Raw genomic sequence first — 144,179 nt, 5'->3', positions numbered from 1 at the left:
TGCATTTTCTTGGCAAAACTCTATTAGTCTTTGCCCTGCTTCATTCCGCATTCCAAGACCAAATTTGCCTGTTACTCCAGGTGCTTCTTGACTCCCTACTTTTGCATTCCAGTCCCCTTTAATGAAGAGGACATCTTTTTTGGGTGTTAGTTCTAAAACGTCTTGTAGTTCTTCATAGAACCGTTCCACTTCAGCTTCTTCAGCGTTACTGGTTGGGGCATAGACTTGGATTACTGTGATATTGAATGGTTTGCCTCGGAAACGAACAGAGATCATTCTGTCGTTTTTGAGATTGCATCCAAGTACTGCATTTCAGACTCTTCTGTTGACCATGATGGCTACTCCGTTTCTTCTGAGGGATTCCTGCAAACAAACTGCAGAAGGACCACAGAGAGAAACAGTGGCTACAGGCCTGTCAAGCTGTGCTGTGACTTTCTCATTGCTATGAAAGCAATAACAAAGTCCTGAGCTATTCAACTAGATGTTAGAGAAGTGAGACATGTACACAGACATGAAAAATGAAAAAGAGATAGTTTCAACCCAGTTTTCCTCCCCTGAAGCCAGTTTTCCCGTAAGCATCCTTAAAAATGATGGCTTATCCTTATAGTGAATAAATGAGACATTTAGGTCCAATAACATAGAAGGGTCTTTTTGAATATTTAAACAGATAACAAAAGACAAGACTGACAATCTTACATATTTATGTCTTCACAATTATTTTTCACTAGACTTCATGGGAGCTGCAGACAATACTACAGATTGGTATACTCAACACCCACCTCAGGTTCTTTCTAGTATGTGTCTTCATGTGTTACAAGGTTAATATCACCCAGGTTCTATTGTAGAAATCTGTAAGATTCATTTATAGAAATATATTTAAAATACATAATACATAACCAATTTTAAATACAGTCTATGACAAACCTAGACAGTGTATTAAAAAGCAGAGATGTTAATTTGCTGACGAAAGTCTGTATAGTCAGAATTATGGTTTTTCCAGTAGTCATGTATGAATGTGAGATTTGGACCATAAAGAAGAGTGAGCATCAAAGAACTGATGCCTTCAAATTGTGGTGCTGGATAAGACTTTGAGAGTCCCTTGGATAGCAAAGAGATCAAATCGGTCAATCCTTTAGAGAATCAACCTTGAGTACTCATTACAAGCACTGATGCTGAAACTGAGGCTTCAGTACTTTGGCCACCTGATGTGAAGAGCTGACTCACTGGAAAAGATCCTGATTCTGGGAAAGACTGAGGGCAGGAGGATAAGAGGCAACAGAGGATGAGATGCTTGGATGGCATCATCAATTCAACGAACATGAGTTTGAGCAAACTCCAAGAGACAGTGAAGGTCAGGGAAGCCTGGCATGCCACAGTCCATGGGGTCACGAAGAGTTGAACACAACTGAATGACTGAACAACAAAATGTTCTACTTATCACTCAGTTCTTAGAAAGTGCAATGTTATTTCCTTCCCCTGTGCACATTCTCCATATTCAAGTATCATGAATGTCTAGTTACCTAGGGCAATGGGGTTGGGGTGGGGGGATGGCAGGTGGAAGGGAGGGTGAAGCGGGAGGTGATATATGTATATTTATCGATGGTTTACATTGTACAACAGAAACTAACACAACATTGTAAAGCAATTATCCTCCAATTTTAAACATCTTAATAAAATTTTTAAAAAAGCTTTAAAAATTACCCCTCTAATAAACAATACTCAATTATTTACTATAGCAGCTCAAATTTTAAACTCCCATGGAATTTGCTACAAATTTGGGTCCTTCAATGTTTTGTATGGAACAATGCTAAATGTATGCTCAGACCTCTACAATGGTGGGCCTAGAGAGGCATCCCCAGGTGGAGAAACTCCACCACCAAGGAAGCCCCCAGGTATTCCTCCTGGCATGCCTCCTGAACTCTGGTACAGCTTGATAATGATAGGGCTGCAGACATTTTCCAGCTCTTTCTTCTGATGTTCAGATTCCTTCTTCTCTGCAGTCTGGTTCTTATCAAGCCAACTGACAATTTCACACTTGTCAAGAATCTTGTTTGTCCTTATTGATCTTGCCTTGAAGTTTTTCATCTTCAACAGTTGCTTTCATGTTGAATATACAGGATTCAAGCGAATTCTTGAAAGACACCTTGCCTGTTTTTTGCAGAAGAAAATTTTACAAGATTCTCTTGCAGAAATATCTTTTGGAGATTTGTAATGCGTAACTAAACAACGGTAGGTGGCAGCCACATAGGGAGATCAGAACTTCTGTCAAGGAGAAGAGGTATTTGGCTCTCCTGCAGTAACTGTGGCTGAGGTTCTACTCTCACACTGCTAATATCATAAATAATATGGAACATGCAACAGCGACAAGAAAGTTTCCATTAAAACAATTCCAAGGTGGCTTAGAGTTTCTCTACACTATTTTTCCCTGACTGTACAGTATCCAAATGTAGCTCCCTGGCCCTCCTCAAAATTTGGCATGCTAGCTAATGCTCTAAAATTAATCACTTTCTATATAAACTACTGAAAGTAGATTCTGTTGTCTGCAACTATTAATGCGGGTCCATATGGGACTTTATACCAGAAATGCTTCCCAAAATTGGATCCTTTAAGGAAATGGAAATTTAATGTTGGTTATTGGGTTAGCCTGCCTCAGCTGCCATAACAAAATATCAAGGACTGTGTATTTAAACAACACACTTATTTTCTCAAAGTTCAAGAGAGTGGAAAGTGCAAGATCCATTTTTAGTGAAGTCCCTGTTTGGTGAAGGCCCTCTTCCTGGATTGCAGATTGCTTTCTTCTCACTGTGTCCTCACATGGCAAAGAGAGAGAAAGCACTCTCTGATCCCTCTTCCTCTTACAAGAACATTAATCCTATCATGGGAACTCCATCTTTATGACCTCATCTAAACCTAATTATCTTCCAAAGAGCCCACCTTCAAATCCAAATACCATTCACATCTGGATTAGGACTTCAGCACAGAAGTTGTGGGCAGGAGGTGGGGAGACGAACATTCAGTCCATAACAGCTATCTATTCTGATTAGGTGTGTGTGAGATCAGTCAGTCTGGTTAGCCTTAGAAATTGGGGCGTGCATGCATGCATGCTAAGTTGCTTCAGTCATGTCTGACTCTTTCGCGACCCTATGGACTGGAGCCTACCAGGCTCTTCTGTCCATGGGAATCTCCAAGCAAGAATACTGGAGTAGATTACCATGCCTTCCTCCAACTGAAGAATCAAATCCACGTCTCTTACGTCTCCTACATTGGCAGGAGGGTTCTTTAATACTAGCACCACCTGGGAAGCCCCAGAAGTTGGGGCACTAATTACTTAACGGATTTCCAAGGATTTCAGGGTCAAACTGTCACTATAGTTCCCTTGAATGAAGAAGCTGCTGCAGGCTTTTATGGGTCACATTACTGCTATAGAAAGCTATTTTGAAAAATATGGGGCATACAGTGGTCATGTGTGAGCCAGGCTGTACTGGAGAGCTTTAACACAGAAAATGGCATGCTTGGGCTTTTAAATTCTTGGCCAAAGGCACAGTCAGATAACCCTGACTTCCCCAGTGTGTATGATATCTCTTGTAGCTGCTGCACAGATGCAACCCAGAACCTGTAAACTGTTAGTCGCTCAGTCATGTCTGACTCTACCACCTCTGGACTGTAGCTCATGAGGCTCCTCTGTCTATGGGATTTCCCAGGCAAGAACACTGGTGTGGGTTGCCATTTCCTTCTCCAGGGGATCTTCCTGACTAGGGATCAAACCCAGGTCTCCCACATTGCAGATTCTTTACTGACCAAGCCACCAGGGAAGCCCCCAGAACCTGTAAGATCTGATCCTACTGGTTGCTAAGTTACAATATAAGGCCAATTCCAAACCACCCAAAAGTCTTATATGAGAGATAAGGCATGAATTTGGAAAGAGTGGGTCCTCAAAAACAGAAATAGGGAAATGCATGGAATTTGGGAGACTTCAAGTTACCCATTCTCTAAAACCCCACTGAGCCTCTCTTATCAGCAAAAGTAGCCTTAACCTCCCTGTTGGATAAGACTTTTGCTGCCTCACTTGAAGACTTTTTCATGTTTAAAAGGAGTTGAAGTCAGGGAGTATGATTCCTCCAGCTCAGTTCTTTCTCAAGACTGTTCTGGCTATTTGGGGTGTTCTATGTTTACAAAAAACACAAAGTACGAGTCTGTCATGAAAACATTTTTTAGAGGCAGCCAGAGTGCTGAGTTGGAGAAGGCAATGGCACCCCACTCCAGTACTCTTGCCTGGAAAATCCCATGGACGGAGGAGGCTGCAGTCCTCTTGCCTGGAAAATCGCATGGATGAAGGAAGCTGTAGTCCTCTTGCCTGGAAAATCCCATGGATGAAGGAGGCTGCAGTCCTGCTGGTGGGCTGCAGTCCATGGGGTCATGAAGAGTCGGACACGACTGAGCAACTTCACTTTGACTTTTCACTTTCATGCATTGGAGAAGGAAATGGCAACCTACTCCAGAATTCTTGCCTAGAGAATCCCAGGGATGGGGGAGTCTGGTGGGCTGCAGTCTATGGGGTCGCACAGAGTCAGACACGACTGAAGCAACTTAGCAGCAGCAGCAGCATGTTTCCATACAAGTTTAAAAATTTTATTCTCTGTACTACAAAGCTACAGTAATCAAAAGAGTATGGTACTGCAGCAAAAACAGACATATAGGTCAATGCAACAGAAAAGAAAGCCCAGAAATAAACCCAAACACTCATGATCAACTTATCTACAACAAATTAGGTAAGAATATACAATGGAGAAAAGACAGTTACATGTAAAAGAATGAAATTAGAATATTCTCTAACACCATATACAAAAGAAACCCAAAATGGATTAAAGACCTAAAGTTCAAACCCATATCACTGAAGGGCATAGAATTCTACCAACTGGCCTTTATCAACCAACAAATTCAAAGGTGCTTAAAATATCTACCACAAACCAGGATGTTCTGTGGTAATTGAGGAAAGTCTGCAAAGAAGGATCACAGTGTAAGCCCTTTGGAATTTGGGGGAAAAAAATAACTGTTTAGCAAATCATTTTCCTTCTAAAATAAAGTTTCTGACTTGGTCCTGGTCCCTGAAAATATGGACAATGAGACACAAAGCAACCATGAGATCTGAAATATATATGATAAATTAGGGCTATTGATCCACCAAGCCAGCAGCACCTCAGAATCAATTAAGGTTTTATATTTAATATCACTTCAAGTAGGTCATGAAAGTACAACTTGCATAAGCATGTATTTTTATATACATATCCCTAATATGCCTACTTCTGCTACACTGCCACATATATGACCTGGTGGGAAGCTGCCTTTCAGAAGGTGATTAAGGGGGGTTGGAGGTTGAAATGTTCGTGTGATTCACAATTGGTCTTGTCCAAAATGCTAGCATTAGCCATAAATGAACTACTGCATACGTACAGCCTTAATCAGGTCTGGCCCTAGGGACAGCAGTTGGAAAATGTCTAGAAGACAAGTGGACTGAGCACTCAGTCTACAATAATTCACAGAAGTTTGTGGCTAATGGTTTGTCCGAACAGTCATGGACTTAGATTGATGAGTAGGTATCAGGAATAAGTATATATATGGTCTTCTCGGGCTTCCCAGCTGGTGCCAGTGATAAAGAATCTACCTGCCAATGCAGGAGACCCAAGAGATATGGGATTGAATCTTCCGTCGGGAAGGTCCCCTGGAGAGGGGCATGGCAACCCACTCCAGTATTCTCACCTGGAGGAGTCCATGGACAGAGAAGCCTGATAGGCTACAGTCCACAGGGCTGCACAGTCAGACATGACTGAAGCGACTTAGCACGCGTGCATGCGTGCATGGTCTTCTCAGAATCAACCAAGTATTAAAACACTTGTTTAACAGTATCATCCAAAAGCTCCTTCTTATAGCACTTAACAATAATTTATGTGAACAAAATTATTTACTCTGTGGATGTCAGCTGGCATTTCTATCCACTTTTCAATGGGCTCATCTATCAAGTAACAGCAGTGGCAGGAATGGAAAGAGTGCACTAGAAAGTACACCAAGGTTTATCTGGCTAATGACTATCCAAAAAGTCAAGCCACAGAAACCAATAGCTAGCACTATACCTCTGGGAAATCAGCCAAGCACCTGGTGGAGCAGAGGAAGTAATTCATCTTCTCTGGAATAGACATTTATTCTGCATATAGATTTGCAGTCCCAGCTAGTCATGCTTATGCCAACATCACCACCCTTGGACTCTCTCATTAAAACAGACCACAAAATATTGATTTGGACTAATGAATTTAATTTTCCAACACAGCTAAAGCAATGGGCGCCACTCACAGGAGTCACTAATCTTATGATGATCTCCATCACTCAAAAGCAGCTGACTATATTAAGCAGTGGAATTGCCAACTGAAAAGTCACAACATTAGCCAGGAGTTTGGGTTGCTCTTCTACAGTTTATTATAAGTAAGTAAATAATATATGGTGCTAAACTATATTGGTCCAGGATTATATCTCTTTGCTTGGGCTGCCATCATAGTATACCATAGACAAAGTGGCTTAAACAACAGAAATTTATTTTCTTGCAGTGCTGGAGGCTAGAAGCTGGAGATCAAAGTTTGGCAGGGCTGGTTCCTTCTGAGAGCCATAAGAAATGGACCTCTTCCAGATCTGTATCATTGACTTGCAGATGGCTGTCTTCTCTCTGTGTCTTCACATTATCTTTTTTCTGTATGTGTCTGCATTCAAATTTCCTCTTCTTAAAAGGACACACATCATCTTTAATTAATGTACACCTTAATGTATTCATTTTCACTTGTTTTCCTCTGTAAAGATCCTCTTTCCAAATACAGTCACATTCTGAGGTACTAGGGATTAGGATTTCAACATATAAATGTTTGAAGGTAACACAATTCAGCCCAAAACAAGCAACAGAAGGGTAAAACTTAGAATGATGCTTCTCAATACTACCTCTAATAAACTCCTGACAAAATTTCTGTTTTCCATTCTTGTGTCTTTGTGCTTAACTTGTGTAAAGACCTCAGCACGTAAGGGAGTGACACTTTTTGCTCACAAAGTAATAGTTCGATTTATCTAGAACATAAGAATGCTACCCAATCATTTTGAGCTTGTATGTCTCTGCAATGTGTTGGCAAAAGGACTAGAGGGATACTTTGTTTGCTGAGGTAACAGATCCTAATAATGGAAAGGAAAGAAGGTTGCTGCTCTACAATGTAAGCAGAGAAGCACGTGTCATGAAGTCAATGATTCCTTTGGATCCTCCTAATACTCCTAATACTGCTATGTTCAGCAGTAATAGTCAATGAACAAATACAGCAACCACATAAATATAGAACCAATGAGGCTCAGCCCCTTATGAAATGAAAGCATGGGTTATTCTGCCAGGGGTATTATACCCTTTCTGAGGGTAAAAGAATGGAAAATGAGAAAAGGAAATTGTTAATGTGTTGTAGAAATGATGACAATAGCATACATTCATATTGCTCAAATATGTTAGTAAGTTTTTCTTTTAAAAAAAATTTCCCATCCCCTTTTTATTTCATATATGGTGCATTCATGGTGATTAATTTAATAATTTAGCTATGGGATATCAAGATAGCATTACAATTAGCTAGAACAGGTGCCAGCAAACTTTCTGAGAAGGGTCTAACAGTGAATATTTTAGGCTTTGTATGTCATATTGTATCAATTGCAATTATTAAACTCACCTATTGGAGTACAAGAGCAGTCATAAACAATATGTAAACAAATGAGTATGGCTATGTCCCAACAAAATTTCATTTACAAAAAAATGAGTGGTGGCTAAATTTAACCTGAAAGCTACAGTTTGCCACATCCTGAACTAAAGGATAAATGCATATCAAGATATTTTTATTAACTGGCGAAACTGATTTTCCCCTTTGGAAGGAAGGTAAGAAATGGTTGCATTATGTTTTGGGGGAAAGTTTTCTTACTGCCATAGTTGTTTTGAAGTTTAGTCATAGGTCTTTGTAGACAGAGCTAAAGAGGTAGACTGTGGAAGGTATTACAAACTGGCTCACTCAGTTCCTGAAGCCAACCCCTTTACCATGCTTTTCTGTATAAGAAGGGGTGGAAAAATAACACTTCATTCTTATGAATCCCTTTTAACTGGAGCTTAACATGTAACCTAAGTTCTACCAAGAAGGCACATTCATTCAAGACCTGAGAACTGAAAAGAATAAAGGAAGGTAGAGCAGTACTCAGGGAGATCAGACAAGCACAGTAGCGGGACTGTTTGGTTTTCTTAGGGCTAAAATGGTGACAGTTTTACTGTGTGGTCCCTAAAATCACTGGAGTTGAGCAGAAAGTAGCACTGGAGGGAAACTGTACTAGAACAGTCTTTGGCAGGATTAGAGCTTTCTTTAGACATCATTCTTTCCAAATGTTAGCATCCAAGGTTGGTGAACTGTCTTCCAAGAGAGTAGAATACTAAAAATATTAGTTTTTATTATATTAATCTCTCTTCTTCTGAATGAGATCTCTGTTTTAATAATTTTTTAATTCCCAGAAATTTGTATATGCCAACACAGAGTGGGCATCTGTTAAACTGTAGTAAACTGAAACTAGTACCTCATTATTATCCTAAATAGAAGAGATTCTTGCCTGAAGCACGTAAGGCTGGAGAATGCTGTAGTGGCCTGCCAACTTTCTCCCCACCATACCAACCAACTTCTGGGACTTTGGCAAGGGAAACTAATGACACAAAAACCTTTGAAATAAGGCTCAAAAGTGGAAGGCACAGAGTCTGTTAGATGAAAACTCTACCTTTCACAAACAAAATCAGACTTCTGAAGGTAGCACTGGATAGCCACACAAACAGCACAGAGCCTGATACCCAGTAGGCCCTCAGTAAATATTTCTTGAATGAATGAATGAACAGATGAATGAATGACTATCCTGTGCCAGGAATATTGCTAAACACTTTACCTTAATTATCTCATTCAATCCTCACAACAAACCTATGAGTTATGTCCTATTTTTAATCTCTATCTTGCAAATAAGGAAGCTGAAGAGCAGAAATACAATAACGTGCCAAGGTTTACATACATAGCGAGTGACAGAGCTGGTATCTTTCCACTACCCCATACTGCTATTACATATTTCAATTAGCATCTTCAGATAGATTTTTATTACTCTTTAAATGAAAGTGAAGAACAGGCACTGCAAGACAAACAAACAATCACAAACACCATTTGAAGGCTCATACAAATGGATGAAAACACAGTATCAGGGTCAGAAGAGATTGTTTTCACATTTTTATGGTAAAGAGGCAAAACCTGGAGATCGAAGAAAACAAACTTTGCCCTGCGCAAGCTTTACACGTAGCTTAACAAATCCTCCTGTATACACTGAACTTCTATAATACCATAAGTTAAAAGAGTGACCCTTTTAGGCTTTGACCAAAAAAAGTCACTAAATAAAAACTATAAATAGATGAGTAAATAATATTCCATAGAATTTTGCTTTGGGGGGAAATTATCTTCATAAATTCCATCACCTGGATTATTTACTGGTAAATAAACTTCTATTAATATTTATGGACATGTATATATTCAGTCACAATTTTATGTAAATACATAAATGTAGGTTTTTGTTTTTGTTTACTTTTTCAAGCTTTTATCTTTCCTGCTGTATACATAAGCCCTTGTGCCCACCCCAAAGAGATTCACTTTTAAAACATAGTCTATATCCTTTTATATATTATTTATGCTTATATAATTCTATTTAATCATATTATATACAGATTTATACATCTATATATTACAGTGACAAGTTTGGCGGGGAGCATTGTTTTACAAGAGGGAGTTCAGATTATGCTTTTTTGTATTCCGCTTCCTCCCTCAACTCCTCATGGAAATCCCTCCAAGTCAAGTGGGACTGCTCACATTCATTCTTTTAAAATGGCTGCATCATATTCCAAGGTCTGCGTATATTGTATAATGTATTCAGTCCTGTTCCTATTAGTAAGGAGCGTTGTTTTCCTACAGGCCACTAGAGAGCACCAGTGAAACAGTGTCAAGTTCAGCAAAGTCTAGTTTGGGGTGAAGATTTGGGGAGATTTATTAAATTTGCCTCTTCATTCTCACTGTCCTGATCAAGGTTTTATTCATCCTCAGCTCAGGGAGTAAACCCAGAACTTTCTGGGTATTTCCAAGTAGTATCTTACCATGCTACCCTGGGGGGGATGCAACAAATTCACCAGGATTCTTTTTCAGATTCCCTGCAGTCATTAACAGGCCCAGAGGGCAAAAACTGCAGAAACACTGTAATCAGCATTGTTGTTGCTCAGTCCCTAAGTCGTATCTAACTCTCTGCAACCCCATGGACTGTCGCATACCAGGATCCTCTGTCCTCCACTATCTCCCAGAGTTTGTTCAAATTCATGTCTATTTAACCATCTCATCCTCTGCCGCCCCCTTCTCCTTTCGCCTTCTATCTTTCGCAGCATCAGGGTTTTTTTCAATGACTTGCCTCTTCATATCAGATGGCCAAAGTACTGGAGCTTCAGCTTCAGCATCAGTCCTTCCAGTGAACATTCAGAGCTGACTTCCTTTGGGATGGACTGGTTTGATCTTCTTGCAGTCCAAGGGAGTTTCAAGAGTCTTCTCCAGCACCACAATTTGAAGGCATCAGTTTTCCAGGCAAGAATACTGGAGTGGGTTTCCATTTCCTACTCCAGGGGATCTTTCTAACCCGGGGATCAAACCCACACCTCCTGCAGGCAGTCTTCACCACTGCACCACCTGGGAAGCCCATATAATTGGCAAAACCAACAAAAACAGCCACTATCACTGCTGTCACTGCAATTACTACAGTTTATGGAGAAGAAAAAAACTGGCAATAATCAGGCTGATACATTTATCTTATTTACATTTATAACCCTGATACATTTATCTTATCTTCACAACAATCCTATGAAGTATGCATAACTGTTATCCCATTATACAGACTAGACACACACACACACACACACATGTATCCAGACCCTTCAGAGAGCCCAGGAATATTCCTCATGCCTGTATACTGCGTGTGTCACTATGCAGCCCCTTCTCTATCTCTGTTTTCAGCTACTGGCACCATCCATCTCAAACCAAATCCAATCCAAATTCCCTACAGTTTTCCAAAGACAGCAGAGTGCCTCTGACTTTGCATTTGCTATTACTGCTGTCCTGTGTTAAGTCTTCCTCAGCTTCCCAGGGGACATCACTTGATCCCAATCAACCCCTTATCTTCAAGGAAAACTCCTTCTAAAAAGGAGCCAGACTACATTTTACCCTGTCTGGGGAGCTTCCCTAAGTAGACTTTAAAAAACTTCTTGTACCATAAGATAATGGAAAAAGTTGTTTACTTTAGAAAGTTCGAAAGCCGAGTCCTAACTGTTCTTAGTAACCCTGTGCCTGGCACAGTGGCTGGCAGATGTTCAGTACACATTCATAAATGAATGACTGAATGAATGAGCTGTAAGGATTCTCTCTCAAAAAAATAAAGAGTCAAACCCAATTCTTAGCAGCGTAAAATAAATAAATAAAAGCCAAGAGACTTGGGTGACTTCCTTTCAGGGAGGATTTGTGTGACAAATCCATTTACCAAGCCAATCAGATGCAAATAAAGAACCCCCAGCTTTTGTTCGGCAGCTGAGCCTGCAGCGCTTCTTTGACTGTAGATCTGGACAGATTAAAAAAAACTGAAGAAAGAAAGAGTGTGTCGGGCTATTCACAGAAGTCTAGGGTCTGCCATTAGTTGCTGCTGAGAGATAAGGTGCAATTTTTATTAGAACAGAAGTACTTCAGGCTCCAGAATTACAAACCAGTTGTTGGGAGTGGGGTGAGGGGTAGAAAATTCATCTTTCATCAGAAAAAAATTTGTGGTAAAGTGGATATTATTTTTCTCTTATAAATACACACAAAAACTCTTTGACTTGGTTGGCCTTACTTATTATTTCCTCTTGTAAAAGACTTACCAGTCCTCCTGAGGAAGGAAAACAAAGACCCAGCAATGTGCAAGTCATTGGGACCACAGTTAGAAATGCTCCTTCTAATGAAATGTTTTCTTTTCTGTAAACTCCAGATGCTACTGTTAAGAGCTCCCAATTTATTGACTAGGGGCAGTACTCTTTGCTGCCCAGTATTACAACATTCTCTGCCAGCTCATTCTAATGACAGATTAGGTTATTGTGGGATTCTTCACCCAGGAATACAGTCAGGAACTTACAGTTGAACCTGCAGCCACAAATACATATATTCACAGGTACTATGAGAAGACGGTTAAAGTTTTTCCCCTCTCTGATAGAAGCTAGCCTCCTCGTTTTTTGCATGTTTCAAATCAAATCAAGTAGAAACACATATGAAGTATTTTTACTTTTCGTGCCCCCAAAGCTTAAATGCATTTTTAATATCACAGAACCAGAAATCTGGATGGAAGCTCTAAACATTATCTGTCCCACACACACAAAACTCCACTTGACTCATCCCTGGAAGCAAACCACCCACCCTTTCCTCAGGAATATCTCAAAAGGACATCACGCACTGGTGCATCCTGCTATCTCTTGGCACAATTTGTTTCCTTGAGGTTCAAATACCATTGTCTTCATTTCCTTTACTGCTCAAGTAGGAGCTTAACTTTTCCATTACTTTCATTTCCTGCACTGCTCCAGTAGAAACTTGTTTTTTTTCCATCATCTCCAATGTCGCTCTGGGCTTTTATACTGTAGAGAGTCATCTATAGACGGGGCCCTATATGTTCTGCGTATTTTGCACCTCTTGTCTTCGCACATACTGTGCCATCTGCCTGGAAATATTCTCTTTACTCATGATTCACGGTCTCCCACATTAAGAGCTCCTACTGAACTTGCAAGACCTAGGTCCTTTGTGAAAAGCCTCTTCACATCCATGTTCTGCCACTCCTCAATCTAAGATATTAAGTACTAGTTCCTGAGTGCTACCTACAGCTCTTCTAAAACTGTGCTAGTCAGAATGTAGTCCTTAGATCAATGGGAATAGCATTACTTGAAAGATTATTAAAACTGAGCTTTCATAGGCCCCACTTATGACCTACTGAATAATATCTAGAGGTAGGATCTGGAAAAAATCTGAATTTTTAACAAATTAGCTTTAATAGCACTATTTTCGAGTAGTTTAATCTCAGATAACTGTTGGCCATTGTGAATTTAATATTCTTGACAGACCAAAAGATTCATGTGTTATCATTTTACTGAACAAAATTGAAACAGAAGCCTGTGGATGTCATCTAATGAAAAGGAGATTATTGCTCTTCATTCTTAATTACAGATATATTGGAGCAGGGTTTGAGGGTGGAAGTTATATGGCAAATTTGGAAAGCCACAGATAACTCCCTTGAAGACACCAAGGGTCAAAGCTTTTGCCCTTTTAACATTATATGGAATTTTCCCTTTGCACTTTTTTCTCATATTAGCCACAGAATCTAGATTCATCTCTTACTCATTGCAGAATGAATGAGCAAAGGCCCTCACACATACACAACATTTAAGATGTTAACTAAAACTGAATGAATGAACATTCGCAAAAAGCATTTCTTTCTGAAACTTCACTGTCTATTTTGGATAACATATTCACCAAAGTTACTTTTGATTTGGTCTCTGCAAATAGTTCTGGCTTCCACTACTGTTTTTCAAACTGAGATCTCTGGACGGATCAGCTGCATCAGCATCTGGGATGTATATCCTGTACAGATTACTAGACTCACTCTATAATACTGTATCTGAATCTCCAGTTTGTGGGATCTAAAATCCCAAGTGATTCTTATGTAGACAAAATTAAGAGACCCACTGGATTATGTGGTTACCCCAACTTGCATGGTCTCTAACCATGGAGTAAGGAAAATATCCTGAACCAGAAGGCTCATTATCTAAACTCAGCATAGGAGGAGTCCTAATGGGACAAGGAAGAAAGCAGGAATCCCACAGAGAAATTTCATTATGCAAAGATTTCAAACCGTCTCGTGAGTTCCATTGTATGTTTGGATTGAAATCCATACCTTTGTCAATACTTGCTTTGGGAAGTGAGAAAACAGTTTAAGAAGTTTCTTTTGCTAAGCCATCTCTTACATAAAAAAACCAGTGAAATATACTCCCAGGAATTCAAATCAAGAAAGGAAAACAAGTAGAGGAAGTAGGGGAACTATTTAACAAAAATAAAAAATAAAGAATAAAGAGCTAAACATAATGTTATATATTCTTCCCAAGCTCCCTTTCTCAAAAGAGTCTGATGCGAAGGCCCAGCAGATATCAATTTACCATGGTATGATTTTAAGGGGCTGAAAACTCAGTATCTGTTCACTTTAAAGCTCTGGAGATGTATTTTCCTGTTCCATGAGCTGAGTAATACCTAAAATATAAATATACTGAAAAAAATGCACACTGGCTTAAATTCAAAACAGAATACAGGAAGACAGTGGTGAAAGAGAATAGTTTTTTAATCTTCCTGAATCACCCCATAAAAACAGAACCAAACCAAAAAGGCACAGACAGAAGCTAAAATATTAAGGAATAAATTATTCTCATGAACCCAAACAGGAGTAAGCATGAATGAATCACAGACCCAGACAGTATCAGCATCTATAGAGGAAAAAACCAAGGGAAGTAGGGAGGCATCTAACAGATCTGAGAAGAAAATAACTCCAAAACTGCCAACGTATATTGACTGGAAAGCATGGGTAGCCAGTTTGAGGACTGCATGCTGGTGAACTGGAAGGAGGGCTTGCAACTGAGCACAAAGAGCTGGAAGTTAACTAATTAATCTGGGATTTACAAACTGGGAAATTAATTTGCCAAAATGCTTTTCCAGAGCAAGGCTCCACATAAGGAAGGACTGTTGGGAATAGAACCTAAGCTGACCAAGAGAGGGAAAAAAAGCAAAGGTCCAAAGAACGTAGAGATGAGGAACAAAACCAGGAGACATTCAAAAGTATGAGGCAATGTTTCTGAACAAGAACAATAATTAACAGAAACACAGAATTCCACAGCAATGGAGCTAGAAAAGCTATCCTGACATGTCCCTTCTTTCTCAAAGTGGAGGAAAACTAATCTCATGCAAAAAATAAGCAACAGAGAAGAATCATAGTTGAATTCTATACAATATTTTTATAAGAAATAGAAAATTAGGTACAAGATAGCATCTCTACAGATAATTAAATCACTCCAGAAAAATATTCACAGATGAAAATTGAAACTTAATGTTTTTCATATTAACTAATCAAAAAATTTTAATGATAAATTATATAAAATAACAACATAAATCTGAATTAGAATAACTCAGAAATGCAGTCATAGAACTCATGACAGAATAAGCAGTTTTTTAAAAAAAATCATTTCAAAATATAACATGAATCACATCACAAAAGAAGGTATCCAAATGGCCAATAGTAATATGAAAAGTATCTCAACGTCACTCATCATCAGAGAGGCAAATTTAAACCACAAGATATCACTATATACCCATTAGTAAAGTCACTCAGTCGTGTCCAACTCTTTGTGACCCCGTGGACTGCAGCCCACCAGGCTCCTTAGTCCATGGGATTCTCCAGGCAAGAATACTGGAGTGAGTTGCCATTTCCTTCTCCAGGGGATCTTCCCGACCCAAGGATCGAACCCGGGTCTCCCTCATTGGAGGCAGACGCTTTAACCTCTGAGCCACCAGGGAAGCCCATATACCCATTAGAATGGCTAAAATTAAAAAGACTGATAATACCAAGTTCCATCAAGGATGCATACTGGTGGGAATGTAAAATACTATGGCTGCTTTAGAAAACTGTTTGGCAATTTCTAATACAGATAAAAATGCATCTGCCCTGTTATCCAACAATCTGGCTCCTAGATATTTTCTAAGATAATTAACATATGTTCTTCTCAAAGATTGATACAGGAATGTTCATCATAGCTGTAATTTTTAATAGCCAAAATCTGGAAACAATACAATGTCAACAGAAGAAAAAATAAATTATAGTATACATATAAACTGCGGATATATACTACAATGAAAACTGATATATACTACAATGGATACTCTATTGGATATACTGGATTTTTTATGAATTTCAAGAAACATTACATCGAGCAAAAGAAACCAGACATGAGACTCATACTACTATGATTCTATTGATTTTTTTAAAATTTATTTACCTATTTGGTTCTGTCGGGTCTTAGTTGCAACAGTTGGGCTTAGTTGCCCTGTGGCATGTGGGATCTTAGTTTCCCAGCCAGGGATCAAATCCATGTTCCCTGCAATGCAATGTGGATTCTTAACTAGTGGACCATTAGGGAAGTCCCCCATCCTATTGATTTGAAATTAAAGAACAGGTAAAACCAATCTGTGGCAACAGAAGTCAGAATAATGGTGAGATTTTTTTGGAAGTAAGGGTTTTTACTGGAAAGAAGCATGAGGAAAATTTGAAACTATAAAAATGTTCTACATTTTGATCTGATTGATAGTTACACAGGTGTAAACATATGTGAGTCAGGGAACAAGACCACTCTCAGCCCCAGGAGGACTCAGCATAAAGTTAGACTCATGCCTATAATTTATCACAGAGTACAAAAAAAAAAAAAAAAGACGCAAAGAAAAAGCAGAGAAAAAGCACATGAAGCAAAGTTCAGAGTAAACCAGGAGCAAGCTTATAAGAGTCCTCTCCAGCGATGTCACACAGGACATTATTTTCTGCAGCAATGAATTCTGATATGTGTGAAGTGTTGTCCATTAGGGAAATCCATAAAAAAAATATAAGACAAGACTTTATCCAAAACTGGACAAAAGTTATGAGGGTTCTTCAAAGGTTCAATGTCTACAGGAGGCCAGGTGGAGGTTCCTGATGGCCAAAAACAGAACTTCATGAGAAAGGTAGAATCTGAACTGATGGTTGGATGTTAGGTAGAATTTTGAGATTCAGATATGAAGAGAAGAGCGTTTAAGGACTAAGGAAAGACACATACAAATTAGCAAGGTGGATTTGTCTTGGGCTTTTGTCAGCCCAAAGTGTGCTGAGAGAACTAGCATGTAATTACCTACATGACTTGCCATGATTAAGCCATTATGGGCATCAGACAATGCCAGGCTGAATGTGATGACACCACAGGCTCTTCCAGTCCACATCTAAGGCAGATGCTATTTTTTGCCTCTTGATACATGGCAACATGGAGCACGAGTATGACTTTAACAAGGAAAACTATTGACTCCACAAAGCAAAATGATGTCTTCTAGAGAAACATCAAATACATTGTACAATCACCACTTTGTTTGTAACAGTTTGGTCAGACTTCACCTTTTTTTCCCCCTCATTTGCTCAATAGATATTTATTGAGTGGGTAGTCTATGCCAGGCATTGTGCTACACCCCAAGGATGAAATATATGGGACCCAGTCCCAAGAAGTTCAGAGACTGGTCAGAAAAGCTACATGCAAATGCATGGATTTCATTAGAGAACAGTAGGGGCTTTAGGCAAGAGAGAAACAAAGGACTTTAGGATCACACAGGATAGGACAGAGCCCTAATTTGATGTATCTGCTTTCCACTTTGACAATAACACTCACTAATGACTGTTAAACTGAAGAATGGATATGATAAGCTAGCTACTTTCCAAAACTGGTCAAATGAAAAAACACTAGGTTGTATGTAGGTAAGGTCGGAGTGCCCTCTGCTGAAACAGGAAGCTGGAATTAGAAGATAAACTATTCTGAGTTTGTCTATATAAAAACACTCTCTCTACCTTTTGTTTGTAGAAATGAATAAATATCATCCTCTCCTAACCATCATCCATCTCAAGCCTTGTTTGATTCTTGCGTTTATTGAGTTGGCAGGCAATAAAAGAGGACCGAAAAAACACCTGTGGACATCCCAATAGCAAAAACAGACAGGCAAACAGGGATATAAAAACTTTCCAGGTTGATTGATGGGTTATCAAAATCCAAGGTGTGCTAGCCTAGGATCTTCTCACAGAATGACCACAACACTGGAAGCCCAGCTCCTGGCAAGCTACTATGTGTTTTTGTTCTCCCCACTCCAACACAAAGAAATCTTTACATGAATAAAAAGAGATTCAGCCAGGAAAGATATGGAGGAAACTTAACTTCGAATTACTAAGTGAAAGAGGCCAATCTGAAAAGGCTACATACTGTATGACATTTTGAAAAAGGTAAAATCATGGAGACAGTACAAGATCAGTGGTTGCCAGGGGTTACAAGAGAGGAGGAGATAAATAGCTGGAACACAGAGAAGTTTTAGGGCAGTGAAACTACTATGTGTGATATTATCATGATAAATGCATGTCACTATACATCTGTACAAACCCATAGAATGTACACCACCTACAGTGAACCCTAGTGTCAACTGCAGGCTTTGGGTGATAATGATATGTCAATGTACATTCATTGACTGTAACAAATGTACCTCTTATATGAAGGATGTTGATAGGCAGGAGTCTACATAGCAGGGGACATAGAGGTGTATATTAGCTTTCTGCTGAATTTTGTGTGAATATTGCTCTAAAAGAAAATCTGTTTAATAAAGAGAAAAAATTAATTCTGGCTAAATTCACTCTAAGGTCTCCGAAGGCAAAAGAGGTAATCTGTCTTGCCATCTGAATGGGCTGTAGATAGAGACGGAGGGAGGGAGGATATGTGTGATGAACTGCATGGAAATGTGAGCTTCAAAGCAAACCACCTTACTTCTTTCCTTTTGCCCAGTCAGTTCAGTTGCTCAGTCGTGTCCAACTCTTTGCGACCCCATGAATCGCAGCAAGCCAGGCCTCCCTGTCCATCACCAACTCCCGCAGTTCACTCAGATTCATGTCCATCAAGTCCGTGATGCCATCCAGCCATTGCATCCTCTGTCATTCCCTTCTCCTCCTGCCCCGAATCCCTCCCAGCATCAAAGTCTTTTCCAATGAGTCAACTCTTTGCATGAGGTGGCCAAAGTACTGGAGTTTCAGCTTTAGCATCATTCCTTCCAAAGAAATCCCAGGGTTGATCTCCTTCAGAATGGATTGGTTGGATCTCCTTGCAGTCCAAGGGACTCTCAAGAGTCTTCTCCAACACCACACTTCAAACGCATCAATTCTTTGGTGCTCAGCCTTCTTCACAGTCCAACTCTCAAATCCATACATGACCACTGGAAAAACCATAGCCTTCACTAGACGGACCTTAGTCGGCAAAGTAACGTCTCTGCTTTTCAATATGCTATCTAGGTTGGTCATAACTTTTTTTCCAAGGAGTAAGCGTCTTGTAATTTCATGGCTGCACTCACCATCTGCAGTGATTTTGGAGCCCAAAAGAATAAAGTCTGACACTGTTTCCACTATTTCTCCATCTATTTCCCATGAAGTGATGGGACCAGATGCCATGATCTTCGTTTTCTGAATGTTGAGCTTTCAGCCAACTTTTTCACTCTCTTCTTTCACTTTCATCAACAGGCTTTTTAGTTCCTCTTCACTTTCTGCCATAAGGGTGGTGTCACCTGCATATCTCAGGTTATTGATATTTCTCCCGGCAATCTTGATTTCAGCTTGTGTTTCTTCCAGTCCAGCATTTCTCATGATGTACTCTGCATACTCATGATGTACTCTGCATATAAGTTAAACAAGCAGGGTGACAATATACAGCCTTCACATACTCCTTTTCCTATTTGGAACCAGTCTGTTGTTCCATGTCCAGTTCTAACTGTTGCTTCCTGACCTGCATATAGGTTTCTCAAGAGGCAGGTGAGGTGGTCTGGTATTCCCATCTCTCTCAGAATTTTCCACAGTTTATTGTGATCCACACAGTCAAAGGCTTTGGGGTAGTCAATAAAGCAGAAATAGATGTTTTTCTGGAACTCTCTTGCTTTTCCCATGATCCAGCAGATGTTGGCAATTTGATCTCTGGTTCCTCTGCCTTTTCTAAAACCAGCTTGAACATCAGAAAGTTCATGGTTCATGTACTGGTGAAGTCTGGCTTGGAGAATTTTGAGCATTACTTTACTAGCATGTGAGATGAGTGCAATTGTGCAGTAGTTTGAGCATTCTTTGGCATTGCCTTTCTTTGGGATTGGATTGAAATCTGACCTTTTCCAGTCCTGTGGCCACTGCTGAGTCTTCCAAATGTGCTGGCATATTGAGTGCAGCATTTTCACAGCATCATCTTTCAGGATTTGAAATAGCTCTACTGGAATTCCATCACCTCCACTAGCTTTGTTCACAGTGATGCTTTCTAAGGCCCACTTGACTTCACATTCCAGGATGTCTGGCTCTAAATGAGTGATCACACCATCATGATTATCTGGGTCGTGAAGATCTTTTTTGTACAGTTCTTCTGTGTATTCTTACCAGCTCTTCTTAATATCTTCTGCTTCTGTTAGGTCCATACCATTTCTGTCTTCTATTGAGCCCATCTTTGCATGAAATGTTCCCTTGGTATCTCTAATTTTCTTGAAGAGATCTCTAGTCTTTCCCATTCTGTTCTTTTCCTCTGTTTTTTTGCACTGATCGCTAAAGAAGGCTTTCTTATCTCTTCTTGCTATTCTTTGGAACTCTGCATTGAGATGATTATATCTTTCCTTTTCTCCTTTGCTTTTCGCTTCTCTTCTTTTCACAGCTATTTGTAAGGCCTCCCCAGACAGCCATTTTGCTTCTTTCCATTTTTTTCCATGGGGATGGTCTTGATCCCTGTCTCCTGTACAATGTCATGAAACTCAATGTCATGAACCTCATTCCACAGCAACAAGTATCAGAGGCCATCATTATGTGTGGTTTAAAATCCAGTTGATTTAGTAGAAATGGAAGCATTCGTTCCAAAGTCACAAGGATTATAATCTTAACTTTTATTTCTAACATACATCTCAAACTGCAGAACTCAAACCAACATTCAGATATAAATGTGATCAGAAAAAAAAGGGACTTGTTTAAGGACCCACCTCCAACAGCCTGGTAGTGCCTGGCCCCAGGGACTGGCATGTGCTGAGGATATCACATGCATGTAACAGAAAAGAAGAGGCAATCCTGTGCCTTGCAAACGTGGAAGTTCTACAAAAAATAACTCTTCTGCAAATGAGTACCTTATAGCAGCAATTAGAGCTGCTAAATGTTGCTATCTTTCCTTTGAGTTAGATTATTTGATCTGAAGTTCTTTTTTTACTCTGAATTAACTTGCCAAAGTGGATCTCATATTTTGAACAGTGTGATTAATAAATCTTTAAAAATATCCCAAGAGGAATACTACAGTCATTTATTTAACTGTGTTTAGAGTAATTAACAGTTTTAGAAATTGTCCTAGCCTCTTTAATTACTGAGTGAGTCTAAATATTTTGTCACTCCTGCATGAATAACATGTTAATGCACATGAAAAGGTAAGGGTTGGCGGGGTGGTGGCGGGGGGGGGGGGGGGGGGTTGTCTCCTTGGACAGGTGCTGAGTGCCTTACTTGCAATAAACATCTCCAGCCAGTTTGGACATCTGGTAGAGGTTTTGTAGTGATGAACATCTGGAATTTAATTTGCAACATGTAGTAGAAACTCCTTCCATGAAAAAAAAAAAAATCTCTTCTTTATTCAACGTGATTTGCAATCTCTTAAAAGCTACACACATCCCCCAGCCGGCCTCCTGGGAAAAGTCTCCTCAAGGCCTGTTGTTGAAAACCTTTGGAATTTCTTGGCTTTGCAAAATGGTAACAATGCAATCCAAGAAGGTTATTCCAGTTCTTTCTCCCTCATTTCAACCCATTGATGAGCTATGGATTTATAATTAAAGTGACCCCTTAAGACACTTGGACTTCCCTAGTGGCTCAAATGGTAAAGCATCTGTCTACAATGCGGGAGACCCAGGTTCAATCCCTGGGTCAGGAAGATCCCCTGGAAAGGAAATGGCAATCCACTCCAGTACTACTGCCTGGAAAATCCCACGGACAAAGGAGCCTGGGAGGCTACAGTCCATGGGGTCGCAAAGAGCGGACATGACTGAGCGACTTCACTTTCACTTTCACGACACTTAGCTTAGTCAATGCTGTCCTCAAATCCATAGCCTGTGGATTCAACAATATGTGCGAAGATGTGTTAAGAGGTAGGGAGAAGAAAGACAGCATGGAGTTTGTGTTTACAGAATACAACATTCTTCTCCTGTCAAAGAGGGTTTTTGAGACTGCTCTTTTCATAGTCCAGTAGATTGTCTGCTCCACTGCAAAGGACTAATATCAATAAACACCCTTACTTTCACTTTTGAGGCCCAACCACCATTTCTTGGATATAAAGCTGGCTTAGCTTTCAGCACAATGCAAAACACATTCTAAGACATGTCTTTAATTGAGTCAGGATATCTAAAGAAAACCTAACAGACAGACCTTAGATAAGATGGCTCTTCCTCTTTTACTTCCATCCTCAAACACAGGGCCAACCCACCTCCAGAAACCAAGAAGGAGTCATGAGATAACATCAGCTTCTTCTCTATTTTTTTAATTGGAGGATAATTGCTTTACAACGCTGTGTTAGTTTCTGCTGTACAACAAAGTGAATCACCTATATATATACATATATCCCCCCCCCTCTTGAATCTCCCTTCCACCTACCCCTCCATCCCACCCCTCTAGGTCATCACAACACTGAGCTGAGCTTCCTGTGCAATACAGCAGCTTCCTACCAGTTATCTCTTTACACATGGCATCAGTCCCTTTTTTCAATCTCAGTGGTGAGAGGTAGCCCCACAGGATGAAGTCTAAAAGCTGACATTCAGATCCTGAGTGTGTCTTTCCCAATCCTTTCTAAATTTGGCCAATGGGCAGTTTTAAATGCAATATAAGCCAAAAATTACTTCTCAGAATGATTTCCTCCTCTATTGAAACTGATCCCAAAAGGAAATGTTGACTCTGACTCTTCCTCAATTACTCACATTCAGCATTTCCTACCGTCACTAACACCTATCTCATTAAATGGAAACTGCCTTCAAATAGTTATGGCTGTTACAAAAATCTTATGTTCCAGTCTTTCACTTATTTCTTCTTATAACAAACTTTCTCTTTAGAGCTAAAATATCAGATTCAACCTGCTAAAGTCCTTATTATTTTTGTAATAATTGAAACATGAATTAGTTGCTCGTGAAAAACATGTTCAGACCAGAAAAATACATCCTTGTAATTGGGACCTTTTGAAATGGAAATTCATACGGGAAATACACAATATGGGAACAGCTTAAGCGGGTTTCTTTAAGTCGGTACCAGATGAGCTTCCCGAAGTCTTTAGCTTTAAAACAAAATGAAGCCTAAAACTGGCTGAGTAAAAGAGGACTTATTGGTAGTCGGCTTTGCATGTGTACATATATGTATTAGATTGGGAACATATGTTTCAAGGAAAAGAACCTTGACACAGTGAAACATTTTCACCTGACAAAGGAAGGAAATCTATCTGAGTGTCTTGTCTATAACATGTCGTTTGCAGTGATCAGTCTGTATACAAGCGTAATCTCTGGTGTCCCTGTTTGTATTGGAACCATTTCCTGAGTGATAGTACATTTCTGTTTGACACCCCATGCCTGGGAAAATGTCATATCACTTACCCCCACCCAGGCAGGCACAAGCTTAAGACGTCATCAACCCTTTCTGTTTCCGTTGCTGGGCGTGGGTTATTCTGCAGAGTTTGCATCATTCTCTATTTACTTCCTGCTCAGTTAAAACTATAGAAGTGTCCAAATCTTGGTTTCAAAATGACTTGGCAAAGTTCAGAAAAGGAAGGCAAGAAGGAAGTCAGAGTTTTATAAACAGAATTTTGAAGACCATAAAATGTCTCCTTTCCTTGCTACTCAAAATGTGATCCATGGACCAACAATGTTGGAATCACATGGTCGCTTCTTACAAATGCAAAACCTCAGATCCCACAAAAGATCTACTAAACCAGAATCTACCTTTTAACAAGATACTCCAGTAATTCGGTACATGCTGAAGTTTGAGATGTGATCTTGTTCAACCCTTTTAATTACATATAAAGAAACTGAGTCTCAAGTATCTTGTGCCAAACCACACAGCTGTACATCAGGGTGGCTAGGATTAAAACCTTAATATGAATGTTCTGTCTAGTCTATTTCCATTGTGCATGAAAGGACAACACACAGCTCAAATGCCTCAGGGACAATATTTCTTTAAACTCATCATAATCTTTCAATCCACAGGCCAAACCAATTTCTCCTTACCTGTCAGAGAGCCTCCTCACTTCTCTCTTCATCATCTCAGATTCCACTACAAGCCCTCTCCTGTAAATTCCTGAACTTCTCTAGAAACCTTTTCTCAAAGTACCCACCCTAACTGAATTCAACAACCCACTGTCCCCATTCCTGCACCCAAAGAACTGAGCAAAGCTAGAGAAAAGTCATTCAGCTGAATAAATTGCTATCATTTTACATTTAAAATCAGCAACGTCAACTGAGTTGATGTTAATCTTATTTTTCTCTAGTAGTTTCTTCATTTTATACGTTTCCAATTTTCTCAAACTCCCACACCCATTCTCAAGTGATGACATGTCTCCAACTTTACAGAGATAATACAAGTAATTAGCTATCAAACCCCTCAACTTCCAACCACTAATTCTAAATATACACACCATCCAGTATCTCTTCACTCACCTTGTCCTTTTCTCCCTTTTACAGCAGATAAATCACCTACCTCCCACCTAATAAAGGCGAGCTCTAAATGGCCTATGAAACTCACTCACTCTCCTCTTCTCTGGAAGGGACCTTGACCCATTGATCATCTCCCTATGCCACATGCATACATTCTTGCTTCTAAATCCATTTTATCTGCATTCAAATATATTCAAGTATCTCTCTTGTTAAATAAGGAACAAACTAGCAAAGTTTTAGAGAAAATCTCCCAGGCTGATCCTACTTCAATTCTCTCCTTCATAGTGAGCTTCTTGGGAAAGGGTATTCTCTACACATGCAGTATATACTTTTTCTTCCACTCATTACTTTTCAAAATGACTTCATTAATGCATGATTTGTTTAATGTAGGCAATGGGGGAGGGGGGCGGGGATGAAAGAATAAAGAAAAAAAAAAATCACCAGAACTCTCATATCCCAAAACAATCATATTCAAAATAGTCATTCTCTTTATAACATTTTTTCTATCACTGTATACCAACAAGAGGATGGATAGGTAGGGAGAAAATGTAAAACAGAATAGTATTCGAATGCTGTTTTTTAAGTAAAATTTAATTGATTTAACGGTTCTTGCATTTAACAAAAGAAGTGTTTAGGCAATGAAATAAAGACTGACTCTATACTTGAACAATAAGGAAATTAGCCTTCACATTCTTAGCTTTATGAGTTATATTGTGATTTCCATTTTGTCAAGATTTTTAACACTTTAAATTTGATTTGTAGTCATAATTCTCCAAGTGTTTACCCCTAGTTTTCTGTTTAAATGTATTTAATCCTCAACCATGAAATTAAAAGACGCTTACTCCTTGGAAGAAAAGTTATGACCAACCTAGACAGCATATTAGAAAGCAGAGACATTACTTTGTCAGCAAAGGTCCATCTAGTCAAGGCTATGGTTTTTCCAATGGTCATGTATAGATGTAAGAGTTGGACACTAAAGAAAGCTGAGTGCCGAAGAATTGATGCTTTTGAACTGTGGTGTTGGAGAAGACTATTGAGAGTCCCTTGGAGTGCAAGGAGATCCAACCAGTCCATCCTAAAGGAGATCAATCCTGGGTGCTCATTGGAAGGACTGATGTTGAAGCTGAAACTCAATACTTTGGCCACCTGATGCAAAGAGCTGACTCATTTGAAAAGACCCTGATGCTGGGAAAGATTGAGAGCAGGAGAAGAAGGGGACAACAGAGGATGAGATGGTTGGATGGCATCACCAACTCAATGAACATGAGTTTGGGTGGACTCCGGGAGTTGGTGATGGACAGGGAGGCCTGGCGTGCTGCAGTTCATGGGGTCACAAAGAGTTGGACACGACTGAGTGACTGAACTGAACCGATCCTCAACACTGATCATTTTTACCATAGGTTTTCCATTCCTGAATATATTCAACAAATACATTTGGGACATCCAGACACTGGGGAGATGAGAGTGAGAAACAGGTAAGATTCTTACACTCATGGAACTTACCTGCTAAAGGAGAGAAAAAATGAACAAAACATATAAGAAAAAAGCCCAAAATAGTTTTCAAATCATGTGTGATTGGTGCTATGTACATATGGACACATGGAAAATAAGTGGGTAAAAGGCTATTTACCCAAGAAAGATCTCACTTTAGATGTGACGTGTGAGCTGAGTCCTTGAACAATTCAAAACTGTCAGTAAGAAAAGTCCTTTAAGGGCAAACATTATGCACAGAAAGACCAGAAGATGCCTAAGGCCAAACTAAGTGCGGCATGTTTGAGTAATAGAAAGAAAGCCCATGTGACTAGTGGAGATTAGGAGACAAGAGTATACAGTTAGAAAGGCAGACAGAAGTCATTTCATGCAGGGAATTTTAGGCCAGCATATGAGGTTGATACTCATTCAACATAAAGATGTTAGAGAATATAAGCAAAGGAGGAAAGATGGACATGAACTAATTTACATTTTTAGAAGACTAATTTTTGACTCCTGTGTAGAGAATGAATTGAAAGAGATGGTGGGGCTTCCCTGGTGGCTCAGCAGTAAAGAATCTGCCTGCCAGTGCAGGAGAGGTGGGTTCAATCCCTGGTCCGGGAAGATTCCATATGCTACAGAGCAACTAACCCCGTGCACCGCAACTGCTAAGCCATGCACGCTACAGCCTGTGCTCCACAAGAGAAGCCACCGCAACGGGAAGCCCACGCACTGCAGGGAGAACAGCCCCCACTCGCTGCAACCAGAGAAAAGCCTATGCAGCAACAAAGACCCAACACAGCCAAAAGCAAATAGATAAGTAAACAAATAATGTTTAAAAAGGAAAAAGATAGTGGAGTGAAAAAGTAGAAGTAGGAAGTCCAGTTAGGAGATTATGGTAGTAATCAAGGCAACACTACTTGGTGGCTTGTGCTGTGTGCTTAGTCACTCAGCTGTGTCTGACTCTTTGCGACCCCATGGACTGTAGCCCTCCAGGCTCCTCTGTTCATGGGACTTCCCGGATAATAATACTGGAGTGGGTTGCCATTCCCTTCTCCAGGGAATCTTCCTGACCCAGGGACCGAACTAGTGTGTCCAGTATCTCCTGCATTGCAGGATTCTTTACCTGCTGAACCATCAGGGAAGCCCAATGGTGGCTTGGACTAGAGCAATAATAGTGAAGATATAGAACAGTAGCAGATTTGGGATATGTGACGTAGAGGAGAAGGGACTTTCCAGAGCAAGGTGAACAAATGAGGAAAAAAAAAATGGAACCAAGGACAAATTCTAGTGTGTGTCTGATTGTTCATTTTGTAGGTTTGTTGGTTTTGTTTTACCCAAGCAACAAGTTAAATGAGTGGCACTTACTGAGAGCAGTAAAAGCTGAAGCAGTAATAAGTTGCATTGGAAACAGCAGTCCGGGAATGTCACATCTGAGATATCTATGAGAAATCCAGTAGACAGAGCTATTTATGTCTAGTCTGGAGTTCAGTGAAGAGAGGAATTTAGGAGTAGTCAACATATGGATCGAATTAACACCAAGGGGGAAATCACCTTGTGTAGACAGTGGTCTTTGTCCTCACTGTACAACAAAACCACCTGAAATGCTTTAAAAAATAATTGGGTCCAGGTCCCTACCCCCAAATAAGTCAGCATATGTGAGGATGGCATATGGCATCAATGTTGACAAAGCAGACCTAGGACCAAGCCTTTAAATACACTCACACCTTGAGTGGAAGGAGGAGAATCCAGTAGACAGAATCACAGGGAGAGATGAAGAGAACCAGCAAAGTCCTAAAGCAGAAAGTGTTCTGTGAAGGATGGAGTGGCCACTCTCCTGCTGAGACATCTAGAAAGATATGGATTGAGTATGAAGGAGAAAGTCAAGTCGCCATCTGTTTGCTTTTATCAGTTAGGCAAAGAGAAAACATCACCCAAGAGAGTGTAGAAATAGAGGGATACTAAAGGCAAGAGGACAGGAAGTGTGTAAAGGTCATTTCGAAGAACCAGAGAGTAAAAAGGAAACACAAGAAAAGCCAGGAAGTATCAAGTGCTCTTTTGAAAATTATGGGCACAAACTTATAAAGCGGGACTAGTAAATGCATTTGTATTAGTAATTCCAACCCCTACTCAGAGTAGATGATAGTTGGGTTTATTCATGATAGGGTTTCTGTTTTGAATTTTAATTTTTGTTTGTTTTGTCAAATGAATATAATAAGGGGAGAAAGAGAGTTAAGCTCAAGTTTCCCAGGGGTTGACTGCAAGCAACAGACCACTGAATCAAAGCTTTCAATATGGGAAATCTTTGGCTCTAAACCAAGCATCATCCATAACAGAAAAGCTATCATTCCAGCGAAAATTTGCCAAAAAGCGAAATAAAAAGCATGATTTAGGTTTCCAAGGAATGTATTTTTGAGTATATCTAAGCTGGATAAAGAGGACACGACGCTAGAGAGGTGGACAAATAACAAGAAGAGGTAATAAGGTCAATGAACTGGGGCTCCCAATGGGAGAGAACTGGTGGAGTACGAACACAAACATGAGCAGAGGACCAGCGGTGGTGAGACTGCTTGTTCTAACTGCTTTCAACTCTTAAATTCTTCTGCTGTGATTATCTCCAGCTTTTTCTCTGTGTAAGTAATTTGATCTTCAGCTGTGTGTACTCTGTTCTTTGTTGTCTCTAGTTTATGTATAAGTTTGCTAATGACGTTGTTTCAGTTCTCAATTTGTTCCCTTAGCTCTGAAATCTCCTTTTGTACTTCAGGCTGCTGTTTTGTATCATTCTGTCCTTGAATTCTTATTTCTAATAGCCCTGTTCTTAATAAAGAATTTTTGTTCATAATTCTTTTGCGACCCAAACCCCTCACAGAAATATGGACTTAACTATTGATCTGTGTTTTTCCCAGTATGTGCCCCCTTCTTCCTTCCTTCCTTCCCCCTCTCCATCCCTTCCTTCTATCTTCTAGTCTGGCTTCCTTCCTTCCAACTTCCCTTCCTTCTGCCCTCCTCTCCTTTCTTCCTTTTCTTTCTTCCTTCCCTATTTTCACTCTATCTAGCACTGTGGATTTTTTTCTTTTCTTTTTAACACAAGGTTAAGACAGATAGCTCTAACTAAACCTTTCTTTTATCTAACAGAATGCAAGCCAACTCGGTGACACTATTTGAAGCTCATCTGAGTCTGCATGGTTTTCTCCTTTAAGCTAAAGGTTAAAAAGTGATTATTGTATTAGATTGATTTTTCTATGGTCTATGGTGCAAAGGAATAAGGGAAGCTCTGCTGGGGCTCTGGGCAACTTAAAAGACATGAGTTCTTCTATTTCTTCAGAGATTCTCTTAATATCCTTCTGAGAATTCACATCACAAAGCTGTGGGTTCTATTTCCCCTAAAAATATTCCTATGGGTCAAGGATGCCCAAAGTCTTAAGATTACTGCTCAATTTATTTAAAGCCCTGGAAAACCTGAAGCTCTGGAAACCCTTCTTTTCTCTACTGAGAAAAGATGATAGTTGAGGGTTTCCCTTGACTTTTTCCTAAGCTACCTACTCACTTCTTCAGTCTGCTTCTCCACAAACGTGGGAATATTTATAAGAAGTTTCAGGATTTTGCAGACCTACCATTTCTCCTTGTGCTTCTTCTAGAAGGTGGGAGTGGGCTAAAAGCACTGCTAAGCCTATCCATGCTAGAATCTTCTGATTCTTTGGCTACAAGATTTTCACAGTTAGAGAGTGGGATTATAACTACTTTCTTGTTTGATTGCTGCTGGTGAACTTACTGCTGGTTTTAACTACATTTGCTGTTTGAGGAACATATTTTTGTGATCCTTTTTCACACGATGGTCTAACCAAGGAGTACCAAAAATGAAGTGTCTGTCTTCATAGAGTTCATATTCTAGTGGAGGATGTTAAACATTAAATAAATAACAGGAAAGTTTCCAAGTATTTCAACAAAAATAAAATACAGAGAAAATAGCATCTTTTAGAATCCTCTCACTAATATTAACCTCTGTTATTCCCTAGATCTATTATTTATAAGGATCCAGACCTACAAAGAGCACATTAAAGGCAGTTTCTTTGGTTGGATGTATTGAAGCTTTAAGCAAGGCTTAAGTGAGTTGTGATGTAACATTTAATGGAAAATTTGTTATTTGGGATTATCATGGGAGCAAAGAAGGCTTAGACACTAAAAAGTTCTGTAAACTGGCTATTCACAGATGGAGGGAGCCCTTAATTACAGTGTTTGCAAATTTCTGTAATAAAAGTACATATAGCATGCAATTTCAAACTACTAACAACTGAGTAATCAGCTTAGAAAGTCCTGAATTAACAATGGGCTCTTGTGAGCCAATACAAAACAGCAAAAGGCAAATCTTTCAACCTGTGACCACAAGGGCTCCTGCTCTGGAACTCAAGTTCCAGTCCTTATTTTCAGAATGGCCCTGAACAAGTTATTTAGTCTTGCTAAAAGTCAGGATACTCTCATCTTTATTAAAGGTTCAGTGATATCTAACTGATAGGAATTTGTGGTGGTTAAATCAGATACTGAATAGTCCGTAAAATCTTCCTAATTCATTAAGAACATACATTGGGGTATACTGTGAGCTAAGCTCTGAACCAGAGACTTTGAGAAACTTCATAACAACTGAAGACAGAGTTCTACAATCAATACATAACTCGATGGTGAGGACGCACTTCCTTCTCTTAAGCCCTTTTTCTCATGCACCTACCCAACCAATTTAAGCCACCTGAATGTCCCGTGGTGGAAACTCAGCCTCCTGCTTTAGTCCTGACTTCTTTGGGGACTTTGGACAAGCTATTTTGGCTCTTGGCCCAACCACTTCCCCATTTGGAAGGGGAAGCTCATTCTCAGCAATCCTACCCACAGACCTTACAGGGAAACTTCCCTTGGGAGATGGGATTAAGTAAAAATGTTTACCTCCCTCCATAGCCTCTGGTCCATTTACATGTGACCTTGTGAATTCCTTTCCTCAGAGACTCCATCTAGGGAAATGTGCAAAAGGCAACGAAGAGGACAGGAGGGAAATACATCTTGGCTGGTGTGGCCCCATGGAGGACAAGCACTGTCTGTGCATTACCTAAGCCAAGCTCTGTTGTCGAGGCAATAAACCTCCTTCTTGGGAGGCAGAAAGCATTAGGTTTGGATCTAGCAGATCTGGCCTATTAAAAAGGCCTTGGTCTTTCTCATCAGTAACCTGGGCACAATAACTATATAGTCTTCATAGTGTTATGTAAATGTTAACTGAGAATATGAATGTAACATACTCAGTATGGTTTCTGGCACCCATAATGCTCATAAAGGTTAATTAAAATTATTATTAACATTAAATGTGCTCAGTCACTCAGTCATGTCCAACTCTTTGTGACCCCATCAACTATACCCTGCCAGGCTCCTCTGTCCATGGAATTTTCCAGGCAAGAATACTGGAGTAAGCTGCCATTTCCTACTCCAGGGGATCTTCCCAACCCAGGGGTCCAGACCCAGGGGTTGAACCCACATCTCCTGCGTCTCCTGCATAGGCAGGCAGATTCTTTACCACTGGACCACCTGGAAGTTCTTATTATTAAGGACATCTTTCCAGTCTTTGAGAAGCATCACCTATGACTTTCTTACAACATATGCCATTAAGTAAATTTCAAACTTGCTATTTCAGGACTTGTCTCACTATGTTGCTACTTTATATTTGTTTCACTATGTTGCTACTTCATAATTTTGTGATCCTTCATGCCATTTTGCCTGGTAGGAATTTTTCTGTGTGGCTTTGCGCTACATGTCAGTTTTGACTGTTTTAAAAACCCTATTAAAGGTTCATTTGTTTGACATTTATTTCTAGCTTTCTTGAGAAATTTTTTAGCTTATTTCTATTACTTCCTTATTCTGTTTTTATAATGAAGACTGTGAAGCATTCAGCACCATGATGGCCATGGGGAAAATCCTTTAGGAAGGCTGGATCCACTTATTCATTCCACACACATCTGCTGAGTACATGTCTTATGCCTATGTGCCAGGAACTACCCTAGGATCTGAGGCCACGGAGAACAAAAACACAAGTCATTAGCCTCAGGGACCTCACAGACCAAGTAAAGATATAGACAGAACACCTGGTAATAAATATATGGTGTGATAAATGCTAGATCCAAAAATTCTACAATGGTACACAGCCTATGGGTCAGAGTAAGCCAAACTGGGGAAGGAGGAGACAGGGAAGAATTTTTGCAGTTTGGAAGTAATAACTGGGTGACTGAAGTATAGTCATTTGAGAAAGAGGACAAAGAAGTCCCAGGCAGAGGGAACACCATATGCATAAGCACCAAAGCATGAGAGAGACTCGTCCATTCAGGAAACCATATGTAGCTTGATTTGTTGGAAATTATGAACAAGCAGAGGGAGTTCCAGAGATGATGCCTCCTTCAGGAGCCGGGTCAACCAGTTCATATTGCAGCCTGATGTCCATGGGGAGTGATCAAAGGACCTTAATCAGAAGAGTAAAGAGGCCAGCTTTGTGCTTTGAGAGGTCACTGCAGTAGTGATAAGGAAAAGATCTCTAAAGAGAAGAAAGGCTGAAAATGGAGAGACCTGTTTGTAGGTGAATGCAACAGGCAGAGAATGAGAAGGGCCCAAGCTAAGGTAATAGCAGTGAAATTCAAGTAGTAGATAGCTACCAAAGAAATGAAGTAGCAAAATCAGTAACTCTTGGTGACCAAATAGACACAGTAGAATGAACTCTTAAATGCTTAGATTAGGTATATAGACAGATTATAATGGCATTCACTGATAGGAAGCATTAGAGGAAGGATATAGTTAAAGGAGTTTTAAAAATATCCATTTTAAGTGTCTTAGATTGAATTGCCTGTCAAACTTCCAGACTAGACAAAAGTGTTTAAGAATGATTCAGCAAATATTTTTCAATTTATACCAGTACCAGATCATCACATTGTACACCTTAAACTTACACAATGTTACATGTCCATGATATCTCAATAAAGCTGGCAGGGGGAAAGAGTGTGCAATATATCTAGCTTGAAGTTTAAGAAACAGATCTAGACAGGATACAGCTGGCAGTCAAAGCCACAGATATATAGAGAGAGTGAATAGAATGAGAAAAGAATAAAGGCTTTTTTCTTACATGATAGTATACATGTTTCAATGCCATTCTCCCAAATCATCCCACCCTCTCCCTCTCAGTCTATGTCCGACACAGGACACGGCATGCTTGGGGCTGGTGCACGGTGATGGCCCAGAGAGATGTTATGGGGAGGGAGGTGGGAGGGGGTTCATGTTTGGGAACGCATGTACACCCGTGGTGGATTCAAGTCAATGTATGGCAAAGCCAATACAGTATTGTAAAGTAAAATAAAGTAAAAATAAAAATAAAAGAATAAAGGCTCGAGGAAGGAGAGCAGAAAACAAACACAAAACAGAAGAGAGGGGTAAAGAAAAAGCCAAAGACATAAAGAGTTGGAAACCACATCAATACTTTGTTCAGGTACCACTTTCTCCAGAGAGAACTTCTCTTGGTCTCTCTAGAACCAGGCAGGACCCTGTGGAGCTCTTGGGCATGGACACCTTTCTATGTCCCCTATTTCTTGTTTATCAGAAACAGATTCCAGCCTCCATGACCTTCCCTGGGTTACATAGCACAGGTTCAAACTGCTGCTAATCAGGGAAGGAAGGGAATGCAGAGGTAAGGAAAGAGTAACCAAAAAACAGGATTTGTATCCAACAGATATGTAAAAATTTGAAAGCCTGATAATTCTAAGTGTGAGTGAGGAAAGTTAAGGAACAGAATGGTGCCAAAGAATTGATGCTTTCAAACTGTGACGCTAAACAAGATTCTTGAGAGTCCCTTGGACTCCAAGGAGATCAAACCAGTCAATCCTAAAGGAAATCAACCCTGGATATTCATTGGAAAGACTGATGCTGACGCTCCAATACTTTGGCCACCTGATACAAAGAGCTGACTCATTGGAAAAGACTCTGATGCTAGAAAAGATTGAAGGCAGGAGAAGGGGAAGACAGAGGACGAGATGGCTGGATGGTATCACCAACTCAATGGACACGAGTTTGAGCAAACTCTTGAGAGATGGTGAAGGACAGGGAAGCCTGGCATGCTGCAGTCCATGGGGTCACAGAGAAACACTGAACAACAATAGGGCAGCCTTGGAACAAGGTCCTGGTTCCACCTCAGGGGATACACATAAAAATATCCTTTAAGCTCTTTATAGAACTAAAACTTCCAATGGAATATTTGTAGCATTCTTCATTCTAGAGAAGTCCATTTGAGGCTAGATTATAGGATCAGAGAAGCTTATCAAGAGATTACCTGATCTAATACCAGATTAAAGGAGTGCAGGCCCTATACACACCCTAATCTTATCAGCAACCCCACTCTTGAACTATTACTATTAAAACTCCTCACCAAATCTTTTTTTTTCTCACCAAATCTTTGCTTGGGACACACAGTTTTCAAGGGCAGAAGCCTGCCGTGTCTCCCTTCCTCCTTGCCTGGCAAAGCAATGTTGCCATAACATTCATTCACATACCTCTGTACACACATGCAAACGTTCTTCTGGGTTCCATGTAAGCAGAACTCCCAGGTCATAGAGAATGTGCATCTTTATTTTGATATAACATGAGGATTATAACCCTTACAAAATATAGTCAAATTGTTCTCTGAGGATTGCAACAATTCACTCTCTCACCACCTGTATGTCAGATTTCTGGTCTGTTTCTTTGCTTTCCCCACTCACACTTAGAATCATGAGACTTTTATGTTTTCACCTATCTGTTGGATACAAATCCTGTGTTAATTTGTATTTCCTGGTTAGTGGTGAGGCTAAGCACTTTTCATTTGCTTACTTAGCCATGCTGGTTTCCTTTTCTGTGAACTGCCTTCATATGCTTTGCAAATGTTCTAAGATTTTGTCTTTTTTTTTAGATGTTTGCAAAGATTCTTAATATAGTCTGGACATAAAGTCTTTTTCAGTTTTGTGTTGCAAAGACTGTCTTTATGTCTATGGGCTTAGTTATATCATTTCAACTTGTGTTATACATAGTTTCTATTCTATTATCAGTCACTCAATTTTCTGATCTACAGAGTCAGTGACAATATTTTTCTAATTAAGTCTGGAGGATTGGTTCTCAAGGTGTGGACCTCAGGCCAGCAGCATCAGCATCACCTGGTAATTACTAGGGACGCAAATTCTCAGGTTCCAACACAGACTTAATGAATCATAAATTCTGGGGATGGGACCCACAACTTTGTGCACCAAGTGATTTTGACAGATACCAAAGTTTGAGAAACACTGACCTAGAATTATTTACCATCTCCATCCAACTCCTCAATAACCAAAGTCTTCTTTTCCTACATAATGAGAAGACATTGGCTACCACTTCTGTTTCCACTCGGTATTCTTATCTAGAAGTCTGAGTATGTATGTGTGTATCAACAACGTCAATAGTTAATCAAACACAGCAGTATTCTAAGAATGTGAGTTTCTCTTCTTTTGCATCTTGATCCTTGGATATGTGTTCATGGTTCTCTCATTGAGGGTTTTAAGTGGTAAATTTTTATAATGTTTGAAACTGTCTATAAGGTCCTAATTTTTGAGTCATAGTTTATCTGGATTTAGAATCCAATGTTTGCAGTTATCTGCTATCAGCACCTTGAAAATATCTGCTGTAATCTGGCATCTGCTGCAGATGAAAAGTTTGTTATTCATCTATAGGTATTCATTACCAGGAATTCTGTTTTTTTCTCTTGTGGCTTTTAAGACTTCTCTTTATGCTTGGAGTCTGCAGTGTTACCATCTTGCATCTACATGTGCACTTATTTCTTTTTTTTTTCATTGTTCTTCATGTTCTTTAAAATATGAAGATTTGTGAATTTCTTTAACTCTGAAATGTCTTCAGTCACTCTCTGAGTAATTTTTCACCATCCTTTTTTTCTTTTGAACTTCTTGTTGGATGTATGCTGAAGCCTTTCAATCTGTGTCTTCAAAAGTCTCTTCTCTCCTTTTCCACATTTTTTTTTATCTTACTCTTTGTACTGCATTCTTGTGGAATCTCTAATATAACCATCCAGAATACTATCATTTCCTTCAACCGTATCAGTTTAGAATATACTGTGTCTTATTCCACTGCTTCTATTTGTCATGTACAAGATTTATAATCCATATGTATCTTTTTGTTTCATTTCTGCCTGTTTTTCTTATTTTTATGAAAGTTTTTCCTTTATTTACACTTTGAGGATCCTAAATACATGCATCTAAAGACTTTTTTCATAATCTATTATTTTTAATTGTACTAAAAATGAATTTGTCTCAAATTATTGGTTTTCCTCTTAAGACTAGATTTCTTCATATGTTTCAGAGTTTGTAGTTCAAGCTCATTTTGGTAAAATGTCTTTTTTTCCCCTTCCTTTCCAGCCAGTCTCCCAGGTCTAGAGGCACCCTGCAATTGCCTCTCTTCCCCTATGTCCCTGATGGTATTGCAGATATTGAAGATCTGCTACTGTGTAGGCCTCACCTCATTATCACGTTGCGAATATGTACAGAATCTGTTTTTCCCAGGCACTAAGTTCATAGAAGTGACAGCCCCAAGGAGCTCTCCAGCCTCCTTTCTTAACCCGGAAACCCCTATTCAAGGGCCTCGTTTCAAGAAGCTTCTGCCTGCTTTCAAATATACTGCAGCATGGTCCAACCCAACTATAGCTTTGTTGTTCTGTTGTGATTCTAGTACAGGGAAATGTTATCCTTTTTTATTAGTATATCTATTACTTTCATTTTCTCTTTTTAAAACTGCTGTATGTTTCAACCAAAAGTGGAACTTAAAAAAGTAAATGTATAGTGGCTTCTTGACACACAAGGTCTGACAAGGAATCCGCTTTTTTATCCTTTTAGGATCCAGGAAAGTATACAGAATGAGGTAGACTTTTAGTCTCTGGTCCAATAGGCGATGTTTGAAAGTTCCCATATCATCCTCAGTTCAGTTCAGTTCAGTCGTGTCCGACTCTTTGAGACCCCATGAATCGCAGCACGCCAGGCCTCCCTGTCCATCACCATCTCCCGGAGTTCACTCAGAGTCACATCCATCGAGTCAGTGATGCCATCCAACCATCTCATCCTCTGTCATCCCCTTCTTCTCCTGCCCCCAATCCCTCCCAGCATCAAAGTCTTTTCCAATGAGTCAACTCTTCACATGAGGTGGCCAAAGTACTGGAGTTTCAGCTTTAGCATCATTCCTTCCAAAGAAATCCCAGGGTTGATCTCCTTCAGAATGGACTGGTTGGATCTCCTTGCAGTCCATGGGACTCTCAAGAGTCTTCTCCAACACCACAGTTCAAAAGCATCAATTCTTCAGTGCTCAGCCTTCTTCATAGTCCAACTCTCACATCCATACATGAATACTGGAAAACCATAGCCTTGACTAGACGGACCTTAGTCGGCAAAGTAATGTCTCTGCTTTTGAATATCCTAACAATGAGTAAAATGCTAAACAAAGTGAAAATCCACAATTCTCATACTTATCAAAGAGGTGAGGTCATAGGGCAAACTGCTGCCCCCAAATTGGAGAGACAGACAGGTAGATACAAAGAATCATAACTTACCAGAGCAAAACCCTCCACAGGAACCAAAAGCACAGTAGGAAAACCTAAGCTGTACCTGGAAAACTGCTGGAGGTTCACTGTGGACAAGTCTGAAAGTTAAACCTCCCAGAGGACCCAGCCATCAGGAGGCCCTGACGCTTTTCTGAGTTCTACCTACCAGGTTCTCACAGTGAATTTGGGGGGAAAATTGTCTCATGCTTCCAGGGAAGGGAAAAGGAATCATTCTGAAATATCCTAGAGAATTTTTTTCTTAACACGGTCAATCCTTAAAAGATACTATTTGACGAAAGCCTAACTTGATGAGATTTAATCAGAGTCTAACAAGTTGGGAGAAGGGAATACTCAACTCCAGCCTACTCTGGCCATCCTGACCCACCCATGGTGTAGAGCTTTGGACTGAGAAACACTTGTGAAGTTCACAGCCCAGAGACACAGGCTCACTAAAAGACTAGGACTTAATCAATTCAGTACAGTTCAGTAGCTCAGTCATGTCTGACTCTTTGCAACCCCATGGACTGCAGCATGCCAGGCCTCCCTGTCCATCACCAGCTCCCAGAGTTTACTCAAACTCATGTCCATTGATTCAGTGATCCCATCCAACCATCTCATCCTCTGTCGTCCCCACTCCTCCCGCCTTCAGTCTTTCCCAGCATCAGGGTCTTTTCCAATGAGTTGGTTCTTTGCATAAGGTGGCCAAAGTATTGGAGCTTCAGCTTCGGCATCAGTCCTTCCAATCAATATTCAGGACCAATTTCCTTTAGAATGGACTGGTTGGATCTCCTTGCAGTCCAAGGGACTCTCAAGAGTCTTTTCCAGCACCATAGTTCAAAAGCATCAATTCTTTGGTGCTGAGCCTTCTTTACGGTCCAACTCTCACATCCATACGTGACTACTGGAAAAACCATAGCTTTGACTAGATGGTCCTTTGTTGGCAAAGTAATGTCTCTGCTTTTTAATATGCTGTCTAGGTTGGTCATAATTTTTCTTCCAAGGAGCAAGCATCTTTTAATTTCATGGCTGCAGTCACCATCTGCAGCGATTTTGGAGCCCCAAAAAACAAAGTCCGTCACCACTTCCATTGTTTTCTCATTTATTTCCCATGAAGTTATGGGACCAGATGCCATGATCTTAGTTTTCTGAATGTTGAGTTTTAAGTCAGCTTTTTCACTCTCCTCTTTCACTTTCATCAAGAGGCTCTTTAGTTTTTCTTTTCTTTCTGCCATAAGGGTGGTATCATCTGCATATCTGAGGCTATTGATAATTCTCCCAGAAATCTTAATTCCAGCTTGTGCTTCATCCAGCCCAGCACTTCTCATGATGTACTCTGCATACAAGTTAAATAAGCAAGGTGACAATATACAGCCTTTACGTACTCCTTTCCCAATCTGGAACCAGTCTGTTGTTCCATGTCCAGTTCTAACTGTTGCTTCTTGATCCGCATACAGATTTCTCAGGAGGCAGGTCAGGTGGTCTGATATTCTCATTTCTTGAAGAATTTTCCAGAGTTTGTTGTGATCCTCACAGTCAAAGGCTTTGGTATTGTCAATGAAGCAGCAGAAGTAGATGTATTTCTGGCACTCTCTCGCTTTTTCAATGATCCAACAGATGTTGGCAATTTGATCTCTGGTTCCTCTGCCCTTTCTAAATCCAGCTTGAACATCTGAAGTTCATGGTTTGCGTACTGTTGAAGCCTGGCTTGGAGAATTTTGAGCATTACTTTAGTGTGTGAGATAAGTGTAATTGTGTGGTAGTTTGAGCATTCTTTGGCATTGCCTTTCTTTGGGACTGGAATTAAAACTGACCTTTTGCAATCCTGTGGCCACTGCTGAGTTTTCCAAATTTGCTAGCCTATTGAGTGCAGCATTTTCAGAGTATCATCTTTTAGGATTTGAAATAGCTTAACTGGAATTCCATCACCTCCACTAGTTTTATTCATAGTGATGTTTCCTAAGGCCCACTTGACTTCACATTCCAGGATGTCTGGCTTTAGGTGAGTGATCACACCACTGTGATTATCTGAGACTTAATCATAGGACTATAAAACACTTCCCCTTCCCCCAGCACTTTACCACTACATCACTAAAGTCCTATTAACTGGAATTCCTTTTGCCCAATATATCATGATTGACTTTCAGCAACAACAAAGCATAAGGCATACTAAAAGGCAAAAATTAGTTTGAAGAGATAGAATAAGCATCAGAACCAGACTTGGATATGGCAGGAATGAGACCTATTTCAGACCCATTATCATGAGACAGGGAATTTAAAATAATCATGATCAATATGCCAAGAAGTCTAATGGAAAAAATTGACAACATGCAAGAATAAATGTGTAATATAAGCAGAGAGATGCAAATTATAAGAAAGAATCAAAAACGAATGCTAACAATCAGAAACACTGTAACAGAAATGGAAAATGCCTTCTAAAGCTCATTAGTTGACTGGACATGTCTGAGGAAAAAAACCTCTAAGCCTGAGCATATGTCAATAGGAACTTTAAAATCTGAAAGCAAAGAGAATAAAGATGGAAAAAGAACATAATATGAGGACTAGAGAATACAAAAGGTAACACAAGTGAAATGGGAAAATCAGAAGCAGAATAATGTATAATAAAGTTTGCATCTATATGACCAATCAAATTTCATCTTATAAGCAGTTCTCTTGGAAGAAAAGTACTCTCACTAGAATTTCTCATGAAATTTCTTCATAACTAAGTTATAAGTTACACAAGAAAAGCATCCTTGAAGTCACATCTCATGCAACTGGAACCAGTATAGAAACTGAAAAGACCATAAGTATAGTTTCTGTAAAGTGTAAATAAGTATCAGCAAATGTTCAGCATACACACCATAGTTGATCTAGGTAATTAATTGCTGTATTCTTCCCCACTGTGCCTTAGCAGTACCTCATGACCCTTCTCAATGCAATGCACTGGGCAGTCACTCCCAATTTACTACAATTACCATGCAAAATTAATTCTGTTCATCAACATTTCCTAAGGTGTTTATGTGGTGACTTCCTTCCATAAAACATTAATTGGTGAGAAAAAAGAATAAGGTCAAATGAACTTTAAAATAGTGAATCAAAACTATATAGGTTTTTTCAGTTACCAGATTTAACAATATACATCATAAATTTCTATTTTCTGAACTTCCTAAACTAGGAACAGTTCACTGAATTAGTGTTCCCTGGAACATACTTTGAGAAATAGAGCTCCAGGAATATTCATGGATACACTGTTTAGGGGAAGGTAGAAAAGTTTAGCAGTAGAGCAGTAATCAGGACATTTTCTCTGTAAAAGGCCACCTAGTAAATATATGGGACTTTGCAGGCCAGGTGGTCTCTGTCACAACCACTCACCTCTTCTATAATAACACTGAGTGTAGCTGTATTCCAATAAAACTTCATTTGGCAAAAGAGGCCTTGGGCTATAGTTTGCCAACCCCTGCTATAAAGGAACATGATGATGTCTGGTCACAAAACATTCTTTCACTGAACAAATTGAGTGCCTACCATGTGTATTCTGGGTCCATAAATATTGTTTGATGACTGAATAGATGAATTTATGTGTGGAAGACAATAGTGTTTAGTGCACAGACACTACAGAGTCCTGGAACCTTCTTAATTTACATTTATATATGGTTTTTCACTTGACTTTTTTTAATCAGTATTTTTAGTATTACCATTGCACAAAGGAGGACACTGAGAATGTTTTTCGGTGGTTGAGCCAGAGATGGCATCTAGGAATTGTGGGAGCATAGGCATACATTCAGAATGGCATTTCTAAGTCAAGCTTCCTGTGTCAACTTGACATTGTCCAAACTTACAGTAAGTCCTGCAACTACTGAAGCACAATGAAAACATGAGATATTAACTAACTTTTGTCTTAGGCAATGGAAATAAATTCTACCTTGCAGGGTTATATGTTCAGGATGGGACAGATTCTCGAACTGCTCAAAGAAATTGGTTGCATATTTTCCACATCCAACATACAGGTCCTGTCATTGAACTCAAAACCTGGCCAGTAGCAAGGAAAGATAGAGGCATCCTCTGTTCTTTTCAATGTTTTGTTTTGAAAATCTGATGGAAAAACTTTATTTAGATCTGGCTAGCCTGCAAAACTCCAAACAAAGGTTTCACATTTTGGTTGTTTTCTAGGTTCTGTTGATTCCTTTAAATTAAGTTAACCTCAGGCATGTTTGGGCTTTGTTCAAGTTACCAGCAGCCTCCATGTCCATGCCTGTTTCCCATGCCAGCTGTTTAGACTACAGTGTTCTGATATAAACATGCTTTCCCTGGTTATACTCTGCCCTTCCTGGAAAAAAAGAACCCAAGAAAATTCAAGTATTTAGCATCTGATAACTACAAAAGCAAAGAAGAGGACACAATATTTAGTGAAAGGAGAGACTGTTGCCCATGATCACTTTCTCAAGCTCTGTTACACAATTTTTCCTAGTTGTAACCTTCTTGAATAAATGCTAGAAGTTAGCCTGAAAAAGAAAACACTTATGTCCCCATAGGACTGTATATCAAGTGGCTGATGCCAAACAATTAGCATTGTGTCCAGACATAGGGCTCCAATTTTAAAAAGAGCTATGCTCCTTGAAATTCCTTAGGTTTGGCTGCCCTGCTGGTCACATACCCAGCCACTGGAATGTTTAATAGAGCAAATGTTGCTCTCTGCCTAAGCCATTTGTTTCTCTTTCTAGAATCCCTATGGAAAATTTCCTATGAAACAGATTTGAGAGTCAGGATGAACAAAGAGAACCTCCCTTTGAACAGCTGACTTCCACTCCCCCACCCCCAGTCACACCAGATGAGAGCAAAAAATGTTCTCAGATTGCACAAGTGAAATCCTTACAGGATTTGTAAGAGCTAGAAAAAGTGGGAACCGTTCACTGGGTTCAAATGTCTGATCTACATGAAAGCAAATTTCTACGATTCCCTTTAAGCTGGCATCACTCAGTTTAGCCAGTTCTCAAATAAATGAACCTATGGGGGTTGTCACTACTCACTATCTGTAGATTTAACTCACCCCAGAGCTCTAAAGTGTGGGAAATCAGGCACTAGCCATTTCCATAGAACAAACCAATCTTGACCCAAAAAGGGACAAAAACGATGCAAAGCAAAATGAAATGATAAGAAAGATGTGTGACTAAAGGAAGACAGAATATAAAGATGGGAAAAGGGGTTGTTCTTGTAAATGGAGAATAGACAATAAAGAATGCCTACAGCATTTAGAACCATGCCTATTAAATTCATTTAACAAGACCATTAGGCCAAGGTGATGCTAAATGCTGTGGTGTGCTACGTAAGCAAACCAAAATCTAAGCCTATATTTGCCTCAAGTTTACAAGATCAAAATGCTAAGGACAACAAATCACAAATCATCAACAGGCTTTAAGTTACAGTCAATCAATAAACTCCTTACTTTGTTTCCACCTTTTCTCTACGAAAGCCTCTCCCCAGCTCTGGTCAGTGGAGCACTTCTAGCCACTTCTGGTTTGGCCCTGCTTGATTTAAATATTTTCTCAAATAAACGCTTAAAATTTTTAATATGCTTCAGTTTATCTTATAGCAGTGCTGATGTCAGAAGAGGGGACTAAAAGAAGCTCCCCCACCCACAGTGCCTAGGTATTGACAATACAGTGAAGATACTTGTTGAGCCCTTCAGCTCACTGCTTTCTCGCTGCCTCTGGACTTGGTAGGTAAGTCCCTCTGAGTCCCTAACTCCACACTTTCTGCATTATGAGCTTTTAAACTTTGATTATTTCTTTTTCCAGTCTGGGTCTGACTCAGAAATCAGACTGAAACCAAGCAGGACTCTGCAGAACCCATCCAAGGACAAGCCCCTCCATGCCCCCAGCTTCATATCTGGCCTTCTCTGAGTTCCAAAGAGCAAATTCAAACAGCTAATGATTAGAAAAGTGAGGGAATACAGAAACAAAGGAAAAGCAGTCAAGCAAGAAAAGTAATGATAAGCTTAAACAACAGTTCAGCAATAAAACAGAGTCATAGGACACTTAGTTCCTCCTCAGGGGATATACTTAACAGCCTGACACATACCTTTGAGTAATTTTGCAGAAACTAAGACCCTACGCAGGTGGAGGATGGTGACTACATGCTGACCACAAGTACACAGACCCTAGACTGGCTGAAACCAAAAGGCTGATGATTAAGATTTCCAAAACATGACCTGAAACCTCACTAACAACCAACCAGAAGAATATCCATGAGTTGATCACACACCTTGCAACTCTTACTCCCTAATAATAACTTTAAAAGCCCTTGCCTGAAAGCCATCAGTCTTTTGAGTATGAGATGCCTGTTCTCCTTGCTTGGCATTCATGCATACCTGTGCGCGTGCTAAGTCGCTCCAGTCATGTCTGACTCTTTGCGACCCTATGGAATATAGCCAGGCTCCTCTCTCCATGGGATTCTCCAGGCAAGAATACTGGAGTGGGTTGCCATGCCCTCCTCATGACCTAGGATAATCTTCAGTAAGTAAAAGCTAGTTTCAATTTGCTGGTTTAATTTAAAAAGGCATGTCTTCGGAATTACCAGCATTAAATTTAATGCAGACATGTAACTTTTATTATACCTGCATTTACAAATCAGTTATCTCTGTTAAGGGCTTCCCTTGTGGGTGAGCTGGTAAAAAATCCGCCTGCAATGCAGGGGACCTGGGTTCAGTCCCTGAGTTGGGAAGATCCCCTGGAGAAGGGAAACGCTACCCACTCCAGTATACTGCCCTGGAAAATTCCATGAACTGTATAGTCCATGGGGTCGCAAAGAGTTGGACACACCGAGAGCCTTTCACTATCTCTGTTAAAAATTTGCCAGCAAGATAATAGTTAGCTCTTTATCATCTAGTGGAATTTTCATGACTAATCTGAACATGACTGTTAGAAACATGTGAATCAACAGATGTAAGTAGAGTAAAAGTTTATAAATGAAACTTGGTAGAGTTCTATCAAGTGAACTGATAGAAATTCACTGATTATCTAGGTCATTTTCAAATAAGATACAATACTGAAATACTGATTTAATCAATTATAGGTTTATCTACTTCTAGGTCCCTACTGCAGAGAGAAAAAAAAAGTGGATATAATCAAGTTCAAAGTTTATTTGTAGATTTTGATTACCTATTTCTGTAAAAAAATTTAATTTACATATTTCAGCAATTCTAAGGCACACTTTGTTTTTTTCAAATCTAATACACTGAAATTGAATTTTCTTACAACCCAAAGTGTTGCATTCACAATCCCTACCAGCCAGGCACCACCATGACTGAGCTGTCATTGCTGGTATACACCTCATTGGTCATAGTTGTTGGTGTGAATGTCATCACCTCTACTGAGCTATGTGCAATCTGGCACTACAGTGCTGAATTTAACTGCTGTTAAACGTTTTCAAAAATCTTTTGCTACGATTCAGCATTTAAACAAAATGTTTGGAAAATGCAGAAAGGCACAGAAACACAGCAGAAGGATATACATTTGATATGAGTGAAACAAAGTCTACTGTGTATGCAGAAAGACATGGAAACTGAACAGAAAATATTCCTTGTAGGAAGAATGACCACAGTGCCAAATATTCTTATAAGGGAATAACTAAATATAGGAACTGAGAAAAAAAGATGTTTGCAAGTAAATAATGTTATATTTCATTACTGAGATATATGCAAAGAACTTACTATCACAAGTGAGTGGATGCCACCGGAGGCAAGAGAAATTGCCAGACTCTCAGAAAAGCTGAGAGACATTTCAAAGCAATAATTGGTTTCTGGGCTGATTCATATGCAGTTTTCTTCTTTCTTGGCAGGACATAAAACAATGGTGAGTCTTGCAATCGATGGAATCCTAAAGTTGATTAAATATTATGTTTTTCATCATGGCTGAGTAGCAAGTAAACCTCAGTAAGAGTTTAAAGTAACATGTCGCACAGTAGTTATGACTTAAATACAGAACCTTCAAGACCTCCAGTTTCTCAAGCCCTCAGGGCCCATAACACACATCCAATCATGCAAATCATCTGAAGGGACAGTCTCAAAGCATATATGTGCCTAGCCAACTACATGGAGAACTGTGTATTGCCTTTCAGTGGCTCAGACAGTAATCTGCCTGCAATGCAGAAGACCCAGGGTTCAATCCCTGGGTCAAGAGTATCCCCTGGGGTAGAGCATGCCAAACCACTCCAGTATTCTTCCCTGGAGAATTCCATGGACAGAGGAGCCTGGCGGGCTACAGTCCATAGACTCACAGAGAGTCAGACACAACTGAGCGACTCACTTTTTTCATGCCTAGCGATCTTCTAAAACCAGGTTCAGGTCCTCAATCAGGTTTGCTTAACTAATGGTAGAGATGAGTAAGAGAACATGTACATCACAGAGGCTAGTCTAAAAGAGCCTGGAAGACCATGAGGTGAAACAAGTGAACTCTCCCCAACCTCACAAATCAGGTTAATCACTTACTCCTGTGCAGAGGGTGGAGCATGGGATGCAGAAAGAGAATGTAACTGAAAATGTTATTCCAACGCTGTTGAGAAGTGGAGCACAAGTTTGATACTAATTTTCTAGGGCTACTATTAAAAATTATCACCAATTTAGGGTCTTAAAACAACAGTAATCCAGCAACCAGATGGAGGTGAGCAAGCGCGGCGCTCAGGTCCTGTGGGCAGCAAGGAGGAGCAAGCCCAGGCCCAGCTCTGGCTCGGGGACTCCTCAAGCCCCAGCCCCAGCTCCGCTAGCCCCAGGGCCCCTGAGCCCTGTGTTCACCTCAAGACCCAGCCGCGGGGTGCCCGGCTCATGGGGCTGCAGGAGGAGACAAGGGAGGGCTTCCAGGAGACCCTGGGGGACGGGCGACCTGTATAACCGTGAGGTGGCCATTTTCGGGCCCAACACCTACCACAACGGCCACTACCTTCAAGGCGTGCCTCAAGTTCCCCGTCTGTTTCCTTACCCTCTCGTCGGCCGCTCAGTTCCTGGCCAGGGCGTGGCACCTCGACACCTACAAGACCGGACCTCCAGGCTCCACACCCCAGGCCCGGTGTCCAGCCCCAGCACCAGAAACTCCGCTGGCGCCTCACCTCCCTCCTCAGCAATGCTTCTCCCTGGTGAGAAGGACCGCTTCTCACCAGCCATGGTGATTCACAGGGAATGGAAAGAGAACAAAGGCGAGGAGCTGGCACTCAGGAATGATCTCGAAAGCAGGTCCTGGGACCGAGGTGGACGCAGAGGGCGGCGGCACAGAGCCGCGGGCCACACAGGTGTGAGCACGGAGTGAAGACCAGGGCGCCTGCGCAGGAGGCGGCTCCACTCTGACCTCGAGGCCCACACCAGACCGGAGAACGCTCTCAGGAGGAGGATGAGCCGCAAGCAGGAGTTCTGACTTGCCCCCACCCCACTCCGTGAAATAAACCTACAGATTTTGCAAAAACGGCAAACAGAAACGTACACTCAGAGTTCTAGGGGCCAGAAACCCAAAATTAAAGTGTCAGCAGCACTGGTACCTTCTGGAGACTGATAAGAGAATCCATTCCTTACCTATTTTCTATGTTAATGATTGTTGGCATCCTTTGCATTCCTCAACTAGTAATTGCTTAACTGTAAGTCTCTGCCTCCATCTTCACAAGGCTTCCCCAGCCCCAACCCTGTGCCAAACTTCCCTCCCGTTTCTCTTAGAAGGGTAACAGCCATTGGATTCATAGCCTATCCTATATCTAGGATACTCTCAAAGACATGAGACAAGGATTCAGTCTCTGGGTGGGGAAGATTCCCTGGAGGAGGGCATGGAAACCCACTTCAGCATTCGTGCCTGGAGAATCCCATGGACAGAGAAGCCTGGTGGGCTACAGTCCATAGGGTCGCAAAGAGTCTGACAGGACTGTAGTAAAACGCACAGCACAAAATCCTTATTTAATCTACCTCAGTTCAGTTCAGTCCAGTCACTCTGTGATGTCTGACTCTTTGTGACCCCATGGACTGCAGCATGCGAGGCCTCCCTGTCCATCACCAGCTCCCAGAGTTTACTCAAACTCATGTCCATTGAGTTGATGATGCCATCCAACCATCTCATCCTCTGTCATCCCCTTCTCCTCCTGCCTTCAATCTTTACCAGCATCAGGGTCTTTTCAAATGAGTCAGTTCTTCACATCAGGTGGGCATAGTATTGGAGCTTCAGCTTCAACATCAGTCCTTCCAATGAATATTCAGGACTGATTTACTTTAGGATGGACTGGTTGGATCTCCTTGCAGTCCAAGGGACTCTCAAGAGTCTTTTCCAACACCACAGTTCAAAAGCATCAATTCTTTGGCACTCAGCATTTTTTATAGTCCAACTCTCACATCCATACATGACTACTGGAAAAACCATAGCCTTGACTAGACCGACCTTTGTTGGCAAAGTAATGTCTCTGCTTTTTAATATGCTGTCTAGGTTGGTCATAACTTTTCTTCAAAGGCATAAGCATCTTTTAATTTCATGGCTGCAGTCACCATCTCCAGTGATTTGGGAGCCCCCCCAAAATAAAGTCTATCACTGTTTCCATTCTTTCCCCATCTATTTGCCATGAAGTGATGGGACCAAGATTCTATTTCAATATAAGATCACATTTACAAGTCAAAATGACTTAGACAGATAGTTTGGGGCAATACTAAACAATACTTATGAAAACATGAGAACAAGAATTCTCCGCCTACTCCTCTTTTATTCTAGGCACTGTGCCAGACACCAGAAAAACATAAATGAGTAAAATCCTTGCAGTCCCTGTCCTTGTGCTCACAGTCCATTCTTCACTTTCCCTACTGCCAATGCCATAATAGAATGGTCTCCCAATTTTTCTCCCAGCCTTGAGTCCAACTGATCTGTCAGATATAAAACAAAATTAGGCACACACACAAAAAAGAACCTATAATAGCAGAAACAGGCAGTAAACATTGTATCTCAATGTCTTATAACAATAAAACCTTGTGCCTTAGTGATGTCTGTGACAAATAGCCAAGGGTCTTCTTTATGTCATTCTCACTCAAGGACCAAAATTCATGCTTCTAGAAGAGCTAAGGCCAGGACTCAATGGCAGATCAGATAGTGTCTCTTACAGTTTCTGAAGACATGGCATATATTAGCATTGGTAAAAGTGAGTTACGTGTTCACTTCAAAGGCAGACAAGGAAGTATAATCCTAATAGAGGCTTAGAAGTGGGACGAACTGAAACTATTTGGTGAGTTGCTCGAATAACTACCACAATAATTTCTTCTGTTGAAATATTTTTAATGGATCTATCTCACCTAAAGACTCACGTTTGCACTCCTTAGCATGGTATTCCAGGCTCTATAGGGTGATCCCAATCTTAATTTTCAGCCTCATTCTCCCTCCTTCACTGCCATATACGCTCCAGCTACCCTAAATTTCAGGGCTTCCCTAATAGCTCAGTTAGTAAAGAATCCACCTCTAATGCAGGAGATCCTAGTTCGATTCCTGGGTCAGGAAGATCTGCTGGAGAAGCGATAGGCTACCCAGTCCAGTATTCTTGGACTTCCCTTGTGGCTCAGCTGGGAAAGAATCCACCCGCAATGCAGGAGACCTGGGTTGGGAAGATCCTCCGGAGAAGGGAAAGGCTACTCACTCCAGTATTCTGGCCTGGAGAATTCCATGGGCTGTACAGACCATGGGGTCACAAAAAGTCAGACACGACTGAATGACTTGCACTTTCATACTAAATTTCACTACTCAGAATTCCCTGCTGTTCCCTGCTCTCTAGCCTCCAGGCCTTTGTTCTCACTGTTCCCTTTACCTGGAACAACCTTTAATTCACTTCCCAAGTTTTTTCTTAAAGTTCTCTTCTTCTTTGAAGCGGTCTCTAAGCTTAGGTACAATTAATCTCTCCAGCTGCAATCAGATTTCATTTGTACTTATCTCATTCCTTCACTGATTTATTTACTCAAGAAGCAAATCATATGCCAGGCAGTGTACTGCAATAAGAGAAAAGAGTATAGCTTTAGTCTCAGAACACTACATAGCAGAGGAGAAAGAAAAGTAACAGGCAATTACAATTCAGGTGTGCACATGCCACTGTAGGAGAAGTGTGAGGTGCTACGGGAGCCCCCAGCACAGTGACAGTTCCTCAGAGGATAGAATGGCTAAAATAAGATCAGAGGCAGCTAGCCAAGAAAAGGAGTGGGGAGGAGAAAGATGTGGTGGGTAGAGAGAAAAGTTTGTATGAAGCTCAAGAGAGAACACGTGGTAAGTTTGGAGAACTGAAAATATGTACTTAAGAGATACAGGGGAAATATGTGGCATACACTGTAAAGCAAATTGGAGACTGAACCACACAGTTCCTGAATTCGAGAGCAAATGAGTGCCTTTTTCCTACTTCCATGATTCAGCATGGGGACTGGTTCCTTAATTTGGCTGTCTTGATCTATCAACTTTTCTGAGATATTTATTTTTGTCCCTTAATGCTACCTCCTAACATTATGTTTCCTTCTTTTTTCAATATATATTTTCTGCTTAATTTTTTGCAGTATTCTATTAATATTATTCAATATTAATATTGTTAATCAATTTATATATATATATAAAGTGTTATTTTCTCTTTTCATTTTTAATTATTCCATAATATTTTGTGTAAGGCCTGCCTATAAACAGCTTATATTTTATTTTTTAACCAGATTTTTTAATCCAATATTAGAAAAGTGAATTTAATCTGAAGCTAATTACTGTAATTACTGATACATTTGAATTTCTACCATTTTACTCTATATTTTATTTTTTGCTATTTATTTTTATGGGTTTTCTTTTTTCTCTCTTTTTTTTCGTGGGGGTAGTGTTATCTTTCATTAAATAGATTTCTCAAACTTTTCTTTTTGCTTTCCAGTTTGGGAGTTACGCATTTTGTGCTTGATTTTTAGCAAGCATTTATAATATGATGACAAAGCCAATCAAGTCTCTCTTTTCTCTCCTGAAAAAGACAAGGACCTTAGCACATAGTACCTTCCTCTACCTCATACCTTTCAAGTTGGTATGTGGTATTTTATTTCTAGTCTGTTTTCAAACACAAACACAAATATTGTTATGCCTGTTACTCTGTGGAAAGTATTTTTTAGAATTATATTATATGTTTCACTGCTTCCTTCGTCCATCATCACTTCTTGTACCCCATAGCTTCACTTTACAATCATTTTTCTCTTTCCTGGAGTATGGGCCTCCAGATTATTCAGGCTAACACCCTCAGACCTGGTGTATGGCCCTGATGATGTGTGACCTAGCACTTTAAAGGGTCCCTCTGGCCTTCATCCTGTGTGTCTGTCTTAGCTAAGGAATCCAGAAGCTGAAGAAGATATAGCCATCTGGGCATGCACCTCTTGTCTTCTGGACCATATTTCAAAGATTCAGGACCCTGAAATTTCCTGCCTGGATGGCAAGTGTTTAAATTTTGGTTTAAATTTCTGGTTCCCATGGAACTTTAGCTCCCGCTGTTTGATACTAGTTCCTTTCCAGTTTCCAACCTGTATAAATTTTCCTGTGCTCATTTTGAGTTCAGCGGTGTGTATGTGTCTGTGCATACATGCACACATGCACAAAACATGTTACCTGACAAACCTATGTATTTTGAGTAGAAGGATTGTTGAGGGCAAGGAGACTGTTTTTCATCTGCTAAGCGCACTCTCTTAACCTTAACTTTACGTGTAAATTAAATGTAAAATTTAAGTGAAATAAAATTAACTGAATCACATTGATTAATTTTAAAATTAAATTACATGAAGTAAGCCTCTTACTGTGGCCCTTGGACTATGTATAAGTAACTCTATGATGTAGGGCAAATTACATTATCATTCTGACCTACAATTTCTCTTTTTAAAAAGGAGATTAGTGTGAGCTGCACATAGTGACTTCCATCCAAAAAGTACAGTATAGAAAGAGGGGACAGAGACAACTTTACAGCTGAGAAACCTGACAAACACGACCTCTACCAGGTGATAAAGATTACCGTTTAAGGTGATAAGTAACGTTAATAATAGGCACTCTTGAAATAATGTGATTAGAACGGCACTTTATCTCTGTGGTTTTCTTTTCCAAAACCCAATCTAATCATGAGGAAAATATCAGTCTCCAATGAGGGACTCTACAATACCTGAGCAGTACAACTCAAAACTGTCAAAGTCATTAACAAAAAAATGTCTGAGAAACTCTACAACCTGTAGGAGCCTAAGGAGACATGATTAATAAATTTAACATAGTATCTTAAATGGGATTCTACAACAAATAAAGGTATTAGTTAAAAACTAAGATAATCTGAATAAAATATGAACTTTATTTGATTTATCATTTCATTAATTATAGCAGATATAATATACTAATAATGCAAGATATAATGTTAATAATGGGAAAAACTAGATGTGAGGTATATGGGAAATCTCTTCACAATTTTTCAATAAATCTAAAACTATTCTAAAATTAACAGTTCATTTTAAGAGTTTGTAAAACAAAATACAAAAGATTAGATGTGATAATACCATATGAATGATAAAGTAATTTTAGCCTGAATATTCTGATATCAAAATACAAGATAATGAATTTCCAAAGTTAGCAAGAATAGAAAGAAAACCTCTTGTAAGAGGAAATTGGATCATGCAACTTCAACAGTGTTTGTATCCATAAACATTATCATTTCATATGTATCAATTTGTACCTTATCTACCCAGCATTGCTGCTGCTGCTGCTAAGTCACTTCACTCGTGTCCGACTCTGTGTGACCCCATAGACAGCAGCCCACCAGGCTCCCCCATCCCTGGGATTCTCCAGGCAAGAACACTGGAGTGGGTTACCATTTCCTTCTCCAATGCGTGAAAGTGAAAAGTGAAAGTGAAGTCGCTCAGTCATGTCTGACTCTTAGCAACACCATGGACTGCAGCCTACCAGGCTCCTCCTTCCATGGGGTTTTCCAGGCAAGAGTACTGGAGTGGGGTGCCATTGCCTTCTCTGCTACCCAGCAGAGTACCCAGGTGCCATTGCCTATCTCCCTACCCATAGATAGGTTGTATCTATATTGATGCACTAAGACATAATTCATTCATTTTGACTGAAGCATGGTAGTCCCATGTATGAGTACACTATTGATATGATGTATTTATGCAATCCATCAATGATGAGTGTTCACATTCTCCCAATTCTTGACCCATATAAAAATAGCAGTAAGTATCTCTACATACCTCTTTTGCACACATGAACAAAAAATTCATAGGCATATATATAATTAGGATAGTATATACACAAAGCTATTAGATATTGCCAATTTGATCTCCAAAGTGTTTGTACCTGTATACTTTCCAGCCAACAGTGTTATCTAAAAAATTCATTTTTTCTACATATTCATGAACCCTTTGAATAGTATTTCACTTTTTAATTGAATTCCCCCTAAATAATCATACAGTTAGCCATCTTTTCATATATGTATTTGCCTTAGATTTCCTGTTCTGAGTTGAATATGATTAAAAACCTCCCTTGGTTTGCTTTTATTTTTCTTAATGATTTAGAGAAGTTCTTAGGTTTTTTATACCAATTATTGTTTGTTATCCTTGTTCTAAATACCCTATCCAAGTTTGCGGTGTTTCTCTTGACTGCTTATTTTATCTTTCGTCACACAAAATTATTAAATTGTAATTTAGTAGAATTTTTTTTATGTTTTGTATGTTTCATGTATTTAAGTCATTCCAATATCAAAATTATATTCTTCTATATTTTCTCTAAATGTTTTATGTATTTATTTATTGGCTGCACTGGGTGGCTGTGGATTGAATCTCAGCCCATGGCAGTGAACGCTGAGTCCTAATCCCTGGACTTCCAGGGAATTCCCACTCTGTAGAATGCGTTTCCCTTATGGCTCAGCTGGTAAAGAATCTGCCTGCAGTGCAGGAGACCTGGGTTTGATCCCTGGCTTGGGAAGATCCCCTGGAGAAGGGAAAGGCTACCCACTCTAGTATTCTGGCCTGGAGAATTACATGGACAGTCCTTAGGGTTGCAAAGAGTTGGACACTACTGAGTAACTTTCACTTCACTTCAGGAAGTTTTAATAGTACTACTTTCTACATTTAAATATTCCAATTACATGGACTTTATTTTTTTTCATACTATGAGGTAGGGATCTAACTGCGTTTTTTTCTATGCGGAAAATCAACCTTTCTCACATGTATTGGACAGTGTGTCTTTTACCCATTGGTTGTAATGCCATCTTTGTTACAAATCTGCTTCTGGGTTCTTTGGTTCACTTCACTGGTTAGGTTGCTTGTTTAAATGGAGACTTCTGGGATTTAACCAAAGATTCTAATTCAAGCCATTTAGAATGGAACCTACGAATCCACAGTTTTGACAGTAAACTGCATGGTTCTGATGGAACCGGCCCACAAACCACATTTTAAGAAGGACAATCCTGTACTCTGGGAAACAATAGATAATGGGAGAATCCATAATCAGGATTCCTCCATCTTTAAAACCTGTTCTTTTTCCGTGTGGTATCTGAAACTTTTATCATTCATAATTCAACAGCCCATTTCAAAGCAGTTTGACTCACAGAAATCTAATCAGAGAGAAAGTCTAAACCCTCTTTATCTAGCTTTCAATTTAATACCAAGGAGGTGAGTACATATAAATAGCTAACTTCCCCATAGTAATTAACAGTAGACTTACCTTCACTCTTGAACCACTGACAAAGGCTCTTTCCATGACCAAACTTGAACCAGGCTCCTCTGGGTTTTTTCTGACGAGGTTCCTGACCTTGGGCTCTGTCCTTGGCCTTTTTAATCCAGTTTTAGCAAAACTCCAATGTACTGAAAACTCCCCATCCTTAATATCTAATCAAATTTCTCATTCCCCCTCCCCACTCTTTAGTATTTCATCACCTGCCAGCTTCAGCAAAGCTCTGTCGGGCCAGAATCCCCTAACGCCTGCTGCTTTTTCTTAGTCATTCTGCATCCACCAGTCCCCACCCTGCTCCTTGGGTATAATTCTTCACATGTCCTTGTAATATTTGGAGTTGCACTCCATCTCTCTCCCCTACTGCAAAACTCCACTGTAATAGCCCCTTGGAATAAAGTCTGCCTTACCATCTCTAACAAGTGTCTTGAATATTTTTCCTTTAGCATCACAGTCACCAGTGTACTATTCTATTTGTAGCTCTCACCAAAATGATGATACTGGTTCAATGAATAAACTTTCAGACATATGAGAGCAAAACACACACACTAAGAAGGAGGGCAGGATTTGTTTAAAATAGTATTATCTCACTAAGCAAACTCAGAATGACTACATAGATTCAACTGGCTCTGACTGGTTAACTTAAGTACAGACAGAGCTTAAGCAAAATGTTAAAGACAACTAGGGTAGAGTCATTCTTCTCCCTCCTCATCCTTTATTTCCAAGTCTTTCATTGGTTACCTTTATGCTTCATATTTAGCATTTACCTTCTGTAAACAGATAAAGAACTAAATAAAATTTAAAGAAACTCTCATTATTGTAATCTGATAAGTAGCTGCACTATAGGTGGTAAGTTGACAAATTAGAAGTTGACTACCCAACAGTTATACTTAATAGATTTTAAATGTAATATTTGTAGATACCATGTTAAAAATTTATAACTGAAATAAACTAACTCATTTCAAGGAATTGTAAGCAAGAGACAGAAAGCATAGATTATTGGTTTAATAAAACCATACACCCTCCAGCAAAAAATAATAATAATAATAATAATTTGGGGTTTATATTATAATTGACCTTTTTCTTCTGGATAAAACTGCACAGGAAGCCCCTAATCCTCATGATTCCTAATCTTGTTTATGTATCATCTATCTACTTGGATTCTTACCTAACCTTGTTGGCATATGTTTTCAATATAGAGCTGCAACAAAGGAAAGCTATAATTACCAAATCTCTTCCTCTCAGCTATTGAAATAAGGTGATTTACAGAAATGCAGGACACCATAAACAAAAGGGATTTTCCAGGGCTCATAGAGCACAGCTTCCAGGAAGATGTTGGAATAAATACACTTTTTTGTGGCCAAGACCCTGGGCCTGCAATCCAAATAGATTATATGTTTCAGAGCCAGGTAGTTACTCATCTAGTCTCCATGTTCTGAGAACATTGCTTAAGCAGGAGGAAAATCACAGTATTATCCATAACCTTCCTGAAGCTCGTCGGAAGGGACTCCGTTCAAATACAACTATTCATATCCTGTAGATGGTAGTGACTCCAGTACCTAATGAATGATTATCCGGTTTGTAAATTTTCCAGATTTGTAAACTTCCTCCAGGCTTCAATGGAATCAGCCTCATGTGCAGGTGAAGTATGTAGGAGGGCAAAATTGTCTTAAAAACCAACCAAATCAGATAAAACTTCAAGCAACACACACTACTTTTAGCATTATAGGCACAGTGGGCAGACATGAAAATGGCTGTTTTGCCTGAGAGGGAATTTGTTTTAGACACATGAACCAGTCTGACTTCGAACTAGTTTACAAAGGGCTAAGGATGCTGAGGGTTGAACATGGGACATGTGAGTAATGATGGGGAACAAAGGTACAAAGAGGTTTGGGAACATGGTCTTGCCTAGTGTGACAAGGCCATAGCAGTGGACCCTAGGCAGTGAAGAGGAGATGGAGGTGGAGTTGTGCTAGAAAGAAATGGGGTACCATAAACATAGTAAGATTTGTTGCCAAAGGCACTCACTTTCCAAGTCCTCTAACTCAGCTTCAGCTCATCACATAAACCTTCCCTCTGAACCATTTCACTGCACAATAGCGTTTTTCCTACTTGATAAGGAGTGAAATGTGGATAAAATATTGGAAAAGAATCGGAAGTGAGTTTTTTGCATTCCATGTTAGTTTATGGTGAAAGGGATTAGAAGAGGCAAGCCATTAACGGCAGTTTTCACTTGTGAGAGTGGACAGCAGGAAACGGCACACGCAGCTACAGAGCGGGGTGCAGCCGCGTGTTTCCACTTCACAGGTGTCTTTCCACGTTTCATAGCTGCAGTCTGAACACAGCTGGTTTGCTGAGTTATGGTGCCAGTCCAAGGAAGGGCCTAAATGCAAACCTCATTCTGGATGCGCAAACCAATTGCCTGCCCTGAGGGCCTCTTTTCTAGATACAAACAACTGAGTACAGGAAGTGTGTTAAAACTAGGGCAGGGGCTTTCGTAATGAGCTCTCAGTGGTTCCCAAATCTCACAGTATCTCTGAAGTTTGTTTAAAAAATACAGATTCCAGATTCCCGACAGCAGAAACTAACACAACACTGTAAATCAACAACATTCCAATAAAAATTAATTTAAAAAATACAGATTCCCTAATCCTTAGTTCTCAAAAAAAAAAAAAAAAGACTAAATTAGAATACATGAGTGCTGCACTCAACATGTCAGCAAATTTGGAAAACTAAGCAATAGACACAGGATTGCAAAAGGTCAGTTTTCATTACAATTCCACAGAAGGGCAATGCCAAAGAATGATCAAACTATAGTACGGTTGCACTCATTTCACATGCAAAAGCAAGGTAATGCTCAAAATCCTTCAAGACAGACTTCAGCAGTACGTGAACTAAGAACGCACAGATTTACAAGCTGGATTTAGAAAAGGCAGAGAAACCAGAGATCATTGCCAACATTTGTTGAATCATGGAGAAAGCATGGGAATTCCAGACAAAAACTACTTCTGCTTCATTGACTATGCTAAACCTTTGACTATGTGGATCACAGCAAACTGGAAAATTCTTTAAAAGATGGGAACACCAGACCACCTTACCTGTCTCCTGAGAAACCTGTATGCAGGTCAAGCAGCAACAGTTAGAACTGGACATGAAACAACAGACTGGTTCAAAATTGGGAAAACAGTATTTCAAGGCTGTATATCGTCACCTTGCTCATTTAACTTCTATGCAGAGTACATCATCGAAAATGCTGGGCTAGATGAATTACAAGCTGGAATCAAGATTTCTGGGAGAAATATCAACAACCTCAGATATGCAGATGATACCACTCTAATGGCAGAAAGTGAAGAGGAACTAAAGAGCCTCTTGATGAAAGTGAAAAGGAGAGTGAAAAAGCTGACTTAAAACGCAACATTCAGAAAACTAAGATCATGGCATCTGGTCCCATCGCTTCATGGCAGATAGAAGGGGTTCAAGTGGGAGCAACGACAGATTTTATTTTCTTGGGCCCCAAAATCACTGCAGATGGTGACTGCAGCAGTGAAATTAAAAGAGCTTGCTCCTTGGAAGGAAAGCTATGACAAACCTAGACAATGTATTTAAAAGCAGAGACATCACTTTGCCAACAAAGATTTTTGTACTCAAATCTATGGTTTTCCCAGTAGTCACGTACAGATGTGAGAGTTGGACCATAAAGAAGGCTGAGCACCAAAGAATTGATGCATTTGAACTGTGGTGCTGGAAAAGACTCTTGAGAGTCCCTTGGACTGCAAGATTAAACCAGCCAATCCTAAAAGAAGTCAACCTTGAATATTCACTGGAAGGACTGATGCTAAAGCTAAAGTTTCAATACTTTGGACACCTGATGTGAAGAGCCCTGGAAAAGACCCTGATGCTGGGAAATATTGAAAACAAAAGAAGGTGGCAGCAGAGGATGAGATAGTTGCATGGCATCACTGACTCAATGGACGTGAGTTTGAGCAAATTCTGGGAGATTGTGAAGTCAGGGAAGACTGACTTGCAGTTCATAGAGTTGCCAAGAGTCGGACACATCTTAGTGACTGACCAACAACAAACAGGACAACAATGTTGACCTTTTCTGACCTCAGTCAACAAAAGCTTGGATTCTGTCTGCAGCCAAGCCCCTTCATGACTGTGCTTGTACCGTTAGCTTAAAACTTCAGTTTTGCTGTTCCAGGAGACACTGCTTTGGGAAAGACCCCTGGTGTTCTTCTTACTCATCACTTGTAATAAATTTTCCTTCTCCCAATCTGTAGCTTGGTTGTATCCTTCAGCTTAATACCCAACAAGAGGCAAACCTAGTTTTTGGATAACAAATCATCTGGAAATCTGATTTTCTTTGTAAATAAAACACCTAGGTTTGTTCACTATTCTTATTTGATCCCCTCTGTAATTTTACAAAACTATTAGTAATTCCACTTAATAGATGAAAAGGCTGCTGCTGCTGCTGCTGCTAAGTCGCTTCAGTCGTGTCTGACTCTGTGCGACCCCATAGATGGCAGCCCACCAGGGTCCACCAGCCCTGGGATTCTCCAGGCAGGAAGGAACACTGGAGTGGGTTGCCATTTCCTTCTCCAATGCGGGAAAGTGAAAAGTGAAAGTGAAGTCACTCAGTCATGTCCGACTCTTCGTGACCCCATGGACTGAAGCCCACCAGGCTCCTCTGTCCATGGGATTTTCCAGGCCAGAGTACTGGAGTGGGGTGCCACTGCCTTCTCTGAAAGGCTGAGGATCAGGATTAAGAAACAGTTTGAAGAAACACTGCTGGTAAATGCCTTAGTGGCATCAGACAAAACACCCACCATACCTTCAACAATGAACCCTATCAGGCATGTCACTCTGTCTGGAATCCATTATTCACTGAGCTATTTTCCTGAGAAGAAGACTGCTCACATGCATAATTTTGAAAGAGGCAACAAGTTCTGGCGTAGTCTTTCCCGTCAGAACTCCCTTCTTCTCTCACCCCTGTTGGAACTAATGATGCCCCTTGTCTCACAAGCGTGAAGATCTTAAATTCCCCAACATCAGAAACCTATCTGACCAAAGCCTTCCTCCCTCAGGAACTGGGTGTTATGATCAATGAAAGCTGGTGGGAGAAGGTGGAACAAAATAAACCTTCCATGCCCTCCCAGAGAGTATATTACCCTCCTTCCTGGTAAGGACCCCTCAAATCCATCCAGCCTTCTCCAAAACCTCTCCATGAAGCTCATGTATTAAGAGGCTTTTGTGTACAAAGCAACTTGCTTATATGAAATAATTAATTCTACCTTAAAAAAAATAGACCTGCAATTGCCGATCAGCACTTTGATAAATGTGGGATAACTAGGATGAATACAGTTCCATCCAAAAGCAAAGAAACTTAGGTGTTTGTTAGTCATGCAGCCTGATTGTAGCTTATTGTACACTTCCCTTTAGACTCCTTAAAATAATAAAAAGAACTTTCAAGGGTGGCTGGGATTTCTTTCTAGAAGTAATTTTAGTCAAAGGAATAATTCTATCAGTGAGAATTTCAGACAGTGAAGAGACTTTATCACAGGCTCCAAACCTTTGCCCCAGAAACCACCACATACTGTGTTGTGGACCAGTTCTGCGCTGTATTTGTCACCAAACATTGTGGGGAAGACAGTGTAGATGAAGCTGTTAAGAGTTTAAAAAAAAAAAATTGTTCAGCTGCATCCTCTATTAAAGGAAAAGAGAGAGAGCGGTAACAGGGGCTTACTACTTGTTACGGGGTTCTCAAATGTTAGTGCTCATAAGAAACACCTGGGGAGTTTGTTTTTATTGTTACTATTATATTTAATTTTTTGGCTGTGCTGCGCAGCATGTGGGGTTCCCGTTCCTCAACTAGGGATTGAACCAGTGGCCCCTGCACTGGAAGCTCAGAGTCTCAATCACTGGACCGCTAGAGAAGTTCCCTGAGAAGCTTGTTATACAATTATATTTCCAGCTGCAATTCCCAGAAATGCCAATTCTCCAGTCTGAGTTGGAGCCTGGGATTTTGCAGGTTCATCGAGTACCTCAGGTGATTCTGATGAAGATTTTTCCCTTAATTTTGTTTTAAAAATTCTCAAGCCTTAGGAAGGTTCCAAGAATAGTACAATGAACACCAGTATACTCTACACCAAGATCAAGGGTCAGCAAACTCTTTCAGTAAAGGAATACAGTTCAGACATACCTCAGAGACACTTCCAGTCTGGTTCCAGATCATTGTGATAAAACAATATCACCATTAAGCAAGTCACACAAATTTTTTTACTAGTGGATATAAAAGTTTACACTATACTGTAGCATATTAAGTGGGCAACAGCATTGTCTAAAACTATGTTCATTTATTAATTTAAAAACTTTATTGCTAAAAAAATGCTAATCAACATCTGAGCCTTCAGTGAGAAGGCTTTAATCCTTTTCCAGTGGTAACAACAAAGATCACTGATCTCAGATCATAACAAATATAATGTTAGAAAAAGTTAGAAATGTTGCAAGAATTACCAAAATGTGAAACCCAAGTGAGTAAATGCTACAGAAAAATGGTACCAATCGACTTGCCCCACGCAATACTGCCACACACCTTCAATTAACAACCCATATGTAGGAAATGCAATAAAGTGAAGCACAATAAAACAAAGCATGCCTGTAAATATTTTCAGCTTTGCAGGCCATGGTCTTCGGGCAACTACTCAAACATGCCATTGCCAAATGCAAGCTATAGTCAATATGTAACAAAATGAGCATGACTGTCCTCCAATAAGACTTTATTAATGGATACCAAAATATAAATTATACATAATTTCACATCATAAAATATCACTCTTTTGACTTTTTCTAACGTTTTATATTTGAAGATATGAAACCATTCTTAGCTCAAAATTAGTACAAAACCAGTCAAGGGGACAGGTTTGTTCGACAGGTTAGTTTTCTAATTCTTGACTTAGCAATTTTGATGAAAAATATCTAAGCTTTTCTGAGGACGAATCTTAAATCTGTTACTACTTTCATAACCAGACTAATTACAATGTTCATCTTAGAAAAAAAATTTTAAATCAATCTATGAAGTTGTTTTCAGACCCACTATTTGTTGGATTTTCAGATATTGCTATGGCTGATATTTTTGGATGCCCTGTGGGGCATAGTTCCTCATTCAGAAGTCTTCATAGTTCAATCAGTCATTCTTTAATTTTATCACATAAAAGCAAAGTGTTGTGTGCCCTTCCCTACAACACCTAGGCCTAACTAGCATCCTGTTTTTCAGCTTCTCTCTCTTATCGAAGATAAATGTGACTAAAACTTTCAGTCTTACAAATGATGCCAAGAGTCCAGCAAGAAATAAACAGCATTTTGTTATTTGTGAGCAAGGGGCTGGCGATGCCTTTTCTTAACTTTTTTCCCTCCCTTTTGTTGAAAATGAGCTCCAGTCCAGAATGTGCATTCATATTTCTAAAAGTCTGGATTATTACTAAGTTTAGACTAACTATAAATATACAAACCTGTTACCCAATTACTCCCATTCATGGTATTCACTTCTAGGGGAATTTCTCAGGTTATTAAACTTGATTTCACAAGTATCTGAAAGCCAAACAAGAATTCTGGAGGGTAAACTCCAACCACGCATCATGAAATCAACAAACACTGTCACAGTGGAATTTAAGTACTTACCTACTACAACCAACTTAAAAAAAAAAAAAAAAAAACACATACTTAAATTAAGTGCATACCTGCTTACTGAAATGCCTTTCAACTGGGCTTATCCAAACATTACTTCATCCCTTAAGGAATGAAAACTTAAGTTATCTGAAGCATTCAAGCCTCTATCCATCACCGCATTGCCCACCCCTCCTCCAAACCAAATATTCCATCTAATGGTACAAGGATATGTTCTCTTCTGATGGAGCTGGAGAACAGAGGAGTCATAAACCTTCTCCCCACTCTCAGGTCTAAACATCAGTTTAGTGGCTGCTTTGGAGTCCTATTCTGTAAGACCATGAGCCTGCCTTTCATCTTCTCACATGCACTCTCTTCCAGCCTCTGAAGATAATATACAACATGCTGATTCAGGTGGAGAGGGAGAAATCTCACAGGAAAGACTTAAAACCCAAGTCTGTCGATATATGAGAAGGCCCTGTGTTTCTCATCAGCTGGCCAATTCGTGGACGGCCACATTTCTGGAACTCAACCAACTGCCTCACCTGATGGAAAATGCTTATAAACTTATAAATCACCTTTGAACACATTTTCCCAGTAGAAATAAAACAGACTGCAAGCTCCCAATAGCCTGAAATGTGTATATCAGCTTTGATAACCAATTTAACAATTTGAAACAACTAAGAACTAAAAACGCTATCGAAAGTTCAGACAATAGCAAAATGTTTTGTTGAGGGCTGGGAGTTCCATAAGCAATATAGGAATCACAAATAAAAATAGATAATTATAATTTTGTTTTTATCACACAAAAAATTACAGACTGAGGTTAAACAGTGGGCCTATTATATTAGTACAGTGATACCTAACCCTGGCTACATGTTATTACCATCACCCAGAGAGCTTTTAAAAAATTCCAATGGCCAGGCTGCACCCCACACCAATTAAATATGAAGCAGGAGCTGGAGTGGAGGGAACAGACCAGGCCATCACAGGTTTTAAAGCTCCCAAGCTTTCTCCAATGTGCAGTCAAAGAACCTCTGCACCAGCCTTCTGAAGTTACTTAGTCTTACAAAATCTACCTAGTGGATGAAAATTTCCTCATTATTTCTGCCCATAGCTTCTTTGCAGATGGGATATGGAATGAAAAAAAAAATTGACTGCTTGCTAGATAGTCACACACATACATGAAAAAATACATGCACACATATTTTTATTTTATTTAAATTGGGCCCTGACCATTAGCATATAAATCAGAAAAACTGAGTGCTTTAGAACTTATATATCCTCTTCAAATCTTTAAAGAGCCAAACTCTAAAAATCACACATAAAAGATATTTGTCATAAAAACACACACACACACAAACTTTAATCACCTTGAGGAACAATGATCCAATAATATATTTAATAGGTAAGATTTCATTCATCAATGTACAAAAAAAACACCCCAAAACCTAAACTTTGATTAAGACACGTACTCTTTTAACAAGGGTACTTACAGTTAGAAAGGTTTATCGGTAGCACTTTGAGGTAGCATATTTTGAAAAGTAATGGAAATAAAGTCACAGAGCTGCTCTGCAGTTTCTTTTGGACACAAAAGGACAGGCTGTTAGCTGTTGCTCTTGACAGAGAAGAGTGAATTTGTCTGTACTCATTGCCAAAGTCAGCCTGACCATATTCCTTGCTGTGGCCATCCCCACGTTACACTTCATACACTGTGGGTTTAGGAAAAGATAAAAGCATTTCAACACCTCTTTCCTCTTGGTGTAGTGACATCCTGGCTGTGGCATCAATCTCCTTTAGCCACATGCAGTCCTCACTGGCAGGAGATGTACACACCCAGTAAGAAGAAAAATAGGGCATTACAGTGCCTTTTTTTCAGTGGGCTCTAACGATTTACTTAAGAGTGATGGACTCCTCTAAGGCTAAAAAGAGGTTTGTTTCTGAATATTCTCTCCTTGATTCTGGCCCTTAAAAGGTTCTCCTGTTTTTCCTCTCCCTGAGTACAATATTTCGGGGTATCATTAAGTTTTTTGCAATTGTCCTGCCAGGTTGGTGAGCAGAGAAGCTTTTTTAAAAAAATCCACACAAAAAACAAATCTAAAAAACGGGTGCAGGAGTAACTCCAAGAACAGACTTCCTTTGTGCAAGTTGAAATGACACAAGTTAATAGTTCAGGAAAATGGCCTGCTCCTTTTTTTAAAAAATGTAAATATTTAGGTCAGCTCTTGCATTTTAAATACAAATATACAGTCAAACAGGCTAAGGATTAAAGCTGCAAAAATGGTCCCACCAACATCAGACCAAGGTGCGGGTCCAATTTTTGCCCAATGGTCACAGATTAAAGGGATGTCGAACCCATAAAAGCCCTTTTTTTTTCCCCCCAATAATACTTGCTGTTTGAAAGTTGAATCCTTAGAAGGAATCAATATACAAATGAATAAAAATAGCACATGTCCAAGCAAAAAAGGGCATGAGCTGGGCCTGAGTTGCCACTTAAAACTCCATCATTCAGTATCATACAAAATCCTCAAAGGCTGCCTGGAATCAGGGCTCAAGGCATTCCTGGACATGCCAGCCACCCAGGTCAACTGCCGACGCAAAGTCAACGACACAAGTGAACATTAGACTTCAAGTATCCAAGGTGCTACAAGAGCTGGTCCTCTCAAGGACTGACTCTCCTCAGGCTGACTCTCAGAAGCTCCCCTTCCCTCACAGCATCCCATTTTGTACAAAAGATGAAGCACTGTTTACGGTCACTACGAAACACAGGAGTGGGACGTGAGGGATAAGAGAACTGATCTCTGAAATATACCAGCCTAACAAATACAAATAAATTCTTTACCACTTTGTACAACTAGAAGGTGCGTAAGCTGGTATTCAAGCAATCTCTTTAAACTCTTACTTTTCTCCCCTTTCTGCCTCAAACAGGAAAATGCTTCCGTTGGGTTAACAGTGTCATTTTAAAATGCCATAAATTAAATAAGTTAGTTCACATTTTATCCCCCAGCACTTAAGTTACAGTTAAGTCTCTAATGTGCCTTTGAAGTTTGCTTCAACAGCTCCAGGTCTCTTCGGCGGATAGTGTCAGCTCTGTGACAACCATATTCGTCCAGCTGCAAAGGTATGAATTGTTCAAGCAGCCCGAGGCCCTGTCTAGCAGGGCTGGTATACAGCTTAGTCCATGATGGTTTAAAGTTTCCATTGAATCCCAAAAATATGGTACTTCCTAAAAAAAAAAAAAAAAGTTCAATTTGTATCTCTACTAGTTGCAGGCAAGATAATGTGAAAGGTGAGGTGGAGGTGAGCGAAACAAAAAACAACCAAAAAACTATACTTCCTTACGTCAGAGAATGAACTCTTACCACCCACCCCCTGCCCCAAATAACAAACTACATCCCAACACACTTCCTCTAACACTGTCTCCTGATTTAGAAATTATCTTCATAATACCCACCCCAGCCTAACAAGCTCATGAAAGCAGGCTGGTAGCTACACTCCACCATAAAAATGTATATGTTGCTGCTCTCCTAAAAACTTTATGGAAGAATACAGATACAAACCTTTGTTATAAAGATTGGCTGGCTTGGCTAATCCCAGAGGTACTAATGAATCCGAAATATTCAACTGCTTTATCTGTCCTCTTGTGCTCAACAGGACAACTGACCTGTAAAAAAGTTAGAAAATCAGAGCAAGTTTCAATAATTCAACATGTGTTTACTGAGTACCTTTCTGAAGTAAATACTAGATAGATAAAAGCAGAACTCACAAAGCAAAAAGCACTCCACATGCCTTTTCACCCTTGCTGTTACAAGGGTCTACTTCAATTCCACACCTGGAACTTAATGTTTCTATTACAAGGAGGTCTCTAAATATAGGGAAAACTAGTGAGAGTTGGACTGTGAAGAAAGCTGAGCACCGAAGAATTGATGCTTTTGAACTGTGGTGTTGGAGAAGACTCTTGAGAGTCCCTTGGACTGCAAGGAGATCCAAGCAGTCCATCCTAAAGGAAATCAGTCCTGGGTGTTCATTGGAAGGACTGATGCTAAAGCTGAAACTCCAGTACTTTGGCCATCTCATGCGAAGAGTTGACTCATTGGAAAAGACCCTGATGCTGGGAGGGATTGGGGGGCAGGAGGAGAAGGGGATGACAGAGGATGAGATGGCTAGATGGCATCACCGACTCGATGCACATAAGTTTGGGTGAACTCTGGGAGTTGGTGATGGACAGGGAGGCCTGGCGTGCTGCGATTCATGGGGTCGCAAAGAGTTGGACACAACTAAGTGACTGAACTGAACTGAACTGAAAGTCATATACATCAGTTGACCTAGTGGATGTCTTGGGACACAGCTCCTTCATGGAGCAAACTATTTTAACAGAAGAGGTTGGTTTTGTTTGTTTCAGACATTCTATACATCTACTTATGTTCTACTATCTATTTACTAAGTAAATGGATAAACGCCAAACCTTAAAAAAAAAGAAAGAAAATGTTTCCCATGTCTTGGTTTAAATTGCTACTTATATTATGAGTATATCACCACATACAATCAGATCTGTTTGTGGATTTTCTCTTCTGATCTCTCTCTCCTTTGCCACTACTACACATAATTACTATGGCTTTATGGTTTGGGCTTCCCTGGTGGCTCAGATGGTAAAGAATCCACCTGTAATGTGAGAGACCTGGGTTTGATCCCTGGGTTGGGAAGATCCCCTGGAGAAGGGAACAGCTACCCACTCCAGTATTCTGGCCTGGAGAATTCCATGGACTGTATAGTCCATGGGGTCACAAAGAGTTGGACATGACTGAGAGACTTTCACTTTTGGTTTGTTTTAATATCTGATAAAATAAGCCCCTTGTATTATTGTAATTAGTTTTAAAATGTTTTATGACTCCCTTATTTATTTTTCCAGATGAACTTCATCATCAACTGTCAAAAACAATAGAAAAGTAACCTACTGGTACACTAACAGAAATGTATTAGATTTAAATTTTAATTTAGATAGAGTAACATGAGTATGCCAAAGCCTTTGACTGTGTGGATCACAATAAACTATGGAAAATTCTGAGAGAGATGGGAATACCAGACCACCTGACCTGCCTCTTGAGAAATCTGTATGCAGAACAGGAAGCAACAGTTAGACTGGACATGGAACAACAGACTGGTTCCCAATAGGAAAAGGAGTACATCAAGGCTGTATACTGTCACCCCACTTATTTAACTTATATGCAGAGTACATCATGAGAAACAAGGGGCTAGAAGAAGCACAGGCTGGAATCAAGATTGCTGGGAGAAATATCAACAACCTCAGCTATGCAAATGACACCATCCTTATGGCAGAAAGTGAAGAGGAACTAAAAAGCTTCTTGATGAAAGTGAAAGAGGAGAGTGAAAAAGTTGGCTTAAAGCTCAACATTCAGAAAACGAAGATCATGGCATCTGGTCCCATCACTTCATGGAAAATAGATGGGCCAACAGTGGCAACAGTATCAGACTTTATTTTGGGGGGGTTCCAAAATCACTGCAGATGGTGATTCAGTTCAGTTCAGTTCAGTTCAGTTCAGTCGCTCAGTCATTCAGTCGTTCAGTCCAACTCTTTGCAACCCCAGGCCTCCCTGTCCATCACCAACTCCCTGAGTTTACTCAGACTCGCGTCCATCGAGTCAGAGATGCCAGTCAGCCATCTCATCCTCGATCGTCCCCTTCTTCTCCTGCCCCAATCCCTCCCAGCATCAAAGACTTTTCCAATGAGCAGCCATGAAATTAAAAGACACTTACTCCTTGGAAGGAAAGTTATGACCAACCTAGACAACATATTAAAAAGCAGAGACATTACTTTGCCAACAAAGGTCTGTCTAGTCAAGGCTATGGTTTTTCCAGTGGTCATGTATGAATGCGAGAGTTGCACTGTGAAGAAAGCTGAGTGCCAAAGAATTGATGCTTTTGAACTGCGGTATTGGAAAAGACTGTTGAGAGTCCCTTGGACTGCAAGGAGATCCAACCAGTCCATTCTAAAGGAGATCAGTCCTGGGTGTTCTTTGGAAGGAACGATGCTAAAGCTGAAACTCCAGTACTTTGGCCACCTCATGTGAAGAGCTGACTCATTGGAAAAGACCCTGATGCTGGGAGGGATTGGGGGCAGGAGGAGAAGGGGATGACAGAGGATGAGATGGCTGGATGGCATCACCAACTTGATGCACGTTGAGTTTGAGTGAAATCCGGGAGTTGGTGATAGACAGGGAGGCCTGGTGTGCTGAAATTCATGGGGTCGCAGAGTCAGACACGACTGAGGGACTGAACTGAACTGACACCTTTACAGAATTAACTTTTCCATCCAGAAGCAGGGAGAGCCTTTCCTTTTACTCTTATCATATATCCTTTATTATAGCATTTCTTTTCTTAATATATTGGGCGCCTTGCATGACTATTGTGTTGCTCTAAACATCTGTGGTGAGCTTTATGTTCCAGATTGTTTTAGGTGAAGTGACTGACTCTGTTTATTTTCCAACATTAGGAAAAAAATCTTTAGATACATAAAGAAAATTGAGGCCTTGCAAAGTAAATACCTACAAATGTATTAAATCAGAAGATAGAGCTATATGTACACAAAGAATGTTATACTGAAAGAATATCATGACTTTACGGGACTTGTTGAGATCTGGTTCTTTAAAGTTTAAGGAGCGTAAGTGACCAGATCAGTTGATGATGATTCAAATGCTACATAGGACTTTGCTCCCTGGGAAGCCTATGTTCCTCCCTTTGGGGCTTCATTAAATGAAAGCCTGTGTGTAAAATCAATGTCCACAGGAAAGCAAAGGGGGCAGAAAGGGGACTGAATTTATCTTCTTGCCTCCAGTCAGGGTCTGCCCAACACAAATACAGCATGGTGCACCTTTGTTCAGATAATAACAAAGAAAAATGAATCATGCTAGGGCTCTTAAAAAAGAGATCACACACTCATCCACTTAAAAAATCAATTTAGTCCTTTCCAGTCAATTCCAAGTGACCCAGGTGGCAACTTCCTATACCAGAGTCATAGCACAATGCTGTCCAAGGGTTCATCAGCAGGATAGACTGTTACAAAGGCAAAACTCAATAAAATTGTTTTAAAATGATAATGAGCCTTCTGAGAGAGTTGGGTACAATGTAGATCAGCTTAATACTAAGAAGTGGGATAGGAACGATCCAAAATGTTGAGCTTTTCTCCTTCCAAGAACCTTCCCATCATTTGCAAACTTCTAACATCCAAGCCCTCACTTATCAATGATAAGCAACTTAGATCACACAGGCATCAACCTGAAACTGGAAAAGGAATGAGTATCCATCCTTCAAGAATCCTAAATACCCAGAGTAAAAAAGAAAAGTACAGAAGCCAAAACTCAGAGTTAGCCAGGTGTCATCTTTAAGGTACCTTATCCTTTATATAGGGCAAGCTTCACCTACCTTGGAGGGATGCCTGTTTTTAAGTATTCTTCCATGCGACTGACATCAGTGAAAGAGAAAACCTTTTTTTCTGTCAACCGGAAGGGAACACTGCAGGCATCCACGATCAGGAGGAGGACGCCCACACTTCGGAAGGGAAAGTCGGTGCCATTGATCTGAGAATACAAGATCGTCCTCCGCTGTCATTACCAATTCAGTATCTTTCCAGCCCCTTTCCCTCTGTCTTCTAAACCCATGAATCAAAAACAATAATCCCAAGATTCAAACTGCATGTTCCATCACTCTTCCTCTGCCAACATTTGAAACTGAGTCTGTGTTTTCACAGGCTTTTACCTTGACTGGTCTCTACTGATTGCTCTAAGCAAGACATGGCAGCCTACACTCAGCTGAGTAGGGTGACTCTGCAGGTTCAGGGGTTTCATTCTTACATACATACTCTCTCACTGGGGTCAGTTTCCAACTCAGTGATCAGGTGACGGCCTCTATACTGAAGCTCAGATGTTGTCACATTGTTCAGGAAAAAAACATATTGTATAAACTATATACAATAGGTATCTAGTCACATAGGTAGGTAAGTAGAGAGAGAGACTTCCTTAACCCACATAAACTCCTGCCCCATCAGAGCTTAGGTTTGAAACATCGGAGGAGGCAGATAGTTTCATCTGCTTTGTTCCATACACAGGTCTCCCTTAAAATCAAAATGGAAAACAGGAAATTTTACCAGAATTTAAGCCACGAGTAGTGATATCTTGTTCAAACAATTACTGTGAACTGAAAGTTCCAGGCGTTCTCTTTAAATTAATGGCTTGAGACATTTTCAAGAAAAAGGAATTCCAGATATACCCAAATCTCATAAATTCCTCAACCAAAAAAGGAAAGAAAAAAATCTTGACTGAAAAAATGATTTAACACTAAGCCATGGACACTGTTTCTCTTTAAAATGTGTAAAATTATAAACTATCTTAAAAGTTAACAAATGAGAGATGCTCTCTTCATTATACCTGTCCTCACTTGGAGAAGTTATACTTAAATTTTATTTCTAATCACTAATGATCTCACAGGAATTCAAAATGGCTTTTTGCCTGTATTGAAACTGCTCTAGTCCAGAGATTAATTCTAGAAGTGCTTAATATATAGTGCCATTCTGTATTTAGAAAGATTGAAAGTGACTCATTTTTTTAAACCTGAATACTTAGAACTGAGACACATTTGATTAAACAAAAAAATCATGATCTTTAACACACTCAAACTGCCCCCTTGAAAACCTGCTGTTTAAAAGAAACACAAGATTTTCCATAAAAACTAAAGTAAGGCCACATCCAGCAAAGACTTTTCAGGTAATACATGCGAAAAGTGTTGGAGGTAGACATGACGAAACACAGTCCTCTGTGACCTCTTTACGGTTCCAGGCACGCAGTGACTCCAGCAATGGAGTCGAACAATGTCTGCAGACCCCAAGGAATACCCTACCTGAGACTGTCTGGGCAATACAGTATCTTGTTTAATTACCTAGTAAGCTAGTGGAACAGAGACTCAGCACCCAGTTGCATCCCTTTGCAACTGACACCCACCAGATTCCACACAAGGAAGCTGGGATGGGTTCTTCACACTGCTGACTTTACTGAGATGTTGAGCTAACAAACTTCCTACATCATGAATATACTACAAAATGAAGACATGCTAACATAAAGCAATAGGTATATATACGTGAGAAACCTTGGAGTTATATTTAAGTAGGGATCTTTCTTTCTTTTCCTTCCTTCCCTCCTTTCTTTCTAATTGTGGTAAGAACACTAACATGAAATCCATCCTCTTAAATATTTTAAGTGGACAATATATTATTACTGATTACAGGGAAAATGCTGTAAAGCAGATTTTGAGAGTTTATGTATTTTATTCAACCGAAATTTTATGCCTGATGATTAATAACTCTGCGTTTCACCCTCCTCATCTTAAGTAGGGGTACTTTTAATTCAAAATTATTAAAAAGTTCTTAATTCAGAGTTAAGTTCTGGCAGTGGATAATGGTGATGGCCACAAATAAAAGAGATTGAGAGAGGAAGAAAAAAAAAAGATTTAAGTTTGTTCACATATATGTGAATTTGTAAATGTGTTGTCCACCACTTTAAAAATTAAAAAAAAAAAAAACAGCTCCCAAAGAGACCACATGAGACTGAGCCCAGGCCCTGGCTGGGTATCAGTTGGCTAGGTACCTCCTACCCAAAGAGCCCTTTATATAGATGCACTCTGGTCAACTCAGTTTTGGACAGGCCACATGCCTAAAGCGGGCTTCCCTGATAGCTAAGTTGGTAAAGAATCCGCCTAAAATGAAGGAGACCCCGTATCGATTCCTGGGTTGCAAAGATCTGCTGGAGAAGGGATAGGCTTCCTTGGTGGCTCAGCTGGTAAAGAATCCGTTTGCAATGCAGGAGACCTGGGTTTGATCCCTGGGTTCGGAAGATCCCCTGGAAAAGGGAAAGGCTACCCACTCCAGCATTCTGGCCTGGAGAATTCCACGGACTGTATAGTCTGTGGGGTTGCGAAGAGTCAGACACGACTGACTTTCACTTTCACTCAGCTTTCACAGACTGATTAACCTTGCTGGCGAACTTGGCTTTTAGGCCAAATTCCAATACTGACACTCAGGCTAACACTTATACTTCCATTAACCTACTTAAAGACAACTAACACTTTGCATTGTCACCTTCCTCATCTGAAAAACTGGGAGCCAAGCAATCTCAAAATAAGAGGCTGAAGAGATTTTAAAACCTTCACCTTCCATATTTTAAACAAATAACTGGGGAGTTTCTTTAAAGTTTCAAAAACTGAGGTTAAAAACAATTTCCTACATATTAATTGTCAATGACAATTTTTTAAACCAAAAATACCTTTTCTCCTATAGAAAAGGAATCTGGGTCACCTGAATAATTTTAACATTTGCCTAAAAGTAATCAATAAACTGAGAAAAAATTTTTAATAAATTTCATTTATTTAAAAATACATATGTTTAGGAGTATTTATACCTCTGTTGTATAGCTCACTACCAACAATAAAAATGTGATTAGAAACAAGTGAATGTTGTCAGAGATAATTTATGTTACCAGGATAGAATGAAAAAGTGAGAAGCTGAGGCAGTGCACACAGCAGATGGTACTCACAGAAATAACAGACACATCTCCACGCTGAGTCTCTGCTTGACTGGGTGACCGGAATTGCACAGGGAGGTAGCTTGTATGAGGATCACTTGTAAACACCGCCTACATGGGGAAGAAGTTCCATATCTATGTTAACCTTCCAAAAAGATCCTTCAAAATAAACTCAACTATATCAAAGCCAGTGAATGGTTTTTTGGGGTTTTTTCTCTGAACTTTCTGTACATATTTCATGACCTGGAATTTTATTTTTTGATTCAAGCTTTAATAGGAGAATGGTATATTCCTCATTTTCTAGAGCAATCCCAGTTTCAAGTCATTGCAATCTTGTTAATAAGATCAGCTCTCTAAATGACTATATAAATATGCTTTTATCTAAATCTTTGTAAACATTTCATGCAAAAATGTCACAAATCTTTTTGAAGGCTCTTTTCAGACCAGTTATCCTCAACTGTGATTCAGTCACTCCAGGATTGAGGAAAGAAGTATAGATGACAAGGATTACTCTGTTTAAAAACTTTTAGGGGCCTTGTACATCACCAATTTTGTTTAAATTCCTCTACCTGACCTGCAAAATGTTCCACAAACAGAGCCACTATTCTATTTCCCATATTCTATCCACATTCAACATGTAGGGGATTTCCCTCAGTTTTCCACTCTTCTGCCACTTGCCTTTTCAGTTGCTGTTCCTTCCCCCAGAACGCCCTTCCATTTTCCCTTCTACTTCAAACCACTTCCAACCTCCAAATCCCACCATCTGCCTCCTCCCTAAAGGCTATCTTCTCAATCAAAAGCACTCAACTCTTTACACAATTTAACACTTGAAAGTATATGTACCGAGGAATTCCCTGGTAGTCTAGTGGTTAGGACTTAGCACTTTTACTACCTCGGACTGAGTTCAATTCCTGGTCAGGGAACTAAGATCCAACAAGCCATGTGGTACGGTCAAAAAAAAAAAAAAAAAAAAAATATATATATATATATATATATGTATGTATGTATGTATATTCTTATAAATCAATGCCAACAAGAACAAATAATCATAGCAAGAGCAGATAATCATGATGTTAAGTATCCAGGAGCTGAACATTTGTTTGAAGTCTCAGGTCTGAAGTCAAAAATTCTTGTGAATTTTCCTACTTATCAGATGATTAAATTATCTTTACAAATTCTAGTATTTCTTAAGTATAAATTATTTGAAGTCTTCTCAGTAACGAAGGACTTTCTTAACAATTCAACTTGAGAATTAGGCTGGAAAATTTACTTCTCCACAAAGATTATCTGACAATTTCACTTTAACAGTCAAGACATTACACAGGACAGGCAAGGATTCATATAAGCTTATTTCTGTACCTGGTTTATTTTCTGGTCTGTTGGTTAGTTTAGTTGAACTGGAGTATAGAGGTGGCTCAAGGGTATAAGAGACCAAGACTGTGATAGTGAGTTGTCATCAGAAAAATAATCATCATATATCACAACAGGAAGCATAAATCCCCCTTCCTTTCCCTGTTCTTACTGCCACCAATGGATAGAAACAAGACAAATTAGAAATAAGAAAGAAATATGTAGAGGTTTTCTCCCTCTTATTACAGTATGCATTTCTGTGGCAGTAAGAACTTTTTTAAAAACTCCTCCAGGCCCATGAAACTAAAATGCGAATGTTTATCAGAATCACCTGCAGGGTCTGTTAAAGCAAAGACCATAAGCCCCACTCCTTAAGTTTCTGATTGGGCAGAACTGGGTGGGGCCCAAGAGTTCCAATTTTCCCAAGTTCCCAGGTGATGCTGATGCTGCTGGTCTGGGGACCACAAGTTGAGAACCATTCCTCTTGACCCATATTTGTTTATATATAGGTTAAATATTAATCAGGGCAATATTGATTCTGTACTTCTTTTTCTTCTGGAATCAATGTGACTTCCTATGGGGTTTCCCATGCCTGATTTTAGCTCATAATTTGGATATACATTTCACTTCCGGCCAAAGTCAGTTTGTACTTTTAATTATAGGTAAACATAATAGCATATGCTTCAAATTAATGGTTTTTCATCTTAATGGAAACAATATTCATGAGTGCCTTTTCTAAAGATAAATTCCACACTGCCAAGAAAACAGATATTTCCACCTCACTGACATGTATACATAATAGTGATATTATAATGGAATCACAGCTGAGAAAGAAACAGTGACAACCAATAAATCCACAGTGACCCAGGGCAAACTGATGTGTAAATACATTTTGACTGATTTTATTATAAATTTGGACTGGTTTGCTTATGATCATTAAATTCTAGAGTGGGCCAAAATTCAGGAGAAATCTTTCAATATTTATAAACTGGCAGCAAACATGATCAAAAAATTTACGAACAAATGCTGGAGGGGGTGTGGAGAAAAGGGAATCCTCTTGCATTGTTGTGCTGTGCTTAGCCACTCAGTCGTGTCCGACTCTCTGCAACCCCATGGACTGTAGGCCGCCAGGCTTCTCTGTCCATGGGGATTTCCCAGGCAAGAATTCTGGAGAGGATTGCCATGCCCTTCTCCAGGGGATCTTCCCAATCCAGCGATCGAACCAAGGTCTCCCACATTGCAGGCAGATGCTTCAACATCTGAGCCACAAAGGAAGGCCTGGTGCCTGCACTGCTGGTGAGAATGTAAACTGATACAGCCACTGCAGAGAAGAGTGTGCAGGCTCCTTAAAAACTAGAAATAAAACCACCACATGACCCAACAATTCCACTACTGGGCATATACCCTGAGGAAACCATAACTGAAAAAGACACATGTACCACAATGTTCACTGCAGCACTATTTACAGTAACTAGGACATGGAAGCAACCTAGATGTCCATTGACATGAATGGATAAAGAAGCTGTGGAACATATACACAATGGAATTTCAGTCATAAAAAGGAATGCATTTGAGTCAGTTCTAATGAGGTGGATGAACCTACAGCCTATTATACAGAATGAAGTCAGAAAGAGAAAAACAAATGTTGTATATTAACGCATATATGTGGAATCTGGAAAGACTGTATTGATGAATCCATCTGCAGAGCAACAACGGAGATGTAGACACAGAAAACAGATTTGTGGACACTGGGGGAAGGAGGACAAATAGACAGTAGGATGGCAACATAAATTACCATATGTAAAATAGATAGCCAGTGGGAATTTGCTATATGATGCAGGTAGCTCAAATCAGGTGCTCTGTGACAACCCAGGGGGTGAGATGGGGTGAAAGGTGGGAGGAAGGTTCAGGAGGAAGGGGACATGTGTATACCTATGGCTGATTCACACTGATATATGGCAGAAACCAACACAATATTGTAAAACAATTACTCTCCAATTAAAAATAAATTTAAAAAATAAAATAAATGGGCAGCACAGATGTTTCAGGGGGGAAAAATGTGCAGACTACACAGAACCTTTTGACTTTTTCTCTTGGACTAAAGCCCACTTTTATTCCGTGTTTTACCTGACGGGTTCCACAGCCTTGACAGAGTCCTTTGAGCATGGATGGCATTGACTTGAGGGCTGATGGCTTTCTGTAATACTGCGGATACGCTTTGGCCATGCAGTTACTGATGTCTTTTGAGTCTGTTGCTGCCTGGATCTTGACTCTTTCGCATCCCTGAGATGAACAGTAACTGTGACCATCCCTGTGGCTTTTGGCTTTAAGATACAGAAACAGCAACCTGCACAAACAGACCAGTCCAAAGGGTATTAGATTTTGACTTTCAAAAACTTACAAAAGTTCCTCAAATTAACTCATGGCCAGTGGGGATATTCATCCAATAATTTTTTCTCAAAAGAAAAATAACTTATAAAACTAATAAAGTTGTTTCTCTTTCCTTTCTGTCCTCATAGGGTTCTAAGTCAAACACAATACCACTTTAGAAAATATCATGAAAATCTGATCCATCATTATGGACAGTATCAAAGTAAATTTCTGGTTTGAATAACCTCAATAGGTAATTTGGGAAGATGGAATTTGGCTTGGCTCAAAAATTCCTTGGAAAACTTAATACTTGTGTTGAGTTTAGAATCTGGTAAATTAGGGTGGTTTATTCTTTCTTTCTTTTTCTTTTAGTTTATACATTATTTTGTTTTAAGGCACAAAACTGGAATAATAAAAACAGCAACTTTGAGACTTGTTTGTTTAAGACTAAGATATGGTCTCATATCAATTCCTGGGATGTATACTAAGAGCAGATGGGCCTGGAGTCCTTCTGTCTACACTTTGGCCAAAATCAAGTGAAATGATCAGTCCCACCCACTCTGAATTCTCCTCCAAAATGAATGGAAAAGCAACTTCTAGGCAGCAGTCCAATGTCTTGTCAGCAAACCTAGGCCTTCTAAACCAAAAGAAGTCAAGATTCTAAAAACGACTTGATCAACTGTGATTGATTACTGGAGTTCACAAGTTCACATTTTAAAATGAAGTCAACAAACAATACAAAGTTGAGACTATGAGGTGAAAATCAGCCACTGTTCCAACACCTGGTCATTTTAACATATACATAAGGAATGACAGGGATCTAATTAGGCATGTGCCTTTTGATATATAATTAAAATCATCAAAATGAACAGAATTAAAAAGAATTTGAACCTCTAAGGCTGAAAGGTTCTAGAAATACCCAGATGAAGCAATATTTCCTTATCATTGTACATATTAATCATTAATTTGTGATCACCAGAATGTCCTTACAAATTTGGGCCGTACATTTATTTTTGCAGAAAATCAACTGGGAATGTGGCTGTTCTGTCATCTATAGAATAAAAGTCCAACTAGGTTTTAAAAGGTTTTAAAAGTCCAAATAGGTTTTAAAATTAGAAGTTAAACATAAGAGAAAGTGATACGAAAGGATTTAAGCTAATCACGCTGGCTGCTGCACCAGCCCTGGAGGGCAAATGAGTCACTTCTTACCCAAAGGTTAACAAGGCAATTGAGTGAACTCCAACCTTATTCCCCCACAGTCAGTCCAGCCACCCTTCTCTTAAATCCAAAAGTTTCTTTCCCCAAACATGCCATGCCATGTTTTTCATGCCTCCATGCATTTATCCATACTGTTCTTGGAACACTTACTCATCTCCTCCTACTCACTCCTCAAGAGTTAGCCCCAGTGTCGCCCTCGTGGGTTGTCACTGACCACCCAAGGCTGAACTTGTGGATTATCTCAAAAGGCACACTATAAGACTTACAGCATTTAAACCTTTCACCCTCCAATTACTTGCTTTACATGCCCACATCCTTCAGTGGACAGTGAGTTTGCAGAAGAAATGCATCTTATTTACATGAGTATCTTTATAGTATCTAGACAATGGTGTGGAGTAGAAATGTCAGCTTAAGGAATGGATATTGGAGGAGCATGCTACTTTCTGGAAGAGTACAGGAGATCAAGCCTACCATAACCCAAAGGCTGAGAGACTGTAACTGGATAAAAGCAGACAAAGCCAACAGGACCCCAGGTGAACAGGATTAGAATTAAAAAGTGGAAAGATGCAGCCTAGAGAAAGTTGAAAGCAAATATGCCATGGTTACACAGTGTTTCTTGTTTTTTGTTTTAAACCCAAGGTCAACTTGAGAGATAGCCTTAAAGGAAGAGAAAAATGAGCTTTTGCTAAAATATGAACTATATCATATGGAAATAATCATCTTTAGAGTTGTTGTGGAAAACATCATTTTAATTTTCAACTGGGCCTACTGGTTCTTTATTGACAAGGGTAATTTCTCTCTCTAAATTGCCTTAATAGGTATACGGCAAACATCTCACTCGATTCCTATTGCCAACTGTAATTATGAGTCATTCTAGTTCTCCTTAAACCTCTAATGGTGATGAGCAGAGAATTACCCACATCAGCTGCTTTTCTAACTAGCCATCACATCACAGCCTATTCTTAGTTACACCGAAGAACTAGTAATTTCACCATTAAAGAAAAGCAAAAGTTTTCGTTCACTGGTTGCCCTGAATTACCCCGTGCTGGAGTCAAAATAAAATTTCCTCTCAGACTGCTTCTTCTGCAGTTCCTCCAGAGAATGCACAGGCTCATACTCTTCCATTTTGGATAACGAGCCATTATGCCGCTGTAAAAAGCCAAAGGTAACCTGAAAACTTGTGTTTGATGGATAGCAGAGACCGACTCGAATCCAGTCATTCCTATAAAGGAGAGACAATAAAAACACAAGTCCACATCTGAGCCAATATCTTCTGAGTATTACAGCATATGTAAATTTTAGCCATGATATTCTCCTTCCTAAATTTCTACTGTGTATGGAGCCACTAACAACGAAAGTCCTGAACCCTAACACACATAAGCTATCCACCTTTCCATGTTACCCAGATTTCTCTCATCATATATTTACAATGATATGGCTTAGAAAAATCTTGTTTGCAACAAGATTTCAGAGAATGTGAATAAACGTTGGATAAAATGTACTCAGATACTGTAAGCAGATAAGAAAATTAAATGAGATGGTTGGGAATGGGTACACTAAGATGGAATAAACACTGATAGCCTGATTGTGGAAATGTACACCGCCAAAAGTTTTCCAAAGGATTTTTTTATTCATAAATATATTTGCATCTTTTATAATAACCCCAGGAAAAATTCCTAGTGGCAAAATTGCCAGTTGCTGTTATTGTTGTTCAGTCAGTAAGTTGTATCCGTAACCCACCAGGCTCCTCTGTCCGTGGGATTTTGCAGGCAAGAGTACTGGAGTGGGTTGCCATTTCCTTCTCCAGAGGATCTTCCCAACCCAGGGATCGAACCCACATTTCCTGCTCGGCAGGCAGATTCTTTCCCACTGAGCAGCCAGGGAAGCCCTAGAATTGCTAGAGACAAAGGTATATGCATTTTTAAAGTCTTTGATAATATTACCAAATTGCAATAGTGTTTTTTCTTACCTAATGTTCTTGGATATAAAATTAATACTCTTCAAAAAACCATTAAAAACATTTCTCCTTTTTTTATCATTTGCTTTTTTCTGATGTTCTTTAAATTGTGGTAAAATACAAAATTTGCCATGTTTGACATTTTTAACTTTACAGTTTAGTGGCATTACGTACATTCACAAGGTTGTACAACGATCACCACTATTCATTTCCAGAACTTTTTAATCATTCTAAAGAATTTTAACACAATATGTAATGAGGGTTTAAAACTGTTCACACAAATTTCATTCAGTAATCCCACTAAAGAATTAGAAGCACAGACTAAAAATAAATAAGAAAAATGTTCTATCCGGTATTATTTGTAATAGTAAAAGGGGAGGAGGGACAGGAGAAAAACAGTCTAAATGTTCATGAGGGAATGGAATAGTTAAATACATTTTGGTATAAGATATACTCAGAGAACCTTTGAGGGTGGAAAGAGATGGGAACCCTATACACATTTATAATGCCTTACTTTGATTAGAAGAATTATAGGCTTTTGCAGTTTTCTTTATGTTTTTCTGCATTTTCTTAGTTTGTGCAATAAGTATAGATTTATAACTTTTAAACTGTTATTTTCAAAAGTGCCACAAAATCCATGATCTCTCTGTAATTATCTTAAACATGGGAAAAAAAACTTACATCTCCTCCTCTTGCCTCTGCCCATGATATAATTTTTACAAACTTTTAGATGATTAAACAAGGAAACTCTGACTGAATTTCAAGCCCATATGGAGTTTTGAAACTTCTGGCTCAGCCCTTTTTTCACTTTAAAACGTTTTTTACTTGCTCAGTATTTATTCAAAAAATTATGTTTGGTATGTACAGAACCCTGTTTACCTTTTGACTGTAATATCTCACCCTCAGGTTCACAACCTGCCAGCTATAACTTTTTGGACTGCTGATCACTCTTTGGCATGTCTCCGCCACCCTCTCTGACAATCATTTGTTCTTTCATTGACTTCTAGGTAGCTCACAGATGGGAGTGATATGATCAGACTGGCTTTTAAAAAGAACTACACCCTGGCCACAATGTGGGCCAAGGATTGGAAGTGGGGGGAGGCGGGGAGACCGAGTAGGAAGCTGCTGCAGGGATCTAGGGGAGATGATAATGACTTAGTCACAAGCAGTGAGGGTGGCAAGAGTGAAGAGATTTGAACAATATTAAGGAGACAGGACCAACCGGGCTTGGCCACTAATAGGATGGAGAAATGAGAGAAAAGAAAGAGCCAAAGATGAGTCCTGAGTTTGTTTTCTTTTTTTGACTTGGTTGACTCAGTAAGTGAAGGTGCAGTTCTTTGGCAGCAACAAGTATTACAGGAAAACAGTAATGGTTCAGTTTAGAGCATATGCCAGAGACCTAACATCTCAGAATAAGAGCATCTACCATATGTTCAGCCATTCTTAAAAGTGGCCTCAGTTCAGTTCAGTCGCTCAGTCGTGTCCGACTTTGCGACCCCATGAACCGCAGCACGCCAGGCCTCCCTGTTCATCACCATCTCCCGGAGTTCACTCAGACTCATGTCCATCAAGTCCATGATGCCATCCAGCCATCTCATCCTCTGTCGTCCCCTTCTCCTCCTGCCCCCAATCCCTCCCAGCATCAGAGTCTTTTCCAATGAGTCAACTCTTCGCATGAGGTGGCCAAAGTATTGGAGTTTCAGCTTTAGCATCATTCCTTCCAAAGAAATTCCAGGGTTGATCTCCTTTAGAATGGACTGGTTGGATCTCCTTGCAGTCCAAGGGACTCTCAAGAGTCTTCTCCAACACCACAGTTCAAAAGCATCAATTCTTCGGCACTCAGCCTTCTTCACAGTCCAACTCTCACATCCATACATGACCACAGGAAAAACCATAGCCTTGACTAGACGGACCTTAGTCGGCAAAGTAATGTCTCTGCTTTTGAATATGCTATCTAGGTTGTTCATAACTTTTCTTCCTAGGAGTAAGTGTCTTTTAATTTCATGGCTGCAGTCACCATCTGCAGTGATTTTGGAGCCCCAAAAAATAAAGTCTGACACAGTTTCTACTGTTTCCCCAGCCTACTTAGAGGCAAATTCTTATATGATCTATGTCCATTTCTGTTCATTTCAGTTAGTACTTTAAGAGAGTTCTGACAAGTCAAGGTTTGTGACCAATCAGGTGAACAAACCATTTCAATTTTGCAGGGACATATCTGAGCAGTTTCATGGAGTCCCATGGTTTAACCACCACACATATCTAGATAGTCCCAGTTCTGGTTTCTAGTCTCTCCTCTGTCACTTCCCTAACCTAGGCTCCCATGGCAATCAATACATCAGTCTCAGTCTTCGAGCAGAACTAGCCCTTTACCAACTCTGCTGCTTTTGTAACAAAATGATCACTTACTGTCACTTCCTCAGTGTAGCCTGGCCCAACTCCCTTATGCAGGATAATTGCTCTTATCCTTTGTCCATTAAAAAAATAGTACTGGCTTATTTACTTAAATTTTGTTCTACCTGTATACTGTGAGCTCCTAAAGGACAAATATTTCTCTCGGTCATCCTTGTATCAACTGGCACACAGTAAACATTTAAATAAATTAAATAATAAATTAATTAAGTAAATAAAGAGGTTTTGATTAAAAGTAATACCATGAGAGCAGACAATTGAGAAGTCAAGAGGGAATAGAAAGATGCTTTCACATACAGGCAGAGGTGCAAAATATCTGGCATTCAGGCCACAATTTTCCACTCCATGCCCACTGATGACATAAATAATCAATCATACCACTCTCTTCTGTCAAGTCTAAACTTGGCCTCAAAAACCTTTTTACTTTCTAGGTAACCAACTGCTCAGCTGGAACACCAGATTAAAATGCCTTCCTATCCCAGCTATGGAGAATTAAAGTATTCAGCATACAGTATTAAAATCTACTGTTGGGGAATTCTCTGCCAGGCCAGTGGTGAAGACTGGTGCTCTCACTGCTGAGGGCCCAGGTTTGGTCCCTGGCCGGGGAACTAAGATCTCACACTTCCACATACAAGCCACATGGTAGAGCTAAAAACAAAAGAATCCTACTGCTAAATGGCTTTCTGCAATACCTTGGCCATAGAGAAAAACACATGCTTTTAAAAGGAGAGGATTTAACCTCTATTATCCCTTAATTCCATCAATATAACATATATAGCCTTTCCACAGCAGGAACAAAGTACGTAAAGCCGGCATTCTTTACTTGCTACAAAGGAGATAGGTTATTATTTGTCTCCACTAAATTACTACTTGCTCAACTATTTGAAATAACAGTAACAGAAACATACTTGTTGAAGTTTATGAGGTATAGAAAAGCAATCTTGGGTGCTGGCCCATTCCAGTGGATGGTGTAGCCCTTCTCCAGCATGATCACAGGCTGGTACTGTGAGAAAGCTGCCTTCTGGTTAATTCCTCGGAGCACCATAGGATAGTCTGGATACTCATCTCGTGTGATAGTCATAGTCAGATTCGGAGTGCTCCATGTCTGCACATAGACCTTCGAAAAATAATTAAGAATTAAAGAAAAGAGAATGAAAATTTAAATAGCTAAAAGAAAAAACATTTCCAGCAAACATCAAGTGTCTCTACTTTCAAAAGAGAGATTCTATGATCTGTGCCAGACAAAAATGAGTAGTAGCCAACTTCATCCTAAGCTCCACTTACAATGAAGCCTACTTAAGCTGAAATGGTAAAAACAGACCATGTGCTCTGCTAGCCAAGATCTTCATCATCTCTTCCACAACAGGCCAGCTTATTCATCAGAATATAAAACCTCTGTGGTTTACATAGCTTGTCAAAGAAATCCCTCAAGTACACACATATAAAAAAATCCCTCTGAAGTACACACATACAAAAAATTAGTAAATTAATGTGAAAACTGATACCCTCTAGTTAAATCTGAAAGGCTTTCCTCTGAAATAAGAGGTGGAAATTTAAAATATCTTAGAGCTTTGGCTTTCGATTTTCCATGACCTGCATCAGCCCAAGAAGTCATTTTTCACCCATTAAAAACAAAAAAGTTATAAAGTGTTCTGCAAAAACTGGAAAAACATATTAAACTGAGGCAAATTTGAAAGCCCTGAGTTTATTCCAGTGGTATTTGGGCCCCATGCTACACCAAAACAAAATCTTCCCCAAATGCATCCTCCAAGGAACAAACCTCAGAACAATTTCCTAAAACAAATCAGCATCTGTAACAGAATTCCCCAGAAGTATCGAAGCGTCTGCAGAATGCTGCATGTAATCCACACGACTTCTCTGTTTTCTGTTTCTCTATTACACAGTTTTGTCCATAGTGATTCCTTAATTATAAATTCTTTGAGCCAGGAAGTCTTAACTTTCATTTGTGTTTGACTATTTTGATATAACTCTTCTATACTGACACCATGTAAAGATTAAAATACAGATAGGAAATACATAGTTTGAGACTGATTGTCTTCATTTAAATATATATGTTTAATATATTATATTTACTTGTTGTTTACTTAAATGTTTATATGTGACCTGTACTTCATTACATTGGGTTGACCAAAAAGTTCTTTCAGGATTTTTTCATTACATGGCAACAGAAAAACCCAAATGAACTTTTTGGCCAACCCAATAATAGGTTATATAAAAGTTATATATAAAATATAATAAAATACACACCCCACCCCAAACACCTATCTATAACCTGCCTTTTCACAAATCCAAGGATTTGAGGTGGCACATGCTCCTTATGAGGGCTTCCCTAGTAGCTCAGCTGGTAAAGAATTCACCTGCAGTGCAGGAGACCCTGGTTCAATTTCTGGGTCAGGAAGATTCCCTGGAGAAAGGGTAGACTACCCACTCCAGTATTCCTGGGGTTCCCTGGTGGCTCAGTCGGTGAAGAATCTGCCTGCAATGTGGGAGACCTGGGTTCGATCCCTGGGTTGGGAAGATCCCCTGGAGGAGGGCATGGCAACCCACTTCAGTCTTCTTGCCTGGAGAATCCCCATGGACAGAGGTGCCTGGTGGGCTACAGTTCATGGGGTCGCAAAGAGTCGGACACGGCTGAGTGGCTAAGCACAGCACAGCATGATCCTTATGATACCACCTTTCTTCTTGAGTACCTTTATCCTTGGGTTAGCAAAAAGCAGACATTCCATTAAAAATATTTACAAATAGCTAATATCTTGAGATCCAGTTGTTTCTAATTTTTGCTAAAAACTTACAGTATTATATATCATCCAAGGAACAACAAATGGCTGTAGATGTGGGCTCCCAACCCAAATTTCAAATCCCCTGGAGAAAATGTCTATCTTACCATTCCCAGAGCCTCGTGGGCAGGAGTGAACAAACAAAAACAACAAAAATATAGAATTACTACTTTGCTTTGTAAGACAGAAGTATCAGGTTCACAGTCTCAAGTACATGAAATCCAGATTACAGAGACATTTAAAACAAAATATAAAGTCTTCATTAGTGACTACATACCACATTAAGAAAGACAAACAGATACATGTTCCTTTGAATACACATGGCTAGCAATTTACCTACAACTGTAGCTATTAAAGAATTTAAAAGCTTCTTATTTTTGTTTTAATTCTCAAATTTCTACATCTTCTTAGGCATTAATGAGTCTACTTAATTTTAGAGGGCAATTCTGGTTAAGAATAAAATGAATGAAAAAATAAATCACATTTTTAACCACATTCTTTTCTTCTTTATTTTTTACTATAATTAATTCTCCATCCTTTCCTGGTCCTTCCTGGAACTCAGGCAAGTATGATTCTTCTTGCTCCCATGGGGATGAGAAATCCCACAACAAAGAGGCTAGTATTCCTTTAAAAGAAGCCAGAAAAATCTCTCTAATCTTTATCCCTCTTAAGCCCTTTGTCTTGTCTATTGATGAGAATCTTTTTGAAGCTGTTTTGTGTTTTTTTTTTTTTTAAACTTAAGAATCATAGCATTCTTTAACAATGATGATTCAAAGTCTGAAGAGTAATAAAGAAATCTGCTTCAGGAAGCTCCCAATACAGAAGGCTTATTAAATGGCAGAAACCATAAGACCCCAGGGGCTCAAGAAATTGAAAAGCAGGAGCCACAAACACACACTTGATGGTTCAAGTAGCCAGAGTTCAGCAAAGGTACTCCATCACCAAACTGGTCCTTCCCCAGGAAAAACCCATCCTACAAATAAGAGAATTCAGCAGCACATCAGCAAGTGAGGCTTCTTTCTTGCCTTTGAGACTATCAGAGCTCAGTCTGCCTTGGAGAATACCTTGCTCTTCCTCTAATTCTCCTCTTCACGCTCCAGCTATCCTTTTCCTTTATTCTTTTATCTCCCTCAACATTTATTTTAAAATATGACCATGTAATTGTCTAAAATATGGAAACAAAATTCTGCTCTCTTCAAAATTCTGGGCAACTGGTACCTTCATTCTGCAATCTTCTATCCATCCAAAATATCACTATTAAAATCATCTTTGCAACTTAGAGCCTTGCTCTTCAAATAATACTAATTGCAGCAAGCACTTCACTATGTGCCAGGCCACGGGTGAAATGTATTATCAGTACTCATGCATTCTATCTTCGCAACAGCCACATATGAAAGAATCTAATATTATCCTCACTGTGCACAGGCACAGAGCAGCTAATTAACTTACACATCTCGTATTAAGAAAATAGCAAAGCCAGGATTCAAAGCCACGTGGTCTAGTTCCAGCATCTATTTTCTGAACATTATACCTCCCAAAGTGTTCCATCCTCTTATACTTGGCATCCAGTTAATAAATGCACACTAGCTTAATGTTTTCAAAGAAGTGTTTCCCAATCTATAGCATCTCCTTCATATTTTCATAGATATATTATGATTTGCAGAATTTCCTTGGATTTCTTCCTTGTCCACGCATTTCCAATTCCCAACTCTGTTTCTGAGAATATACTACTTTCCATGTGACCTACTGATATTCTGCCTCACAAGTTAGATTCCCTAATTTAGGGATAAATAGAGATAATAACCCTAAAGGGCTTCCCAGGCAGCACCTGTGGTCAAGAACCCACCTGCCAATACAGGAGCTGTAAGAGACATGGGTTCAATCCCTGGGTTGGGAAGATCCACTGGAGGAGAGAATGGCAACCCACTCCAATATTCTTGCCTGGAGAATCCCATGGACAGAGGAGCCTGATGGGCTACAGTCCATAGGGTCTCAAAGAGTTGGACACAACTGAAGCAACTTAGCACTCAGTAACCCTAAAAGCAAAGAATAAAATGGCTTCTCAGGGGGCACAGCTGTAGCACAGCTAGAAAACCTGGCCTAAGACTCAGGAAATATGGTTTCTCACCCCAACTATCTCCCAACCATACTTAACCAAGTGCAAATTAATCCTACTTCTTTTGGGTTCACTTTTCCACTTTTAAATTGGTTTGTAGTGGGGGAACTTGAAATAAAATTCTATGAGTCTATGATTTCTAATGAAATTTTTCTTTTTTTTGACTGCTTTAAAAAAAAAAAGTCATGCTTTGAGAAGTATCCATCAGCCCGAAGACCTGAAGAGTACTCCTCACAGAAACAGTGCTGTCAGGAGCGGGGCGGGGATCAGGTATCACGATGCACTTTGGCCTACCTGGGCATAGCTCCCACTGCACACCACTGCGTTCCATTTGGTCACGTTTATACAGCTTGGATGGCGGATCAGGTAGTTGTCCATTCTTCCCACATAAGCATCCTTGTATCCCGTCACAGAGCCATCAATGTCGTGGAATATGGAGTTCTTATCACCATCTAGCTCACAGTCTTCAAACCAGGGGCCAGGCTTTCCAAAGAATACATTAAGAGAGACCTGACAGCAGTGAAAAACAAGGACATCCCACAGTGAGGGCTCCCCTGCCATGTTCCCCAGTGTCCCCTGCAAGAACCCAACTTCATGTTCATTACAATGCATTACAGTTCCTTGAAGACTATGCAGTTCTGAGTCACAGCATAGTTGTCAACCAACATTTTTGATTAATTATGACATGAATGGGAAAAAAAAACTTCCTGAAGCCTTAGTTTCGGCAGCAAGCATTCAACTTCATCTTTGATGTTTTCCCTTTTTTCAACTTAAAAACGATTACCTGTTCCCCAGATAAAACGAATTCATGGTAACAGAAACCAGAATAGTTGTGGAAAGAGGAACAACGTAGTCATATGTATTTGTTAAAACTTAAAACCTTTTCACTTAAGATCTCTGCATTTCCCTGTCCGCAAATTATACCTCAGTTAAATTAAAATATATTACAAGTTCAATCTCCTGAGCTAATCATTTCATTTTACTTCAAATGTTTTAGTTAACTTGTGAATGACTCCTGTCACCAAAAAATAAGTACAGTTCCAAACTGAAACAGTCTAAATGTTGTTTTGGTATGGTTGCCTGACCACTGGACTCATTAGAACATGTTGAAAGGTGTCTGTTATTTTTTTCTCTCCTCAACACAGATTAAGTCCAGCTCAGCAATTTTCATGTCGGATAACATTAATTCAATACCTTTATCAAACACATAGTACCTAGCTAGCTACAAAGCAGGCTACAGGTTACATCATTTATAATCTTTCGGTGCGTGCTAAGTTGCTTCAGTTGTGTCTGACTCTTTGCGACCCTATGGACTGTAGCCCACCAGGCTAATGTTATTCAAACCACGCAGATACACCTTACGATGCTTTTATGCCCTCGTTGCCCTGGCAAGTTTTAAAATCAACTGAACATCTAAATGATAAGCAACTCAATGGAAACTCAGTGATGTGTGGGACAAATGGTTCTAAGTTCTTAGTTCTAGACTCTTTTCTCTCTTTACTTATACCTCCCACGGTTAAATCTTAAAGTCTAGGACATACTCTCCATCTTTTTAGAAAGAACAAATTTGAGGAACATACCCTTCACAAATGGTTCCAGAGCATCAGCACCTTAGAAAATTCCAAGCTGATGAAACACTGGCCTTAAACAGCATGGATTCTCTTAAGCTGTGAGAACTCTAACTCTGCCACAAATGCAACATCTAAAAACTGTTTTTTCAGTATGACCATGTCAGTGATCACTAAACTCTATGTATGGAGAGAACATCCAGGCTGTAAGTGAGCTGCCAACCTCCACAATGGAGAGGCAATCCAAGACCCACCCTATTTACATGCAACCCTGTCCACAGTGTAGCTCTTCCTCTTCCCCTGGAGTAATGCAGTCTAGACGAGAACCAGGCAATCAGTTTGCACCTGTGCCTCTGTTCCATGCCTCGGCTGTTCACAAAAACCAGTTATAGACTTTGGTAAACTAACCTAAGTTCTCTTTTAAACTGGGGAACCACAGAGTTTGCCTATGGACATGAATGACAAAACTAGGAGTCACTTTACAATTGCGGCTGCCTGTGGGAGCAGAAAGCAAGATGGTCTGAGACTCCATCTCTACACTGCTGTCATCTTAGAAGTGGCAAGATGGGAAGAGGCTGGGGGTACATAACCAGATTGGCCTATGTACTGATGGTAAGGAGGGCACTGGTGAAACTACTGAGAAAATGATTTCTGCGGCCTACTGTATCATAAACAATTATTTCTCAGTCTTTTTTGCAATCTTCATAAAAATACTCCAATAGTTTATATCAGAAATAACCCAATTTGTTTCCTATCACCCCAGTATTTCTCTTCTTTCCCAATCTTTTATTCTCCAGCTCCCCAGGATAGATCTCAGAAAAGTAAAATACCAGGTAAAACCCAAATCTCTTTATGGATTATTATACTGAATTCCCCAAAATCATATGTCCTCTTATTCCCATGAAATTCTACAATTCCCACCACTGTATCATCACATTAAGTCATTTTCCCTTTGATGATATCACCAGAATATCAAAAATACTCTAGGTCACATGGGACTTCTGTTCTCACCCTAAACTCAGCAGGACAGAGTACCTGAAATCAGGAGTTACTCTTGCATAGAATTCGCCTCCCAAGCCTAAAAACTCAGTGCAAATCCCATCTCTGTGTTTCTTTCTCTGGAAATGTGCCATCCCTCCGCTTGGTACCCATAGCCACTGTATAGGAGCCATAAGAACGTACTTACATGTGGACCAAACTTTACGAAGGAGATGTTATTTCTAGGGGTTATCTGCCAGGAATTCTTCATGAGGAAGCCAATAGCACTGGTATATCTATCTAAAGTTGGCACATATTTTTTGAAAGTGCACCTGGTGAGATGAATGGGCCCATCATAGATTTGAAAGCCTCTAATTGGAAATGTCCTGTTGAAATACAAAATTTTGTTTAATGCATATGGGCCCATCTGTTTAACAGCATTTCACTTACATATTTGTTTCATAAATACTGTTAAATATCCCATATACATTAAGTACAATTCGAGGATACAGTGCTAATAAAGCAAGATCTCCAATCTAATGAAATCTATACTGCAGTGAGAAAGGCAAACAAAAACATAACGGGTAATTTCAGATAAGAGCATAACAAAAGACATAGTAATAGGATAGAATTGAGTAGGACAGAGATGCTATTTCACATACAGTGAAGGCCTCTCCAAGAGGTGACTTTGCTTCCTTGAATCAACTCAGTTAAGATCTTTTCTTTGATAACTCATACCATTTAGCTTTAATTCCGAAATCTCTAGCACAAGAAGACAAATCTGTGCTTAATCAGAGAGACCTTCTTTCAAGCCACTAAATAACATTAATAAGGAGAAATGATATACTTAAAAGTACAAAAGTATAAGTTTGCAAGGCTTACTATAGCTAGATTGAGAAATTCATTTTATTCATTTTACTCTGTTCTGTCCAAACATAAGCTCCTTAACTTACTAATCATATATTATTAACCATAATTAATGTACAAAACCCATAATATTCTGGATCCCTTAGGTTTTTCCCCTATTAAGTTTTTTAATGGCATTGCAGAGGACTTCTACAGCACCTAATTAGTTTATGACTTGGCAGTGTTTTACAATAAAAAATCATATACACTAGCAAGAAAGTCAAATAATCTGGTTAAAATCTATGCCTATCTTTGTGTATCCAAGAATATATCACAAAATGGTCCTCTGCCATAGAAAAGGCTGCAAAGATACAGTAAAATAAAAATTAGGCCCATTGACCAACCAGCAATCTTTGTTTAAAAAATTCCTTGCTAGCTAGCACAGAAGCAACAGCATTTTGAAGTATTTTACATTGGAGGCCAATGTAAAATAAAAATAATGAAATTGAATTGCCCACCATTTTACTGCAGCCCATACCCAACTAATACAGCTTTTTTTTTTTCCTTTAATTTACATATTAGAAGAAACGGCTTTGGCTTAATCACGAAGAGCAGAGCACTGAAGCCAAACTAACAGGTTTTGAGTCCCACATTAGCTACTTTTAGTAAGTTACTCATTTATAAAGCAGGACAATGACAACACCTACCTCACCAGGCTTACAAGGATTAACTGAATAATAAAAGATTTAGAACAGGGCCTGATACATAATAAATATTTAGTAAATGTTAACTATTAAAAATCCATGAAGTTCCTTTCCTAGTGGCTTCCATGGTCTAACTAAAGGAAGTTCTACACATTGTGTAGCATGTAGTAAAGACGTTTAGTATTTCCCAACAATAAGCAGGGGAGACAGGCCAAGGATAGGCTGCCCTTTGCTAGAAGCTAGCTAAGCCCTTCGGCCAATATTTACCACCTGTCATCTGTCTGTTTGCCTTACCCCGCTGACCTGTCCTAGCCCAAAATCCAGACACAGTGGATAGCTTTAAGGGGACTGATGCTTAAGGGGTCAGGCTTTAAGGGGACTGATGCTTAATGAGATCTGACATTAGCTCTGATGTAAGGACTTTAGAACACTAATTTTTCTCTACCTGGTTTTCTTACAAGTAATATGACGACAACTCTAAACTGTGTCTCAGAGCTGAGGTACAGATTAATTAGGTAATAGTTTCCCAAAAGTTCTGAAGAATCTTTATAGTGCTAAGTACTATTTTAATGACTGTGATTATTTTGACAGAAAACATGCCAAAAGTCTACCCCATACCCTTTCAACATCTGAAACATTGTTAATTATACAGCTAGTTAGGTTTTGAGTCAGCTTTGGCATCTATCAACTGATTTTCTAGGACTCTTTTCAATAAGTAATTTCTTTTTTCCAGTGGCTATTTCTTAAAACTAACATCACCATGTTAAGGAAAAACTGATTTGATGTCCATAGTTTATGGTTTGGTGACTTTCTGTGGCTCAGGAAAGGAAAAAAAAAAAAAAAAAAACTACCAGCTTACATAAGACTTTATCCAAGAAGGATAAACAGGATAGTTTTCTTCATTATAAAACTGATGTGCTGGTTTAGTTGCTACGTCATATCCGACCCTTGCTACTCCATGGACTATAGCCGGTCAGGCTTCTCTGTCCAAGGAATTTCCTGGGAAGGAATACTGGAGTGGGTAGCTATTTCCTTCCTCAGGGGATCTTCCTGATCCAGGGATCAAACCCAGGGCTCTTACATTGCAGGTGGATTCTTTACCACTGAGGGAAACCCCATAAAATTGATAATGACATCTATATATAATGTTTAATAGTTAATGCTCCAGAATCCCAGAGGATAATACATACAAATGAAATAGCAATGATAATGAATCATTTTAATAATAATAAATATGGTGGGAAAAGTGTCATGGTGGGAATCTATTCAGGCTTATTATGGAAACTTTTCTAAGGGTTAGAGCTTCATTTATTGTTTAAAGGTAACATTCCTCTGATACAGCAATGCTCACCTGTTTCTAGGTAATGTCCGAGGCTTCAGGTCTATCCCTCCAGTGCCTACATACTTGTTCTGACCACCCTGAAAGCCGTAATTCCTGCTCTCCCCCACAAAGAGAGATTCAGATACCTCTTGGCTGGAACCTTCATCACTTGGGAAGCTTCCATCACTATTAAAATAAGAATAATCATTAGTCACACAGGAAGGCAAGCTATAACTTAAAAAACCTAAAAATTTTCAAAGTAGCCAGCAGCTTCTTAAATACATATTAGTGAGTTATCAAAAGGTGCCTCTAAATTGTGAGTATACCTCTTATAAATTAATATGTGGTTTGCAAATTAGACTTAAACAAATGAGATTTAATTTAGCAGCAACAACTAATTATTTTAGTCTCACACAACAATATTGCAAATGAGGAGAATAAACTTGCCCTAAATACAACAATGAGATGACAAGCATGTTTAAGATGGGCATGAGAGTAACTGTTATCTGGGGAAAAATATGTAACATAAAAAGTTCAGTTCTTAAGGACCACTGTGAAACGAGACCAACTTTTAAGAAAGAAAATATTTAATTTGCTGCCAACTTTTACTCCCTTCCTCTTTATTCCCCTACTTTTTAAGATCTTTAATCAAAAGCTCAAGGGTTTTCTTCTAAGCAAAAAATATGATGGGCCTATCCTTCTGTGCAGTTCCAGCTAGAGCAACCTCCTACTTTGGTGTGAATTCAATTAATCAATAAAAATGTATTTTTGGCCCTCTAGTGGCATCAAGAAGTGAGTGCTATTTTTTTAATGTTAATAAATGATACAGCATTCCTGTGCTATCAAAAAAAAACAAAAAATCAAGGTTATTTTACCTTACAACTTTAAAATAAACAGATAAATATTTTTTAAGTAATTACAAACCTGGCAAAGGTCAGTCCTATTCCATTGTCTGCAAATCTAAAGAGAATGAGGAACATTTTAATTTATCACATCATGTAAGAGGTAATTCTCTCAATATTTAATTGTCATAAAATCCAAGAAGTTCCAATAATATTTACTCTTCAAGACCACACAAAAACTTCACTCTCCAATAACTAAAAGCATAGTCTCCATAGTAAAGGCACCTGGTTTGAATCTCAGCTTTGCCAATTACTAGCTGTGTGACCTTGGGCAAGTTACTTGTGTGTCCCTCAGTTTTCTCACCTAAAGGCTGAAATAACACTATAAGCTTCCTCATAGGATATCTGAAAGCATTAAAATGCTAATTCATTTCAACTGTTTAGAACAGCATCTGGCACAGAGTAAAGAGCACATGAAAAGTGAAAGTGTTAGTCACTCAGTTGTGTCTGACTCTGCAACCTCATGGACTGTAGCCCACCAGGCTCCTCGGTCCATGGAATTTTCCAGGTAAAAATACTGAAGTGGGTAGCCATCCCTTTCTCCAGGGGATCTTCCCAATTCAGGGATCAAACCCAGGTCTCTGGCATTACAAGCAGATTCTTGACCGTCTGAGCCACCAGGGAAGCCCAAAGAGAATGTGTGTTAAAAACCTACATTTACAATTTTTATCATTAGGTTGGCTCCCATATCTGTGTATTCTGCATCCACAGATTCAACCAACTGTGGATAAGAAATATTTTTTTTAATTCCAGAAAACTCCAAAAAGCAAAATTTTGTCCCCCAGTGCTGGGAACTATTTACATTGTATTTACAACTATTTAGGTAGCATTTACAGTCTTGAGTATAACAAGTACTCTAGAGATGATTTAAAGTATACAGAAGGGTGTGTATAGGTTATATGAAAATACTGAATACTATGACATTTTATATAAGGATCTTGAGCGTCAAGATTTTAGTACTCAGTGGGGTCCTGAAACTGATCCCCCATGAATACCAAGGAATGACTAATTTTTATCCATTAGATCATAGCATTCTTTTCAAAACTTTTCAATATTAATTCCAAATTATTTCTACAGATTTTATACAGTGTCAGTTTTTTCATGATAAATGCCAAGTAATTAACATCAGTATCAGCCAGAAAAAAACAATTTTCTAAACTCCTGAACACCAAATCTTAGCTTGACATACCTCAGGCTCCTCCTAAAAGTATACAAATGGAAAAGAAGTGAGAGGCTTATTGCCTCAAGTCATGTTAAAACATAAGTCAACAGACTTATTAAGGTGGAATTCAACTTTTGTTTTGAATGGCAGTGGAAGAGCATCATGAAACTGAGTTTCCAAGAGGAAGGAAAAAAGTGCAGGTAGTTTCGAAATCTTTATTTAGTTCTCTGACATAGACCATGTTTGTTATATAAAGTCCCAGTTTCTGTTTAATCTCATCAAAAAGCTCTCATGTCACCAGACAAGTTCAGTTCCAATAACAGCAGCAGAATGAGACGATTCCAAACATTTGCAGTCGGTTAACATACTTCCTCAGAGCTTGTCCTGTCTATTAGTAATGATACTATGATTTCAGAAACCACCACTGTACTTTCGGTCTACTGAGTTTTTAAAAATAGCCTAAAAAATAAATACATCGGTGTCATCAGATAGTAACTTCATAGAGAATACCCACGCTGAATTCTGAACAACAATGTCTCCTCCTCTAACCCAAGCTCCGTTGTCGTTATTTTTAAAAGCAATGAGCCTGTCAATTAAAGCAGCAACACGTGGCTTTTCAGGGTCTGCATCCTGATGAGGCCGAAACCTTAGGGTTGGGAGAAAAAAAAAAAAGAGACTTTTAAAGAGTAATAAAAAGGCAATGGGAATCAGCTATTTAAAATTATAAGCTTAAGTGTCAAAAAACAAGATTCGAGATTTTTGTCTTGACCAAAACAAGACCAAAAAACCAAGACACAACTTAATATCTGCATTTAAAATACAAGAAAAAAAAATTACAAATTTGCAGAGAACTGATTTCATATTTCAGTATTTTTTTCATCAATTTATCTTATAGAGTGGACATTACAGAACATTCCAAGCACTAAAAGCATTTCAAAAATAAACAAAAACCTCAAACTAAGAAATATAGCATGTCTTCATAAATTCTTAAGTTACATGATATTAAAATAAACTTACTGAGTAAATTAATCATATATTTCAACATACATATCTGTGAACCAGAGTATTATTTTAGTTGTGTGCTGGTGAAATGTTTTAGATATAGAGGGAAATCGGGGTTCCATGTCTCTAAAATGCCTTCCTTTAAAAGAGATTATATTTATAGAATATTACTCAGCCATAAAAAATGAAAATTTGCCATCTGTGATACAGATGGACCTAGAAGGTAGTCTGCTTAGTGAAATAAGTCAGACAAATAAACACAAATAAATGCTCCACATTATCACTTATATGTGTAATCTAAAAAATAAAACAAATGAATATATCAAAAAAAGAAACAGATTCACAGATACAGAGAACAAACAAGTAGTTATCAGAGTAGTTACCAGTGTGGAGAGAAGGGAGGAGGGAGCAGATGGTGGTATGGGATTAAGAGATATACACTACTATGCATTAAATAAACAGGGCTTCCCAAGTGGTGCTAGTGGTGAAGAGCCCGCATGCCAGTGCAGCTGACATAAGCAACACAGGCTCAATCCCTGGGTGGGGAAGGTCCTCTGGAGGAGGAAATGGCAACCCAGGCAACAAGGATATGCCATACAGCACAGGGAAATGAAGCCGTTATTTTATAATAACTTTAAATTAAGAGACACTTACTCCTTGGAAGGAAAGTTATGACCAACCTAGATAGCATACTGAAAAGCAGAGTCATTACTTTGCCAACAAAGGCCCATCTAGTCAAGGCTATGGTTTTTCCAGTGGTCATGTATGGATGTGAGAGTTGGACTGTGAAGAAGGCTGAGCGCCGAAGAACTGATGCTTTTGAACTGTGGTGTTGGAGAAGACTCTTGAGAGTCCCTTGGACCGCAAGGAGATCCAACCAGTCCATTCTGAAGGAGATCAGTCCTGGGTGTTCTTTGGAAGGAATGATGCTAAAGCTGAAACTCTAGTACTCTGGCCACCTCATGCAAAGAGTTGACTCATTGGAAAAGACTGTGATGCTGGGAGGGATTGGGGGCAGGAGGAGAAGGGGACGACTGAAGATGAGATGGCTGGATGGCATCAACGACTCGATGGACATGAGTCTGAATGAACTCCAAGAGTTGGTGATAGACAGGGAGGCCTGGGGTGCTGAGATTCATGGGGTCACAAAGAGTCGGACACGACTGAGCGACTGAACTTTAAATGAAGTATAATCTATAAAAACACTGAATCATTGTTATACATTTGACACTGCTGCTGCTGCTGCTAAGTCACTTCACTCGTGTCTGACTCTGTGCGACACCGTCGACAGCAGCCCACCAGGCTCCCCCGTCCCTGGGATTCTCCAGGCAAGAACACTGGAGTGGGTTGCTCTCCAGTGCATGAAAGTGAAAAGTGAAAGTGAAGTCATTCAGTCATCTCTGACTCTTAGCGACCCCATGGACTGCAGCCTACCAGGCTCCTCCATAGGACTTTCCAGGCAGGGGTGGGTTGCCATTGCCTTCTCCAACATTTGACACTAATATACTGTAAATCTATTATAATAAAAATATAAAAAATAAAATATCAGCACTTTAAAAAGTAGACTGTATTTCATCGACTTATTAGTTATAAAGACTTAATTTTACTTTTTCTTTCTCTTCCAAAAACATTTACAAGGATCTTAATGAAAAGACCAAGGAAAAGTACTGGTGTCAAAAAATGTTAAGTGTAACAGATCAAATAATTCCAGAAGGCTTCCTAATTTAAAATAAGATCGCTTCCATCATAATCTTACAAAGCTGGGGAGGTGGAGAGAGAAAAACTAGAGAGCTTTACAAAAACCCATTCAGCAAGTTGAGATGCTTCAGCCATATAACCATGAAGTATCATTGGCAAAAATTGCCATTATGAAAGTTGCTGGGACACGGTAGTGTCCACCAAAGATGTATGTATGTTACGATGGGAGAGGCAGCTACGCAGAGAAAGCAGCAAGTGCAAAGGCATGAGCGAGCTTGGCATGCTCAAGAACAACAAGCAGGTTGGCTGGTAAGTACAAAGCAAGAGGAAGAGGACAGAGAGGAAGGCGTGTTTCAGGCAAGGACGTGGTTCTTCATTCTAAATGCAAAGGGAAAAGTAGAATGGCACTGCCAGGGGCTGGAGGGAGGAAGAAATGGGAAGGTGATGGTCAAAGGGTATAAAAGCTTTAGTTTTATAAGATAAATAAATTCTAGAGAACTATTCTATAGGTCTTTTGACAAAAAACTAATTTTCTACTTCATAAAATAACGTCCATAAAGGAGACAGAAGGAAACTTTGCCCTTGATAGTTCATAGGTGTGTACTTATTTCCAAACTTACTGAGTTCTTGACACTATATATGCACAGCTTTTTACATGTCAATCATACCTGAATAAAGTAGGTGGGTCAATAAGTGTGATGGAAAGTTGTCAGAAACATGGAGTCAGAGCAATGATATACCGAATTTTACTTTTTAACTGGTCACTAGCTGCTACTTGGTGACAGGATCATGGAGAACAGATAATAAGGACAGCACTCTAGAAAGCGCTCCACCCACCCTTAAGACTGTGTATGTGACCCCGTACACTAAATAGCTCTGACCTAAGGGGTAAAAAGACTGAGCCATCACCCACTCTCCTGGCATTGTAGCTGCTGCCAAACAGCTCTGCGGTCATTACATAATATCAAGCAGATGGAACAGTTTTGGAAAGGAAACTACACAATGTTCTAAAAGAAAGCCAAAAAAAAAAAATAAAACCAATAAAGCAACATCTAATTTTCTGCTGTAGCCATCTCATTTTTTCTGAAATTCCTATCCATATAAATCGTTGACCACTTGCTTAAATACCCTTTATTTTTCATCTTCCTTTCCACTTAGTCTGTAGAAAATGCAGCTAATTTTCCACCCCCTTCCATTTATGAGCCTTTAGCACACTTCCCGACTCTCACTTGTCTTCTGCTTGACATGTACTAGTCGGTTTTCATGTTCTTTTACTCTCTTAGATGAAACTTCCCTGTCTTCACCTGAGAGCTTTCTGGAGTTAAAATATTCTATCTTTGGATTCCTATAGTTTCACATCTTGAAGATACAAGGAAAGACTCATCTGATTAAGTCAACTTCCCCTTTGATGAACACATTAAATACCTTCTGAATCCCATGAACTGGATGTTTAATTCATGGGCTGACTTATTACTCATTTGTGCTTGAGTTTCATCATTTTCAGTCATGTCTAGACTGCATGAATGCATGTGGCATATTTTATTCATCAGTTCATACAAAATTAAATGTATATACTAGCTGCCAAATGTCTTGTTACTCTTCTACAATCAGTTCTTCTCAATAACAACCTCCAAATGGAGTCTAACTCCTTACCAACACGTATGCTCTATAAACTAGTGAGAAAAGTATAGAGAGCACAGAAAAGATTATCATTATCATGGTATCAGACATGCATACACAGGGTAAGGAGCTTCTTAGGCCATTATGAATAGGTTGTTTTATTATCAAGTATAATGAAAATATCAAGATTCTGAAATATATTTTCTTCATTCATCCCTTCATATACACACATATAATTTTTAAGGCAGATAAGAGTCGACTGTGTTTTATGTAAAGATTTTTTGATTAATACTATTAATAACTTAGCAAAGCACACATTACTAGTTCTACCAGTTATAACAAACTCTCAAAAAACAGTAGCAATCTTCTAGCAAGATTCCTTTGTTTTGTCAGTTAATATTCTCTTCTTGGTTCATCATTTATTGCCATCTGTATGCTCCTTTTTCATCTCAAGTTTATCTCCTGTTTTTCTACGTCATATCTTGCTCAGCTATTAAGTGTCTACCACTCAATTTATTTAAACAATACTCACAATTTCTCCACTTCTCAAACATCATCTGATTATTGCTTTAATATTTTTCAGGCTTAACTTGATCTTTCATAACAAGTAGTTTTAGTAACTTATTTCCCCAGTTTTACTGTGTCACAAGGATTCTGCTTCACTGACCTAAAGTGTGGCTCCTACTTTATTCCCTTGTGAACAACACCTGGCATTCTTTTCTTTAAGTGCCACCCCTCGTGGCTCAAATGGTAAAGAATTTGCCTGCATTGCAAGAGGCCTGGGTTCAATCCTTGGGTTGGGAAGATCCTCTGGAGAAAGGAATGGCAATCCACTCCAGTATTCCTGCTTGGAGAATTCCATGGACAGGGGAGCCTGGCGGGCTACAGTCCGTGGGGTTACAAAAAGTAGGACATGACTGAGTGACTAACACATTCATGTTTTCTCTGGACCTTTTATTATTGTGACACAATGATTCTGCTTCACCAACCTAGAGTGTGGCTCCTACTTTATTCCTTTGTGAACAACGGCACCTGGCATCCTTTTCTTAAATGACTGTAAACAGAGTCTATTAAACCTAGCACCATTTCAAATCCTTTAGTTAGTCAATCCATCTGAAGTACAGAAAAATAACATACACACAGCTTCTATTGAATATGACCTTAAGTTGCCATCTTTTCCAGAAAATTTTGTTTCCATTGGAGACATTTTATTTATTTTGGCTCATATCATGCTCATGCTCAATCATTCAGTTATGTCTGACTCTTGCAACCCTATGGACTGTAGCCCACCAGGCTCATCTGTCCAAGGGATTTCCCAGGAAAGAATACTGGAGTAGGTTGCCGTTTCCTCTTCCAAGGGATCTTTCTGATTCAGGGATTGAACCCATGTCTCCTACGTCTCCTACATTGGCAGGCAGATTCTTTACCACTGAGCCACCTGGAAAATGACTGGGATATAGATCAGCATTTCAACAAAGTTTTTTTTTTTTTTTTTTAACATGCACTATATAAGCCAAAATAAATTAAATGTCTCCGATAGAAACAAAATTTCCCAGAAAAAATGGCAACTTAAGGTCATACACAGTTTCTACTGAATATGACCTTAAGTTGCCATCTTCCGGAAAATTTTGTTTCCATTGGAGACATTTTATTTATTTTGGCTCATTTACAGGATGTTGGAAAAAAAAAAAAAACAACAACATTGTTGAAATGTTGATCCATATTCCAATTACATTTTGTGGTTATAAAGGAGAGTAACAAAGAGCCCAACTATGATGTGAATCTGAGACTACAAACAACTGAACCAGAACTAGCTTGATCAAGTTTGAGACTTTTCCCTTTGAAATAGATTTAATGTAACATTCCATTTTGACCACTAACAATAAATTACATATTCCTTGGTTTTCAGGGATTATATTAAAACATCTTAGCTTGTTTTTCGATGAATCATATTTTACTGTAGGCCAAATCTGGACCCTTTTTCAACATATCTCTCTTCTTTTTATTTCTCTTTCTACAACTCCTTCTAACATCAATTTGCAACTGTCAAAAAGAGAAGAAGCATCCATTTCTTTGGCGTCTCACTAAGATAAAAAGCCCAGCCAAAGTACCTAGAACAGCAAAATAAATGATTTTTCAAAACCCTCCTACAAACCTTAAAAACTTCAGTTTAACTATGTTTGTTACTGGAGAAGAGGGCAATGGCTCAACTCAGAAAGTTTTACTTTGACAAGATATGGCTCGAGTGTGACTTAAAAGGACCAGTTCTACCTTGCGCTGTTATCCAAACAGAGGTACTCCCTTGGGTCAGCAGCACTAGCATTGGTTGTTTTGACACCTTTGTCAATAAATAAGCCAGCCTGGAAAACATAATAATGGACTGAAATGAATATAAATCCCAAGTTATAATGACATATAGGATACATGAAAATAAGTTTTAACTTATCACATCTACCAAAAAAGGAGGGAGAAGAGGTAAACAGCCAAACAAAAGTATTACAAAAATGGCTACTTTATTGTTTTTTTTTTTTTTTTAATAATTTTACTCATTTGGTCAAACCTTTCTTTAGTGCCCACCTTGGGGGTCACCAAGAATTATATGTCACCCAGAAAACCAGGGTCTTTGCTGTTACCCCATAAACGAGGAGGAAGATATGCAATTAAATAAACAATTACAACACAATATAGCAAGCATATAACAAAGGAAATAGATGATGCTTTGGCAGCACATAAGAAAGGCACCAAGATGAGACCTTCTCTGCAGGCAGGAGAGAGAATCCAGGGAATGTCCTGAATTCAAAAGCTGACACTTGAAGGAACCAGCCACACAGAAGACCAGGTCAGAGACTGAAGGGCAGGGAGTGGGTGGGAAACATCTAAGGAACCCCGAGGAAAGCGCTCCAGGGAATCATTTGTACAAAACCTCTGGGGATGAGAGACAGCATGGCACATCTGAGGGGAAAAAACAATCTTAGATGGATTATCAGGAAATATATGGAGGGAGGAAGAAGACTAAGGAGAAGCAAATGCCCGACGATGCAGAGTCAGTATGCTTAAGAGTCAAGACAATGGGATTCTAATAAAGGGTGTGCAATCCACTGCATTTTAAGAAAGAATACTGTAGTCTCAAATTTAACAAATTTAAATTTAAAATCTAACAATCCACCCTTTATTCAGATCTAATATCTTTTATTTTAAATTGATATAGTGGAATACTACATTTCCTCATGGTACATGATATTACAAAATTAATTAGAATAAGGTGTTTTTTGTAATACCACCAATAATTTTAAAATTTTGAGGACTTCTACTTGGAAGTGCTGTTTTCAATTATTACCACTCTTAATCAACTATTCAGTTCATAAATATCACAATTTTGTGTAAAGCTTTTTCCTCTCTTAAGTCTTCATCAAGTGATTCTAAGTTCTTCAAATTACGTCACACTTAGGTTTTTAAAGGATCCTCTGAGTTTCATAAAGGGAAATTATTCATTGAACTTTGACGTGGATTACATCAGAGGAAAGAATTTGGGCGCTGTTCACATAATAAAAATATCAAGATGCCTCAAGAGTACAAAATGAACCAGATGCATTTTATCTCCAAGGAGGTTAAGTGTCAAATACCATGAAAATCAGTTTTCCTAAAATGGCCTTTCATATATTTGACCTACATATCATTTTAAATTAGGTCAAATACTCTTAAACAATATTTCACTGTTTACATAACTATATTAAATGTCCAATAGGACATTCCATCAGCACGGAGAGAAGAGAGAAAATATGCCTTTTAAGCCCCAGAAGCATACAATATACTAATGTGTACATCCTTAGAAACATGCAATGATATTAAAGATTAGAAGGAAAGTGAGCGGAAGGAAAGAGGATGAGGACTCATGGTTCAAGTCCATTATTATAATTATTCAGATTGCATGCACATGTGTGCCGTAGCATTTATTTCTGTCTGTATATAAACAGAAAGCTGTCTATACATCCTGAATGTGGCAGGATTAAGAGTCAGCTTTTTTAATCACAAATTACTTTCTCTGATGACAAGTTCTAACTAGTATTAACATCTCTCAGTTGTAATCACAGTAGTCCATCCTTTACCCTGTAAATTACACATACCAATTGTTAAAATTTAGGAACCTACCTTAAAACTTGAATGGACCCTGTTATTATAAAATATTCCCAGTGGAGTGAGTTCTGGTTTTGCTAAGAGCTGCAATCCACTGGATTCCCCCGTAGGTTCCTTGTGGAATAAATACCATATTCCAGCATCCTATAATTAAAAGGGCAAGGTCATTAAAGGCATCCTTTTATAAAACCACTCTATGAAACACCCTCACGTAAACTAAGCATTTCACAAACAAGTTTAATCTTTTTAACACGAATTATTCATTGTTTCAGGTTCAGAGTTGACTTTAAAAAGTGGTGCACTCATGTAGCCAACTCTCAAAGCAGTGTATCAGGTTTGATTTTTTTTAAAAGCAAATTTAATTTTGCTTTTAAGATGGGACAAAAAAACTGGCTGATACCAAAATTTTATTCAAAATAACTTTCCTATCATTAACTTTAAAAAGTCATGCAGAACTAGAACCAAACAAGCCTCCCTTCCTTTCACATGACCAGGACAGGATAGCCTTTTAGCAATATGGGGTTTTTTTTCTATTTACTTCCAAACCTGATCAATAGATGAGTCATACCTATTAAACAACTATCCATCAACACACAGAAATCACTGACTTCTTTCAAACAACTCCAATGCCATTCCTATCCTGAGGCAAATTTTTGCCAAAGAGAAAAAACCACCACATGCATGAATCAGGATGCTGTCTCAGTCTGGGTCCTGTCTGTTCAGTCTCAGTGTTACTTACCTTAACTGGAGCAGCGGAAGAGTTTGAAATTTTCTGACACTCAAAATGGGATATAAAATAAAATGAAATGTTCTTAATCTCTGTGACAATTTTTTAGTTTACAATTTAATTAAAAATCAGCCCAGTGTGACGGACAACTTCACATCAACACTGATTAAGCAGATTGCTAAAACTCAAATGTATAGTCCAAAGTACAGTATCAACTCAGATTTAGCAGACATTCATTTAGTGCCAGGTATACAATAGCCTATTCTCAAAGAATTCATAGTCTAATGGGAAACATAGAGGCAACTAAAGTATAGCTAATAAGTACTATACTAGTTTTGACAAAGTCCTTTAGGAACATAGATGAATTGTGGAAAACATATCAGCAAAATGAAAGCAGTATTTGGCATTTTTCCATGATAAAACTTTACAGATAGGTCTCAGTAAAAACAAACTCCTCTGAAGAATGTGTCTGCCACCTCTATGCTTTTGGGCACAAAACAGACTCAGAGGGCTATAAAGAAGGCTCCACACCATAGCCTTATAAACTAAGGGCAGTGAACCCTCCCAAGACGCAGTAGAGTTTGGGGCTGGGGGATGGAAACAGGGGGATAAGGAAGTAGCAGCTGTTTCCTGTTAAAACACTGTGGTGTCAAGACAGGTAAAGGGAGCTTTGTAAAAGGCAGTGGAAAGGTACAAGAAAAAAGGGTTTGATTTACTTTGGGAGGAAAACCCTTGCCAAAACATGAGCTTTACGGGAGCAGTTTTTCTAGACAGAAAAAAAGAACTCACAGAATGAAAAGGGAGAGGAGCATATAAGAGATGGGAACAGATAAACACCTGCTTTCTTCTTTTCTCAAATGAGCCCTCATAAGGATGTCCGGCAACCTCAACTTACATTTTTCATGGACTCTTTGCAATTACTTTGATCTGCAAGCTATGACTTCTGAAAATAGCTGAAAGGAGTCTCTGCTCTGTGTTCATTTGTAATGTAATGTAGGTCAGATGATCCTGGGGTAAGACTGCACATCAAATCCTTGGCCACCTCTACCCAAAATCTCATCTTCCAACTAGAAACTCTCAGTACAAATCCTATATGGGCTCAACAAATATTTGATGAAACATGAATGAATAGAAGACTGAAATGACTGAATGTCCAGGTCTCTGCCCTTTCACGTAAGACTCTTATGCTTTATGTTTTTAAGAAAAACCGCAGATATAAATTCTACCATCACCCAGTGATACCTGCTTTCTTGCTATCTTGAAGAAATACTCCCTTCAGGTAATTTTTTCCTTTATTCTGGAAAACAATGATAGATATTCCTTTCCTTTTTAAAATGTTAATAGCCATGATATATGTGTATGAATATTCAGGTTTTGCTGCAAAGCTCATATTTCTGTGCTATAGTTTTCAGCACAGATATAATCATAATAGTATTATGTCTTAAAGATTCATTTGTACATTATAAATTAGCAGCTGTATTATAAAAACACTCAATTACAGATGTAAATTTCTCCGAGTTTATCCAGGAGACATTTCTGTCATCCAAAAATAGTTCATTTATTCTCTTAAATTATCCCTGTGTATGTGAAACAATTTAAGGCACATAACTAGTACATGGCACACAGCTGAACTTCCCTGGTGGTACAGTGGCTAAGAATCCTCCCGCCAATGCAGAGGTCACAGGTTCGACCCCTCATTCAGGAAGATGCCACACATCTCAGAGCAATTAAGCCTGTGTGCCACAACTACTGAGTCTGTGCTCCACAGTCCCACGAGCAGTAACTACCAAGCCCACATGGTGCAACTGCCAAAACAGCAAGAGAAGCCACCACAGTGAGAAGCCCACTCACCACAATAAAGAGCGGGGCTACTTTCTCCAACCAGAGAAAGTCGTAGAACAGCAACGAAGACCCAGTGCAGCCAAAAATAAATTAATAAATAAAATAAAGGCACACAGTTGAGTCCTTGCTCTACTAAGGAGGTGGATTTTCCAAGTGTATAAAATCGATATATTTAACAAAAAGGATATGCCCCTTTGACCAGAATGACCATTGTCATAATGTTCTACAGAATAATCCAGTCTCATAAGGCTTTTTTTACTCATGAACATATGATTGAAATAGGAGAAGCCAGAAGGATTGTACATAATACACTAAAAATACACTCTGGAGATGACATGATAACCCGATATACTAGCCCCCTCTTTTCTTCCATTTAGCATCTGTCTTTGTACACTCATGAATACTAACTGGCACAAATGATGTGAAGAAACAGAAGAACCATTTCAACCACAGCCTGCTCTGAGAGCAGGCTAAAATAAGCAGTACCAGAAAGCAAGGTGCTTGAGTTAGACTACCACATACTCTGTTGCACAGACATATAAACCAGAACACTTACAAACAAGAATGCAAAAAACATTGATGCACTTTAGTGTTATTTACCTGTGAGCCTGCAGCTGCATTATTAATCAGATTATTGTTGGGATGAGCAATCCAGAAAGTTGAAACAGCCCTGAAAGGCATTTTTTTTAAGGTGATTTAAATATTCGTCAGGAAAAATCCCATCTTCTAAAAACCTCCCACTAAACATATCCCCCAAAAGCCAACAGGCCTAAGCCATCACACGTGAGCTTTTCACTCTACCAATTACTCACATACAGTCAGTGGCAGGCACAGGGATATAATTTCCAAATACTTTTTCCCGCATGGTGATGCACATGGAGTTATTCCGATCCGTGGGAAGGAGTGTGCCTGGTTTGGTGAGGAGTCCCAGATTGTGGAACAAAGTATTTCTCTGTTCAATACCATCTTCCAGAAAGAAACAATGACCCAGTGTGTCAAATCCGATGGTGTCTTTTATCTGCCAAAATACAAGTGTATAATGTCATTGGTAACAAGACTGGCTGTGGTTGACAAGTGCTATTCATGAGGCATGCTAAGTACAAAAGCAAAAAATTTTCATCTTAGCTGATGGGGCAAAGTCAAATGTCAAGGTTCACTGATCTCTTAAGAGAACAGAGAAAAACAGCAGAATTCTCAGGAAAGCAGGACAGAGTAAGACCTGTGGTCCAACAGCTTACTTGTATAAAATTGACAAGTCATGGGAATGAAGGAGAGGTGACTGTTTTCATAAAATGTATCAGCACAATATGAGGTTACTCACCAGCAAGCCATTTGTCCCATGCACAGTGATGCACCTTGAGAAGCTGTGATGAATAGACAGGCCATCCACAAATGTTGCATGTCTGTACCCTCCTTTGTAATCCACATCTCCACACAGATGAAAGTGAACAGGGTACCGCCCCAGGTGCTGCTGACCCATGTGTTTCAATTCCACATGAGAAAGATGGACTGAAGTAAAATTCTTCCTTATCTATAAGATAACCAAAAATCAAACTAACACATAAGCAAAGTAGCTTAGGGTAAAGTAGCTCAGAAGCAAAGTAACAAAATACATTGTTTTGTTTTGTTTTTTTTAACATTTATTTGGCTGTATCAGGTCTTAGTTGCAGCGAGCAGGATATTTGTTGGGTGCATGGGCTCTCTAGTTGCCCTGTGGTATGTGGGATCTTAGTTCTCTGACCAGGGATCGAATCTGAGTCCCCTGCATTTGAAGGCAGACTCTCAACCACTGGATCACCAAGGAAATTCCCCCAAAATATTGTTTTAATAGAAAATATCTGAAGGAGACCAGACATGAAAGCATTTTTCTTTCACATTCTGTTTTCTTGGATCTCCAGCTCAGAATTTAGCAAATGCTTCCTTACATAAATGAATACTTTAAAGAGTAATAAAAAAAAATAGCCTCTTATTAGGAATCAAGGACAGGTAACCAGGAAGGCTATAAAAATGATTTTTGTATATATGTGTGGGTTTGTTCAAATATTTTGGTCATTTCCTATCTAGTCTTGTTCTTTCATTTCTATAATCTCCACTTTTGTTTGATAAATAATTATTTCTAAATCCTCCTTCAATGATTTAGTTAGCATACAACGTTGTTTATTTCTGTTCTTTTTAAAAAATGCCTCTATGATCCACAACTTAAGCAGTCTCAATATTTATAAACTCTGGATTTTCAATCATACTACTAAAAACAAAGTCATGACACTGACCAACATTTCAGAAATCAGTGTAACAGAAACATAGCCAAAAAGAATATCCTACTCAACACACAAAACTGATTTTAAGACACATGTAGTCAAAATGCAGCCCAAGAGTCCAATAGATTAGTACACAGAGCAACATTTAGTATATAATAAGTGCTCAGTACTTATACAGAATAAAAAATCTGCATATAAAAAATATCTTTACAGAAACATATCTTGAATTTGTACATCACTACTGCTTACCCTTTCAGAATATCATGTTAAAAAAAAAAAAAAGATCCTTTCAGAGATTGCTTGCATGATACTGAGATTATTTGCTTTTTTTTTTGTCTGTATAACTGATTCTTCCCAATATAAATTGATTTCATTCTTCACAGGACAATTCTTAAATGATTTAACTAAGAGTCCAGATCAACTAAATGAAGATATAATGTTATCTTTTAATCATCTAAAACCTCCTTGTCATTGGAAAGATAAATAAAATGTGATATCAATAGCCATAAAGATGTCATTCCAAAACTTGAAAGCTTTGTCAAACATGTACTTAGCAGTCACAGTTTCAAAGAATTCATCAAATCCTTTTGCCTACCATGACATGTCCTCCAAAGGTATCATAATCAAAGAACTGACACTGATTTTCAGCATAGCATGAGTCTTCCATTTCTCCTCGGATAACAATATTCTGGGTAAGAATTCCAACCTCAGCTCTCATGTCTACACCATCTATAATCTCACCCGTGTGCAGGAACTGAGGCGTTTCTGGTTGACGAGGGCAAGGCAAAAATAACATCAGAACAAAGAAAACATAAAACTTACATCAAAAAGATAGTAATCTTTATCTTGTAACTTCAAGACATTATTAAATTTATTGTTTATTTCCATTCTTCAATACCTCAGAACAAAAGAATCCCAGGAAGCAGGGATTTTATGGATTTTCTACTCTAATCACCCACACTCAATGCCCTTAACCCTCACTCCCAACTATCAAACCCACACACAGAGAGCTTAACCCTCCCTAAAATACTGGGTCAGCTAAAAAGCTCCATTTGGGTTTTTCCAGAAGATGTTACATAAAAACTCAAATGAACTTTTTGGCCAAGCCAATAGTTCAGTCTTCTCTTGAGCAGCACCAATAATCTGGACCCCAACTAAGAATCCATGCTGTCTCTCTCTGCTTCCTGTCCATGTGCTCTTGTTCCACTCCCCTGAGGACACATGAATACCCAAGTGCATGCCAGTACCTAGGAAAGCTAATGGTTTTGTAGATGTTGATGATAGGGTGGAAAGTTTTTTTTGCTTCTCCTTCAAAGCTAAAGTAACCTGCATTTGGACATTAACAGTCCAGAAATAACCACCTTTTCTTTCCACTTCTTCTTTTAATATTATTATGCACTTTAAAATCCCTACCTTTACTAAAAACTTAGAAACACTTTACCAACAAGCTTTTATCTGATCTTAACTATACAAACTCAGGAAGGAAAGACACAAATAAACCAAATAATGGAGATTCATTATCATGTATACTTGTTAACAACAATGGGAATTTCCAGACAAAATTAATGCCAGATGGTATGATGATTTTTTAGTTTTTACTTTTCTGCTTATGGCCTGTCTGGTCAAGAAGGAAATGTACAACACTGAGTGAAGCAGGAAAAACTGCCAAGTGAGTCAATTTCATTTTTTAAAGCAAAAAAGTTTCCTTTAACCCAAGTTCTAAATTACCCATTGAGTGAGTACTTATTAAATAGCTACTCTAAATTTGTTTGTTTTGTATCATAAATGTGTCATGCATAATTTTTATTGCAGAAGCAAGGAAAGCAATATAATGAATAAATGCACAATGAATCCCATAACTGAGGCAATGAAGGAAGCAGCTTTGCCCATCACCAGCCTCAAAATAAGTAACTGGTGAATGTCGTTCATCCTTTCTAAACAGAGTTTACAGCAAGGATCTCATTGTATATTGCTCTCTCTCAAAAAAATACATTCGTCAAGATTATGATAGGAAATGTAGTATTATGAAAATATCTTTTTGGTTTCATTTTAAATGTTTGTGAGATCTACTTCTGGCCAAGAAAGCAGACACTCAAAGACCATGAGTTTCATTTTTTTACATAAAAAAGAGACACTTCTATTTAAAAAATAAATCTAGTTTACTATTATCTAATAGCAGAAATTTAATAAAAAAAGTTTGAAAGCATCTTGAAAAAAAATTCAATCCATCTAGTTTGTGTCTCTTTTTTTTTTAAACATAGAAACTGGCATAAAAACACTGATTTGTCTATAATACATCATTAACAACAACATTATTGCTCAATGACTACTTTTATCTAACATCCTCCGGGACTCTAGTGTTCAAAGCACCCCACTGCTAAGACCTTCAATATTGATGATGATGATGATAACAATGACGATTGAAGGAAAAACAAAGAATCCCAAGGATCATATCTCAAGAAGAGTGTTTCCCAAGAAGCCTTCTGAGCAGTCTGATACCTTTGACTTTGACCTGGAAGCGGCTGCATTCAGGACAGGGGAGAAGAGTAAACTCCTCTGCTTGGTACATGGAATAGTCCGTGCTTGCGACCACAATCTGATCTCCGGGTTCCCAGCTACTAACATCATCCAGCAGGTGCAGTTTTACTCCATCTATGGCCTCTACCCTGAAACCTGAAAAAGAAATACCTAGACCAAAAAGCAAGAAAGAAAGTGATTTTTTTTTTCTAAAATCAACCCCTTCACCGATTCACAAATCAAAAGATAAATGTAAGTCAGCAATGCTTCAATCTGACCCACGCACAGGAAAAGATAGGACATGAACACACATAATCTTAACATTAAGAATAAAAGCTGGCCTTAGGTGATTTCTCACTTCTAGACCTTGGCTCATCACTTAGTCTCTGTCTACAGTGTCCATCCACTCTTAATTTACCAACCAAGATACTATTCATCTTATAAAGTTCAGGCAAATCTTTCTGGACTTCCCAAACATCCTCTCAGAAGTAACCATTCTCTCTGGTATTCTTATTCTGTTATTTTTCTCTGGTGTGATTAGTATCATTCCAATGGGAAGACAGCTCACCTTCCTGGAAGTTACATCAGTGAAGAGAGCAAAGCACAGCCACCACGTATTGACCGCTGTCTCACAGTGCAGACTCATAAAATGCCTACTGAAGGGATGAGTGTCCCCACTATCATCTGCAAAGTAACCTAAAGGCCACATGATAGTGCCCCAGTCCAACTCAGCACCTTTCCTGGGATAACATCAGACTTGCAATCCAGGAACTACTAATTTCTGATCTTTCCTGAGACCCCCTTCTGAAACTCACAGTTGGTTCCCAACTAGGCAGATGGAAACTGAAAAGCTGACCCAACATCTCTCTAACTTGCACTCTTTAACATGCAACCAAGTGCAGAAGCTTCTGCACTGCTTCTACACTGTTCCCTGCTTCTCAAAGTGTCCATGATATAATCTGTCATGGTCCAAAACCTGATTTAATGCAAATGAATATGGAATAGATGGAAGCTATGGAAAATATGGAAATGTGGGGAAACACCATATTTCAAAGATATCTGTTTACTTTCTGTATTTCAGTATCACCTTTCCAATTAACTGACAAACTACTCTGGGGCTACTTGAAGATACTGACCCTAAAAGTCGATGAGGGACTTCCCTGGTGGTCCAGTGGCTAAGACTCCAAGTTTACAGCACTTGGGGACCCAGATTCTATCCCTGGTCGGGACAACATATCCTGCATGCCATAACTAAAGTCCCGCACACCACAACTAAGAGTTTGGACAGCCAAATAAACAAATATATTTTTTTTTAATTTTAAAAAAATAATAGTCAATGATAGGAATAAAAAAAACTCATTTACTTAAGTTAGAGGAATCAAAATGCAGGATATTTAGGCAAGACACAAAGAATAATACAAATATCCTTACAGTCTTAGGGATACTTGATAATATCTAACCTGAGGAAGTTCTGAAATCTGCTCCACTAGACTGATCTACCATGCTTTCCTGTTTCTACAAAGCACCAAAACAAAACAGAAGAAAAAAAAAAAAAAAAAAGGAAGGAACCTAATAAATGTAAAGCATTTTTCATTATGTTTCTTTCACATAGATACTAAAGCCCATAATGGAATTTTGTCTAAATAAAGATAATAACTATCAATGATAGCTAACAATTGTTGGAATTTCACATACATAATAACCTTTCATCAAAACAGCTTTGAGATAGAAGAACTATTATATGCATTAGAGATAAAAGAAGCAAAGGTCAGGGAATCTGACTAATAGCTGAAAGAAGATAGTCTGACTAATAGCTAAAAAAAAAAGCCCACAATGAATGCTAATTTAATTCCAGAGTCCAATTTTCCTAACCTCGATACCATTCTTCCTTCCTAGAAACTAAAACAGGCAGGTTAAGAGTAAAGATAAGCCAAAATATCATGGTAGCAATGATAATCACTACCCCAAATTTCATATTTAACCAAAAAGATTTATCTAAAAAAGGGAAACTAAGAAACATTAAATTTTTTTCATAAAAAATTTCAATGATGCTTTTTAAAAAATTTCTAGATAAATAAGTTTTAACTTAAAAGATCATTAGAATTTGTTTCTGTTAAAAAAAAAAAGCAAGGTTACATAGAGGAAAATCTGTATTATTCAACAATTCTTCACTCTTTTTTGGATGTAGATGAAAATCCTTTCTGAGATATCTCCTACTGGCACTAATGAACTGGAAGTATGAAAGAAAATATGTTCATCATCCTAGCTTCCTGGAGTGACTTTCTACCTCTTCCAGAAAATAGGAAACACTAACACAGAACACAAACAATATCCTACAATAGATAGCTAGAATGCATACTTTCCCAGAAATGAGCAGTCATTGGTAATGTGAAAATGTAAGCAAAATTTCTCAAAAGGAAATGTTGACTCCATGTTTGTCATCCTCTGCCTGGAATCTTACTGAAAGAAGTTCCACTAAACTCTTCATGCAAGTCCAAATTCCTGCTCAGAAATATTTCTCATCTACCTATGTTTTTTGCCAGAGGCAACCATGATGTGGTTGAAAGAGCAATAGTCTTGGAGGCAGAAAACTTAGCCTTGATTCCAGTCTCCTCATCCATAATAGATACCATCTCCTCACCTCAAACTCAGAAGGCTGCTTAAATGGAGCATGTGGAAGTCCTATTACATACCAGGAACTGTTTATCTGTTTGTTTTAAAGCAAAAGACTTTTTTAATTACAAGGATACAAAATACAGTTATATCCCAAGTCATGTTTGTATTACTGTTAAAATAGCTAACCTTTATTGAGTGCTTATTATATACTCTGTGCTAAAAACTTCATATTCTTCATGTTTGATATTCACAGCAGCCCTATGTGGTAGTTTCCATTATTATCCCCATTTTCAGATGAGGAAACTAAGGGTTAGGAAGTTGAAGTCATATGCCATCATCATATAGTAAGCAAAAGAGCTGGGACATGAACCCAGGCATTCTGTCTCCAGAAATCCATTTCAGTGAATACTTTACTACAGTACTGCTAAAAACAGAAGTATGTGCCCAGCCTAAAATAAACCTTTCTGGGTAATTACAGATGCAATAAAGCACCTTTTAATTACTCATTTCACATTAATTTTGGTATAATACTGGGTTGGAAAAGAAAGGTGGTGGGCAAGCACAGACAGGAGGCTGCCAATTCACCTGGAGCCAAAAAAATCTAGCAGCAAAACACAGAAATTCTTCAGTGAATTTCCTTTAAAAAAAAGAGTATCATTGTTAGACACGATAGTTCTTCTGAAAGGTGGATTCTAATTTTCAAAATATGCTGAAGAAAAGTAAAGGCCTAAGATAACTTTATAATATATTATTTAAGGAAAGGAAAGCAGGTTAAAACAAAATGAACACTAGGGGAGGGAACATAGATTTTAAATGCTAATTAACTCTGAATGATAGGGTGAAACATTAATTTTAACTTTATACTTTTCTCTGTTTTCCAGTTTGACTATAAGATAAACATAGTAGCTGAATTATCAAGGAAACATTGCTAAGAAAATGAGTAATTTGTTTACACAGCATGTGTTCAAAGGTAATATTTGTCGATAGAGCTATATAACAATAAGATCCAACGTACAAAACCAGTTCACTATCACAGAACATAATCAAAGACAGCTCACCCTATCACATCCAGATTGGTTCAACTGATATTAAGTCTAGGAAGCTAAATCTAGGATCTAAATCTAGGAAATCCATTAACCACACCTAATGACTCAAGAGTGAAGAACAATGTCCAACTGAGGATGCCTAAACTAGATCATTTTCTAATCCAGAAAAAAAAGTTTTGTTTCGGCCTAAAAGATCAACTATAGTTGGAAAACTATAGGTTTCATCTTCAACCAGTTGAGAAATCAAAATAGACTATCATTTGAATATAATGCCACTTTATAAAACATCTGCCACAATACTTACCAACGTATTAACAAGAGTATAAACTGTGCTTGCCTACCTTCAATCCATTCACTATAAGCTGTCACAGAGAACTTCTGACCATCCACAGTATAAAATTCTCTTTGGGCGAGAGCCTTCCCTCCACTACTATGATTCTCATAGTTTCTTACAGACTCATTGCAAGAAGTACTGCCACCGTCAATGACACCAACCAAAGCCCAAGCTTGCCTAGAAGGAAAAAGAGCAGGTGCAACTGATTATTTGTCATGGTACTGACCCAAATCCCCAACACAGATGTTATGACAGGTGCTATTAATTCTATTTCATTTTTGTCAATCTCTCCAACTCTTCTTCCACATGTGGTTGCAAGTCCAAACTTGACTGAAAAAACTGACATCACAGAAGGAAATGAACCTGGATTTTAAATCCCTGTTTGTCCAGTTCTATAACAGGTGAAACACTGATTACTATGATTTCAGTCAATCATTGACTTCCTCAATTCATACTCTTTTCATTCACATTATTTTTTATTAATTTTTTTTCTAATCTTCTGGCCACTCAACATGTGGGGTGTCAGTTTCCAACCAGATATGAAACCCGCATCCCTTGCATTAGAGGACAGTGTGTGTTAGTCACTCAGTTGTGTCCGATTCTCTGCGACCCCAAGGACTATAGCCCACCAGGCTCCTCAGGCCATGGAATTCTCCAGGCAAGAATACTGGAATGGATTGCAACTCCCTTCTCCAGGGGATCTTCCCGACCCAGGGACTGAACCCAGGTCTCCTGCATTGCAAGCAAATTCTTTACCATCTGAGCCACCAGGGAAGCCCCCATTTCTTTCTAAATGATTATTGCCTGGTCTCTTCCACTCTTATCTCTGCAATGTTCTCAAATCTAACTAGATAATAGAATCATATGGGAGCTTTAGAAACATATCCAAGCTTAGACCCAGCCCACACCAATGCAACCAACATCTCTACAGGTGGGGCCTAGAATTAGTCTGTTTTAAAGTTTCCCAGATGCTCTGACTGTGCAGCCACACTGGAGAACCACCAAGTTAGACCAGCGGTTCTCAAACTTCATTGGTATCAGAATTAAATGTAAGGCTTGTTAAACCAGACTGCTGGGCCCCACCTTCTGACTGTTTGACGTGGGGTCATAGAATTACTGACAAGTTCCCAGGTGATGCTGATGCTGCTGGGCTGGGAACCACACTGAGAACCTGAGTCACAGGTCAGAGGTTAGAGCAGGAAGTGTCATCTTTGACTGCACACACTGCCAGTGGGGAGTGGGGAGGATGTGCTACGCTTCAGAGATCCGGATGTAAATGATGTACAGTGGGCCCTGGGCATGGGTTTTTTAAGATCTCAGGTGTGCAAACAAAGCTGAGACCACTGGGTTATTAGTTTACTATTATCAAAGCTATAGAATCACTGTTCGACAGGTTTTTAATTTTATATGCTTTATATCTATTTGTTGAAAGCAATACACTTGAAAAACACCATTTTATTATTGTGATACTGTGATAAACATTCCAGGAACTTTGCTCAAGCTTATGATCAAAGTCAATTCAAAAAAAAAGAAAGAAAGAACAAAGACAAAACATCAGAAAATTAGCCTTAAGACTCCTGGTTTAAAACATGAAAAGAAAAATCTCAGCTTCCTATTGTAGAGGGAAAAAATGCCAAATATAATCTATGCTAGACAGATGGCTGGATATTCACAGATGAAAGTTAACCAATGCATGCTTACATCCTTACAAATCCCACACCCGCCCCTGCATGGATTAGCTACTCTTTGGCTGACTGTGCTTTATAGCTCTATTTATATTCTTTGATACAGCAGAAAGAATCAAATGAAGAATGCTTCAGTTTATTATCTCCTATATGAGGGAAGGAGAGAAAGACTATCAGAGGCTTTCTTTATTTACCAGAACTGCCTCCGCAACTGCAAAACAATGTTCTATTCTACTGACACTATCTCCAAAACACTCCTACTTCCCTCCTCCACTTGAGGAAAATTTCAACGTGCCAGAACATTATCTTCAAAGGGGCATGTTTATGTACCCTGGAGATAATGGCAAAGCAAAGGAACATTGGCAAAGGATCACAATTCTAATTTCTCCGTCAAATCAGCCTCAATATTTTAAAAGGAATTTGAAAACAATAGGGAAAAGATTACCCCAAAAGTTAAACAAAACATTCAGAGCTAATGATCACACAAATCCAGAACAATAATGACATAAAGAAACAAAAGTTATTATCTCTGGTACTACTGGATAATGAAATAGAGTGGGTGTCTAGGCAGACCATGCCTTCACTCCTAGATCTATCAATTGTAGAAATACCTGCACATGAGCATGAAGAGAAGCTCCAGTACTTTGGCCACCTGATGCAGAGTTGACTCATTAGGAAAGACTGTTGCTGGGAAAGACTGGGGGCAAGAAAAGAAGGGGGCGATAGAGGATGAGATGGTTGGATGACATCACTCACTCACTGGACATGAGTTTGAGCAAACTCTGGGAGACGGTGAAGGACAGGGAAGCCTGCATGCAGCAGTTCATGGGATCACAGAGTGGGACATGACTTAGCGACTGAACAACAAATATTCCATGTGAGTAAAAAGCTTTAAAACCATTACAGACCTTTTTTCTTCACTAATTTTTGTCTTCTTAACTTTCTCTACAACTTCTATAGATAACAATCCATTCCAACACTGACCAAAGGAAAAAATAATAACTAGATAAATCAACCACCAAAGGAAAAAAAAGAGAAACTAGATCATTTCAACATGCCAGTTTTGAAGTTCGCTAACTTCACTGCAGATATCCCCTGACTTTATTGTGAAAAGTAAGCAGAAACTTCTGTTTTCTTTGTAAATGTTGAGCCAGCTACTTCCCCAGAACTGCATCAGGAAATCATGATTAATCAGAATATGGCACAAGAACACAAGAATAAATTGTAGGCATGAATACTACTATTTGGATGAACTTCCTAGCCCTCCAGCTTGTGCCAGGGTCTCATAGGACAGTGCCAATCAGACAAGATTCAAATTAAAGGATTCAAAAAACAAAAGAAAAAAAAGAGAGAGAAAGAAAAGAAAAAGAAACCTGTTCATGTTCCACCCCTCCTCATGCTTTTAAGATAATTTTTACACCTTAGCTCAGAATGAGGCCCTAACCTTTCAACTCCAATTCAAAGCAAGAGGCAACCAGACTTCCAAGTTGTAGTGGCCAGTCTGACACCTGACTTTCTCCATCACACTCTCCTCTCACACAGACACAGATTCTAACATGCAGCGGGAAGGAAAGTAAAAAAAGATATGTTTGGGGCTTCCCTGGCAGTCCAGTGGTTGGGAGTCCACCTGCCAATGAGGAGAACATGGGTTTGATCCCTGGTCCAGGAGGATCCCACCAGCTGAGGGGCAACTGGGCCCTCAAGCGGCAACTACTGAGCCCGAGGGCCCTCGAGTCCGTGCTCCGCAACAAGCCATCAAAATGCAAAACCCAAGCACCACAGCTAGAGAGCAGCCTCAGCTCGCCACAACTAGAGAAAGCCCTTGCAGCAAGGAAGACCCAGCACAGTCAAAAAAAAAAATTAAAAGTTGTAAAATATATCTTCATGCTAAAAAAAAAAAAGATATGCATGCCCACCTGTAGCCCAGCCCTTGGATCAGCTTACTTCCCAGCCGGTCCTGGATCATTTGTATGGTTCCTTGTAAGAGGCTTTTAACAGCTGAATCTCCAACAGCTATGGCAACAATCCGTCCTGGATCCTGGTCTCTCAGGAATTTCTGAAGTCGCCTACTTTCATTTTGGAATTCATGGGTATCAAATCTCTCAATTTCCAAAATTTTGGCTGTGTCTTGATCAATGACCCTCACATTGAGGCCCCTGGAAAAGTCCTTTTCAAAGGCATAGGAGCCAAAGGTCAAGCCTGAAGAATTCAGAGTTCTCACCAACAACGTCCATGATGCCTTCTGTGTCCCATGTAATTCCAGTGTCCCGCCGGCTTCCACACCAATAAATTTTTTGCCAAATGTTGGCATACTTTCACCTTCATCTGACTTGCCATACAAGGCAATTGTCGCTTTGGATTTATAGCGGCATTTTTCTGCTCCAATATGAAGCGCCCCACCATCCTTGATCAGGATGTAACGAGTCCTCAAAGTAATATTTCTGGATCCATCTTTATCGTCCCCAAATACAAGCAGTCCTGCAGGGAATAACACTAAGTAAGCCAGTTTCTGAAATATCTTTCTAAGATACAGAGAAATAGCTTTCATCTTAAGAGGGGAAAAAAGCACTTCCGCAGTTAAGTTGGGAGAAAGAATTTACTAAAAGTCTGCTTAGAAAATGGAATCTGTTTTCAAAACAAAGAAATGGAGAATTCGTATCTCAACACGCTAAACATGCCCATGTGTAAGAATTTCAATCCATTCACTTTAAAGGTAAATCATGTATAGAAAAATATCTAAGACTCTACAAATCTGAATCTCATTTTTACCTATATTATCCTGCCTTAATTCTCTCATCACTCTCCATAGCTGTAACAAAGATTTAGCTATGAGAGATGACCTTCTGGAGCTCTTTCTTTCTGTATAAATCAACAGTCTTGACTTGAATGATTTCTAAGGCCCTTCTAGCTGTTGAATTCTACGGTTCTAACTTAGGAATCTTTCCTGTCTCCACAGTTAGAGTGACACCACATTCCAAATGCCAACAATAGTTTTCTACATAAAGAACATCAAATGTTGCTGTTCCCATAGACAGGGACCGTTACTCACCTCCATCCTGAATAACTATAGAATTCACTGTGGCATCTGAGGTCAGACGAAACATATCTCCTTCCTTGATAACAACTTGTTTTGCAGAATCTTGTCCTGGATCCCAGTTCCTGAGACGGGGGTTTTGATCTGGGCAATTCTCTATAAAACAAAGCAACATCAATACCCCATTAAACCAACAAGACACAAAAATACCTTCAGCCAAATGCAAGTACTACTGTTGTTTATTGCAACTTGCAAGTAATGGGCTGACATATTTTCTTTCCATAACGATGGAATTCCTATCCCATCCCACCAAGCAGAGCTATGTCAAATCCTTTACTTCCTCAAAACATAAAAAAGGTTTCACCACAAAAGCAAGTTGCTGCCACCTAGTTTGGGTCAGAGTCCAGTAAAAACAGAGTTCCCCTGAACTATCTACCCTGGAAACAAATCAACAGTAAGAGGCAAAACTCTGAATTGTGTTTAGAAAAGAAAATAAGTTCACAACATACTGATAGATTAAAAAAATAAAAGAAAAAAAAAACAGGAAAATTGCTAAGCAATATGTATATTAGGTCTTCCCAGGTTCCTTCCTATGCTTGGAGAATCATAAAGCAGGTGATAATGGCACTTCCTTCATTACAAAGGCAGCTGCTGATAAATCGAGGTATCTTCAGACATGCACATTTCCCCAACAAAACTGCAAGAGGCAAATGGCCAAAAACATGACTTCTCATTTTCAGAGATGAGGAAACTACAGATTAGAGAAGCCAAACCCAAGACTACTCGGCAAGTTGAGTGATATGAAAGTTCCCCTTTAAGAAATGAGGTTTACTTTCCTTGCAGTGTTCCTTTGCTAGAATTTGCCTCTTGAATAGATGATGATGAAAATACAAAAACTATTTTGCATTGCCAAAGCTATTTAATGCATGAGACCTTTCATTTCTGCTATAATTTGGAAGAGAGAGAGAAAAAAATATCACACCAATTTTTTAAAATTTATTTTTAATGTTGGGATAATTATAATATTGTGTTGATTTCTTCCATACAGCAACATGGATCAGCCACAGATATACATATGTCCTCTTCCTCTGGAGCCTGCCTCCCACCTCTCACCCTATCCCACTCCTCTAGATTGTCACAGAGCCCTGGTTTGAGTTCCCTGAATCATACAACAAATCCCCACTGGCTACTTTACATATGTTAGCGTATATGTTTCCATGCTACTCTCTCCATTATCACATCAATTTTGACCAATTAATGACCAAGTAGTTATGGAGGACCAATTTGTCCACTCTGGACTAGATAGTGTAAAATTCATGAAGTTCATAATATATAAAATTTAGAATGAGCTCACAGCCCTTAGAGTATATAATCTAGTTTTGTATGAAATAATACTGAAAAATATGGTAGTTTCTTTAGATGCAAAAAAGCTCAGAGAAAGAAGAGGTGGCACTAGAGTAACTGAGACAGCTTCAATGGAGCAGACCTAGACCCCCAAAGAGTGGACAGAATTTAAATAAGAGGAGCATGAAGGGGAGATATGAACGCTAGCGATGCAAATATCCCTTATGGTCCAAGTCCATTTGGTTGCTCATTTAGAATAGCCAGATGTCACCTACATTTAAACTAAGCAAAGATTAGAAAGGACAGGATACACTTGTATGAAGGTGGAAGGTATATACTACAGGATAATGTGAGAAAAAGTAGAGATACTGCGTACATCACAAAGACATAGTTTTTTATAGGAAGCAAACTGTGATTCCTTGTTTTGAACTTGCACACCACTAATGCAAACATCTATTTCTAAGTATTCATGTTGGTTTATGCTTTCTCTTTGAGGTGATAGTAACCACTACCATTAAAATTAGTCCTACTAGGTAAGACCTTGGCAATTACTTCATGGAATTAATTTTTGTCCTAGCAGCTTTATAATCACTGAAATTTAACTCTGATAAATCATTCTTACTAATATACTAAGAATAGTCAAACTTTTCAAAGAAACAAGAACCGTCTTGAATTCATTCTGACTTAATATTGAGTATTTCTTGAGCTTTTCTTGTTCCTCCCTCTCCACCCATAAAACATTTAACTGGAATTCTCCATCATATCACAAGCAAATGTAGGTCCCAAGAAACAAGCAATGGACCCAGTTAGAGAAGAAAATCCAGAAGGAAACTAATCTCAAAAGATCTAAAGCCTACTATAATACTTATATAATTCCTCTTGTTTATAAATATTTAAATATTTATATTATATCCACTAAAAAATTTTTATCACCCAACATTCCAATGTGTTTTTTTCCAGTAAAGTACATTTAATGAGAAAACATGCAGTCTGCAGAAAGCATCAAAAAATAGCTTAGCCAGCCCCACCTTCTTGGCTACCCACTTATTGAATAGTGGGATCCATTATTAAAGTTATGTAACAGCAGTAACCACAGTAGGGCTGATTCTGAAATATTTCAGCGCCAGATCTTTCCACTGATATTCTGCCCTTATACTGCCAAAATGTGAAACTAAAAAATGTTGATTCAAGGAACCACATCACCAATTCACTGTCTTAGCTGGAATATGAAAATGTCAATCAAAACCACAGATTTTAGCTCTGATTTTCCGTAATCTAGCAACCATTTACTGTATATTGCTTGGAAAGAATGAATCAACAGCAGCGAACTTGGTCATTTCTCTGGAGAAAAGAGGAAAGAAAGTCAATGGTATGTGCAATGAAAAGCAATGTCGCCAGTTCTTCATGAGGCCCACTGGCTTGGCCAACAAAGATGCTGAGAGACACCTCCACATCACTCTGTCATACTGAATGAAGTACAAGTCAGAAAGATAAAAACAAACATTTTATATTAACACAAAACCTAGAATCTAGAAAAAATGGCATGGAGGAACTTATTTGCAAAGCAGAAATAGAGACATACCAGGGAGGAAGGTAGGGTGGGATGGACTGGGAGATTGGGATTGACATACACACATTACTATGTATAAAATAGATAACTAATGAGAACCAACTGTATAGCAAAAGGAACTCTACTTAATGCTCTGTGGTGACCTAAATGGGAAGGAACTCCAAGGAAGAGGGGAATACATGTATACGTATGGCTGATTCACTTTGCTATACAGCAGAAACTAACACATTATACAGCAACTACACTTCAAAAAAAAAACAAAAAAAAAAAAACAAAAAAATACACATACATTAAAAAAAAAAATGTCAAAGAACATCTCTCTTACTTCAGGTCTACTTCTTTACAAGAATTGAAATTAGCTCCCCCTAAACCTGAAAGTCTCTAAGACCCCTAAATCATCCATGAACACCAAATAGACTAATGTTTCTAAGTCTTATAACCCGTAAGTGAAAGCGTGTTAGTGACTCAGTCATGTTCAACTCTTTGCAACCCCATGGACTGTATCCCGCCAAGATCCTGTCCATGGAATTCTCCAGGCAAGAATACTGGAGTGGATAGCCATTCACTTCTCCAGGGTATCTTCTCAACCCAGGGATCAAACCGAGGTCTCCTGCATAGCAAGCAGATTTGTTACCATCTGATTCATTCCAGGGAAGACAATAACCAGTAAAATACTTCTCAAATGTTACATCCATTTAAGAAGGCACTAATTCGCCTAGACCCAGACATCCTGGAAAGTAAAGTCAAGTGGGCCTTATAAAGCATCACTACGAACAAAGCTAGTGGAGGTGATGGAATTCCAGTTGAGCTATTTCAAATCCTAAAAGATGATGCTGTGAAAGTGCTGCACTCAATATGCCAGCACATTTGGAAAACTCAGCAGTGGTCACAGGATTGCAAAAGGTCAGTTTTCATTCCAATCCCAAAGAAAGGCAATGCCAAAGAATGCTCAAACTGCCACACGACTGCACTCATCTCACACGCTAGTAAAGTAATGCTCAAAATTCTCCAAGCCAGGCTTCAGCAATATGTGAACTGTGAACTTCCAGATGTTCAAGCTGGTTTTAGAAAAGGCAGAGGAACCAGAGATCAAATTGCCAACATCTACTGGATCATGGAAAAAGCAAGAGAGTTCCAGAAAAACATCTATTTCTGCTTCATTGACTATTGTCAAAGCCTTTGACTGTGTGGATCACAATCAACTGCGCAAAATTCTGAAAGAGATGGGAATACCAGACCACTTGACCTGCCTCCTGAGAAACCTATATGCAGGTCAGGAAGCAACAGTTAGAACTGGACATGGAACAACAGACTGGTTCCAAATAGGAAAAGGAGTACGTCAAGGCTATATATTGTTACCCTGCGTATTTAACTTTATATGCAGAGTACATCATGAAAAACACTGGGCTGGAAGAAGCACAAACTGGAATCAAGATTGCTGGGAGAAATATCAATAACCTCAGATATGCAGATAACACCACCCTTATGGCAGAAAGTGAAGAGGAACTAAAAAGCCTCGATGAAAGTGAAAGAGGAGAGTGAAAAAGTTGGCTTAAAGCTCAACATTCAGAAAACGAAGATCATGGCATCTGGTCCCATCACTCCATGGGAAATAGATGGGGAAACAGTAGAAACAGTGTCAGACTTTAGTTTTTTGGGCTCCAAAATCACTGCAGATGGTGATCGCAGCCATGAAATTAAAAGATGCTTACTCCTTGGAAGAAAAGTTATGACCAACCTAGATAGCATATTCAAAAGCAGAGACATTTGCCAACAAAGGTCCATCTAGTCAAGGCTATGTATGGTTTACCCAGTGGTCATGTATGGATGTGAGAGTTGGACTGTGAAGAAAGCTGAGCGCCAAAGAATTGATGCTTTTGAAGTGTGGTGTTGGAGAAGACTCTTGAGAGTCCCTTGGACTGCAAGGAGATCCAACCAGTCCATTCTAAAGGAGATCAGTTCTGGGTGTTCATTGGAAAAAATGATGCTAAAGCTGAAACTCCAGTACTTTGGACACCTCATGTGAAGAGTTGACTCATTGGAAAAGACTGATGCTGGGAGAGATTGGGGGCAGGAGGAGAAGGGGACGACAGAGGATGAGATGGCTGGATGGCATCACTGACTCGATGGACATGAATTAGAGTAAATTCCGGGAGTTGGTGATGGACAGGGAGGCTGTGATTTGTGGGGTCGCAAAGAGTCGGACATGACTGAGCGACTGAACTGAACTGAATTCAACAAAAATCTGTTGCAGACGATAAAAAGTGCAGACCAATATGGTGCTAATCCTGGTGTCCTAGTCTGCTTTCTCCACAGCTTTGAGCCCTTTGATTTTTAGAGATGGATGGGGTGTATTATAAGGCCAGTCTTCATTGGTACTGGGGTTTCCCAGGTGGCTCAGAGGCAAATAATTTGCTTGCCAATGAAGGAGACGCTGGAGCTGTAGGTTCGATCCGTGGGTTGGGAAGATCCCCTGAAGGAGGAAATGTCAACCCACTCCAGTTATTCTTGCCTGGGAAGTCACATGGACAGAGAAGCCTGGTGGGCTACAGTCCATAGGGTTGTAAAGAGTCAGGCATGACTAAACACACACACATTTTAGCAATACTAGATTGAGGCTGACTACAATATCATTCAAAGTACTGCTATGTTACCAACTCAAAAAGCAAAAACCATTTAAGAAATTAAAATCTTCTTAAATGAAGTTTAACTATGAAGACAAGTGTATCAGAACTTATACCCACTAATGGATATTTTCCTTTAAGGATACACATTATTCCTCAAAAATACTGGGAGCTTCTCTTTTGGAACTGTCCCCTCAATTGGTTTCAAATGGCAGAACACAAATCCTATCGCTTTCACTTTTTTTCCCCAATTAAATGTACTTTATCACTGCATTTAGTAATTCTTATTACTAAAAACTTGTGGCAATCTGAAAATCATCCCTATTACAAAGGATGAAATTGTGCCACCACAAGATTTCAGTAAAGACTCTTAAAATTACTATTTTGAAAAGAGATGTTCCAAGAAGGTCTTGAGCCCTGGGGCAAAGTGGCAAAATGGAAAGGAAGAGCAATCTTTTATCATTTTCAATGGATTCCTTTAACAATTGCTCTCATTCATAAGAAGTTATAGCTCCTATTATCTAATTATATATGTTAGCTAGAGCCAAGTTAAGATAACAAAAGATATTTCAGAATTTATTCTATTTCCTTCCCTTCTTTCTTCTCCTATATGCACTCACCATCTGGAGCATATTTTGAGGATATTCCTAAAATGACTGCAAGTGCAACAAAAAATGAAAAACTAGTAATAGCAAAGCAAATGAAAGTATTTTTGTGCCTCTTCTGCTTTCGGCGCTCTCTCTGGACTTGCTGTTCCTCAGATGAAAAAGCAAAGCTGGCCTGGGCTTCCTGTCGGATGGAGGTAAATTTGGCTGAAGCTTGGCTCTTTGGAGGAGGAGGGGGACGCAGTGGGACAACCTTCCCTGGAACATAGCCAGATGAACGATGGCTGTTTCCATTCTGAGGTTGCAGGAAAGCAGGGGAGTGTCCCCTGGAATTAGTGGCATGCATGATACACTGTCACTGTGAAAAGAAACAAACAAACAAAAAAAACTTTAGGCTCAGAAATGTGAGAACTGTAATGCCTTTTTTTTAGTGTGGTAAAATATATATAACATGAAACTTAACATTTTAACCATTTATAAATGTATAATCCAGTGACATTAAGCATATTCACAATGTTGTACAACCATCACAATCATCCATTTCCAGGGCATTTTCATCATCCCAAACAGAAACTCTGTACCCATGAAGCAAAAACATTTCCCTCCTTCTCGCCAGTCACCACTGTAATGACTTTTTCGAAAATATCAAGTCAGCTTACATCCTGATATATTAAACTATGTCATCAATCACCTTCAGTGATCTGCTTCTAATGCCACTGCTTCTCCACCCTACACACTATAATCACCTGATAATGTTAATGCCCAATGCCACACCCCAAATATTGTCAGGAGGCAAGCAACCATATCTTTTAAATGACACAGATTTTCTAATGGGCATCTTGGTTGAGAACCACTGTTCTGGGCAGTTTTTCTCCACTGTGCATAATATTCACAAGGGAAGCTTGTTAAAGAGGTATATTCCTAGGCTCTCCACCCCACTGATTCTGGCTCAGTGGGTGGAAAGAGGGCCCTGGAGTTAATATTTTTAAAATGTACCTTGGTGACACTGAATCAGGTTTTCACCCTTGAGTATAATTACTGTAAAGCTCTTCAAATTGAAGTTAAAGTTTATCTGTCATATGAGGGCCACAAGGTGGTCCTAACAAGTTCCAACAGGCAAGCATACATGTTTCAGTTCAGTTCAGTTACTCAGTGGTGTCCAACTCTTTGCAACCCCATGGACTGCAGCACACCAGGCCTCCCTGTCCATCACCAACTCCTAGAGCTTGCTCAAACTCATGTCCATTGAGTCGGTGATGCCATCCAACAACTCATCCTCTGTCATCCCCTTCTCCTCCTGCCTTCAATCTTTCCCAACATCAGGGTCTTTTCACATGAGTCAGTTCTTCTCATCAGGTGGCCAAAGTAATGGAGTTTCAGCTTCAGCATCAGTCCTTTCAGTAAATACTCAGGACTGATTTCCTTTAGGAAGGACTGGTTGGATCTCCTTGCAGTCCAAGGACTCTCAAGAGTCTTCTCCAACATCACAGTTCAAAAGCATCAATTCTTCGGTGCTCAGCTTTCTTTATAGTCCAACTCTCACATCCATACATGACCACTGGAAAAACCAAAGCTTTGACCAGATGCACATTTGTTGGCAAAGTAATGTCTCTGGTTTTTAATATGCTATCTAGGTTGGTCATAACTTTTCTTCCAAAGAGCAAGTGCCTTTTAATGTCATGGCTGTAGTCACCATCTGCAGTGATTTTGGAGCCCAAGAAAACAGTCTGTCACTGTTTCCATTTTTTTCCCCATCTATTTGCCATAAGTGATGGGACTAGATGCCATGAAGTGATGGGACTGGATGCCACGATCTTCCTGAATGTTGAGTTTTAAGTCAGCTTTTTCACTTTCCACTTTTACCTTTATCAAGAAGCTCTTTAGTTCCTCTTCACTTTCTGCCATAAGGGTGGTGTCATCTGCATATCTGAGGTTATTGATTATTTCTCCCGGAAATCCTGATTCCAGCTTGTGCTTCATCTAGCCTGGCATTTAGCATAATGTACTCTGCATAAAAGTTAAATAAGCAGGGTGACAATATACAGCCTTGACATATTCCTTTCCCAATTTGGAACCAGTTGTTGTTCCATGTTCCATTCTAACTATTGCTTCTTGACCTGCATACACATTTCTCAGGAGACAGGTAATGTGGTCTGGTATGTCCACCTCTTCAAGAATTTTGCATAGTTTGTTGTGATCCACACAGTCAAAGGCTTTAGCGTCATCAATGAAGCAGATGTTTTTCTGGAATTCTCTTGCTTTTTCTATGATCCAGTGGGTGGATGTTAGCAATTTGATCTCTGGTTCCCCTGCCTTTTCTAAATCTGGCTTGGACATGTGGAAGTTCACGATTCACGTACTGTTGAAGCCTGGCTTGGAGAATTTTGAGCATTATTTTGTGTGAGATGAGTGCAACTGGGCGGTAGTTTAAGCATTCTTTGGCATTGTCTTTCTTTGAGAATGGGATGAAAACTGACCTTTTCCAGTCCTGTAGCCACTGCTGAGTTTTCCAAATTTGCTGGCCAACTGAGTGCAGCACTTTAACAGCATCATTTTTAAGGATCTGAATTAGCTCTGCTGGAATTCTATCACCTCCAATAGTTTTATTTGTAGTGATGCTTCCTAAGGCCCACTTGACTTCACACTGCAGGATGTCTGGCTTTAGGTGAGTGATCACACCCTTGTTGTTGGTAATACAACTTATTTTTAACCTTGCTATCACTTAATAGACTGTGAATTCATTTAATGAGAATATCTATACTATCTTTTTAAATACTGACATTTTGTTTTAAAAAATAGCAGGCATTCAAATATCATGTTTAAGATGGTTTTAAAAAATAGTGAACTCCGGGAGTTGGTGATGGACAGGGAGGCCTGGCGTGCTGTGTTTCATGGGGTCGCAGAGTCAGACATGACTGAGCAACTGAACTGAACTGAACTAAACATTGCTAGAGCACTTACTACCTGGTCCTGTTCTAAACACCTTAGATGTGTTAACTCATCTAACACATTTAATACAACAAATCTATGAATAGGTGCCATTATCCCCATTTTACACACCAGAAAACTGAGGACTAGAAAAGTTAATTAGCTAGTTTACAGAGAACCAGGACTTGAACCCAAGAATGTTGACTAACAGTTACACTAAGGTGTCTTCCAAAACACTTGAGAGACAGTAATTTCAAAGAATCAGTTCTGCAAGGGTATAACCAGAAAGGGCACTGAAGAGTCTGAAAGGGCACTTTAGTATTCTCAGAACTTCTTCGTGCAGAAGTTTACCAGACTATATATGATTCTTTCTAATCTAAGAGAACCTGACACAAACACAAAAAGGCAGTCCTTCTTATTTTCTATATTCTTTATATTAAGCATTTAGTTTTTGAATAAAATAATAAGTTTTAAATGAAACTGACTCCAATTTTGTCAAATGAAAGAGAAGGGGGCTAGGAGGGAGAAAAAGAGAAAGAATGGAAGAAGGGAGGGAGGGGAAAAAAGGGAAAGAAGCATTGTCATTTAATGTTCTTACTGCAACAGCTGTGGATAAATAAGAAACATGATGTTCGCTACTTCCCCTCCTTAACAACTGTAGCATCTCAGAGCCACCTGACTTCATTCAATACTCTCACAATTAATCCCCCTCATCCCCTGCCAAAACAGCAAAAAAGGGTACCTCTAAACTGCTCTAAACTACAGCAAATCCACTAAACACAAAATGTGACCAATTAAATAAGCCACAAATAAGTGTTCCCAGACCCAAACGACCTGGAAATTAATGGGGACAGAAGGGAAATCTAATCAGGAATTGATGCTGATTTTACATGGGGCAAAGAACATTCTGAGAGTCAGCGTGTCTGTCAAAAGCACTTGGTTTGTGGAGTTTGATTTCTGGACAAAAGTAATTATTTAGATGAAGCTTAAGCTCCATAACAAAGGGAAAACAACATGATTCAAGGTACTATTGAAGAAACTGCTGCCTGTGCCAAGCAGCAGAACAAAATAATGGATACATCCTGCTGGAACAAATGAGAAAGTATGACAAAGACCCCTTTATGATCATCCATTAACAAAGAAAGGACTAAACTAGATATTCTTGAGTGCCAGGCTCACCAGGGTGAGAGGGGAATCAGACTATAATCTCCTCTGAAAGGGAGTGGGAATCTTTTATTTGAAGCTACAATCATCTGAAACTTCATTGTTTCAGGGTGAGAAAGGCTGTTATTACTTAACAGGCTGGAGGCCCCTTTTGTGGAAGATAATGTCTCCAGATGTACCCATAACAACAACAAAAAAGGCAGTGAGAGGCTCAATGAAATCACCATCCCACTTGAAAAAATGTTGTCTTCACATTCACAAAATGGTATCCTAACATGAAATTTCACATGGTGTTAATCACAAACTGACACGATCAATAAATCAGAAATAATCATGATGTGTTTTCCCCATAAATCTTCCCCAAAACAATATATATTTTTTCTATATATTCTGAGCCCATTAGCTCTATTTTACTGAAAAACATGAAAATACATAGTAATAAATACAATAATTATTTTCCTAAATAATAAATTATTGCAACTATATTTAAGAGTAAATTTACAAGAAAATAATCATATTATATGCAGATTATCCTCTCTATTATGCTTTTAGAATATATAAGACAAATACATTGCTATAGGATTTCACTTTACATTTACGAGTTTAGTTTAGGATTTGTATTATAAATTCATTTAAAATATATTAATTGCTTTTTATAGATTTCAATAATTCATGGGAAAAAATGACATTTCACTCATTCAATAAACAATTGTGAGCTCTTGCTGTCATTAGAGAATTGTGGTAGGAACTATGCGTGAAAAGACAAAAGATATACAGCATCCCCAAGAAATGCAACTCCTAAATTCAATTTTATTTATTTACTTTTAAAAATTATCCCAAGTATTTATTTTGAGTATTTGTACAAGTGAAACAGTATAAAATTTTAAACAATATTATACATAGAGTCTTAAATCCAATTTTTAAATCCCTTGCTTGAAGGAAGAGTGAAATTGACCACGGAAATACTGTGAGAGGTACCCAGGCCATTCAGTCCAAAAGGCTGTTATCTTTGGTTGCATTAGTTTGAGTATAGGGTCCCCAAAACAAAGAGACCTAATAGAGGAAAGAGGATGAAGAGTTTCCCCCAGTCTTTCAAGCCTTATTCTAGGTGAGCATGAGGTGTAATTTTAAAATTTTTACTACAGACTGAAGTTCCTACTTAATACACTGTTCATTTGTTTATATCACCTGTCATTTTTTAAAGGACTGTATTTCTAGCGGAAAGCACACAGATTACAGAAGGAACACACCAAGATTTTAAGAGTTATTACAGACTGTGCTAAACCTCTAAATGCAGAAAATCCATCATGAGCAATAATGCAAGTCATTCATATAAAATTTGGAAATACACTTTAAAAAGGTTCTGAAGCATAATTTTTGGTATTTAGATGTTCCTTGGAAGAATTAGCTTGTGAGTATTTATTTCCTGGATGATTAAAAAACTTAGTAGCCCCAAAAGCTTGGTAATAATTAATTAAAAATAAAATCACACAATTAAAAATCTGCACAGGGGATTTAGGCAAAATTTAAAGTAGATAATGAAAGAAATTATTAAAAATACAAAAAATCAGATCAACCTAAAGATCTGTAAATGCTGAGAAATAAGGGAAGCATTTTAAAACCTAGTACTTCTGTCAAATTCTCAGCTGCCCTCACACACACACACACACACAAAATCTTAAAAATTTGCTGTTATTTAAAATAAAATTCTTTTCTTGTACAAAAAGAGTATACCCTCAAACAGAAACTGTGGGAGGGGCTTATGCAATGGGCAAGAGCATTCAATTAATTGGATTCAATTAATTTATTTAGTTATAAATTAAAATAATCTCAGAAAGCAATTAATTTATTTTGAAATTTCAATAACATTCAGTTCAGTTCAGTTCAGTTCAGTCACTCAGTTGTGTCCAACTCTTTGTGACCCCATGAATCGCAGCACGCCAGGCCTCCCTGTCCAGGATATCATAGTTTTGGGTTTATATGATTTATTACAAAGGTGCATGATGTTAAGAAAATCCACAATAAGCTCCCTGTTTGTTCTTCCCTGTACTCTGTTTAAAACTCTTATTGAATCACCTTGCTTTCTATCTTATGTTTCAATTGATGTAAGTACATATCCCTCTCCTGCACTTAACCAGAAGCCTCTTAAGAGCAGGTACATCTTACTCTTCTTGGCATTCTCATGGGAACTTACACACAATAGGAACTCAGTTAAGTGCTTACTGAACTTAGAACTTTAAAGTTTTCCTCTCTCTCTCTCTCTCTCTCTCTCTCTCTCATACACACACACACACACACACACACACACACACACACACACTTATACCTACACACACAGACTGGAATTTCCCATTGACTCCTTTTTCAACATCCTTGAGGCTCTGGGAAATCTGTCTAATCTCTGTATTAGTTGCCCTAATTTGGAGAAAGCTGAGAACATTTCAAACAAAAAAGTCAGCACATTAATTTTTATAAAATGTAACCCTAATATGCAACCCAGTGGGTGACTAAAAAGTATTATTAACAAATGCAAATAGGAATTCTAAAGATAAAGAGCAGCCAACTATCTAGACAAGCTCAACCTTTCACAATATTTTGTAAATTTTAACCACACACTATAAAATGCAGTAGGTACTTAGGAAAAAGGAAATGCTCCATTTCACTTTATATTGTTACACTGACAGCAAGTAAGCTTTTATCAGAGGAAAAGTCTTCTCAATACAGAGATAGCAGCAATTAATTGAAAATTCCTTCTTTAAAAAGGTTGAGTTTTCATTTTCTTTCTACCGCTGAGCTGTTAACACAGAAGACCAACTGCCTACTGCAAGTGCTCATCACTCAGTGGTTGAGTACAGTTGCCCCATAGTCAGCAGAATCATCCAGCCCCTCCAACCCAATGCTGAGGGAGTCCCAAAGCCCACTGCTACGCCATACATATTGGCCCCATCACATGTGCATATGTGCTAAGTCGCTTCAGTCGTGTCTGACTCTGGGCAACCTTATAAACTATAGCCCACCAGGCTCTTCTTTCCATTGGATTCTCCAGACAAGAATGCTGCAGTGGGTTTCCATGCCCTCCTCCAAGTGATCTTCCCCACCCAGGGATCAAACATGAGTCTCTCAAGTCTCCTGCATTGGCAGGTGTGTTCTTAATCACTAGCACCACTTGGGAAGCCCTTAGCCCCAACATACTAAACTCCTAATGAAAATGCAGTACTTTTGACTGATTTAAGCTCCCCTAAATCCTGCCTACACTTGACATGAAAGCTTAGTTTTGAATGGAAAATTCAGTCTTGTAGGAACAGTTGAGAAGCTGGCATGATCTCCTCAAGCATATCTTTCTTGGAGCAAGGACATAACTCTTGAAACAGTATTCAAGCTAAAGGTCAGTTTTACAAGTGAGTCTAACTTTCCAGCCGTTTCAGTACAACCAGCCAAAACCTGATTAAGTAAACTTTTCCTTTTATTAATATCTTAGTACGTCTTTGTAACAGATTGACTGGTATCCTCAGTCACAGAAAAAAGTAAAAGTAAACACACCAAGAAAGAGAGGTGTTCATAAATTATCATGAAAACAAATGATAATTTTGTTTATAATTACTAGTAATGACGGGGAATGACCCTGATGCTGGAAAAGAAGAAAAGGGCGACAGAGTTTGAGATGGCTGGATAGCATCACCGATGCAATGGACATGAACTTGGGCAAGCTCCCGGAGATGGTGAGGGACAGGGAGGCCTGGCGTCCTGCAGTCCATGGGGTCGCAGAGAGTTGGACATGACTTAGCGACTGAAGAACATCAAATCATGACCTAATAAAAGTCTTAACTATCTTCTAATGGCTTTGAGCTTTCAATTAATATTTCTAACTTCCAATCTCCTATTTATAGGGAAAGGACAAAAAAGAATAATATCAAGGTGATTTTCAGGTTTGGGCTTTGTGTGGGAGAAGTAGGATGTTTCATCTAGTTTTGCTTTAGATTCAGGCTATGTCACTGATAAACAATGAGCTCAATACCTCAATCATATAAAAACTATTCAGCAGGAAACAAACTTAGCAAAGCTGACTTTTAGGATCTTTAATTTCACAAACTATCAAATTTTAAGTGTTATCAATATTCTCATATAATGATTTTCAAATGCAAAGAATAAAGCAAGGAGTTTCAGAAGGGGGAATTCTCTTATACAGAGTTTAGCGGAATATACTTTATTTCATAGTCTATTATCAGAGCACACAAGATAAAATATACTTTTCTACAACAAACACTGTGAGGGAATTCAGCATAAATGCTAGGTCTATTCCTACAACTATCTGAGACAAAATAGACAGAAGGTGGGACTTCACTTTCATTCAGAGATCTGCTTGGTTTTATGTGAACAGAATCTAAAAGAACTGAATACTCTGAGATGCCTGAACAAGTGCCTTCACTCTGTCCCATTCACATTCTCCCTCACTGCCCAGCACTTGTCACTACCCTTCTGTCTTTTTCCTTCAACTCTCAAAATCAGGATGAGTCACAGTCCCAAGAAATAAGACACTGTGCGCAGTTAATTTACCTGCACTGGTTCCTGTTCATTTTGCTAATTACCCAAATCAATGCTCATAAGTAGAAGGGGAATGCACTAAACCTTAATGATAAACAGGCTTCCTATGAAGTGAGAGGATAAGGGACTGAGACTCTTTAATCTCATTCTTTCTCCACTTGGTCAATTTAGACACATATGATGAATGATATACTCAAAAGTTAACCTACTATGTAAATATCAATAGACACTTGCCTTCTAGTTTGGCATCCTATATTGCTCACATCTCTCCCCTCCAAGGGAAATAACTCCCTATTTAATACATTAACTCTATTAAACTACAATAGAGAGAAATCATATGGAATATTTCAAATGTATAGCCCTAAAAAGACTAAATTTACTTTAAAAAATGTTTTGCCACAATCATTTGCATTGGAACAATTATTATTTAAAGTTAGAAGACATTTTTTTTCCCTGTTTAGAAATTTACTTTTCATTTAAGCTATACTCTCTTTGTTAGAAAACTGTAGTCAGGAAAACAGTAAATCCCTGGCAAGGAAAAATTAACTACAAATACCAAGAGTTTGCTTACATGGAAAACAAGAAAACAATATATGCTTATGGGGCCTGTACTTAAGGATTTCAGATTAGCTCATTAGCTACAATTTCATGTCTATATCCTTGGCAAATTCTATTGGAATCTCTTGTTAAAATATGAATCTCTCAAAACAAAGAGTATTTATACTATCTAATGCCCAAAGTAAACCCAGTGAACACTTTCCCACTCTAAAGCTAAGCTGAGTGGCCCTTTAAGAAATAGTTTAATTCATTATTTCACTCCTCTCATTTATGCAAAACATAGGAGGCAGATGTCTGATTTGTCTGCCACCAAATATACTCATTAATCCTGTCTTTTTTCAAATCTGTTAGTCTATCCATGAAAAGCAAGGCTTGACCCTAAAGCCAAGATGGCTGACAGAGTGAAAAGGCTGGAGAACGTTACCCAGGAAACAAAAGAGAAGCAAAGGGAGCAAAAACTACAGATTTACAGACCAAGGGGGAGGAAAGGGTGACAACTGAGGACACCGAACATTCCTCGCCCAATCAAAAATAAAATCAGAAGGAAAAAAACGAAGTACATAGGCCTCTGGTTGGAAGTAAAAAAAAAAACCTAAAGGATAAAACTAGAGGATGACTGTTTTTCCACTTGGAAAATTGAAGACAATGAGAGGGTCATTTTACCTACCAGTCCTCCGCTCCTCACTTCTGTTTCCTTTCTTCTGCTTATTATTTCCCAGATTCCTCTTTCTCCTTAATTCTTCCTCCTGAAAAGCTGTTCTCTTGTCTTCTCCTCCCTCTCAAGTCTTTAGACCATCCCCCTTCACTCTTGTGGAGAGACTCCCAACCTGCTGACAGTGAAGGATGGCCATGCAGAGGCACACAATGGCAAGCGCAGGCATGTCATCAGCCTTGCAGCTGGCCTTTGAAAGAAAGAACCAAAGCCTAGGCCTGACCTGACGGAGGCCGATTTAATTAAGATCACAGCAAAGGGCAGAGCTGCCTGTGGGCTGCAGGGACGAAGCTTTAAGATGCTCTTCCAGAAGAAAAATGCAAGGAAGTCGTGGTGGCAGAATGTTGAAAGGTGGGAAAAAAGAAAAGACAACAGAGATGTGTTTGATAAATAAGCATAACTGTACCAGAAGTTTACAATCCAGCGATATACAGACATCAAAATGCAAAGACAGTAGGAAACATGTACCAAGTATGTTTTGACACGCCTTTCAAATGAAGAAATATTCCAGATGAATAACGCAATGACCAGACTGAAGTGATCCAGGCTACTCAATTCAGCAACAAAGCAAATTTCCTAGTAACGATAGGGCTAGGACCATAATCCAAATGTGGAATTTTTTTACCTATACAACATAGCCTATTTTAAACACAGTATATCTAAGAGAAAAGCCTTATCAAACAGGGAATGTGTACAGGCTTGGGCATCACTTAAGAGACAAAGATTTTGTGAAGATTAGGATCCAGTAATACAAAAAAATATACATGATCTCTACCTTAAAGGAGCTCATACTCTTGTGTTGGAGGTGTGGGGAGTGAAGGAGCTCACAGTCTAGTGTTGGAGGAGGGGGTCGGGGCTGACACAGGTAAACAAGTAATAACAATACACACTGAGGCAAAGATACTAGGCTGGTGTGTCTAGAGAGGTGATAGCCTGATTTTATTTAATTCCAAACCTACTTACCCAAACATATACCATCAGACTACTACTAATAGCTTCCTTCGTATGTGCGAACTAAAATTTACCACTGAATTTTGCCCCTAAAATGACAACACATTGTCCAGCAATAACCAGTATAGGGAGAAAACAACAAACTCATGAGGTCTTTCGTATTCTCTGACAGTCTGGCTGGTGAGTGTCATCCACAAGTGAGTTCCTGGCCAAAATATTAACACAAAAGAATTACAGTCCCTATCCTCCTAGGGCTTGTGAAAACTAGGCCTACTATAGGGACCATATTACACCTCCTCCACAGTCTCTTTGACATTCGTCGAATTCAAGAGTACCAGAGAGTCAAAAGGTAGGACCTCCACTGAACGAGCAATTATTCAGAGCTAGAGCAGAGACTGGACTCTGCAAGGCTGAACAGGGACAGAATATAGCCAGCAGAAGGAGGCAAACAGGGGCTGAGTGTTGAGCTCACATGCCACAAACACAGTCCAGGAGCAAGAAGAAATACTTTAAGGCTAAGGCCAAGCTCAGATGACATGGCAACCAGGCAGCTGGGGAAAGTTATCCAAGAACTGACCATATATTGTGAAGGGTGGCCATATCATAAGGACAGTGTCTAAATCAGCAGGCACTTGGGAAAACAGCAACTAACATCCATCCAAAGATGTCATTAATCATGCAGAGAAGACGATTCATCTCTCATTTGGTCTTTTCTCCTATACCTTCATACACAGCCCACTGCCCACCAAATTGCTAGCTTCTCAGCATTACTGGCACTTCATTCTATGACATTGGATGGTTAGGGGATGGCTATGACTAAGCACCTATTAAACAATTAAAGCCATATCTTTTGCATTAATGAAGTATAATATTTTTTAAATCCTCATGTGTGTATGTTCAGTTGTGTCTGACTCTTTGTGGCTCTATGGACTGTAGCCCACCAGGCTCCTCTGTCCATGGGATTCTCCAGGCAAGAGTACTTGCCATGTCCTCCTCCAGGGGATCCTCCCAACACAGGGAAGGTCTCTTGCATTGCAGGCAGATTCTTTACCACTGAGCCACCGGGGAAGCAAAAACGATGGTATATGTGTGGGGGGTCTTTTTTTAAGCCACATTTTTTTTGATGATTCATTTTTTCTCATTCCTTCTGAAACAGGAATCAGGCATTTGTCTTTATGCTACACTTAATTTTTCCAATCCCTAAAATATTAAAATGAGCTTTCTAACTTCGATGTGTGTTTAAAAAAAAAAGCTCATTTATTCTTCAGGAAATGAGTCACTATAAACAGAGACCATTATAAGAGAAGGCTTGCAGTCTTAAGTTATAAACCAGTAATTAGGCAAGAGCCCCCAAATCAATAATTTTATTCTTCAGAGACACTTAGTATTCAGACATGACTAGGACATCTAGTTTGTGGAGAATATGCATATATTCTAATACTTACATCAAACTCAGAGTCAATGAGGACAATTCTTTTCTTGGTTGCTCCATATGGATTGTCTCAAACTGCAACCTTTTCAGGCAACAACAATGTTGCTTCCAGCCACACTTCTAAATGCAATGTTAAAGTCAAGAGGAGCCTGGCAGGCTACAGTCCATGGTGTCGCGGAGTTGGACGCAACTGAGCGAGTAAGCACAGCAAAGCTAAGATCACCACAAGCTCTCCTAGGCAAACTTTTCATAATATAAAATCCCATAAAATGCTGCCAAGTTTTTATTTATAGTCCAAATGAAGATCAAGCACTGATAAATGTAAAAGATTAATCACTTGTCATCATGTAATGAAAAGAAATATCTTGTTATAAGCCTGATTAGTCTAATAATAATTTCAGAGCAGATTTGCCTACTAGATTAAGGACTCATTTATTGGGAGATAGGAATTCTATGTTTCAGGTCATACACAGCTTCAAGACTGCTTCACTTTTTGTAAAGAGACATTTTAATAAAGACCCTATGCCTCATACGTCTTTGTATCATTCACAGCAACTTGCCAGTGCCTTGAACATCTTAGGAATGTAATCAGATATTTGCTGAACATAGTTTCTAACAAGCAGTATTAAAGTCTTCTCAAAGCAAGTACAGGGAAAACAAAAGAACATGCAAACCTGTTTCTAATATGTTTTTATCATATGATTCAAACACAAATCTGAATAATGTTCCCAGGAACTTGCTTCTTTTTAAAAATGTGCACTTCAACAATACTTTAAGTTGGTATACTATTTATGGAAAATGCAAGTAAAGTTAACATACTTTTACACTTAGTTCCTTATTTGACAAATTTATTACAAGTTAGCTTCACCCGCTCTGTGCACCATACCACATCTAGATTCTCGCAAATGAAACAGAAGGTATAGTGTCTGCCTTAAACTTGGGTGCAATGGGTTTCTAAGCCCAAATGCAAGTTATTTCACTATTAAAACATTAAAATAACTAAGTTCTAACAAAACCAAACAGGAGCATAATAGAATATATCGGCAAAAAAGAAAAAATGCTGGCTGAAAATAGGGACAAAGGGGTTCTTGTCCCCACTCAGCCATTAATTTACTACATGACCTTACCTAATTAGTTAGCCTCTGTGGGTCTCAACTTCCTCATTTTAATATTATTTTTGAAGCCCATTAAACTGCATGTCAAGACTCAGCATGTAACTGTCCTGAGAACTGATTTATAGTCATGCCATCCTTCCCCCTAAAAAGTCACATGTAACATGGCAGTTTTAAATAGCTGAGTATGGATTTCTATCAAAGGCAATTTATTAAAATGTCAGATGAGCTTAAGTCTATTTCAAGTGGAGAATTAAGGCACATATATTAAAGCAAGTACTGTTTACAGATTCAAGTTTCACCTAGACAGCAGCTGTTGCTATTGAGAGCACAGTCTTTAACAGGGTAGTTGAAAATTATACCTCTTTACAAATGGAGAAAACTATTAAGGGTGATTTTCATGGTCTCAGAAACACAGATGCATAGCTTTTTGTTAGGATCAAGAAAAGGAGAAGAACAAGCCTGGCTTGGGAGGCAGGGAGGAGAGCATGGAAGTTTTACAGTACACACCCAGACAAGCCCCTCCCACTTGATGTACTGTACTAGACAGCCTTTACTTCTAATTAGCGTTCACAACTCAAACGCAATGAAAAGATTTCCTATGGCTGAGATGAAGATGGTGGGAACAAGTGAGCTTCACCATATGACAACAGCTGAAGACTTACACTCAAGATGGGATTCAGATCCCTCAGGAATGGGCCAGTAACATAGACATCTGTGACTGAGACCAATTACACTAAGATATAAACTGTATCTATTTACAGCTGTTAAAAACAAGACATATTTTGAAAGTACCAAACAGCACTAGCTTATATGGTAAGTAAGTAAATAAGTAAGTAAGTAAGTAAGTAAAGTCGCTCAGTCGTCTCCAACTCTTTGTGACCCCATGAACTGTAGCCTACCAGGATTCTCTGTCCACAGGATTTTCCAGGCAAGAGTACTGGAGTGGGTTGCCATTTCCTTCTCCAGGGGATCTTCCTGACCCAGGGATCAAACCGGGGTCCCTCACATTGTAGGCAGACGCTTTACCGTCTGAGCCACCAGGGATCATATATATACAGCAAATTAAATCAAAGTTAATCCTCAAAGAATTCCATAATGTCATTTTACAGATGAAGAGACAATTATGTGAAGAATCAGGGGATTTGCCTGATAAGCAAATGGTTAACTGTCAGAGCCTTGTTTTCAACTCAATTCTGACTACAAGTCCTCCAATCCATTTTGAAATATAAAGGTACTCTAACATCAGTTTCCAGCCCCTACTATTTTGTCTGATTTGGCGAATTTTATTTTTTCACTAAATTGCTTCCTCCTCCCATTCCCGTTCAGATCCTCCTCTGGGTTCCTAAAGCATTCTATGCATAATTCTCCACTTCCTGGGCCTTCTAATTGTTCACTTCCTTTTGCCCCTGAATAGACTCATTTCTTCAACAGCAGAGATTGTTTTATCTTTCTTTATAGATGGAAACCTCCCTTATAGATGGAGGCCATCTTTCTTTATAGATAGTGACCTCTCAAATTTCAACCATTTCATCTAACTCCCTCTCTCTACCAAAAAGAACACTCCACCAAGAGAGTGGGTAATCAGATTGCTTCCAGACAGCCTGACACACAATAGGTGGTTAACAATTGCTAGCTAAAGGGATGGTGGGTGGATGGTGGATGATGCAATACTTATAAGTATTTTACAGCACTTTACAAGGTTTGCATTTACATACAGCATCTCCTGTGAGTCTAAAACTGTTAATTTGATAATGAAAATTAAAGTTTTCTTACCCGACATCTGGTTCATCATTCTCAATTGCAGAAACCTGCCCAGAGGCACCTAGCTAGTAAGTAGTAACTTTTCAACTTCAGAAATTGCCCACAAGCCTACCTCGCTCTCTTGCTTTGTTTCCTTTTCATTTCAAACATAGCTGAGAACAGGCTTGATTATGTCTATTGGAACATGAATAAGGTGTCCCATTCTGGTTTCCTGTTGTGAAATCTGAGACTTTTGAAAATTTGAAGGGTTGGTTACTGGCCAGATCAAGAAAAGAGACTTTACTCAGACAATTAGCTGTGACAAAGGAAATCTAAACAAGTACCATGTAAGAATTTATTGATGCAAATTTCCTGTCCACATACACAGTGCCCAGTCCTCAGCCTGCTTGCTCATTCACAGACTGTTAAAGAGGAACAGGTGATGACTCAGAACTCACTTTTAACATTACTTTTCTGAGCCTCTAAACACATTAAGGTAAAACAGCATCAAGTGGACTGAACTGAAAAAACTACAAGACTTTAAGTTACACACATACACACTCATCCTGCAGAGATGAGAGGTGTGATTTTACTGTATAGGATAAAGCACCAGAAGGCGCTACCCAACCTTTACTAAGAAAGTGAGTGAGTGAGTGTTGTATTGTGTCTGACTCTTTGCCACCCCATGGACTATACAGCCCATGGAATTCTCCAGGCCAGAATACTGGAGTGGGTAGCCTTTCCCTCCTCCAGGGGATCTTCCCAACCCAGGGATCGAACCCAAGTCTCCCACATTGCAGGCAAATTCTTTACCAGCTGAGCCACAAGGGAAGCCCATACTAAGCAGAAGAAATGCACGATCTTCTATTTCACCCAGAAATGCAAACTCTTTTGGAACTTTGAGTAGCTAATCAGAAACAACCAAAGTGTGATGCCGACCAATTCTGAAAATAGCAAGCTTCCTTCAAGGGTCAAACAAACATTAATAGCTCCATTCTAGCCAACCAAAGAACCATAAGGCTAAATATTTTAAATGTACTGGTTTTTAAAACAGAGACGTTTCCAACAGGCAAGCAGGCTGTTTTGAGGATTCAGTCCTTCTTCAGCTCAAGTGAAACTTCCCTTCATCCCCCTTCCTCTGAATCATTCTCACTTTGTTCTGGGAAGAGCTACAGAAAGTAGCATCTGTACACTCTCAACACATGAAATTATGCAAAATCGAATCACAATCACACTTAAAGAAAGGGATTGAATACAAACCAGTGAGTGACTCCTGTGCAGAATGAAAGTTCTTAAAAGTATGAAGCACTCTATTTGTAACCCCTAGTGCTGATGAAAGGAGACATATATCAAAGTCTGTTTTCCTAACCTAATGCGGAGAATTTAAGTGAGTGGCTTCCGCTCCACGGGAAATCTGGTGACACAAATCAACCCTCAGCAGAGAGCATCCAGGGACGTCAGAGCCTTAGTTTTACTGCAAAGAGTGCAGCAATCAGCATTAACTGCAGCACTCAGGGGTCCTCGCAGAACCAGATCCCCTTCTTTTGCCAAGACCTCCCAACTTTGCATTGGAAAGCTAGAAGTGGAGGATCCAGTGCTAAGCCTTTCCCCAGCTTTAAAGAAAGCTGCACGAGATCTTAAAGACTCGCCCCACCTTAACTAACAGAAACTGGGGTGGGGGACAATGGGGGTGGGAACCAACCCAGCGGAATAGAGACAAAGATCACCCCAAACGCGTACGCGCGCGCGCACTGAAGCCGAAAGTCTGCAACGCACATTCCTCCAATCTTTCACTGTAGTCTGCTTCCTGTGGGGTTTATTCCCCCAAACCAGCCCTCTCCAAAAAGTTTAAGGCTGTTCACACCGACTTTCAAAGGTCCATTGTTTCCTACTCCGTAAAAGTAATGAAAAGAGAGAGGGAGAGAAAGAAATCAAGACTCGGTTCCCAAAGACCCTTTCTTATGGAGAGGACTTACTCTGGGGAGTCTTGTTACTCCTAATCCAAAGAGGGGAAAGGCGGTGCGAGGGGGCAGGGCGGGAGGGTGCTGTTGGGGGGGCGGGAGGATGTTTGCCGCTTCAATAGAAAGGCCCAGATGCGACTATTGGGAGCCAGGAAGGACCGGAGGACCACCGTCCGCGTCCTGGCAGTGGCCCCCAGCGGGGAGCAAAGGAGACCAGGCAGGGAGAGGGGGCTGGTGACCCAGTTGCTTCTTACCTTCCCCTCCCCCGCTTAGCGTTGGCTAATTCAGGTGCCTACACAGCAGCCCAAGGAGACCGAGCAGAGCTCCTGGCGTCCCCGGGTCCGGATCTTCCCTCCATGGCCAGGGAGCCCCTCCAGCCCCGGAGCCCGCTGCCACCGCCGCCGCCGCCGCCGCTGCTGCTTTTACGCAACTGGCAGCCGCAGCCTCTGCCTGGAGGTGAAACACTCTCCTCCTGGGAGTGACGCGCACTTCCCTCCGCCTCCGCCTCCTCCTCCAGTCCCGAGCCTCCGGGGCAAGGGCCTCGGCTCGCTCTCTCCAGTGCAGCCGCTCCGCTTTCGCCGTCCCTTCCCCTTCGGGAGGAAGAGGAGGAGAATCGTGGCTCCGGCTGGAGCGTCCCCGCGACAACAGGGAGGGGGCGACCGCGCGGGGGCAGAGCGGGGTCCCGGGAGTCGGGCTCGTTCCTGGTCGGCGGGCGCCGCGGCTCGCTAAAGTCGCGCTCAGCCTCCGCCGGCCAGACAAGCAGCCCGGCTCTGCGGGGCCGAGGGCTACGGATTGGGCGAGCGGGCGGGCTAGACGAAGAAGGCGGGGGAGAGGAGGAGCCTGCGGCCGGAGGAGGTGGTGGCCGCGCAGGGCTCCGCCCGCTGTTGCAGCTTCGCTCCAGCTGCGGACACCAGCACTTAGCGCCTCTCGCTGCGGCGCCCAGGAACAGCACCTGACCGCCCGGATGCCGGAGCAGCCCTCCCAACCAGCGCCCCCCACTGCGGCACGCATCACCTCCAGGGTTAAGCCTAACTTGAGCCCCCCATCGCCTCTCAGCTGAGCTTGACTCTGCACCTCCATCACATCCCCATTGAACCTGACAACGGCACCCCGACACTCCCAGCTGAACCCGACACTTAGCCACCCATCACTCCACGGCTGACCTGGACATTTTACCCCATCACCTCCCGGCTGAGCCTGACTTTGCGCCCCAGCCTCTCAAGGCTGAGCCGAACAGGCTCCTTCATCCCTCCTGGCTGAGCCAAACTGCGCCTAGTATCCCCAAAGGAACTTCCGCAACTCCCGAAAATGTTCTGGGCGCTCCGCCACTGCACCAAGGCTGCCCCCACCTGGCCAATCACTGGCGCTGGTTTCTTAGCCTTTTCGGGAGAACTCAGGACAGCTCCTCCGGCGGCATCCAATTCGGTATAAATATACCTACGTCTCCCCCACTCCCCTTGCCTGCACCACTCCGGAGCGGCTGTCGCTTGCGGGAGTGGCGCTGAAAACCGCTCCCTGGCCCACCCCAGCTACGCTGTACCTCTCTTATGGACACCCATACCAAGGCTGGGATACCCTGAGGCCACCACAGCTGGGCTACTCGCATCAAGGAAAGTCTTGGCTCCCGCTGAGGGCGCGGCCAGCGCTTGATCAGTCAGACCCACGAGGTTCAGGACTAATGACAGCAAGAGGGCTGCCAAGTCCAGGCTGTCGTCATCCGGCACTTAATTCGGAACTGGAAGTTTTCCCTCTAGGGAACTCTTTCAGTGGATACTGTACAGATAGGGCTGTTCGGTTTTCAGGCTTGCCTTTTTTTCCTTCCGCCCTTTTAATAAAAGCTCAGTCATGTAACTATGACACATCCAGCAGGCGGGAAAGGGAATTCCCAATTTCGAGGGTTTTGGTTCAGAAATTTGTTGGAATTAATCTTTCTAAATTTTGGCTGATAAGATTCCCAAGAGGCACTGAAAATTTTGGATTCCGGGACCTAGCACCACCTACTGAGTTAGAGGTGCCAGGAATGTGCAAGTTTGAGAAAAAAC

General features: G+C 39.4%; 1 protein-coding gene across 9 annotated transcripts; it reads right to left on the bottom strand.

The window, feature by feature from the left end:
* Nucleotides 1-63,286: 63,286 nt before the first annotated feature.
* Nucleotides 63,287-143,789, bottom strand: CEMIP2 (cell migration inducing hyaluronidase 2). 9 transcript variants are annotated; one of them, XM_042243348.2, is made up of 24 exons: nucleotides 143,487-143,789; nucleotides 125,050-125,392; nucleotides 118,907-119,047; nucleotides 117,774-118,335; nucleotides 114,180-114,349; nucleotides 110,159-110,347; nucleotides 108,255-108,424; nucleotides 106,723-106,932; nucleotides 106,214-106,419; nucleotides 106,002-106,071; nucleotides 102,848-102,976; nucleotides 100,970-101,058; nucleotides 94,893-95,024; nucleotides 93,239-93,274; nucleotides 92,345-92,500; nucleotides 89,652-89,829; nucleotides 87,192-87,407; nucleotides 82,892-83,100; nucleotides 78,657-78,839; nucleotides 76,157-76,376; nucleotides 72,692-72,790; nucleotides 69,534-69,688; nucleotides 65,654-65,757; nucleotides 63,287-65,319 (listed from the first exon to the last, which is right to left on the bottom strand). In XM_042243348.2, exons 2-24 carry the CDS (start codon nucleotides 125,378-125,380, stop codon nucleotides 65,123-65,125), a joined length of 4,152 nt encoding a protein of 1,383 aa, XP_042099282.1. In that variant the 5' UTR covers nucleotides 125,381-125,392; nucleotides 143,487-143,789; the 3' UTR covers nucleotides 63,287-65,122. The 9 variants fall into 9 exon arrangements, with proteins under 9 accessions (XP_042099282.1, XP_060265357.1, XP_060265356.1 ...); XM_060409374.1 differs by having other exon boundaries at nucleotides 143,678-143,789; XM_060409373.1 differs by having other exon boundaries at nucleotides 143,699-143,789.
* Nucleotides 143,790-144,179: the final 390 nt, after the last annotated feature.

Source organism: Ovis aries, chromosome 2, assembly GCF_016772045.2.
Source record: "Ovis aries strain OAR_USU_Benz2616 breed Rambouillet chromosome 2, ARS-UI_Ramb_v3.0, whole genome shotgun sequence".
Lineage (NCBI taxonomy): Eukaryota > Metazoa > Chordata > Mammalia > Artiodactyla > Bovidae > Ovis > Ovis aries.
The sequence above is the reverse complement of the archived record's forward strand: the minus strand, read 5'-3'. Positions and strand labels throughout refer to the sequence as shown.

Excerpts from the sequence above, each read along its gene's own strand:
- CEMIP2 (XM_042243348.2), bottom strand. The coding sequence starts at position 125,380 with ATGCATGCCACTAATTCCAGGGGACACTCCCCTGCTTTCCTGCAACCT. Across the intron at positions 114,350-117,773 it reads ATCCAAGGGCTGGGCTACAG|GCAAGCTTGGGCTTTGGTTG; the intron begins GTGGGCATGCAT and ends TTTTCCTTCTAG. Across the intron at positions 102,977-106,001 it reads ATGCAGCTGCAGGCTCACAG|GATGCTGGAATATGGTATTT; the intron begins GTAAATAACACT and ends TTTTAATTATAG.